Raw genomic sequence first — 126,035 nt, 5'->3', positions numbered from 1 at the left:
ATCTACCATAAATTATAGAGTGTGTATAAAATAAAAAGTTAGTTCTTGTCTGTGACTCAAGCGTTTCATTTAACAATACTTACTCCACATATTTTAAATTTTCAGTCCCTTTTTAGTTTGTTTTTCGAAGCACAACTTAAGTTTTTCTTAACGCTATCGAATTATAATTGATGAACTTATTTAAAAGTTCATGACTTCTTATTTCTGGTTATTATTATTTTAACGACGGTATCTAAATGAGCACGGCAGATAGATATGAAAATTACGTTTGACAATTACTAGACTTACTTAGATTATCAGGAGTTCTGCTGAATCAAGATCTGCCCACAATTAATGTAGAACCTTGAAAGAATGGAGCATGCGCGTAACGACGTAAAACTTTCAAGAAAATGTTGTGTATATTCGGTAGTCTGTGTGAGATTATTTTGAAACTTGTTATCTACTTAGTTTCACTTAGGATTAGGGTGAGGGTTTTGACAAAACAACGTGTGCCCATCCAATTTGTTTTAAAGAAAAGCAAGCAAATATTACTTTTATTGTATTATTTATTCGGAGTCAACTATTAGCTATCGACTTACTTCAAGTTCTTTGATATGGTTACTTGAATTGAAATATCATCATAACACCAATCTCAATATAATTAATATATATTTTTTCATAATGAAATAGAGACTAAGCTCACATGATGGGAAAATTGTTATAATAGAAAAGTTATATAACTTTTACAACTATAGAAATATTACGATATGAAAGTACTAGACCTGCATAAATGACAAGAGTTCATACATATATTAAGCTCATACGTACAACAAACAGTACGTGACAATAATTGGAACTAACATGGTACCTGTTTCATAATTACCCTATCAAGAACGTAAAGGTTCCAGGCTTTACTACTAGTTGGCGCTTAGAATAATTTCAAAAGATTGCATATTAATAATAACATAGATGTTAGAAGAAAGTCTGGTCACTCAGCCGAAGTTTATAGCACCACCGCCGCAAGGCGAGGTGCTACACTATAAAATAATAAACCCAGAGAGCACCTTATGGTGAGGTAACGGGGAGCAGAGCCTCCGCAGTTCTTAGTTCTCCCGGGCGAGATCCCTATTCTCATCTCCGGACTGTCTCGGTGGCAGTTCGGAGTGAACAATGACGAGTTTCCTCTACCGCTGGCTGGACTTAATTGGCTGTCCAGAGTGGATATGCTAGACTATACGCTCGAGGGTTGAAATGTGTAATGGATTAATAACGGGGAAAGATAATCCGGTCCTACTGGCCTGCGATGGGGAAACCAGTGCCGCATTTCTCTACACCACTCGCCGTTCAGCTGGTGTTGGTCCCTTGTTGTATTTCTGGCAACTTATTTTTGAGTCCATAGACAGAAATGGCAAGTCACCGTCTACCACTAATATAATTGGTGGGAAACTTTGGGAACTGGGACAACCTATAGCCCTCGACTTTTTGTTAAATAACAGTTGGTGAATTATATGGAAGGGTGTTGTTTAGTATATCAGAATGAATAAATTTACATTTTAATTAAACTAAATAAAATGACGTTATCGATTTCGTTAAAAAGCACAATTTCCGAACGATGCTGTATGCATCATCCCCACTCCATGTTCCTATGTATTGATTTTATTGGCTATAGACGATGCACCGTCACCAGGTCTTCATAAATCCAAGGAGGTCTACATTCATTCTGTAATTATTGAATTTTCATCTAAGTACGGAGCATGCGTTGTTCATCTACAATGTTGGAAGGGTTGCTCCTACAGTAATAATAGTAATTCAAATATTGTATTGTACATACAAAGTATTATTTATCTTATAATTAAAACACTTTTTAATAAACAAACATTACTCATTTAATGATGAAATGAAAAACGCAATTGATTTTCATCTTGTTTAACAGTTTTTCCTTTAGGTCCATATATGATGTGTTGCAACCCTCAAGTGGACGAAATTACAAATGTGTGAAAAGTTTACTACTGCACATTGAAACTTTTTATAATTGATATCTCCTTTTGGAATGGAACTAATTTTTTTTAATTCTAAAAATGTTGTGTTTTGGTTCTATAATAAATATGTATTTGAAGTAAAACTTAATTAAGTATTTTAGATAATAATCTACGACACATAAATAAATTCAAACCGTCTTATTCATAAACAGTTATAACACAATACGTAAAGGCTCACTAAAGTACGATTTACAAAAAACGTTATTCATCAATGCATTTTAGAACAAAACTGTTCAATACACCTATGATAAAGTTATGGAGTCGAGAACCGACCGAATGGCCGACATGTTTCTAGCTGATTATGTAGATACATATTTTGATATTGTCATTTTTCAGGATCTTTTGATACCCGCGCCCTCCCTTGTGAGATTCCGTGATATTTTCCTTAACCCTCTCCTTATTTTCGCGGTTTTCTGTTAAAAAAAAATTACGTAATATCTATAGAAATTACCCCAAGTAGATTTGGAAATATTTTATTTGACCCCCTCCCCGCCTTAAACACCTCGCGTAATTTATGGACGCCCCCTTATTATCATTATAATGTCGTTATCTAATAGGGCACGGCAAATAGATATTAAAATTACGATCCACAATTACTAGACTTACATAAGTTATCAGGAGTTCTACTAAAGTAAGCTCCGCCTACAATTATAGTAGAACCTTGAAGGACTGGAGCATGCGGATAACTACGTAAAACTTTCAAGAAACTTTTCAATAGAGTTTTTTGTTCTCGTCAAGAGTGCGAATATACCCGCGCTGTTAGATAATAAGAAACGTGTATATTCGGTAGGTGAGAGATTGTGTTGAGAAGTTGTTGTAAAACGTAATTTCTGTATTTCAAGTTCTTTGATATGATTACTTGAATTGAAATATCATCATAACATCAATCTACACATATATTTGATCTCAATAAAATTGAGACAATACTAACGAATGTGCTGAAAAAAATGCTAAATAAACATCGTGTTAAATATATATATATATATATATATATATATATATATATATAACTTCTACAACTATAGAAATATTACGACACGCAAGTACTAGATTTGCATAAATAAGAAGAGCTCATTCAAAGATATATATTGATCGAAAATTTAGGTCATGCGTACAACTGTACGTAATGTGACAATAATCGGAACTAACATAACTGATTTCTATCTCCCCATCAAGAGACAACTAAACTTCCGGGCTTTTCTAAGAGTTGGCGCCACGTGTATTTATTAGAAATGAGTATTTATTTGGTATGTGCCATTCGAATGTTATATATACTTTGAACGGAAAATTACAGGCTTGCAGGCACATCTCTTCCGAAACGGCTAATATATTCAGTAGAAGTCAGAATGGGTCATATACTCATCGTGTTATGTTATTTCTTTACCGGTTCAACTTGTAGAAGTTAGAAAACAGAGCAATATTTTCATTCAAAATATTATTTTTGTTAATTTCTTATTGTCCTAAACACTTTTATATATTAAGTCCTTTGACATGGTTACGGCATGTGGATAGCTGTAAATTTTGTTAGAATGACATACTTTGTATGTGAAATTGCACGGATTAAAACTTGAATACTTTCATTTCAAGAAATTTCTCCTAATAAGTTTAGATAAGTGAACAATATTATTTTGTTGCTTCTAGGAGGTATGCCTCTGTACTAAGAAGATTGGTAGTTATATGAGAGGATGTCATTTAATTTATCAAGAATATTTAATCATTTTAAAGTAAACAAAGTTAGAATATATAATTGATTTCATTACAAATCACAATTTCCGAACGATGATGTAGGGAAGGAGTGCATCATCCCCACTCCATGTTCCTATGAATTGATTCTATTGGCTATAGAAGACGCACCGTCACCAGGTCTTCATAAATGTAAGGAATTGAATTTTCACCGAAGTACGGAGCATGCGTTGTCCATCTACAAGGTCATATAAGGAAGGGTTGCTCCTACAGAAACAATAGTAATTAAATATTGAATTGTAAAAAGCAAAGGAATATTTGTTATATTGCTAAAACACAGTTTTTGTAATTATATATGGTTTATTTAATTTTACGTACAGTTTCGCCAAAAACGAAATTGCTTTTCGTATAGCATAGTAGCTTTTCTTTTAGGTCCATATGTGGTGTGTTGCAACCCTCAAGAGGACGAAATTACGCATGCGTGAAAAGTTTACTACTGCCTACTAACTTTTTAAAATTGATATCTCCTTTTGGTTATGCAGATCTAGTAGCAACGTATCGTAATTTTTGCTCTCAGGAGTTAATCAAATGGTCGGACCGGTAATTAAATATCCTATTTGAATTTTATTGGCTACATTTAGTGACAAAGACAATTTAATTCGGTAATGATGTAACCAAACCCTTCACATATATTAAATTGTTAAAGTTATTTAATTACAGGATTGCTATGTTATATGGATATTTTATAAACACCAAAACAATGGTTATAAATATATATCAAAAAGTGACAGCTAACTAACTCTTCAGCAGAACTATTTAAGCTTTGATCTAGGTGTTTTCGACAAACTTCGAATCATTTAAGTTTTCCATAGTATTGGCAACACAAATTGTTGCAATACATAAACAAATTATAGCGACATTAATTAACGTTTATAAATCAATTTATTATTAAGACGGCAAGCGTCTCATTTCAAAATACTATTTTCATGTGATATATCCTAAGACAAAATGCAAACATTTTTTTTTTATAATGTCTATCTTTCTACTTCTTTGCGCACATTTTTGGAATAGTATCTAATTCCGAGTTAAGTTTTCCAGTCTCCTTTAGTTTGCTATTCGATTAAGAATTTCATAATATGTGATAAGGTGCTAGTTATTTGCCTTTTTAATCCATGTTTAGTTTTTTTAACGTTGTCCATTTATAATGAACCGATTTAAAAAATTAAGATTTCTTTTTTATGGTTATCAATTATCATTTTAATGACGGTATCTAACAGGGCACGGCAAATAGATATGAAAATTACGATTCACAATTACTAGACTTACATAGATTATCAGGAGGTTTGCTGAATAAAGATCCACCCATAATTGTAGTTGAACCTTGAAGGAATGGAGATCTTTCAAGAAACTTTTTGGTGAATATATGCGGTAGGTGTGTGAATATGCTGGAAACTTGTTTTATTACGTAATTTCACTTATGATTAGAGTGTTCTGACAAAACAACGTAGGCCGGTTAAATTTTTTACAAGTTTAAAGTAAACAAACATTACTTTTATTGTATTGCTCAATCATAATCTACTATTGACTACTATTTTAAAATATTTTTGACGTGACAACGTCTTAAATTAGGTTGCGGCTCGGAGGCACTTATGAAAAAGTGTAACGCCCGGTAACGTTACGATGAGTTACCGAACTATGATCGGTCCGCCGCGCGCGCAGCACTAGAGAATTAGGCGCATTGAATCGGCGCGTGCTTGTGTCTCTGTCTCTGTCTTTTTAGTAAACAAATAATATTTTCTATAGTTAAAATTTGTGCAATTCTTATTTTCCTTCAATTCCTTGTTCCTATTGTGCAATTTAATAATATTCATATCAATAAATATTCTACCGAGAAAAAGACGTTGTCACGTAAAATCTTCGCCCGTAAAACCGACTTTACAGGCAACCATTTTTTTTCAATATCTGCTAGTGACCAGTATTTCAAGTTCTTTGATAATATGGTTATTTGAATTAAAATATCATTATAACATCAATCTCAATATATATATTTGTTCATAATAAAATAGAGACAATACTAACGTGCTGGGAAAATTGTAAAAAAAAAATAAGAACATACATTTTCATCATAATATTATACATAAAGTTTTCAGCTATAGCAATATGACGATACGCAAGTACTAGATCTGCATAAATGACAAGAGTTCATTCATCGAGATATATTCATTGAAAATTTAGTTAATGCGTACAACAGTACGTAACGTGACAATAATCGGAACTAACATAACTGATTTCTATCTTTCTATCACGAGAGAACCAAACTACCGAGCTATTCTAACAGTTGGCGCCACGTGTACTTATTAGAAATAAATATTTATTTGGTTTGCTTATCATATGCCAATATTCGAATGTTATACTTTGAACGGAAAATTACAGGCTTGCAGGCTCAACTTTTCCGAAACGGCTAAGTCAGTTTTTATTGTGATTCTTTCTCTTTACATTCAGCACAAGTGAGAATAAATAGGTAATATACTCATCGCGATTATTTTTCTCAACCGGTTCAACTTGTATAAGTCAAAAAACAGAGCAATATTATTATATTGTGAATTCAAAATATTCTCCTAAATATTATTATATATCTTCCTTTGACATGGTTACGGTATGTGGATAGCTGTAAATTTTTGTTCGAATGACATTCTTTGTATGTAAAATGCACGGATTGAAAACTTGAATACTTACAAAAATAAAAAGCGAATAATTTGACATGAATGTGTAGACTTATTGTACTATTTATTACGCCACCTCTTTTGGAGTTTTGCGTTGTCTTTTCATTGTATTGTATTGTATTCCTTTAAATTAATAATAAAAAAAGCATTTACTTTCATGTCAAGAAATTTCTCCTAATAACTTTAAACAAGTGAATAATATTATTTTGTTGCACGTAGTAGGTATGCCTCTGTACTAAGAAGAATTGGTAACTTGTGGGAAACTTTGAAAACCGGGTGAATATGCAGCCCTTTTGTTATATAGCAGTTAGTGAATTATATTTTATTATATGAGAGGTTGTTATTTAATATATTAAGAATAAATAAATAATTTTTTTTTTAAGTTAACAAAGTTAGGAGATATAATTGATTTCATTACAAATCACAATTTCCGACCGACGCTGTATGCAAGGAGTGCATCATCCCCACTCCATGTATTGATTTGATTGGCTATAGACGATGCACCGTCACCAGGTCTTCATAAATGCAAGGAGTTCTAAATTATGTATTTATAGAATTTTCATCGAAGTACGGAGCATGCGTTTTCCATCTACAAGGTCATATAAGCAAGGGTTGCTCCTACAGTAACAATAGTAGGTAATTAAATATTGCATTGCAAAAACATTCTTTTAACTGTATTATTAAAACACATGTTGATAAATTTAATTTTTTTATTTAATTTTGTGTGCAGTTTCGTTAAAAAACGAAATGGATTTTCATCTTGTTTAATAGCTTTTCCTTTAGCTCCATAAGTGATGTGATACAACCCTCAAATGTACAAAATTACGCATGCGTGAAATTTTTGCTACTGCCCATTGAAACTTTTTCTATTTGATCTCCTTTTGGTTATGCAGATCTAGTGACAATGTATCGTAATTTTCGCCTCCTAGTTGGCAATTTAATATATTTGGACCGGTAATTTATCCTTTTAGTAGATATAGAATTGTCTGAAAATTCAATGATTATGTAGACCCTTTATGTACGTCAAATTGTTATAATATATTAATTAAAAACAGCAATTAACACTAAACAACGGTTATTATTAATATATTCTGCAAAAAGCGACGGCTAACTCTACAGCAGAACTATTTAAACTTTGATGTTAGTGTTTTCGACAAACTTCGAATCATTTCAGAAGACTCCAAGTAGCTATAAAATTATTGACAAATATTATGTTACCAAATATTAACATCTTAAATAAATCATAGTAATTGTTACTATCAGAATATAACACACTCATTTTATTGTTTTTTGGTTTATATGTATCTAAATTTATGAGGCATGTTCTTTTATTTATATGCATGTAATAAATAATTTTGAAGTGTGAATAAATCAATAAGAAGACTTTGAAAATATTTAAAAAGATAATAATTAGCAAGGAAATACATTGATACCGAGCAAAATTTAGTGTTAAATATAAATATAAAAAAATGTCTGTCTGCCTGCATGTCAATCTGTTTATTGTAAAACCTGGTCCAGTTATTATGAAACTTGATACATTGATAACCTGGGCATTGCATGGTAGGTACTGTGAACCGATTAAAATACCATTACTAATATATAAAGTCTTTCTGGCTATTATTATATTATGATGGTTATTAACAAGGCACGGCATATAGATATATTTATAAGTGAAAATTACGATTCACAATTACTAGACTTGCATAAGTTATCAGGAGTTCTACTGAAATAAGCTCCGCTCCAATTTATAATAGAATCTTGAAGGCCTGGAGTATGCGCAGAACTACGTAAAACTTTCAAGAAACTTTTCGATAGAGTTTTGTCGTTCGTATTCTTTGTGTCTATATTCAGTAGGTGTCAGAATAAGTTGAAACTTTGTCGTACACTTAATTTCACTTAGGATTATGATGTTCTGGCAAAACAACGACCGACACACGTCGTTCAATTTGTACAAGTTTAAAATCAAACAAATATTTATTTTATTGTACTGTTCATTAAAAATCTACTACAAACTACTTACTGTATTTCAAGTTCCTTGATATTGTCACTAGAATTGAAATATTATCGTAACACAAATATAAATAAATACTATATTTGTCCACAATAAAATTGACACAACACTAACGTGTTGGGAAAATTCTATACGCTTTCACGCCAAAACCACTGAACCATTTTAATGAAATTTGGCACAAACATGAAATAAATTAAGAAAGTATTTAGGGTAATTTTTACAGCGGGAAAACTTCTTATTCCCAAGGGAAACAAAGTAAACCAAAAGTAAAGCACTGCTGCGCCGCTTTCTGCGTCTGCGCTACCATGAATAGGCATACGAGATATTAATATACTATCTTATGAAAAATTGTTCAGCGTTATAAGTATGTAGGTACTAAGTATTTCGAGATTGCTAAAATATAGGATCTAGAATCCCTGATGTGGAAACCTAACTGCCCAGCTGAACCTGAAGTGATATAAATATACTATCTTAAGAAAAGTTTTTCAGCGTGATGAGCACTTTTTGGCGAGAGGTTACAATGTACAATGTGCTAGTTTGGTGAGATGAAAACTATTCTCTTATCCACTCACTTTTACTATAAGTACCTAATAGGTACTTGTCGTAAAAAATAAAACTTCCGTACAAAAACCTGTCAAACAGCTAGCATTATATAAATTTTTCAACTTGAGAAATATTACGATACGCAAGTACTAGATCTGCATAAATGACGAGAGTTCATTCATAGAGATATATTGATTAAAAATTAAGTTCATGCATACAACGATACGCGACAATAATCGGAACTAACATATCTGTTGTGTATTTATCCTATCAAGAGGGTATCAAACTTCCAGGCGTTGCTACTAGTTGGCGCTGCGAATAATTTCATTGGATAGTATATTAATTATAATAATAATAAACCCACAGAGCATTTGTGGCGTGGAGGTGGTAGTCTCCAGGGCGAGGGTCCTGTCCTCTCCTCCAGACTGTCTCGGTGCATGAATGAGGTGCTAGACTTTGCTCGGGGGTAGAGGTGTGTAATCTTATACCTTTAAACGAGCAATTCTTGTATATATATATATATATATATATATATATATATATATATAATTGGGATCTCGGAATCGGCTCCAACGATTTTCATGAAATTTAGTATATAGGGGTTTTCGAGGGCGATAAATCGATCTAGCTAGGAATTTTTTTTAGAAAATGTCATATTCGTGTTTTATTCGTGTTTTTTTTTCCCTGACATCTATTGGTGAATAGTAATACTATTTTGCTTCGTAGACAGCTGGACAACTGAAATAATGTCATATTCGTGTTTTATTCGTGTTTTTTTTTCCTGACATCTATTGGTGAATAATAATACTATTTTGCTGAACACATAGGCACTTTTTATACCGATATTCCTACGGGATACGGACTTACGCGGTTTCAACCGCGGGTCACAGCTAGTGGCTTATTAACGGGGAAAGACTATCAGGTCCTACTGGCCTGCGATAGGAAAACCAGTGCCGCACTAACTCTACACCACTCGCCGTTCAGCTGGTGCTGGTCCCTTGTTGTATTTCTGGCAACTTATTTTTGAGCCCATGGACAGAAATGGCAAGTCACCGTCTACCACTATAATGGGTGGGAAACTTTGGAAACTGGGTCAATCTATAGCCCTCGCTCGACTTTTTGTTAAATAACAGTTAGTTAAATATAGGGAAGGGTGTTGTTTATACATCAAAAATAAATAGACTTTTTTTTAAATAAACAAAGTAAAGAGACTTAATTGATTTCATTCCAAAGCACAATTTCCGAACGACGCTGTATGCAAAGAGTGCATCATCCCCTCTCCATGTCTCTGTATTGATTTTATTGGCTATAGACGATGCACTGTCACCAGGTCTTCATGAATACAAGGAGATCTACATTAGTTCTGTAATTATTGAATTTTCACCGAAGTACGGAGCATGCGTTGTCGATCTACAAGGTCATATAAGGAAGGGTTGCTAATACACAAACAATAGTAATTAAAATATTGTATTGTAAAAAGTAAAATATTATTTATAATATTACTATAACAAGGTTTTTGTAAATTTGGGTTTTTATCTAATTGTGTGTGCAGTTTCGTCAAAAAGGAAAGTGCTTTTCATTTTGTTTATTAACCTTTCTTTTAGGTCCATATGTGATGTGATGCAACCCTAAAATGTACAAAATTACGCATGCGTGAAAAGTTTACTTTTGCATCCTGAAACTTATTAAATTGATATCTCCTTTTGATTATGCAGATCTAGTCACAAGGTTTCGTAGTTTTGCCCCCCCACTGGCCAATCGAATGGACGGACCGGTAATTGAATATCCGCTAACGGTTATAAATTTAAGTTTTCTAGGAGACGCCTAACTCTATAGCAGAACTATTAAAATTTTTGTCTTAGTGTTCACGACAAAATTTCGAATCACTTCAGAAGACTTGAAGCAGCAATAAAAATAATAATAAATATTATGTATCCAAATATTAACATCTTACTTAGATTTAGGTAGTCATAGGTGTCATAGGGGTTATTTAAAATGTTTGATCGTACTTGTTACTATCAGAAAACAACACACTTATTTTATTATTTTTGATTTATACGCATCTTAATTTATGTGATACATATTATTTTCATAATGTAATAAATATTTAGCAGGCCTACCTCTCAATGCCTGCATAACATGATACTTTGGTAACCTGGGAATTACATGTTAGGTACTTTACTTTTACTGTACGTAAAATTAAGTTACTAAGGTACCTCTTTCGGGGTATTATTATTTTCGGCCGGTTTCTAAGTTGGCATGGCATAAAGGATTATTTATATGTGAAAATTACGATTCACAATTACTAGACTAACATAAGTTATCAGGAGTTCTACTGAAACAAGCTCCGCCCTATTCATAGTAGAACCTTGAAGTGTTGGAGCATGCGCACAACTTTGTAAAACTTTCAAGGAACTTTTCTATAAAGTTTTTTTGTTCTTGACATAAGGGTAAGTATAACTGTGCGAGTTTAAATAAAATTATAATAAAAAAATCCATTTGCACAATCTGTTCGAAACGTGCTGGTAACCAAACTCTCTCTAAATTATTAGTCGTTGCTGTTAGCAAAAGCTGCAAAAACAATAATGCAAACATTACTTAAAATATAAGAAATAACATCGCTACGAGAACGATAGCGAAGCCAAAACAGATCTTTTCTATCTCTTGTCTAAGCATTACGCAAAAACTACAGGTCCAATAATGATAAAATTTACTTGCGCGCTGGATGGGGTTACAGTTATCATTTTTTTATCTATCTCTTTGTCTAAGTTCAATCTTGTGGGCATTTTTTTTAAGTTCACAATTTTTTAAGACCTCAATGCAATTGTTGCTTAGTGCTATGATAAATATGTATTTGAACTTAAACTTCTATATTTAACTATCTTAGATAGTAATCTATTATTGTTAAAACAAAAAACTCAGTGTCTTATTACTAAATACTATTTTCTCAATTATTTTTATGTGAACTAAAACAAAACACAAAAAAAAATTCTACTTCTCTATTTATGATTTTGAGCTTTGAAAATGTTATAAATTCCGAGGCATTTCACAACTTTACCTATTTAACTGTAAAAATAATCTACGGATTTAATGCATATTTTAAGTTTTCAGTGTTTTTTAGTTTACTTTTCAATTAAGATTACCCTTAGTTTTTTTAACGCTATCCATTTATAATAAATTTAAAAATTTCTTGTTTCTGGTTGTTATCACTTTAACGACGGTATCTAAATGAGCACGGCAAATAGAGATGAAAATTACGATTCACAATTACTAGACTTACATAAGTTATCAGGAGTTCTGCTGAATCAAGCTCCACCCACAATTGTAGTAGAACCTTGAAGGAATGGAGCATGCGCATAACTACCTAAAACTTCCATGAAACTTTTGTGTGAACGTATACGGTAGGTGTGAGAACATGTTGAAAATTAGTCGTATTGCGTAATTTCACTTAGGGTTAGGATGTCCTGGCTAAACAACGTGTGCCGGTTCAATTCGTATTAGTTTTTTAAGCAAACAAACATTACTTTTCATTCAAAATCTACTATTAACTATTATTTTAAAAACCATTCTTCAAAATCTACAATTAACTAGTATATAAAATTCTTTGATATGGTTACTTTAATTCAAATATCATCATAACGTCACTTTAAATAAATATATTTGTTCTTAATAAAATTGAGACAATACTAATAGTATCCCCAACTATATATAGCCCAGGACGGGATTTCGGGATTTACTCGGGCCCGTCAGATTATTGTAAGAGAAGGTACCTCACCGCAATAGGTACTTGGATAGTTCCCTAAGGTAAAATCGATTTCTTAAGTTGTAATTAACCCCTTGTATCTTTATCTGACGCGCTCGAATATTTTTACCCTTTCTTAATAGCCACAAAATCACAAATGTAATTCTCTACATAATCTAATGTATAATACATTCCAATGACATGCTAGAGCATTCAAAGTAACAAAATCTAACATGCTTGAGTATTTCCATATCTCCATTTTTTTACAACAACAAAAAAAAAAAACCTTTCACCACCGCTAAAACACAATAAAGCATCTTGGCCTCCTCTACTATTACGTGTTAGGAAAATTGTAAAATAAACATAAATTGGCTAGGTCATGTTATATATATAAATAACTTTTACAACTATAGGAATATTACGATACGCAAGTACTAGATCTGCATAAATGAGAAGAGTTCATTCATAGAGATATATTGATTGAAAATTGAGCTCATGCGCACAACGGAACGTCACGTGACAATAGTCGGAACTAACATACCAGTTTAATGTTTATCGTATCAAGAAGGTATAAAAGTTTTAGGTTTTTCTACTAGTTGGCGCTAGTTAGTTCGAATATTATACTTTCTACGTAAATTTTTACGAATTCCAAACTTGAATACTTACCGAAATATAAAGCGAATAATTTAATATGAAAGTGTGTACTATTTATTTCGCCACCTTTTTGGAATTTTGCTTTATTTTTCATGATTCTGACTGAATACAGAAGCACAATAGTGCTTCTTTGTATGAAAAAAAAACATTATTTTTTTTATCAAGAAACTTCACCTAACTTATTTAGTCGAGTAAATAATATTGTATATTGCACGTAGTAATTTTGCCCCTGTACTCAGAAGAATTGGTAATTGGTGGGCAAACTTTGGAAACTTCGTGAATCAGCCGGCCTTGACGTTTTGTTAAATAGCAGATGTTTAAATTGACTTTTATTAAAGTTAACAAAGTAAGGAGTACTTTCATGTCAAGGAATTTCTCCTAATTAATTACTTTAGACAAGCGAATAATATCATTTTGCGAATAATTAAGCGAATAAATATTAGCTGTACTAAGAAGAATTGGTAACTGGTGGGAAACTTTCAAAACCGGGTGAATATGCAGCCCTTTTGTTATATAGCAGTTAGTGAATTATATGAGAGATTGTTAGTATTATATGTGATTATATAAGACTTAATTAATACTTTGAGTTTTTTTAAAGTTAACAAAGTAAGGATATATAATGGATTTCATCTCAAATCACAATTTCCGAACGATGGTGTAGGCAAGGAGTGCATCATCCCCACTCCATGTTCCTCTGTATTGATTTTATTAGCTATAGACGATGCACCGTCACCAGGTCTTCATAAATGCAAGGAGTTCTACGTTCAATCTGCAATTATTGTATTTTCATTGAAGTAAGGAGCATGCGTTGTCGATCTACAAGGTCATATAAAGAAGGGTTGCTCCTACACAAACAATAGTAATTAAAAAATTGTATTGTAATAAGCAAAATACTATCTATTTTGTTACTAAAACGCACTTTTTGTTAATTTTCATTCTTTAATTTTTTTTTTGTGCACTTACGACAAAAAAAATGCTTTTCATTTTGCTTAATAACTTTTTCTATATGTCTATTTGTAAAGTGATGCAACCCTCAAATGTACATAATTACGCATGAGTGAAATAGTAAACTACTATAGGATATTAACTTTTTACAATTAATATCTCCTAGTCACTAGATCGTGGGCGGGGCACATAGCCAGTAGACCCGATGGCCGTTGGGGCAAAAAGGTTCTGGAATGGAGACCACGTACGGGCCGACGAAGCGTGGGACGACCTCCCACGAGATGGACAGACGACCTGGTCCGAGTGGCGGGGAGCCGCTGGATGCAGGCCGCCAGTGACCGGTCGTGGTGGAAATCTTTGAGGGAGGCCTTTGTCCAGCAGTGGACGTCCCACGGCTGAAACGACGACGACGACTACGACGACTAGATCGTAATTTTTGCCCCACAGGAGTCAAATGAATTCACGGACCGGTAATTAAATATTCTATTTGCAATTTCTATGTTACATTAAGCAATAAAGAAAATTTCAATTCGAAAATTCGAGACTGATGTAACCAGACCAATCTTGTACAATAAATTGTTATAATTAAACTTCACATGTAACAGTAATTGCTATAATTGCTACAATGGCTATAAATTCTTTTTTCAAAAGCGACGGCTAACTAAACAGGAGAACTATTTAAACTTTGATCTTAGTGTTTTCGACAAACTTCGAATCACTTCAGAAGACTTCGAGTATAAAATAATTATAAATATGATGTACCCAATTTTGATGTAAAATATTATAAGGGTTATTAAAAATGTTTGATAACATATCGTAATTGTTACTATCAGAAAACAACACATGTTATTTTAATTATATTGTATACATCTAACCAATATTAAGAGCTATGTATGAGTAAATCACTGAGAAGATTTGTAAAATATTTAAAAAGATAATAATTAGCACGGAAACTACATCAATACCGATAAGGTGAATAAAAATATTCTATATATCTGCATGTCAATCTGTTTGTTATAAAAACTTGGTCAAATAATGATGTAACTTGATACTTCGATAACCTGGGCATTGCATGGTAGGTACTGTGAACCGATTAAAATCCCATTCCGAGATATAACCTCTTTCTGGCTATTTTTATATAAGGGCGGTTTTTAAATAGGAATGGCACATAGATTATATTTATAAATGAAAATTACGATTCACAATGACTAGACTTACATGAGTAATCAGGAGTTCTACTGTAATAAGCTCCGCCCCCAATTATAGTAGAACCTTGAAGGGTTGGAGCATGCGCACAACTACGTAAAACTTTCAAGTAACTTTTCGATAGAGCTTTTTTGTTCTTGTTGTTGTTACATATTTGCTGTGAATTATTGTATTATACTTAAAAATTCTGGCCTCCTGTTATATTTCTTTTCACTTAAAATTTTTCATAATATTTCATTAGTTGCTAGTTACTTGCCACCCTTAGTTTATTTAAGATGTCGTAGAAAATCATGACTTCTTGTTTCTGGTTATTATCATTTTAACGACGGCATCTAACAGGGCACGGCCAATATATATTAAAATTACGATTCACAATTACTAGACTTACATAAATAATCAGGAGTTCTGCTGAATCAAGATCCGCCTCAAATTATAGGAGAACCTGGCTTTCAAGGTTTTCACGCTTCTTTACTAGAGCATGCGCATAGCTACGTAAAATTTTCAAGAAACTTTGGTATGAATTGATCCGGAAGGCATAAGAATATATTAATACTTTTCCATACGTTATTTTTATTATTGATTTCATATGGAAGCGTTCTATGTAACCTGAAACTGACACCATTGGAATCTTTTTGGTATATACGATAATATCGTGGGTTATGCATTTGTAATTTTTTATTGTTTATGTCCGTTATTTATTTAAATGTGTAACTGTTTTTTTATGTCCAAATTAAGGAAAATAAATTAAGTTAGTCGCATTACGTAATTTTACTCAGGATTAGGGTGTCCTGGCAAAACAACGTATGCGGGTTCAATTTCTACAAGTTTAAAAGCCAACAAATATTACTTTTATTGTATTGTTCACCCAAAATCAACTATTAACTATCAAGTTAATGTATATCAAGGTCTTTAATAATAATAATAATAATTCTTTATTTGCATAAGTTTACATTGATATGGTTACTTGAATTGAAATATCATCATAACATAAATCTCAATATATATCCATATATATTTTGTTCACAATGAAATGAAGATCTGCTAACGTGCTGGGAAAATTGTAAAATCGTGGAAAATAAACTTCTACAACTATAGAAATATTACGATACGCAATTACTAGATCTGCATAAATAACAAGAGTTCATTCATAGAGATATATTGATTGAAATTTTAGTTTACGTCAACGTTATTTAAGTGACAATAGTTGGAACTAACATACATCTTCAATCTTTATCATATGAAGAGGGTATGGAACTTTTAGGCTTTGCTGCTAGTTGGCGCTACGAGTAATTTCATTGAATTGCTTATTATGTGACAATAATCGGAACTAACATACCTGATTTCTATATATCAAGAGAGAACCAAACTTCCGGGCTTTGCTAACAGTTGGCGCCACGTGTATTTATTAGCAATAAGTGTTTATTTGGTTTGGTTTGGTTTTGCTTATCATTTGCCAGTATCTGAATGTTAAATATTGAACGGAAAATTACAGGCTCCCAGGCTCAACGCTTCCGAAACGGCTAGGTCGATTTTTATTGTGATTTTTTCTCTTTGAATATTCAGTAGAAGTGAGAATAGGTTATATACTTATCGCGTTTTGTAATTTCTCTTCATCTTGTACAAGTTAAAAAGCAAACCAATATTATTGTATGTTCGACCTATGTCCCTACGTAAGCCTTCCAAAAGACCGGGTGCTTTCCTTCTAGAGGTACCCGAGTATTATGGAGATCTACACTTGACTTACTGACTTGACTTAGATTGGACAGAGGGCATCCACAGTGCTCCGCCATTTACATTTATCGTGAGCTTCCCTTTTTATTTCGCTCCATGTTTTCCCGATTGCCTTGGACTCCGCTATATACCCGAGTTTTATGGAGATATACACTTACTAATAATAATTAGTTATTATAAAAAACTAGCTGTGACCCGCGGTTGAAACCGCGTAAGCGTGCTGCGTAACCGTATCCCGTAGAAATATCGGTATAAAAAGTGCCTATGTTTTATTTCAGTTGTCCAGCTATCTACGAAGCAAAATAGTATTATTATTCACCAATAGATGTCAGGAAAAAAAAACACGAATAAAACACGAATATGACATTTTCTAAAAAAAATTCCTAGCTAGATCGATTTATCGCCCCCGAAAACCCCTATATACTAAATTTCATGAAAATCGTTGGAGCCGATTCCGAGATTCCAATTATATATATATATATATATATATATATACACAAGAATTGCTCGTTTAAAGGTATAAGATAAAATATAGCTTTATTTGTCTCTGCAAAACAATACATTTCATTTAGTAGTCATATACTACTAATTATTACCATTTAGTAGTATATGGATAGCTTAATATCAAGTTATTTCAGGCCACTAGACACTATAGCGTTATAAAAATCTTATTTTATGTTCGTACCTACTACATTATATACATTTAAAAAATACACTTTAATTTTATGATACATTTTATTAAATACATTATCAAAACTATTTAATACATTTAAAATAACATTTAAGCTTTTATGAATGCGGTATATAATAGAAAAAACATTATATCTTAATATTGCGTAAAAGTCACATTATGTGGGTAGCTGTAAATATTTGTTCGAATGTTATACTTTGTATATGACATTGTACGAATTTGATACTTGTATACTTTCAAAAATATAAACCAAATAATATAATAGCAGTGGTGGCTCAGTGGTGAGAACCTCGGACTTCAAAATCGATAAGTCCGGGTTCGAAACCGGGCGAGCGTGCAGGAAATAAATTGATTTTTCAATTTATCTGCGCATGTGGATAACATCACCACTGCTTAAACGGTGAAGGAAAACATCGTGAGGAAACCGGCATGTCCAAGAATTAAAAAGTTCGACGACATGTGACATCTGCCAACCCGCACTTGGCCAGCGTGGTGGATTATGGCCTGAACCCTCATAGGAGGCCTGTGTCCCAGCAGTGGGAACATATATGGGCTGATGATGATGATGATGATGAATATAATATGAAAATGTATTTATTGGGCCAACTTTTTTGATACGTTTTGCGTTGACTTTTAATTTTATTGTACTACTTTTCTTTTAATGAATAATAAAAAAAAAATTTTCTTTCCTGTGAAGCTACTTCACCCATAACTTAGTTACTAACTTAAACAAATAAATAACATTATTATGTTGCACGTAGTAGGTATGCCTCAATAATCAGAAGAATTGGTGATTGGTGTTAAATAGTAGTTGGTAAATAATATGGTTGGAATTTGTTGAATATAATAAGAATACATAAATTGACTTTGAAAGTGAGCAAAATGAGAAGATATAATTGATTTTATTATAAATAATAATTTATGTACTGTATGCAAGGAGTGCATCATCCCCACTCCATATTCCTCTGTATTGATTTTATTACCTATGGACGATGTACCATTACCAGATTTTCATAAATGCAAGGAGTTCTACATTCGTTTATATTGTAGTACGGAGCATGCGTTGCCCATCTACAAGGCCATATAAGGAAGGGTTGGTGCTACAGAAAAAATAGTAAAATTAACATACTGTTTCGTAAAGGCAAAATACTATTTATGATATTTTTAAAATACAGTCTTTGTAAGTATGTATTTTTTTTATTAAATTTTGTATGCAGATTCGTTAAAAAAGAAATTGATTTTCATATTTCTTAATAGCTTTTCCTTTAGCTCCGTATGTGATGTGATCCAACCCTCAAATGGAACAAATTACGCATGCGTGAAAAGTTTGCCACTGCACATTGAAACTTATTAAACTGATATCCCATTTTAGTTATGCAGATCTAGTAACAATGTATCGTAATTTTTGCTCCCAGTAGGCTATCGATTGTTCGGACCGGTAATTAAATAAAATATTTGAATTTTCTTCGCTACATTAAGGTAACAAAGACTATGCAAGTCGAAAATTCGATAATGATGTAACCAGACCATTCCTCTATATTAAATTATTATAGTTAATTAATTAATCACAGTAATTGCTATGTAATATGAATATTTTACAATAATTAAACAAGTGGTTATTAATGTTTTGTTTTAAAAGCGTAGCAAACCTATTTAAACTTTGATCTATGTGTTTTCGATAAACTTCGACTCACTTTAGAAGACTTCAAGTAGCCATTTAAATAGTAATATATATATATATATATATATATATATATATATATATATATATATATATATATATATATATATATATATATATATATATATATATATATATATATATATATATATATATATATATATATATATATATATATATATATCGAAATAAAAGTATCTGAAGTTACACCATAGTCATTGTTATATCTACTATCTGAAAACAACACAGTTATTTTGTTATTTTGTGTTTCATACGCATTTATGAGATAAATATTTTTTCAATTACATACGTGTAATTAATATTTAGAATTGTGTAAAATCAATAAGAAGGTTGGAAAATATTTTAAAAGATAATTATTGACATGGAAACTACATCGATACCGAACCTAATAATGTGATTCTTTACTTTTTATTAATTAAAAGTTATCTATCTGTCTACACGTCAATCCGTTTAGTCAAATCTAGAAACCATCATGAAACTTGATACCTTCATAATAAGGGCATTGCATGGTAGGTACTGTGAACTGATTAATAAACCATTACAAAAGTCTCTTTCTAGCAGCTATTATTTATTATGTATGTTATGACGGTTTCGATGTAAGCACGGGATATATATAGATATATAAGTGAAAATTACGATTCACAACGACTAGACTTACAGAAGTTATCAGGAGTTCTGCTAAAGCAAGCTCCGCCCACAATTATAGTAGAACCTTGAAGGGTTGGAGCATGCGCTTAACTACGGAAAAGTTTCAAGAAAGTTTTTGTTCACGTCAAAAATGTGAATATACCCGGTGGGTGTGATAATATGCTGAAAACTTGAAATATTACGTAATTTTTTTAGGATTACGGCCTGTCCTGGCAGAACACGTGTGCTGGTTCAAACTGTAGAAGTTTAAAAGCAAACAAATATGTATTTTATTGTATTGTTCATTCAAAATCTTCTATTAACTATCGACTTTCTTTATATCAAATTCTTTGATATAAATAAATAAATATGTTCATTTTTTCCATCTGGAGGTACCCGAGTATTAAGGAGATATATATATTAAAATTTTTACTAAATACGTTATGAAAATTATGTGGATAGCTGTAAATAATTTACTGTTATACTTTCCTCATAAAATTGTTTGAAGTTGAAAAATTTATTTTTTTACAAAAATATAAAGCGAATAATTTGACATGAAAATGTCGACTTCTTGTACTATTTATTTTTACACCACCTTTTTAGAGTTTTGTGTTGTCTCTACGTTATATAATGCCGTATTGCGTTCCAATCAATGAATACATTTCATAATATGGTTATTTAAATTGAAATATCATCATAACATCAATCTAAATATATATGTTTGTTCATAATAAATAAAATTGAGTCACTACAAACGTGTTGGGAAAATTGTAAAATTAACACAAAATGCCTTCGTCATGTCTATTTATTGTTATATAACTTCTACATTTATAGAAATCTTACGACACGCAAATACTAGATCTGCATAAACGAGAAGAGTTCATTTATCGAGACATATTGATTGAAAATTAGTTCATGCGTACAACAGTACGTAACGTGACAATAATCGGAACTAACATAACTGATTTCTATCTCCCTATCAAGAGAGAACCAAACTTCCAGGCTTTTCTAACAGTTGGCGCCACGTGTATTTATTAGAAATAAGTATTTATTTGGTTTGCTTATCATGTGCTAATATTCCAATGTTATACTTTGAACGGAAAATTAGAGGCTTGCAGGCTCATCTCTTCCGAAACGGCTAGGTCGATTTGTATTGTGATTCTTTCTCTTCATATATTCAGTAGAAGTCAGAATAAATAGGTAATATACTCATCGCGCTATGTTAATTCTCAACCGGATCAACTTTGATAAAACAAAGCAATATTATTATATTGTTAATTCAAAATATTCTCCTAAATATTATTACATATTAAGTTTGACATGGTTACGTTAGCACGTGGATAGCTGTAAATTTTTGTTCGAATGAGATACTTTGTATGTGAAATTGCACGGATTGAAAACTTGAATACTTACAAAAATAAAAAGCGAATAATTTGATATGAAAGTGTAGACTTATTGTACTATTTATTACGCCACCTCTTTTGGAGTTTTGCACCGGGTGAATATGCAGCCCTTTTGTTATATTTATATATTGTTTATATTTTATTAGCAGTTAGTGAATTATATGAGAGATTGTTATTTAATATGTCAAGACTAAATAAATATTTTGAGTTTTTTTTTTGAGTTAACAAAGTTAGGATATCACAATTTCCGAACGATGGTGTTAACAAGAAGTGCATCATCCCCACTCCATGTTCCTCTGTATTGATTTTATTGGATATAGACGATGCACCGTCACCAGATCTTCATAAATGCAAGGAGTTCTACATTAATTCTGTAATTATTGAATTTTCATCAGGTACGGAGCATGCGTTGTACATCTACAAGGCCATATAAGGAAGGGTTGCTCCTACAGAAACAATAGCAATTAAATATTGAATTGTAAAAAGGAAAAGAAGTTTAATTAAATTACTGAAAACATTTTGTATAAATATGCATGGTATATTTAATTTTGTGTGCAGTTTCACCAAAGACTTTATGTGTGTGACTTTATGTGATGTGTATTTTGTAATTACTTTTCATCTTGTTTAACAGCTTTTCCTTTAGGTCCATATGTGACTTGTTGCAACCCTCAAGTGGACGAAATTACGCATGCGTGAAAAGTTTACTGCTTACTAACTTTTTATGATTGATATCTACTTTTGGTTATGCAGATCTAGTAACAATGTATCGTAATTTTTGCTCCCAGGAGTCAATCAAATGGTCGGACCGGTAATTAAATATCCTATCCTATTTTCTTTTCTACATAAAGTGACAAAGACAATTTAATTCGATAATGATTCTACATCTATAGAAATACATATTACGATACGCAAGTACTAGAGTTAGGTTCAACTTTATATATGCTTTATATATATAAGTATATGCTTTTTGTTCATTCAAAATATTCTCCTTAATTCTTTTATATATTAAGTCCTTTGACATGGTTACGTTAGCACGTGGATTTGTATGTGAAATTGCACGGATTGAAAACTTGTAATACTTTCATGTCAAGGAATTTCTCCTAATAACTTTAGACAAGCGAATAACATTATTTTGCGAATAATATTAGCTTTACTAAGAAGAATTGGTAACTGGTGGGAAACTTTGAAAACCGGGTGAATATGCAGCCCTTTTGTTATATAGCAGTTAGTGAATTGTATGAGAGGTTGTAATTTAATATATTAAGAATAAATAATTTGAGTTTTTTTAAAGTTAGGAGATATAATTGATTTCATTACAAATCACAATTTCCGAACGATGCTGTATGCAAGGAGTGCATCATCCCCACTCCATGTTCCTCTGTATTGATTTTATTGGCTACAGACGATGCACCGTCACCAGGTCTTCATAAATGCAAGGAGGTCTACATTAATTCTGCAATTTTTCAATTTTCATCGAAGTACGGAGCATGCGTTGTCCATCTACAAGGTCATATAAGGAAGGGTTGCTCCTACAGAAACAATAGTAATTAAATATTGAATTGTAAAAAGCAAAAGAATATTTATTATATTACTGAAACACAGTTTTTATAAAAATGCATGGTATATTTAATTTTTTATGCAGTTTCGTCACAAACTAAATTGCTTTTCATATAGCTTAATAGCTTTTCCTTTAGGTCCATATGTGATGGGTAGCAACCCTCAAGAAGACGACTTTACGCATTCGGGAAAAGTTTACTACTACAAATTGAAACTTATTAAACTGATATCTCCTTTTGGTTATGCAGATCTAGTAACAATGTATCGTAATTTTTGCCCCCAGTAGGCAATCGAATGGTCGGACCGGTAATTAAATATCCTATTTGAATTTTATTGGCTACATTAAGTGATAAAGACAATTTAATTCGATAATGATGTAACGGACTCTTTCTGTGTATTAAATTCTTATAGTTATTTAAAAACAGGAATCGCTATATAACCCTTTGAATATATTAAATTCTTATACTTATTTAATAACAGGATTACTATGTAATATGGATATTTTATAAACACTATATTTTCACATACATTTTTCAAAAAACGACAGCTAACTCTTCAGCAGAACTATTAAATCTAGGTGTTTTCGACAAACTTCGAATAATTTAAAAAGACTTCGACTTCAAGTAGCTATAAAAATAATAATAATGTGATGTATGCAGATATCAACACCTTAAATAATATCATAAAAATCTTTAACAATACAATAAAATGTTTGATATCATATCGCAATTGCTTCTATCAGAAAACAACACACTTATTTTATTTATACGCCTTTAAATTTATGGGACACATGTTCTTTTAATTATTACCTCGGGGCAAAGAATTTTCGTATTGTTCAGAAAAAGAAAGTTATTTCTTTAACTTTAATTTTTATTCTTTTATAACATGTATGTGCCGTTTTGATCGATGACTTTGCCATCTTGTGGGTAGTTTTATGATCCCATCCCTGTAGACATTTTGGGATTTTTTATATAAAAAATCAGACAGGAAGTATTCACAGTGTTCTTTTGCGGTTAGCTTTATGCTTCCTAAAAAATTCAGCAATGACCGAAACAGGTGGAAAAGTCGAACCTCATTTTTCACATTAAAATTTCCACTCGACACGCTTGAACCACATTTGTAGTACTCTTATTGATATCGCATCAGGTCCGTAAATCGCAAAAAATTTATCCGCGGCATAAGTCGCATTTTTTCCTATTTTGTTATAAAACTTTGAATTGCGGAATTTCTTCGTTCTTTACGTTAATTTTGCTAGCTTGAAAAACAATTGAAAAATGACGAAAACCGGTTTTTTTATATTTATTGCATTTTCAAAATGTCACATTTAATGGTATTAAACCAGCCATTACATTCAGTGTAGTCAAAGAGATTTGTTTACAATAAACACATTCATTCGAAAATCGAAATTTAATGACGGTTTCTAAATAGGGACGGCATATATATTAAAAATTACGATTCACAATTACTAGACTTACATAAGTTATCAGGAGATCTACAAAAACAAGCTCCGCCCATATTTGTAGTAGAACCTTGAAGGGCTGGAGCATGCGCACAACTATGTAAAACTTTCAAGAAACTTTTCGATAGAACTTTTTTGTTCTTGTTGTTGTTGCATATTTGTTGTGAATTATTTATTGTATTATATTTAAAAATTATAGCCTGTTAGATTTATTTTCATTTAAAATTTTCGTAATATTTCATTACTTGCTAGTTATTTGTCACCATTGATGACATGAGACATTAGACATTTTTCACATATGACATGAGACATTTTTCAGGATCTTTTGAACCCCCAGCCTTCCCTAGTGAGATTTCGTGAGATTTTTCTTAACCCTCTCCCCCCCCCCTCCCCAAATCTCACGTGAGATTTTTTGAAATGTATTTTGACTATGAACCCATTGGATTTAAGAAAGAAAAAATAATAAAAAATATGCGTCCGCGGGATTTAAAAGGATAGATGACGAATACTAATATTTCAAGTTTTGCCATATGTTTATTTTAACTTTAACTAAACTTTATTTTCATGGTTTTCTGTTAAAAAAAATTACGTAATATCTATTGAAATCACCCCGCTCACCCAAGTGAGATTTGGAAAGACTTTACTTGACCCCGCCTTAAACACCTCGCGTAATTTATGGACGCCCCCCTATTATCATTTTATCGACGATATCTAACAGGGCACGGCCAACAGATATTAAAATTACGATTCACAATTACAAGACTTACATAAGTTATCAGGAGTTCTGCCAAAGCAAGCTCCGCCCCCAATTATAGTAGAACCTTGAAGGGTTGGAGCATGCGCACAACTACGTAAAACTTTCAAGAAACTTTCAATAGAGTTTTTTGTTCTCGTCAAGAGTGCGAATATACCCGCGCTGTTAGATAATAAGAAACGTGTACATTCGGTAGGTGAGAGATTATGTTGAGGAGTTGTTGTAAAACGTAATTTCACTTAGGATTAGAGTGTCCTGGCAAAACAACGTATGCCAGTTTTATGTCAAATTGTACAAGATTAAAAGCAAACAAATATATCTGTATTGTATTGTTCATTTAAATTTAATATATATATATATATATATATATATATATATCACAATAAAATTGAGACAATACTAACGAACGTGCTGAAAAAATTGTTAAATAGAACATCATGTTAAATATATATATAACTTCTACAACTATAGAAATATTACGATTCGCAAGTACTAGACCTGCATAAATAACAAGAGTTCATTCATCGAGACATATTGATTGAAAATTTAGGTCATGCGTACAACTGTACGTAACGTGACAATAATCGGAACTAACATACCTGACTTTTATGTATCCTATCTAGAGAGAACCAAACTTCCGGGCTTTGCTAACAGTTGGCGCCACGTGTATTTATTAGTAATGACTATTAATTTGGATTGCTTATCGTATGTTAGTATTCGAATTATACTTTGAACGAAAAATTATAGCCACTCGTGCTCAACGTTTCCGAAACTGCTGGGCCGATTTTAATAGTGAGTTCGTCTCTTTGTATATTCAGTAGAAGTGAGAAAATATCGTGTTATCTGATTTCTCTATGAAGATTAGGATGTCCTGGCAGAACAACGTTTACCGGTTCAACTTGTGTATAAGTTTAATAGAAAAATACTAATAACAACAAATTATATATTAAGTCCTTTGACATACCCATTAATGGGTATGGTAAGCCACATTATTTTGACATATTGCTGTGGGGATCCTGGTACGTACAATTGGAAATCCCGGGATCTCTGCTGCTACTGCGCTGTGTGTTTGGCCACCGACGAGGTTTCAGTGGGAAGAAATCCCACATGCTCTACTTTTCCCCCAAAACTAGAGTATCTTTTGAAGATTTCCTCGTCGTTAAAAAAAATGGTCTTTTGACATGATTACGGCATGTGGTAAAATGCATGCTGTAAATTCGTTTGAATAATATACTTTGTACGTGAAATTGAACGAATTGAAAATTTTTATATTGATAAAAATATAAAGCGAACAATTTCACATGAAACCTTTTGTACTTGATTACACCAATTTTTTGGTTATTGGCGTTGTCTTTTCATCGGATTCTATTGTGTTTTTAAATAATATATAAATTTCAAAAAATATTTACTTTCATATCAGGAAATGTTTCCTAATAACTTTAGACGGTCAAATAAAATTATTATCCAGAGTACTCAAAAGAATTTTGGAAATTGGTCGAAAACTTTTGAAAGAGGTTGAATCTGTTGCAGCCCTCGACTTTGTGTTAATAATATGAATGGAATTTGTTTAATGTAAGAAGAATAAATAAATTAACTTTTTAAGTTTAAAAAAAGAGAAGACGTAATTGATTTCGTTAAAAAGGTCAATTTCCGAACGATGGTGTATGCAAGGAGTGCATCATCCCCACTCCATGTTCCTTTGTATTGATTTTATTACCTATAGACGATGCACCGTCACCAGGTCTTCATAAATGCAAGGAGATCACATTAATGCTGCAATTATTGAATTTTCGTTGAAGTACGGAGCATGCGTTGTCCATCTACAAGGTCGTGTAAGTAGGGTAGCGTCGACAGTAGCAATAGTAATTAAAATATTGTATTGTAAGCACAAAATATTATTTATCTTACTATTTAAACACCATTCTAATAAAAAAAATATTGCTCATTTAATTTTGTGTACAATTTCCTGCAAAAAGAATTTGTTTTTATCTTGTTTAACAGCTTTTCCTTTACGTCCATATGTGACTTGTTGCAACCCTCAAGTGGACGAAATTACGCATGCGTGAAAAGTTTACCACTGCCTACTAACTTTTTATGATTGATATCTCCTTTTGGTTATGCAGATCTAGTAACAATGTATCGTAATTTTTGCTCCCAGGAGTCAATCAAATGGTCGGACCGGTAATTAAATATCCTATTTGAATAACATAAAAGAATGATTTACTGATGTACGCTAAAAAATCTATACATATAATAAATCTGTAGAAAAGTCATCTTTGTACATTGAAAAATTGAAAAAAAATAGCCAGTGTGTGAAAAGATAACTAAGAGAACCCATTTCCATCATTTTTGAAATTTTTGTCTGTTTGTCTGTTTGTTTGTGCGCACATCACTTAAAATCTTCAAATTAAATGCAGACAATGTTTATATACAAAAATTATACGTAACTTGAGGTATAACTTAGTTTTTGTTTCATCGAAATCGGTTTACTCTATCACAAGATATGATTAATTTGATATTCCTACGTGATACGGACTTACGCGGGTGAAACCGCGGGGCGCAGCTAGTAATTAACAAAATTAGGCGATCGCCTCCCTCCGCTCGAGAGGACCCAGGATAAAAGTAAAATAAAATATAGCCACTTGTAACACTTATAGTTACAAATATATGTTTAAATATATTTATTAAATAAATTTTAAAATGGATTCAGTACATCGTAACCTACCATAGAACGTTACAAACTCATAATATCAGATAAATATATCTGGTAAGAAAAATGTCGTTTCTTTTATTTATATTGCAAAGATATACTCACGTTTATTCATTAATATTTATAATAATAATATTATACCAAAGTATTATGGTCATTGTTTCGTGCCTTTTTTCTTTAAATTTGATATTATCCCTTATCTTTCAACTTGATTAATATCGTTTTGGGATACTTAATATTTTTATTATTTATAAAACTTCTAATGTAACTTTAGAAAACTTCTGATGTAATATTACCAGATACACATGACCGCTAAGAGGTGTTTGTATGAAGTTTTGTTACGTTTATTATGGGCATGCGTGAACACTCGACCTTGATGTTTAGGGATGTAACTGGCCTGCTAAAGGTTGCGAACATCGCACATGTAATGTCTGTTAGGTAAGAAAGAATAATATTTAAATGAATTAATAACTTCGTAATTTTTGTTTTTTATTTTAAATAAAAAATTTACAGACATTGCGATTGAAGCATAGAATATCATAAACACTGATTTTACATCCCTTGGAACCTCCACTACGCATGCTCAATAGGTTTAGCGCCTTGTCTTGGCGCTTAACCTATTCGTAGCAGAGAAAATTTTATTAAATAATCTACTCGTAATTTCGATGAGCATTTATTTATCTTGTGAATAATCGCACAATTTAAAAAAAAATGTAATTTGAGAATAAATTTATAAACAAACGTTTTTAATTATTTCATTAGTTGCTAGTTACTTGCCACCTTTCGTTTTTAAAGATGTTCTAGAGAATCATGACTTCTTGTTTCTGGTTATTATCATTTTAACGACGGCATCTAAGAGGGCACGGCAAAAAGATATTAAAATTACGATCCACAATTACTAGACTTACATAAGTTATCAGGAGTTCTGCTAAAGCAAGCTCCGCCCCCAATTATAGTAGAACCTTGTAGGGTTTGAGCATGCGCATAACTACGTAAAACTTTTAAGAAACTTTTCAATAGAGTTTTTTGTTCTCGTCAAGAGTGCGAATATACCCGCGCTGTTAGATAATAAGAAACGTGTATATTCGGTAGGTGAGAGATTATGTTGAGAAGTTGTTGTAAAACGTAATTAAATTTGTTCACAATAAAATTGAGACAATACTAGCGAACGTGCTGAAAAAATTGTTAAATAGAACATCATGTTAAATATATACATAACTTCTACAACTATAGAAATATTACGATTCGCACGTACTAGACCTGCATAAATAACAAGAGTTCATTCATCGAGATATATTGATTGAAAATTAAGGTCATGCGTACAACTGTACGTAACGTGACGATAATCGGAACTAACATAACTGATTTCTATCTCCCTATCACGAGAGAACCAAACTTCCGAGCTTTTCTAACAGTTGGCGCCACGTGTATTTATTAGAAATAAGTATTTATTTGGTTTGCTTATCATGTCTAAAGGTTGTGGCGATTAAATAATGAAATAGTCAACAAAAATGACGCTATTGACATATTTTCCAACAGTCTTGACAGTTTTCGTCGTCTAATCCTTGCTGCTCTGCGTAGCACCTAAGCCGGACTATTCTCTGATAATTTAGTTTCTGTATGTTTATGTTGTAATCTTTTTTTTCTGTTTAGATAAAAAAATTTCGTTTAGTTAATCTTGCGCACTAGATAGTAATTTGTGTATCCATAGAATAGATTAATACATAGAATAATATTTGATGTACATAATTACTGCTGCTCTTATATTAGTGTATAAGTTGTTTGGAAACCGATATAAAATAAAATTAAAATAAAAATGTGCCAATATTCGAATGTTATACTTTGAACGGAAAATTACAGGCTTGCAGGCTCAACTTTTCCGAAACGGCTAAGTCAGTTTTTATTGTGATTCTTTCTCTTTACATTCAGCACAAGTGAGAATAAATAGGTAATATACTCATCGCGTTATGTTTTTTCTCAACCGGTTCAACTTGTATAAGTCAAAAAACAAAGCAATATTATTATATTGTGAATTCAAAATATTCTCCTAAACATTATTATATACTAGCTGTGACCCGCGGTTGAAACCGCGTAAGTCCGTATCCCGTAGCAATATCGGTATAAAAAGTGCTTATGTGTTGTTTCAGTTGTCCAGCTATCTACGAAGCAAATTTCATTGCAATCGGTTCAGTAGTTTTTGCGTGAAAGAGTAACAGACGCACACATACATATGCATCCATCCTCACAAACTTTCGCATTTATAGTATTATTATTCGCCAATAGATGTAAGGAAGAGTCATAATAAATTGAGACTACTCAAACGCCTCCTATTTGTTAAAAAAGTAAGTTTAAGTCGATAAAACACGAATAAAAAACGAATATGACATTTTCTAAAAAAGATTCTTAGCTAGATCGATTTATCGCCCCCGAAACAAAATCGTTGGAGCCGATTCCGAGATTCCAATTATATATGTTCGAATGACATACTTTGTATATGAAATTGCACGGATTAAAAAACTTGAATACTTACAAAAATAAAAAGCGAAGATTTTGACATGAAAGTGTAGACTTATTGTACTATTTATTACGCCACCTCTTTTGGCGTTTTGCGTTGTCTTTTCATTATATTGTATTGAATATATGAGAGGTTGTTGTTAAATATATCAAGAATAAATAATTTTAGATTTTTTAAAGTTATATTTCAAAAATGTAATTGATTTGATTACAAATCACAATTTCCGAACGATGGTGTAGGCAAGGAGTGCATTATCCCCACTCCATGTTCCTCTGTATTGATTTGATTGGCTATAGACGATGCACCGTCACCAGGTCTTCATAAATGCAAGGAGTTCTAATTAAATATTGAATTGTAAACACAAAATGTTATTTCTCTTGTTAAGTACATATAACATGCATTAATTATAAGAAGATGCATAAGGCCACCCAGTAAGGACTTGTACCCAGTTACGATCGCAACATCGCGCACACCTGCGGTTCCAGAAAGTATGACGGCAATCACCACGACCGCGACGCCGCCCCGCCGAAGACGATGAACACTCTTGGTTTCAACAAGGAATCGGAGGGACGTAGTTATTTAAGTTAGATATCATTTATAATGTAATTTTTCTATAACAATAAATTATTATTAAGTTTTTTTTTTTGCGCCTTCGCGGGTCGGTCAATTTAATAATCTTACTATTAAAACACCGTTCTAATAAAAAAAAATATTGCTCAATTAATTTTGTGTGCAATTTCCTGAAAAACGAATTTGTTTTTCATCTTGTTTAACAGCTTTTCCTTTAGGTCCATATGTGACTTGTTGCAACCCTCAAGTGGACGAAATTACGCATGCGTGAAAAGTTTACTACTGCTTACTAACTTTTTAAGATTGATATCTCCTTTTTGTTATGCAGATCTAGTAACAATGTATCGTTATTTTTGCCCCCAGTAGGTAATCGAATTGGTCGGACCGGTAATTAAATATCCTATTTGAATAATTGTAAAAGAATGATTTACTGATGTACTCTAAACATTATTAACTGAATTAGGCGATCGCCTCCCTCTGCTCGAGAGGACCCAGGATAAAAGTAAAATAAAATATAGCCACTTGTAACGCTCACAGTTACGAATATATTTTTTTTAATTAAATTTTAAAATCGATTCAGTACATCGTAACCTACCCTAGAACGTTACAAACTCATAATATCAGATAAATATATCTGGTAAGGGAAATGTTGTTTCTGATATTGCAAATATATACTCACGTTTATTCCTTAATATTTATAATAATAATATTATACAAAAATATTATTGTTATTTTTTATGCCTTTTTTCTTTAAATTTGACACTATCCTTTATCTTTCAACTTTATTAATATCGTTTTGGTATATTTCAAATCCTTTATTCCTTAAAAAACTTCTAACGTAACTTTAGAAAACTTCTGATGTAATGTTACCAGATACACATGACCGCTAAGAGGTGTTTGTATGAGTTTTTGTTACGTTTATTATGGGCATGCGTGAACACTCGACCTTGATGTTTAGGGATGTAACTGGCCTGCTAAAGGTAGTGAAATCGCACATGTAATGTCTGTTAGATAATAAAGAATAATATTTAAATGACTTAAATACTTCTAAATTTTTGTTTTTTATTAAAAAAAAAAAAAAATTACAGACATGCGATTGAAGCATAGAATATCATAAACACTGATTTTACATCCCTTGGAACCTCCACTACGCATGCTCAATAGGTTTAGCGCCTTTTCTTGGCGCTTAACCTATTCGTAGCAGAGAAAATTTTATTAAATAATCTACTCGTAATTTCGATGAGCATTCATTTATCTTGTGAATAATCGCACAATTTTTTTCAAATAGATAATAATTTGAGAATAAACTTATAAACAAACGTTTTTAAATATTTCATTAGTTGCTAGTTACTTATCACCTTTCGTTTTTTAAAATGTTGTAGGGGATCATGACTTCTTGTGTCTGGTTATCTTATACGAGCAATTCTTGTATATATATATATAATTGGAATCTCGGAATCGGCTCCAACGATTTTCATGAAATTTAGTATATAGGGGGTTTCGGGGGCGATAAATCGATCTAGCTAGGAATATTTTTTAGAAAATGTCGTATTCGTGTTTTACTCGTGTTTTATCGACTTAAACTTACTTTTTTAACAAATAGGAGGCGTTTAAGTAGTCCCATTTATTATGACTCTTCCTGACATCTATTGGCGAATAATAATACTATAAATGCGAAAGTTTGTGAGGATGGATGCATATGTATGTATGCGTCTGTTACTCTTTCACGCAAAAACTACTGAACTGATTGCAATGAAATTTGCTTCGTAGATAGCTGGACAACTGAAATAACACATAGGCACTTTTTATACCGATATTCCTACGGGATACGGACTTACGCGGTTTCAACCGCGGGTCACACTAGTTATCATTTTAACGACGGTATCTAACAGGGCCCGGCCAATATATATTAAAATTACGATTCACAATTACTAGACTTACATAAGTTATCAGGAGTTCTACTAAAGTATGCTCCGCCTACAATTATAGTAGAACCTTGAAGGGTTGGAGCATGCGCATAACTACGTAAAACTTTTAAGAAACTTTTCAATAGAGTTTTTTGTTCTCGTCAAGAGTGCGAATATACCCGCGCTGTTAGATAATAAGAAACGTGTATATTCGGTAGGTGAGAGATTATGTTGAGAAGTTGTTGTAAAACGTAATTTCACTTAGGATTAGAGTGTCCTGGCAAAACAACGTACGCCAGTTCTATGTCAAATTGTACAAGATTAAATGCAAACAAATATAACTTTATTGTATTGGTCATTTAAAAATACAATTTTCACTACATACTGTATTTCAAGTTCATTGATATGACTCCTTGAATTGAATGTCATCAAAACATCATATATATATATATATAGAGAGAGAGAGAATACTAACTAACGAACGTGCTGAAAAAATTGTTAAATAGAACATCATGTTAAATATATATATAACTTCTACAACTATAGAAATATTACGATTCGCAAGTACTAGATCTACATAAATGAGAAGAGCTCATTCATAGAGACATATTGATTGAAAATTTAGGTCATGCGTACAACTGTACGTAACGTGACAATAATCGGAACTAACATAACTGATTTCTATGTATCCTATCAAGAGAGAACCAAACTTCCGGGCTTTGCGAACAGTTGGCGCCACGTGTATTTATTAGAAAAAAGTATTTATTTGGTTTGCTTATCATGTGCTTATATTCGAATGTTATACTTTGAACGGAATATTACAGGCTTGCAGGCTCATCTCTTCCGAAACGGCTAAGTCAGTTTTTATTGTGATTCTTTCTCTTTATATATTCAGCACAAGTGAGAATAAATAGATAATATACTCATCGCGTTATGTTTTTTCCCAACCGGTTCAACTTCCATAAGTCAAAAAACAAAACAATATTATTATATTGTGAATTCAAAATATTCTCCTAAACATTATTATATATTAAGTCCTTTGACATGGTTACGGCACCTGGATAGTGTTAGTTTTTGTTCGAATGACATACTTTGTATATGAAATTGCACGGATTGAAAACTTGAATACTTACAAAAATAAAAAGCGAATTATTTGGCATGAAAGTGTAGACTTATTGTACTATTTATTACGCCACCTCTATTGGCGTTTTGTGTTGTCTTTTCATTGCATTGTATTGTATTTCTTTAAATTAATAATAAAAAAAGCATTTACTTTCATGTCAAGAAATTTCTCCTAATAACTTTAGACAAGCGAATAATATTATTTTGTTGCACGTAGTAGGTATGCCTCTGTACTAAGAAGAATTGGTAACTGGTGGGAAACTTTGAAAACCGGGTGAATATGCAGCCCTTTTTTTATATAGCAGTTAGTGAATTATTGAGAGGTTGTTAGTTAACATATTAAGAATAAATAAATTAAGTTTTTATTAAAGTTAACAAAGTTAGGAGATATAATTGATTTCATTACAAATCACAATTTCCGAACGATGGTGTATGCAAGGAGTGCATCATCCCCTCTCCATGTTCCTATGTATTGATTCTATTGGCTATAGACGATGCACCGTCACCAGGTCTTCATAAATGCAAGGAGATCTACTTTAATTCTGTAATTATTGAATTTTCACCGAAGTACGGAGCACGCGTTGTCCATCTACAAGGCCATATAAGGAAGGGTTGCTCCTATAGAAACAATAGTAATTAAATATTGAATTGTAAAAAGCAAAGGAATATTTGTTATATTGCTAAAACACAGTTTTTGTAATTATATGGTTTATTTAATTTTAAGTACAGTTTCGCCAATAACGAAATTGCTTTTCATATAGCTTAATAGTCTTTCTTTTAAGTCCATATGTGATGTGTTGCAACCCTCAAGTGGACGAAAGTACGCATGCGTGAAAAGTTTACTACTGCCTACTAACTTTTTATGATTGATATCTCCTTTTCGCTATGCAGATCTAGTAACAATGTATCGTAATTTTTGCCCCCAGTAGGCAATCGAGTAATCGGACCGGTAATTAAATATCCTATATGAATTTTCTTGGCTACATTAAGTGACAAAGAAAATTTAATTCGAAATTGATGTAACCAGACTCTTCCTTTATACTCCATAAATTGTTATGGTTCTTACAAACAGGAATTGCTATTATATACAGATATTTTATAAACACCCAAACGATGGTCATAAACATATTTTTCAAAAAGTCATAGCTAACTCTTCAGCAGAACTATTTAAGCTTTGATCTAGGTGTTTTCGACAAACTTCGAATGATTTAAGAAGACTTCGACTTCAAGTAGCTATAAAAATAATTATAATAAGATTATGAATTTAAATAATATCATAACGTATAAAATATTTAACAATACAATAAAATTTAATTTTTAGTTTTATAGCATTGAAATGCCTTATAAATGAGAAATTTTGAAGGAATAGAAAATATTTGAACACGAGGCGGGATTCGTAACCGCGTTTTTTGCCAAGCTGTAGCAACACCTAGCCTCTCGGCCACCCGTGATCCCGCCGCAGTAATCGAATTTCTTCTACTCTTTCGGTTTTATGAGCCTAAGGTGAATCCCCCAGGCCATCTATTGGGATGATAAAGAACCATCACAAGCAATACAAAACATTATTTCAATGATTACAACATTGTATCGATGGAACGCGGCCTTCGTTAAATTTAATTTATAGTTTTATAGCATTGAAATTTTTTATAAATGAGAAATTTTGATAGAATATTATATTATATTGGATTCGAAACCGCGGTTTTTGCCAAACCGTAGCAATTAAATGTTTGATATTATATCCTAATTGTTTCTATCGGAAAACAACACAGTTATTTCATTTATACGCATCTAAATTAATCAGACAGAAGAAAGATATTTCGTAACTTCGATTTTTTATTTTTTTATAACATGTATGTGCCGTTTTGATCGATAACTTTTTGCCATCTTGTGGTTAGTGCTATGATCCCATCCCTGTAGACATTTTGGGATTTTTTAGCTTTATGCTCCCTAAAAATCCTCAGCAATGACCAAAACAGGTGGAAAGATCGAACCTCATTTTTCACATTAAAATTTCCACTCGACACGCTTGAACCACATTTGTACTTTTTTTAATTTCTAAATGTATAATACTCGCGTAAAACCAAACACAAGAAAACACATTTGTACTACTTTTATTGATATCGCATCAGGTCCGTAAATCGCAAAAATTTTATCCGCGACGTAAGTCTCATTTTTACCTATTTTGTTATAAAGCTTTAAAATTCGCGGGATTTCTTCGTTACTTACGTTGATTTTGCTAGCTTGAAAAACAATTGAAAAATGGTGAATGGTGGTTTTTATTTATTTATTTATTGCATCTTAAAAATGTCACATGTAATGTTATAAAACCAGCCATTTACATTCAGTATAGTCAAAGAGATTTGTTTACTAAAATAACACATTCATTCGAAATTCGAAATATAATTACGGTTTCTAAATAGGAACGGCATAATATTGAAAATTACGTTTCACAATTACTAGACTTACATAAGTTATCAGGAGTTCTACTGAAACAAGCTCCGCCCCTAATTATAGTAGAACCTTGAAGGGTTGGAGCATGCGCATAACTACGTAAAACTTTCAAGAAACTTTCAATAGAGTTTTTTGTTCTCGTCAAGAGTGCGAATATACCCGCGCTGTTAGATAATAAGAAACGTGTATATTCGGTAGGTGAGAGATTGTGTTGAGAAGTTGTTGTAAAACGTAATTTCACTTAGCAATAGTGTGTCCTGACAAAACAACGTATGCCAGTTTTATGTCAAATTGCACAAGTTTAAATGCAAACAAATATCACTTTATTGTATTGTTCATTTAAAAATACACTTTTCACTACAAACTGTATTTCAAGTTCATTGATATGATTACTTGAATTGAATATCATCATAACATCAATCTACATATATATATGTATATGTATATTTGTTCACAATAAAATTGAGACAATACTAACGAACGTGCTGAAAAAATTGTTAAATAGAGAACATCATGTTAAATATATATATAACTTCTACAACTATAGAAATATTACGATTCGCAAGTACTAGACCTACATAAATAACAAGAGCTCATTCATCGAGACATATTGATTGAAAATTTAGGTCATGCGTACAACTACGTACGTAACGTGACAATAATCGGAACTAACATACCTGATTACTATGTAGCCTATCTAGAGAGAACCAAACTTCCGGGCTTTGCTAACAGTTGGCGCCACGAGCATTTATTAGTAATAAGTATTTTTTGGGATTGCTTATCATATGCTAGTATTCGAATTATCCTTTGAACGAAAAATTATAGCCACTCGTGCTCAACTTTTCCGAAACTGGGGCTCTTTGTATATTCAGTAGAAGTGAGAATATTTCGGTATTATCTGATTTCTCTATGAAGATTAGGATGTCCTGGCAGAACAATGTTTACCGGTTCAACTTTTGTATCAGTTTAAAAGCACTCCAATATTATTTATATCATAGCGGGCAATTGAGCTGGTGGTTCGCCTGATGGTAAACGATTACCACCGCCCATTGCATTCGCAGAGGCTCAGACCTCTGAGAATGCGCTGCCCGCTTTAAAGGGATAAGGGATAAAAGATAAAGAAAGGATTGACGACTGGTAAGAAGGAATGGACTGGGAAGGGCTAGGAGAAGGAAATAGGCCTCCGGATCCCCCACTCACCGTACGAAACACAATAGCGACCTGTTATTTCACGCCGGTTTCCCCGGTGCGAGCTGACCCAATTCGTGCCGAATCTTGCTCGACTCCCACAATTACTTTGTACGTGAATTTGCCCGAATATAAAATTTAAATGCTTATAAAAATATAAAGCGAATAGTTTGACATGAAACCTTCTGTACTATTGATTACGCCATTTTTATGATAATGGCGTTGTCTTTTCATTGGATTGTATTGTGTTTCTTTATAATATATAAATAACTAAAAATATTTACTTTCATACCATCAAATGTCTCCTAATAACTTTACACGGTCAAATAATATTATTATGTATGGCTTAGTACTCAGAAGTATTTTGGAAATTGGTCGAAAACTTTTGAAAGTGGGTGAATCTGTTAAAGCCCTCGGACTTTGTGTTTTGTGTTCCTAACGATGCTGTAAGCAAGGAGTGCATCATCCCCACTCCATATTCCTCTGTATTGATTTTATTACCTATAGACGATGCACTATTACCAGATCTTCATAATTGCAAGGAGTTCTACATTAATTCTGTAATTATTGAATTTTCATTGAAGTACGGAGCATGCGCTGACCATCTATAGGGACGTGTAAGAAGGGTTGCATAGACAGTAACAATAGTAATGAAAATATTGTATTATAAATACAAGATATTATTTATCTTATTATTTAAACACCGTTCTAATAAATACATATATTATATATTTAATTTTGTGTGCAATTTTCTGAAAAACGAATATGCTTTTCATCTTGTTTTAAAATTTTTCCTTTAGGTCCATATGTGATGTGTTGCAACCCTCAAATGTACAAAATTACGCATGCGTCAAAAGTTTACTACTGCCTACTAACTTTTCATAATTGATATCTCCTTTTTGTTATGGAGATCTAGTAACAATGTATCGTAATTTTTGCCCCCCGTAGGCTGACGAATGGACGGATTGGAAATTAAACATCCTATTTGCATAATTAATCAATTGCCTTTATTATAATTAAGTAACGAGAATTTAATTTGAAAATTAGATGATTACCTAACCAGACAGTTTCTTTATATTAAGCAGTTATAGTTAATTAATAACAATTTATAGTTATTTAATACACCCCAAATAATGCTTATAAATATATTTCAAATAGCGACGGCTAGGCTCTTCATCAAAACTGTTTAAATTTTGATCCAGATGTTTCAATATACTTAAAATCACTTCAGTAGACTTCAGTAGCTATAAAAGAATGATGTATCCAAATACTAACATCTTAATTAATATCGTAGGTGTTATTGAAAACTTTTGATACCTGCGAAAACTTCTAACGTACTTTAGAAAACTCCTGATGCACTATTACAAGTTGCACATGCTCACATACCTGCTGAATAGATCAACAAACTTTTTGTCATTTTGTCTAAAAGTTAAAGAATGATTTACTGATGTACGCTAAAACATTATTAACTAAACTAGGCGATCGCCTCCCTCTGCTCGAGCAGACCCGGGATGAAAGTAAAATAAAATATAGCCGCTAAAAAGTTCCCATTTGTCGTAGAACGTCGTTTTAAGAGTACTCTCCTTAGTATATCGCCGAAAAATCGGAATCCTCGGAGTTGAAATCTCGAGTGACGTTCAGTTTCGCGGTCATTTGGAAGCGAAGGCTAAACTAGCCTCCAAAAAACTTGGTGTGCTCAGTAGATCGAGACAGTACTTCATGCCGGCCCACCGAGCTTCAGCTGTATAAGGCTCAGGTGTGACCGCATATGGAGTACTGTTCTGATCTCTGGGCTGGAGCCCCACAGTACCAACTCCTTCCTCTTGACCGTATCCAACGTCGAGCAACTCGAATTGTCAATGACCGTAGGCTTTCCGATAGGCTTGATTCTCTATCTTTACGAGACGTTGCGTCCCTTTGTATTTTATATAGAGTGTACTATGGGGAGAGCTCTGAGGAATTGTTCAACCTTTTACCAGCCGCACAGTTCCAACATCGGACCACCCGCCGTAAAAACCAATTCCATCCGCACCATCTGGATGGTTGGCGGTCCACCACCGTACGCTTCACCCGCAACTTTTTTCCGCGTACGGTGAAGCTTTGTAACGATTTACCAGCTACGGTGTTCCCGAACAATTACGACATTGGGGCCTTCAAGAAAAGAGCGTATATGTCCCTGACAGGCCGGCAAAGCACTTGTAACACCTCTAGTGTTGCAAGTGTTTATGGGCGGTGGTGACCACTTAACATCACCTGCTCCTTTGCTTGCCCTGCCATAAAAAAATAGAAAAAAATAGCCACTTGTGAAACTTACAGTTGCTAATATTTGTATATACATATTTTTTAAATAAATTTTCAAATTGATTCAGTAGATCCAAACCTACCATAGAACGTCACAAACTCTTAATATCAGATAAATATATCTGGTAAGGGAAAAGTTGTTTCTGATATTGCAAAGATATACTCACGTTTATTCATTAATATTTATAATAATAATATTATACAAAAACATTATTGTTATTTTTTATGCCTTTTTTCTTTAAATTTGACACTATCCTTTATCTTTCAACTTGATTAATATCGTTTTGGGATATTTAATATTTTTAATTCCTTATAAAACTTTTAACGTAACTTTAGAAAACTTCTGATGTAATGTTACTAGATACACATGACCGCTAAGAGGTGTTTGTATGAAGTTTTGTTACGTTTATTATGGGCATGCGTGAACACTCGACCTTGACGTTTAGGGCTGTAACTGGCCTGCTAAAGGTTGCGAACATCGCACATGTAATGTCTGTTAGGTAATAAAGAATAATATTGAAATGACTAAAATACTTCGCAATTTTTGTTTTTTATTTAAAATAAAAAATTTGCAGATATTGCGATTGAAGTATAGAATATCATAAACACTGATTTTACAACCCTTGGAACCTCCACTACGCATGCTCAATAGGTTTAGCGCCTTTTCTTGGCGCTAAACCTCTTTGTAGCATAGCAAATTTTTTTAAATAATCTACTCCTTATTTCTACGAGTATATCTATCAAGTGAATAAGCGCAGAAGGTTTTTTCAAAAAAATAATAATTTGAGAATAAACTTATAGACTAACGTTTTATTTGTATTGAAGTGAGTGTTGGCGCTCTTATATCAAGTCTTATATCAGTTTCGTGACACATGGGTTAATTGTACTGAAGAAATACAAAGATGATTTTTATTTTGTCCCCGTCCATCTAGTTTTGTTCAAATAACGATGTCGTAAGGTAATATTTTGGCAACTTTACGAATACGACCTACTACAATTTACAACTATTGAAATTACAATATGCCTCTCTTGTACGACTAATAAATTAGAAGACCATGTCATGTTTATTAGGCAATTCTCGCGTGAATTTAAGAAAGCTAACTATATAAGTCTGTCAGTGAACCGCCCCTAAATGGGTTTACTGATTTTTATGAACATTTTTGATACGATATGAGGGAGATGTAAGGGTCATATTGATGTATATTAAATGTTCCAAGTATTTAAAGTAAATTATTAAGGATTAATGCTGTTGTTTGAAACCGCATTTCAAATCTTATACCTTTAAACGAGCAATTCTTGTATATATATATATATATATATAATTGGAATCTCGGAATCGGCTCCAACGATTTTCATGAAATTTAGTATATAGGGGGTTTCGAGGGCGATAAATCGATCTAGCTAGGAATCTTTTTTTAAAAAATGTCATATTCGTGTTTTATCGACTTAAACTTAGCGACTCTCCCTGACATCTATTGGCGAATAATAATACTAATACTATTTTTTGGTGAACAATTAAAGTTAACTTCACGAAGTTAAACCGAGCAAAGCTCGGTCATCCAGGTACTAAGCTATTACATCGCATAAATAAAATAGATAAAACAAATTGGTTATTGTGGGTCCTTTAAGATATATTACACCACGGCTTTTTATCGGCATTGCTACAGTAATAATAAAACATTTTTGTAATATCCAAGACGCCAAAAATTGATAACTTTATCATTATCATACATTTATCTCGTAGTATAAAAATTAAAACTAACAAGCAAAAGCCAAAGAGTTCACAATTAGATTTTAATTACACAGGCAAAAAAAACATATATACCAACCTTCGAGCTTTAACGATTTTATACCATAAAATTCGTAATATCGCACACTTTTCGGCACCTTTTGTAGAAGCTACACAAAGTTGAGGTGTTCGTAGCAGATGCGTAGAGTGCTACGCGTTGTATGATATGTATCCAACGTAATATCTGTGTATATTTAATATTCAATATTTGCACCCAAAAAAGCGCCATTTTCGTAATTTACGTAAGTGTCTTCTCTTAATTTACTTTTCCTAATAATAAATAAACAAAAAAAATCATCGAAATTGACGCAGTGGGTTTACACGCGACCAATGATCAACTTTATACCTATAGATAGAAATGATAGCCTAAATCCGATGTATATATACCAGGCTAGCATAAACGCAAAGAGGTATATATCAATAAGTGCAATGAACTTGAACAGGACTCTCGCGCATGCGCACTGTATTTGTTGGTTTACCTTTTTTGCAATGATTGCCGATGAACACCGCATTAATGTTAAGTACACGTACGTACGTCTGATGCGGCCTTTTGTATTAGGATTAAAACTTCAAAAAAAAGTTGAAACACTCACAAAAAGCGGAATAACTTGTACACCCGAACAGCGCCGGTGCTAGTAACTAGTATTTAGTTGTACAAATGTTCTTGACACTTAATTTTTGTTGTTATTTCCATTTATATGTAACAACACTTGTTAAATGTTTTATCACTGCGTTGTGGAATATCCGAAAGAGCACAAATATAAGAGTATAAAAGAATACACAATAGATACGCAAATAGTCCAACAGATAACTAAAATATATTATCTTGATATTGACTTACTAAAACTTTATGAATTGTCGAAAATGACATATGTAATGACTATATTTAAGTGTCGTAAACCGGACAGTATTTATTATACCTGGGGTAAGGTTTAAATAAAATTGTAGCAAAACAGAAATGAATTGTTATAAATTAATGGATAAATAATGTAATTGTGTGGGGATTTTCACGCTAGTACTTTAAAAGATGGTAGCGGCTATCTTGGAAGTCATGTTACGTGTTTTACCTTTTATATATAGTAGTTGTCTAAGGTAATCAACAATCCGTCGTTTAATAAATAAATTTGAGATAACTAGGCCCCTTAAATACACACATTTTTATGATTTTGTGTCTGGCGATGTCATATCATCCTTATTTCTCGCCTGATGCTCAAGAAAGTTTGTATATAAAATGTAAAATGATATTACCACAAAGTACGAATAACTCTAGAAATGAAAACATTACGTCAGTTTTATTATGTCAATCGCATAAAATTGATACCTATTAAATATTTCTGAAGCAGTAACTTAATTCGTAATTGTAACATTCTAGAACTTATTTTATAAGTTATGTTATATGTAGTGTTTAATTAATTACTATTTTTAATTGTGTGCTGAGCAAATATTTGTAGGAGATATTTTTAATAGTGTTAAATTAAGTACCTACACCAATTATACTGATGAGTTCAAGAGTGAGTTCATATTATTTACTAAATTCTTCTTTATAATAATCCAGTTATTTTTATAATATTGTATAATATAAACTTTTTATTACTTTTGATACTCTTGATTATGATGGATTAGACTTTGTGATCGGAATGGAATGTACATATCGAGTATACTATGTTAAGCGAACTTTACTTACTAGTAGCAAAACTTTTGAAAAGTTATATACGATAACTAGAAATTCATAAATGCAAAGAGTTACGTTTCCATCCGACTAATATTGATTATATAGTTAGGAACATGCGTACTAAGAACCTGTTTAAGATGTCCCTTTCACTCATCAAACTTTAAACTTATTTTAAATCAGACTGCAAAAGATCATTGTTTATTCTCTATTTATGCAAAATGGTAAAAACAAATTGAAGTTATTTTTTGTTTTCACATACACAAGTAATAAATGAAAAAAAGCATCACGTCGTCACGGACGTCAGTTACAAAAACATTGCGACTTATATATAACCCAATAAAAGATTATATGCATTATAAATTTATTTAAAATTACACAATATATTCCTACATTCATAATTGTATAGAATACAAATGTGGAAATAGGAAGTGATTTGATTACATTTTTTTACGGTTTTATTCTATCCCTGCAACGTCTGTCCACTGGTTATCAAAATAGTCTATGAAAATTACGATTCCGTAGCACTAGGTCTGCATAAATACCTAGAGCGGCGCAAACTTATTGTGTCGTCATAATGGAAAGCGAAAGTATTATTGATTGAAAAGTTTTGGCGCATGCGTACTAGGACAATTTCGAAGCCAAAGCCGTTAATTGCATCCAGTGCATTCTACGTGCAGTTTGCACCGGGAACACATAAGCTAAAAGAAGTTCTTTCGCAACTACAGTACTTGAACTTAAATAGCCTTTATATGCATGACCTATCTGTCGGTGCATTCTACGTGCATTTCATACTAGGAGTACATAAACACAGCAGGACTTCATCGAATGCAAATAATACTACAGCTATCCGCGACATGGGCTCCTTGAAACGTATATATCTTTCCGAATAAGAATTTACACTATTTAATTAAAGTCTTCATTACTACGAGATGTAAGATAATAAGTTACACGTTTCGTATGAAAGCATATTATAAAAAAAAGGAAATTTTAATTTATTGCTCCAATCAAATGTATAAGTTGCACATAAGAGAAAACTTTTAATTGCCGTTATTCACACTGGCTTTAGTAGCAGTTTATTACTGCAATGTTTTATTGTTTCCTTGCTATATATATAGATTGTGTTGATACCAAATGTCTTATATTAACCATTTTTATGGTCCAATGTTGATCATATATATTTTGATTGAATTATTGTTATATGCAATTTCCTTTTGACACCAGCCACCGTTGGCACGTTATACATCGGAACATTCTCATTCGCATTGCAGTTATATTCACATACATACCATGCGACTGTTTAGCAATTAATATTCGTTCTGATCCGCAGCAGCTTACTGGCACACTCATCTCGGCTATGAGCATCGACTGCCGCATTGCGGCTCGTAATACCGAAGTGATACGCTTTGTTGAGTTCAATTCTCGGCGAAAATGTACTCCATTACGTGTTTACGCATACTTTTTTTCTTATTTTTTTTTAAGGCTTCCAACAATTCACTGAATATAACATATAAGCGAGACATTAGAATGTCTTGACTTAGCTTCTTAGCAAAATGAAAGGCACAACTAAAAGCAACGCGTCGAGGGTAGCGACTGAGGAGGGGTTGTTATTACGCACCCTTACTACGCATTGCACGCATATTGGATCAAAGAAGTACGCAGTTTTAGTATATACGGTGTAGCTGTCTATCGTCTGTCGTTTTTAGGTCACTGGTAAGTGATATAAGTAATAAGTATATTCATACAATTTAAGTGCCAGAGTGTACAATTCTGCATGGAAATGCTTATAACTTTTACTGTATTTAAGAAAGTATGTTATCATTTCGATATACATAAGTATTAATAAAGTAATAAAAAAGACGCATTATATATAACCAGTTCAAATGTTACCAGTAAAATGTTTTGTGACATACTGACGTACACGTAACTCGAGGTGTATTTGTAGTTTCTGTAGTATGCGATTCGCGGATTGACGCCGAGCGTAGTATTGATTTTTAGTTGCTACAAGCCATGCGCTAACTTTCCCTTTCGAAATGCAATCTCCAGCCTTGAAAGTTTGTAACTTCAATTACTATCTGCTGTGTGTTATGCATCCCTGGTAAACGCTGATGAACTTTTTGTATAGGCCTACTATGTTCCATGTCCTAGGGGTGTATTTATTTTATAATATATTCTGGCGTTTTTTAATTTCATAGAAAAAATAATTGTGTGATTATATTAAAAGTTGTTCTGGAAGACAGTAATAATTAGTTAAAGGACTAAACTTTATTTATGCTACAAACTTGAAATTTGGTATAGGGGTGGGTACCTACCTAGTAGACGCTCGCTAAGAATACTGTCATACATTTGTATAAAGGCCTGTATTTTTAGTGCTACAAAGAAATTTAATGTTTAGTAAATATCCGTAAAAATTCTAAACAAAAAGTTTTACAAGTATCTGATTAACATAAATTTTCTTTTGCATTAACGACTTGAAATTAACAATAATTTATTTTATTCGAGAGAATTCCGTATCTGCTGCTTGTTTTTTTGTGTCCATAAATTGGTAGGGGGATACAGTTAAGACGGATGGGAACGGTTTAAGAGACAGGGGCGCTTTAGACACGTAAAATTTTTCTTTATTACAATATTTACGTAGCATTTAATTATGTAATATTTGAAACATTATTGCCATCAAAGGTCACTTACATCGACAGTTATTGCTGTTATATTTTTTTTATGTTTCATTTGTTATCATCATATCCCGATATAAAAAACCAAATGCCTGCCAATATTTGGACACATTTAATTATCTCATATTTGGTATCGCATTCTCCTTACAAAACTTGTAGAAGATTCTTATGAAAAACTTCGACTCCGTGCAAGTGATCAAAGTGGTATTTATTTAACATACATTTATACTAATAGATTTAATACGTGAAGCAATGACTAACATTGCGCCGTCGGAGGAGTTTGAAATTTGACACACTTATATTCAAACTTATAAATAAGGTTAATTAATTATGGACGCATTTTGCGACTGGGCCACAACAAGTTATGTTAAATAAACTAAGTACAGATGTTTGTATGTGGGTACCTACCTACGTAAATGACGTAAGCTACATGAACTACATCGAATTTATGATATCCTAGTACCAGCCGTGTGATTTCAGACTTCAGCTCAATATCTGCACTGGACCTGCGCATAAAGTGCAACGAACAGGACTAGCTAGAGAAGTGCAAATAAATAGTTTACAAAGTTTTAGTCCTACTTTTATAAGTTGAGTTTGTTTTTTATTTATTTAACTATTTTCATTGGACGAAGAGGGTAAAAAGACAACAATCACAATAAAAACGGGTGGGATGTGAAAAGATTAAAATTAAAATACATTTATTGTATTATTCAAATATCACTACATATTTATGTTTTTTGGTGGCAAAACTTCTGGGGAAATACGCCAAAGTTGGGGGGTTTTGGCCAAAACAATTTAGGGGTATTATATATATAAATAAATTTTAATACTATCCTACATGTTTGTTATTACTGCTGATGTATATTAAGGGTTAAAGACTTTTGTGTTGGAGAAGACGCCTGTACTAGAAATTAAATGGATAGTTTTAACGGTGTGGACCTGCCACTGAGTTTTGAGTTCAATTGATAAGTATATATATGTTTGTTGGAGCTAAGATTATGTGTGTTCGGGGTTGTTATGTCTATTAAATATATAATTTTGTTTTTCTTATCCTGGTATGTCTGGTTGGTTATGGTGCACTGTTTCATTATGATTATAAAAAACGTCATATTCGTAATAGTGAATGAATTAATGTGCAATTTCCTTCATAATATTTATTTAAATATACCTGCTAGTAAATGGTTTCACTAACTCCTGCCTCTAAAGCACATAATCTATATTGGTTGGATACCTCTCTGAGGTAGCATTTGAGTACCTCTCTGAGGTGTGTATTTGAAATATAATGGCCTGACTCAGATTACTCTTTAAATAAATTTTATCTTTCTTGGTGCATTTTATTGTTTAAAGTTCTATTATAAATTAAAAGGCATATGTAAACAAAAAATTGAAAAGCTTTATTGAGGTTTTAACAACTTCTGGATATGTTCTGTTTGGCTTATCTGTCAATTAGAATTACCAATAGGAGGTGTGAAAAATATACGTGCAGCATTATCAGCAATTGAAACCGGAACTAATCAAATTTAATTAAAAATCTAATTCTATTACTTAGGTAAAAAAACAGCCGAAAAAAAGAAATGTATTTTATAGCTACGAAATGAACTCTCTCATTATTCACACACAATTTTAATCAAGATGTTCATATAAATAAATAACAAATGTATTTGATGTATTTGGCAAAGAGTTTTCAAGCATCATGTTGCATGTTCTGCGTTCGCAATATTCTATGATGAAAATTTTATAGTACCAAGGAATCATAAACGCTAGGGACTTCTCCTAGCTAGGTTCAATGCTCTTAGGCTCTATAGATAGACTGCGTTATCTTTGGTATTTAATTAATCTTTATAAATAAAATCGAAAAGTTTCGAGATTTGACTATTTTTTTTTAAGTTTTGTAAAGGCACAAGAAGATTCTTGTGGAAAGAAAAATACGTTCCAGAGATGAAGCCGGGACCGGTAAATAATAAAAAAAAATTGAGGCTGAAGGTGTCGATTAAATACAAACATACGAATCCTAAAAAATAGATGAAGCTACTAAAAGCGCGCTGAAATAGAAAATCCCCAACTTATTTAATCTATGTTATATAGATCAACTATTTCAAAATATACGTACCCACACTCTACTAGAATAGCGTACAGTGTACTTAAATTTTTAATTATTAAAAAAAGGCTGCTTATTGCAAAGTGAGTGTTATGGGGATGGTCGTTAAAAATGCATACGCGGTAAAGAAGGTCAGGCGAATTATGTTGCCCGCATTAACAATTAAAATAACTTTAAATTAAAAATTATTTTGAGTGCTAATGTAACCCTAGACACATAAGGTACATACATGTAGTGCTATCTACAATATACGCTTATTGTCTCTCTCTCGCAAGAGAGTGCATGTCAAATCGATTTATACTCATCCCACTATTTCTAGGTCTCCAAGGGGGGCGGGTGTTTGTTGCACTTCCAAGCCGAGCTCTTATGTGACGCTATGTTCCTAGTACCAAGCTTGCACGAGAATGCATTTTCATGTCTTGTCAAAGATTTCGTATGTCAAAATGAAGGTAATCCACAAAATCATAAAATTTTGTACTTTTCCAGTACTAGATTCTTACCCTTCAACTGGCTACTCGTTCCGGCTCCAATCAGAAAAAAAAAAATAAGATAAATATATACGTTACCATCTATGTCATAGGCTAACTTTTTCTATTCTTTTTCTAAGTGAAAGAATTTTTGAAATCGGCACGAGTAGAGTTTTTACAAAGTTGATACAATCGTTAAAAAATTCTGAAGGTCTTTCTCATGTCATTCCTTTTTATGTAGATAACATAAGTATAAAATGAAATGGTATTTGATAATTATTAGAACAGTATGAAATTTATAGAAGTAAAAATGCGCAACCTAATAAATAATATTCTACTATATTTTCCAGATCAGCTATGCACTCTTGATAAGTGTACAAACCAGAAAGTTATTGCAAAATGTCTAAGTTTCCTAGTTCGAGTAAGTATATAATGAGTATAATTATAGTTCACCTGATCAAATAATATCCAATTAACTCATAAATAAATAAATAAATAAAAATATTAAATAAAATAAGAATAAAATTATACAATACAAACTGACTGCACGTTACGTTACAAATGCATTCATTCAGTATCTAGGCACACTACGTATAGTGTTGTATAGTATTATTATGAAGCAGGAATCAATATAATTGGAGTCGTGATAAAATGATCCTAACGTTTTATGCTATCCTCATAAATCTTAGTGAAAAACGGTTCAATAAAATTGCAATTGCGCAGAACCTAGGTTTTGATGTCCCTGTCTGTTTGTTATCCATCATCTGTTTTACCTCATCATATATATATATATATATATATATATATATATATATATATATATATATATATATATATATATATATATATATATATATATATATATATATATATATATATATATATATATATATGATAAAAGATATTTGTACATGAAATCAATTGAATAGAAAGGTGCCACTAAAAAGTAAATATTAATTAACTTTTTTTAACTTTTCTGAAATTTACAATCCTATTCCTATCTTAATTCAAAAAGTATTTATATCTCAAACTCTATCGCCATAATAATTTATTTATACACAGTTTCCTGTACTTAAACAAATATTTAGCTAAAATAAAGAAAGCTTGAAGAATTTTCGAAAGTTCTCTCTCTATATTAAACCCTGCTGAGTAAAAATTACGATGCAAAATTACTAGACCCCCAGAAGCATATAAGAGTTGTGTGCATTGTGAGTTGACCGAGCTGAACTCCTCCCACATAACCATCTAACCTTGTATGTTGAACATGCACATAACAATTTCAAAACTTTCAGCATCTTTCTTCAATGTCACTAACTTAACTATTTAGTCATGACATTGCACTTCTTTGAACTTTTTTAAACAAAAATACTTTTTATGTTAAGGGGCAGCATTATAAGGAATACAAACTTTGCATTCACCCTACAGCATAAAATGTTATAGCGTTCACTTGCAAGCATGAGATAAATTTCAAACGTTTAAAAAAAAGTATTAAAAAATAAATAAATATCGAAAGAATAAAAGAAGCATTTGCCTCTCTAATGTTTATGGGCCGCGCTTGACGCTTTCCATCTGGTGACCCCCCTAGGGGCTAATACATTATTTAAAAAATGCTTTAAAATAATTACATAAATTCGCCTTAGCCTCACAGAGGCTGCGAGGCAACTTCTATATTTTACAATTCTAACAGGAGCAAATTTTACTATACAGAATTACTAGACTCGCAGAAGCATACAGGAGCTAGTTAACATAACTCCTCCCATATCTATAAAATAAAATATTTCTTATCGAGCATGCGCACAACTATTATATTTTAGAAAACTTTTCAATGGAGTAAAAGTACTTTGTTTTTTTGTACTAAAAACTTGACTTTGTCAAGTAGTCAGTCAATGTACATCCATCCACTAAGAATTTCGTTGAGTTTATTTTTATAAAAATTGAGTTGAATATATTGGATACTCCAAATATTTCAAATAATTGGAATCAAACTGAAAAAATATACTTGTACTATATATTATATACTTAACTACTACTTAAATTTTTTATTAAAAATTCTAACTATAGTAAAAGTATGGTTCAAAACTTATTGACTAGGTAAACAATTTTTATATGTTATAGACTAAGAAACACTAAGTCAGAGACGCAATAACAATATATGCATCAGGTCGTTTCAGGTATCTTAATTTTATTATTATGGCAAAAATTTAATTTGATCGTAGCGGTACTCAAATGGAATCCAATTACGTTTCAACCATAAATATGGATTTTATGTTTTTTTTAGTATTTGTAGAAGACGATCATCAAAAAACTATTATATCACCTATTTACAAATTACAATGAAATATGAAGTAAATGCAATAAGCTAGGTAGGGGACAAATAATTTTCGGAAGCCTCACAGAGGACACGGTGCAACTACTATAAAGTCCAGTGCGAACTAAAATTACGACAACTATTTACTAGACCCGCATAAGGTAATAGGAGTTCAACTGAACTTAGCTCCTCCTACATCAAATGTACAGTACTGAGCATGCGTACAAACATCCTTTCACTTTCGAAAATATACTACACCATGATAGAAATTTATATACATAGCTATACTATATAGCTATGAAAATTACCAATATCACCTCGAAGCCATCTTTAAATGAGACAGGGGGTACAACGAAGCTGATAGCGCTTATTGTTTATTGTATTCTTAAATATCTCAATCAAAACCTTTAACACTTTCAAATTCACGTTCCTCGGAAAAGAGACCAACCAGTTCAAAGGATCTGTCCGTGATGTGCATTTCTTTCATAATGTGCATTTCATATTCAATAAACATAAAAATACACGGAACCCTTGTGAAGTTAAGTGAAATCGGATCCGTATAAAATTATAGCCGTGTAAACACGAAACTGATCTGAAACTTTCAGTACAGTTATGTTGAAAATCTATCAAACATTTGTCATTTTACCAGGTGATAAAATTGGGGCCATTATAGCAATTAGTTAATGACTATAACTAAAATGCGTAAATTCACTCGTTTTATTCATTTCGCAACAAAATTTCAATCAGCTTTGTCTCTGAGGTAATTTAGTTTTACAGAGTTAACGCATGCAACGCAATAATATTGCGAAAATTAAAAATAAATATGGTGCATATTGTTAATTACTTCTTACACTTAACAATACACTCGATAATAATTTCTGAAATTTATGAATTCCTGGTGTATCCTGTTGGTAAATGGTTCAATAGATTCGCAATTGCGCAGAACCTAGAAAGATTTATGAGGCCCTATCGGTGACGTAATAAGTACCTAATAGTAGTTAGTTTAAGATAACTTTTTTGTTAATTTGTGTGAAAAAAAAACACTGCGTATTTAAAGTTCATATATTATGTATAGGTATTTTATTTAATGTGGCTTTTAAACTATTAGTACAAAAGTAAAAGTTTATATTAATTTTATTACAGAGTCATCGTAACAGAATTACCGATTTAGTAGAAACGTGTGCCTTCAAGGGCCCACAGAGTTCTACGATTTCTTGATAGATGGCGTGGAATGTCGTGACCAATGTGTGAACACTTAATTTTATGCAAGTAGGAATTGCATTTGGTCAATTTCCTATTTCCTAGTAAGTATATGTTGTCCCATATAATATAGGCTTGTATATGTGTATATCATCATCTCTAGAGGCCTAAAATTTACGATACAAATAACTAGAACATCAGAAGTAGATAGGAGTTTGTTTACCAGTACTTAGCTCCACCCATATAACCTTGTAATCTGAGCATGCGCTTAACTATTCTAAAACTTTCAGTAATATTTCAAATAAGTGGCACGACGTTTAGATTGTAACTGCAACAAACAAATAAATGGTTCAAAGAAAACTTACATATTATATAGTCAACCGTAACCGAGCCGTACATTTATTAAGCTGTTTATTAACTGTCTGTCTGGTCGTACCGAAAAACAGGTATTCACATTTTATTAAGTCGGTATATAAGTACAGCTTAAAGGTTTGAATGTTAATTAATTTTGCATAATATTTTGTTCCTCAGGGTGCATTCTTATTGAATTACATAGATTAAATTAATTATTCTCACCATATCTACATTAACATCATATACACTATTTGTTTAGTCTTATAAAACAAAAATGATAGAAAAATATTAACGTAGTTAACTCTGAAAAAGTATAAATAAAGCATGAAAAATAATTAATTATAAAGCATTAAAATGCTATAAGACTAAAAGTTAAATTGAAGTTAGCTCAATTAACACAGACGCTGAACCTCTATTTTAAAAACTTTTGAAACAGTCATAGTAAAATAACAAATACCATGCAGCATCCTCACAGAGGAACGAGGGCAACTACTTTATTATTATTCAAATTTTAACAGGAGCAAAACTTTCAACACTAAGTTACTAGGCTCACATAATTTAATAATAGTTCTACTGAAAGTCAACTCCTCTTACAATGCGCGCGCACTATAGCTTTCGTAGAACTTTCAGAAAACTTACTGAAATTGTGTAGGTGAATAAATGTTTTTAAAATTAGGAGTATTTATAGTCCCATTCCATTAGGTAGCTATAAACTTACTTAAGAAATTAACTGTAGTTTTCTCAGTCTATAAGCAAGGTTATTTTTATTTTTATATAACTATTAATTGATATATAATGTAAATAAATATAGCAATTATTTATTGTCACTTCACAGACGATATCGTTTTCAGCTCTTTAATATTTTGCATTGAATTAGTAGTTACATGTCTGTTCGTCGTATGATACGAGGAAATATGAATTTCCTTTAATGTATGCAATCCTAGTGTATCCTGATGATAAAGGGTTCAATAAATTTGCAATTGCGCAGTAGTTGCTTGTTGACGTATGCCTCTAGAACCATAAAAGTAAAAGTTTTCAAGTCTGTGAAGTAAGTAACGCATAATTTACGTGCAAACTTACTCGAAGTACAATAATAACATTGTAAAAAACAAAGTACACCAATAAAAACATTGCGAGACTTTGCATAAGAGAACTACTTAAATCTATTTAATAACAGCTACTGGCTACTATTTTTGTTCATTAAGTTTTTGTTAAAAAAGTATTATATTTAATTCATATGCAACAATACTATGACATCGCATGAAGATCTTTTAAAGACACCAAAGAAAAATTTATTGTTTTTTCTTTTGTCTGTGCGTTTATCACGTAAAAATATTTTTAGAAAATGAAATTGTGAATATGTTATTAACTAAGATGTCATTGAATAAATTAAAAAAGGGGTTTCTAAATAATTTTTGTGCTAAAATAAACTGTTGACGAATTATACGCATTCTATGTCGTGAAAAATTTTATACTGGCTCTCCTTCCAATAAATACTTAATTTGTAGTCCATGCGTGTGTATTTAAAGTGGGTAAATTCGAATAAACGGGATTTACGTACATAAATCGGGTACTTTCTACACGTATAACTCATTAAATGTTTAATTTTTAGCTCTTGAGTGGTTTTGAAGTCCGTGAAATGTTTGTAAAAAATATTTTATTATATGTAAAGATTGTTCCTATGATTGTTGAAATATTAATTGAACTTTTTATTACATTTCATACATAAATAGATGCCTGCAATATACCAGTGCGAAAGTATCTAACTCTCAATTAAAATCAAAATTTAATCAATCTTATATCATTATTGTATAATATTGAAAAATTTCACATTGCAAATACCTAGTATATGCTTTTCTGTTATTCTATGGTTGTTGGAAATGAAATAAGATAAAATTGACTAAAATGATCATCTACCATATGCTTAATATCATTTGATCATTAAAATGTAACATTTATTAAATGTACTTCATATTGCCTCTCAGAGGACAGGGTACAACTTACTATATTCTAAAATCTAACAGGAGTTATATTAACGATACAGACTTACTAGACTCACAGAAGCGCCTAAGAGCTTTTCATAACTAGACTCCACCCCCGTCAGTTGCAAAATCGTGTAGTAGCTGAGCATGCGTACAAACTACTTCTGTCTTTTGAACAACTAAATTTTAAAAGTTCCTAAAAAGTTAATAAAATATGTTATATCGCATTTTATATTTTCACATTTCAGAGTTTAAGTGGTGATTCAATCACGTCTCTGTATTCAAGTATATGTATATTTAATTTCTATCAATACGAAAGTTTAAAAAGTTAAGTTATGCCTTTGGAAAAATTAATTAAATCTAATATATAAAATTCTCGTGTCACAGTTTTCGTTGCCAAACTCCTCCGAAACGGCTTGACCGATTCCTCTGAAATTTGGTAAGCATATTGGGTAGGTCTGAGAATCGGCCAACATCTATTTTTCATACCTCTAAATGATCAGAGTAAGGCAGAACAGCGTTTGCCGGGTGCAGCTAGTTTATTATAAAAAAAACATTTGCTACGTATTTTTGTTAAATATAGATATTAAAATATTGCAATTTCCATAAAAAAGAGGTAAAATAGTTCAGCGAATTTTTACACTGTTATTGTCATATAATTTAGCCCGTGCCTCTCAGAGGCCGAGCTTGGAGTGCTTAAATTGAGATCTATTCGACAGAAGCGAAATTTACGAAACCGTATTACTAGAACCGCATAATCGAATAGGAGTTCGTCCGAAAAGATTCAGAGAACAGACAGAGCATGCGCAAAACTATTTTTAACTTGAGGGAAAGTTTTAAAGTAAGTTCCATTGTGTGATGAAGATTAATCATCGTCTGTATTTAAAAATAGCCCCCGACGTAAAAAGCGATCTGATGCAAGTTTGACATCGATGTCTAGTACACAACTTGTATGTGTGTGTGGGTGTGTGGGTGTGTGTGTGTGTGTCAGTTTGTGGCTTCGTAGCTTTTATAGGGATGTGTCAGTTACGATGCGGTATTTATTTGAAATCCTTTCTCTTGCGGTTTCAAACGTTGTAGCTTCTTAGCCGTGCTTGATAAAATTGGATCAAAAATGGCGGTTGCCCCAGAATGATAGACTAAGGGGTTGTCCTGTAACGCTGGTAGGCACCTAGCGCCGGACACACAATTCTCTATGGAACTCGGTCGAATTAGAAATCGAAAGTGTTAGGGTTCGAAGCTAGTCCGTCCTGTACTAGGTGTTTATAAATATGTATATAAATTTGTTGATTTATTTCGATTTCCTTATTTTTTGACTTTAATAATTTACAATATAAAGTAGATTCAGTTTTATTTTCTGAAAACCTTAGGTGTCCGCCACCGGAGCACTATCCCTAAATCATTTTTCACAACTCCCTCAATATGAGTTTCAAATGAAAGACTTGACTACTTAAATTCAAATTCAAAATGTCTTATAACACAAAATGTGGTCGAGGTATTTTTTTACTGTTAGGTTTAAATTTGCCGGTTGAAAAGTAAATATGTTCGCCTTGTTTAAAGTGATTTCTTTAAGTGTAGTTAATAAAATCTGATCTGTCTTTTAAAAAATATGTTTGACACAAATTTTTTGTCGTCTATTGCTGTCTAATTCAAAGCATAAAGTAGAACGCAAATAACTTTGAAGAATGCAGCTCAAAATGTCGTCTACATTTTTGTTGTTCCGATATTGTACACTTAAATATTCGTTTAAGTTATATAAATTATAATTTAAATATTCTTTGATTTTTTGTTGAAAAATGACATGATATGAAATGAAAAGTTATAATTGTGAGCAGGTACCTGAAGATTATTGTGATTTTAAATTAAGCAAATGTAAGAATGTATCTGTACAAACTATATAAACCGTGTAAATATATAAACTTTTATATTAATTTCTGTCATATATCCAGAGGTTTATGCAATCCTAGTGCATCCTTTTCGTAAAACGTTCAATAAATTCGCAATTGCGCAGAACATCCTATTTCAAAATAAGTGAAACTGTTATCGATTTATTTACATTATGACGCATGTACATGGAATAGCATTCGCTTTCATTATATCGTAGGAGTAGAAACTACAACGAGTCGGTTCTTTGCCTACTGTAACACCAGATGAGACGACACTTTATGAACTTCACGATGCGCTGATAAGAAGTATGAAGTATAAGAAGTATACGTGCGAAGGCATAAGAAATTATCCTAGATGACTTAGCTAAATGTGTTTTTTCTTTCATCCAGATGTAGCATTAACAAAAGTCTCCAAATCATTCTTAACTTCCTGAAAGAGTTCCCATGCTTTCATAACGTCAAGCGACGATTCGTTCTTATATGTTATGAATTTTACATGTACATGCTAATTCATTTCCTTCCTTGTAATTTCCTGAAAACCCCAAATTAATAACCAAATAAGCGGAAAAAAGTAAAATTATCGAACTCGGTTATGTTTAAAAATTCATATGTCTCAATAATTGTTTAAAGTTTACCTATACGTATGTCCTGCCTCAGAGAGGATATTGATGATTGTTCCAGACTAGTATGTCTAGAGTTATGAGATATATCTATCATATAGAAGCTAAATTTACGATACAGAATTACTAGCATCGCATAACCCAACAAGAGATCTCAAAAAGTTAGCTCCATCTAGATTACAACCAAAATATCATGATGTGCCCCAACTGTCCGTAAACCTTAGTTATTATAAGAGATGACGCTAATCCAAATAATCTAGTTTATGTAAAGTTTCATTAACAATAATAAAAAAATAATAATAATACACCTGAAACTATACCAAATGAACTATATGACTGCTTGCTTTATAATAAGAAACCAGTGCGTAGAATCAGGCCTTTCGAGGTTAATAAGAAATGAATACACTTAGTGTACACTCTTCATAATCAGCTAAGCATCGTAAATGAACGGTAATTTGTTACTTAAAGGTAACAAACAATACAAAACTAAGGTAGAAATAATCGGCTTTTGAAGGAAAAACTAAAGAAACGTAGCAAGCAAAAAATACCAATTAGAAACAATATATAATAATCAAATATAAATCAATACAACAAAGCACCAACTATCAACAATTACGTACAAATTTAGTCAAATGTTTATAATGGAAACTTGATATTATGTAAACTGACAATATATACCTGTGAAGTTGATATCGACTTTTTCATTTATAACAATTCAATTTAAAAGAATGGTTTCCATTTTACTCTTTTTTATATGTTTTTAATACACATACGCATAATAACAAATATTGTCCATTATTTAAATGTCCACAATTGGAATTTTGGTATTTAAAATGTAAATATGATAAAGATTCATTTGCCTCACAGAGGAATAGGCGTCAGAGGTATAAAGTTACTGCGAACATCTACATATCTAACGCGAGCAAAATTTACGATACGCAAGTACTAGACTCGCATAGCTGAACAGGAGTTCTCCGATAAGTAGCTCCACCTATATTACAAACAGATTAATCAGGGTGTACTTATGTACTCAAGCTGTCTGTTAGTTTCAGTTAAATTATGTGAAGAATGAGAGATGACGCCTATACAAAAAGAGTACACCAATATGTAAATCAACATTTAATTAAAAATATAAGTAGAAACATAAATTTATATTACAACGTTGAAAGGCCATCCTCATTATCATTGAAAGAGTATTTATCAAACTCATTTGGAATTTAATAAATAAATATGCGAATTACTAGAATCTTATAACCGGAAAGGAGTTTCCCAAGAGACAGGATATTTACCAAAGACATATGCAACTATGTGTCGGTCGATTGTGAATTACAATTAAGGTATGAAAGGAGTAATGTTAGGAGAAATCTTGATGTTGTTTTTATTTATTTATTTATAAAAAAAATGTGTAAGTAGTCTCTTACTAACTAATAGTACACTAGATCTACCTACAAATTTATAGATATCTTCCCCTTGAACGGATTGCAACCTTAAGATTTAATAAGAATCATTCACTCATTAATTTTTTTTATCCCACCATTTAATAATTTTCCTATCTTATTACATACACAAAATGGGTTATACTGTGTTATTACTTATAACAACATAAGTAAAACTAATGAGTAACTTTGCCTCGCAGAGGCAAAGTTCTCTGGTGTTGATAATAAAATTAGTTTGATACCAGATAGATTATAGCTGAACAAAATTTACGACACGGAATTACTAGAACCGCATAACCCATCAAGAGTACATCAATAAAAAGCTCTAAAAAGCTCCACCTAGATCACAAATGAAATATTATTACATACTAGGTATTTGCGGGCTATCTGTAAGGTAAATTTCGACAATAATTAAAAGATGACGCTTTAAAACATCTAAAAATGAAATAATCGACATATATTAATAACTAAGTGTCCTCCCGCATGGCTTTGCGTAGTTGGGGGAAAGATAGACCTGAGGTTTTTTTCTCGTGTTCCCGTTCCTGTGGGATTTACGGGATAAAAACTTTCCTATGTCCCTATCCTGGTTCTAAGTTACCTCTGCACAAATTTTCAGCCAAATTGTATTAATCATTCTTGTAACTAACACCACTTACTTTGATATATATAGATAAATACTTATTATTACACTATTAACTACAAGAAAACTTAGTGGAAGACTGAAAAAGACAAATTGTAGGTGAAAATTTATCATTATAGGTTCAAATAAAAACCTTCATATTATGCGTAAGCTTAGGCTCGTTAAATTGTACAGATGTTTTATAAGCCAATGCCTGTGTGGAAGCATTTTCTGCTAAGAGTATTAATTTGAAGATTCAGATCTTCAAATTAATACTCTTGATATGGAACTCCAATGTTCAGGTTCAAGTTCACGCGAACAAAGTCACGAGTACCAGGTAGTTGGAAATAGAGTATCAAAATACCCCATCAATCCCACGTCAATTTGTGAACTTTAAGGTAATTTTTCGAAAACGGTAAATTATGTGAAAAAACTTACCTCAAATAAAAATTTCTCTATTCTGAATTTTCTACAAAATTGGTATTTCTACATATTTGTGAAGAATTACTTTACTTTATATCGCAATTCAAAAAAAAATCAATTTTAATGGGATATTAAAATAAAAATAATGACTGCTACGTGTGTGTATTATCCAATCTTGATGTCTGAGTCTGTTATTTAGAACATGGAGTTTAAAGAATAAATATGCGCTATAGCTTAATTTGCCTCACAGAGGAATAGATGTGAGAGGTATAAAATCACTGCGAACATCTACATATATCACGCGAGAAAAAATTACGATACAGAATTACTAGACTCGCATAATCGAACAAGAGTTCTCTTATACATACACATACATAAAGCTCCACCTACATTATAAACAAAATATTAAGATTGTACTGTGTATATCTGGGTGTATGTTACAGTTAAGTTATGAGAATAATTAGAGATGACGCTTATACAAAAACAGTACATCAATATGTAAACTAACATTTTATTCATGACTATCTGGTGCCCGCCACAACAACTGGGGGATTTGAATTAAATTATGTTAAGCTTAGATCTAATATATAAAATTCTCGTGTCACAGTTTTCGTTGGCATACTCCTCCGAAACGGCTTGACCGATTTTGATGAAATTTTTTGTTCTTATCCGGTATCTATGAGAATCGGCCAACATCTATTTTTCATACCCCTAAATGATAAGAGTAAGGCAGAACAGCGTTTGCCGGGTGCAGCTAGTATAAGCATAATACAGTTCTACGCAAAATTACGTAACAGAGCCCAAAAGTACACTGACTGACGGACTGACTGACTGAGATAGTGACTTTATAAACGCACAGCCCAAACCACTTGACGGATCGGGCTGAAGTTTCACATGCAGGTTGATGTTATGACGTAGGCATCCACTTAGAAGGGATTTTGATAAATTCTACCCCCAAAAGGATAAAGAGAATGAAAGTTTGTACCATGAACGGAACGAAGCTGCGGGCAACAACTAGTTGCAAATAAATTATAAAAAACACTTTATTAACTATATTAACGACGTTTTAAAACCACCTTTAATCCAGTTGTAGCCAGAAGAATAAGCTCTTACTCTATCAAAAATAATTTGGAATTTAAAAGATACGCTATACAGTGATTTGCCTCACAGAGTAAAGGAGTGGAAGGTATTAACTATTGCGAACATGCAAGTATCCAACAGAAGCAAAATTTACGATACTGAAGTACTAGACTCGCATAACACAACAAGAGTTCGATAATACATACTTGTAGATAGCTCCACCTATATTACAAACAGAATATTCAGTATGTGCTGATGTACTCAAACTGTCTGCTAGTTTCAGACTTCAGTTCAATTATGGGAATAAAGGACAGGTGACGCTTATACAAAAACAATAAGTACATTAATAAGTAAAATTAATGTAGTATTAAAAAAATATAAGTAGAAATCTAAATACAAAAGAGCATAATAATTCAACTTGGAGCCGGAAAATGAAGTCTTCACCAAAACTTATCTCGTATTATAGTATTCTCTTGTGTTTGATTTTACGCAAGTATGATTGATACATTTAGAAATTAAAGACTTTTTAACGACGACGGGGAGACTGACTGTCTCCCCGTGACCACGCTCGCTGTAAAGTGTTCGAAACGTTGGGTTTTTTTTAATGTCATAGTCAGCAATGGAGCTAGTGGGTCGCCTGATGGTAAGCGTTACCATCGCCCATGAACGTTTGGAGAGGGATAGAGGACAAATGGATTGCTGACTTGAATTTGGGAAGGGAAGAAAAGATTGTCGAGAGAAATAAAGGAAAGGACTTGGGAAGGGTAAGGAATAGGATATAGGCCTCCGGCTCCCCCACTCCCCATACGAAGCTATTAATTATTTCACGCCGGTTTTCTGTGGGGGTATTTCCCCGGTGCGAGCTGACCCAATTCGTGCCGAAGCGTGCTCGACTACCACATACAAATAATTTTAATTAATAATACAATCAATAAATCGCATTTAAAATCCGATAAAAAGTCTTTAATTTCTAAATGATCTGGTATTATAAAGATAAATATACGCTGTACTAACTTGCCTCACAGAGGAAAAGGCGTGAGAGGCATAAAATTACTGCGAACATAATATACATAAATTTACGATAAAGAATTACCAGAATCGCATAACCGAACAAGAGCTTTACAATAGATAGCTCCACCTAGACTCTGAAGAGGACATTTACCAAGGATGTGTCCAACTATGCTTCGATTGACTGTATGTTACAAATAAGTTATGATAGGAATAGAAGATGACGCTTTTGTAAAACATCGCCTATACACTATATCTAACCTATATACACTATATCTATACGTATAAATAATAACACTATTTCAAATGAATATAATAAAAGGCACTTATAACCTGGCCAAATATACAGGTCACCATTAGAAATAAAGTGGCATCATCAATCAATATTACATGTTTGCTTTTAAAAGTTGTTCGTGTACAACATTTGAAAACTTACACCGCATAAAATACTTACATCTTTAATTTTCTACATAATCGTTCTCTTTCTCTCGGTTATTTATTTTCTAATAATAACCATTCCTGAGATATCACAATCGCGAAATTTCAATTAAGGGAGCTTCGATCTGCATAGATCATACAAAGAGATATATATACACAACGTTTGTTGCGCGTGTATTATAAAATCTTATGTCTATTATTAACTAATAGTACAATTTATCTACTTTCAAATTCAAAATGTCTACCCCTTGAATGGATTGCATTCTTTAAACTTTATAGGAATCATTCACGAATTTAAAATTAATTTTACCCGCTATTAATAACTTACTTGCCTATACCCGTAACATAATATAGGTTATACTTATTAGTTAGAACTTTGCCTCACATAGGCAAAGTTCTCTGTTGCGGATAATAAAAATAGTTTGAAACCAGATAGATATTATAGCTGAAGCAAAATTTACGACACGCAATTACTAGAATCGCATAACCTATTAAGAGTACTTCAATAAAAAGCTGTAAAAAGCTCCACCTAGATCACAAATGGAATATTATTGAGGACTAAGTATTTCCCGTCTGCCCGTAAATTAGTTATACTTCGAAAATAATAAAAAGATGACGTTTTTAATTATATAAAGTAAAAGGAATAAAATACCGAATGAAAATCAATACAAATTAGTGCATTATTTATTGCAAGAAAACTAAATACTAGATCTATAAGCTTAGTTGCAGACTGAAAAAGAAAAGTTAAATAAAACGTTCATATTATGCGTAAGCTCGGGCTCGTACGTACGTACTCGTACTATATATAGTATAGATGTTATATAAGGCTATGCCTGTGAGGTGAGCATTTTTGCTGAGAGTATAAATTTGAAGATCTGGAACAACTGATAACTCCAACTTTGAAATCAAATGTCAAAATCTCCCATTAATCCCATGTGAATTTGACAACTTTATCGGAATTTTTTATAAAACGGTAAATTATAGTATTTTCTTGTGTTTGATTTTACGCGAGTATCATACATTTAGAAATTAGACTTTGTAACGGATTTTAAACGCGATTTATCCATTATATTATTATTAACCCGACGTTTCGAACACTTTAGCGTGGTCACGGGGAGACTGACTCAGTCAATATCTTAATCTCGAAATCCGTTAAAAAGTCTTTTTTTCTAACGGTAAATTATGTGACAAAATTTACCCCAAATAAGAATTCTTGTGAATTTGATTTGAAGAATTTAAATTTTCTTATAAAATTTGTATTTCTACATATTTGTTGAAGAATCGCCTTTCCTGAGATATCAAAATTCTAAATAAAAATTTACTCGATCTGCATACGAGAGACCAAAGATTCATGGTAATTCTTAGGAAAAAAAAAATCTATTTGGGATGGGATATAAGTTCTATATCATAATAACAATTATTGTTACGTGGGTATTATCCAATCTTGATGTCTAAGTCTGTTATTTCTTTATATTATTATTCGTGTATTAAAAACATGGAATTGAAAAAATAAATATACGCTATAGATTCATTTGCCTCACAGAGGAGTAGATGTGAGAGGCATAAAATCACTACGAACATCTACAGATTTAACGCGAGCAAAATTTACGATACAGAATTACTAGACTCGCATAGCCGAACAAGAGTTCTCTTATATATATTTACATACAGCTCCACCTATATTGTAAACAAAATATTCAGGTAGTACTGATGTACTCCAACTGTGTGTTAGTTACAGTTAAATCATGAGAATAATGAGAGATGACGCTTTTACAAAAACAATACCTACATCAATATGTAAATTATTCATTAAAATAATTCATAAAAAGTTATAACAGATGTGAAAGCTCGCTATGGTACGATTAAGAAAAAACGTTATTCATAAATACATTTCAGAACAAAACTGTTCTATAAAACTATGATAAAGTTATGGAGTCGAGAACTCTATACTATAACGGTGCTTTAAAGTATAAGATCCCTAGTGTCACGAGTCCGACTCGCACTTGACCAATTTGCTTTAAAGTACACCTTTCTTGACTATGGCAAAAGTCATTACTCATTGCCATACTCATCGCCACTTTTGAAAAAAAAAAACTTGAGGGGTGTCAAGGGACACCCGGATGGAACGAAGTTCTTTTCGATTAATTAGTGAAGGAATTGTAATAAAACATTATTATTTTTTAAGTTACAATAATATTTTTTTAATTAATAACAAATATAATATTATATAAACTTAATCAGTAGGCTCTGTTCGATGCGAAATAGAAATGAAAATATCTGGCTTGCTTTCTATAAGAGAGAGAGAGACAGACAGAGAAACATGCGACGCCGCACAGCTTACAATAGCTTACTGTAGCAAAAAGTGTCGTGACAACTTTCCGTAAGAATTTTTTCCGTCTAGCCCCCTTTCACAACGCGCCATAAGGAACTTCGTTCCAAAAATCGTGTTTGAGTTTTCTTTCAAAAGCATTTCAATGCTTTAAATGCAATAATTATGTTTGTTAGGTCCAGAGATTTTCAATTTATTTCATAATTTAATTTTTTTTTTATTAATAATAATGATGAATACACTTTAACTTATGTATAGACCGAAAGCCTTTAAAAACTCATTGTGGAATTTATAAGATAAATATACGCTAAAGAGTCATTTGCCTCTCAGAGGAATAAGCGTGAGAGGTATTAAACTACTGCAAACATATACATATCTCACAGGAGCAAAATTTACGATACAGAGTTACTAGACTCGCATAAATAATAAGAGTTCTATAATACATACTTGTAGATAGCTCCACCTATATTACAAACAGAATATTCAGGATGTGCGGATGTCCTCTCAACTGTCTGGTAGTTACAGTTAAATTTAAGAATAATAAAGATGACGCTTATGCAAAAATAGTACATCAATATATACGTTATAAGATTATATAGTTTATAACGTTTTTTTACCTTAGTGGCGGACTAAACAAAAAAAATTCATTGAGGCCTAATCTTTCTTGTATATTATATTCACAGTTAATTAATATACAAATGGTTGAGCGTTCGTTAATACTTCTCGCAAGTGTTTAGTCTACCTAGCAATTATTTATTCAGAACAAAAAGTATAAATTTCTAAAGCAATTTTCTAAACACTTAATATACATACACGGTTTATGATCAGATTAGCATCTTCACGAAAAAGCTTATGTGGTTATAAAAGAAGGACAATCTAGGCTGTTGGTTAATACTTTACTTAATATTTTACTTATCAAGGTAATGGGACCAAAGGAGGACACTGACTTGTACCTAAAGTATAAAATCGCGTAATGCCTTGGACCTATATTTCTAACGGAAACGAAATTTACGATACTGAATTACTAGAATCGCATAACCCAACAAGAGTTCATCAATAGATAACTCCACCTAGGCTCTGAGCAGGATAACTACCAAGGACGTGTGTACCAACTATGCCTTTATTTACTGTGAGTTACAATTAAGTTATGAAAGGAATAGAAGATGACGCTTTTGTAAAATATCTACACATTATATAAAATAATTAGACTATTTCAAATAAATATAATTAAAGGCAGTTATAGCCTAGCCAAATAAACAGCTAAGGTCTTCATTAGAGTCCTCAAAGTTAAAGCATCCCAATCGACCTTATTTGTTTGCTTAAAATTTATTTGTGGTCAACGTTTGAACAAAATTATGCAAAAAAAGATTGTCCTATATAAAAGTTTAAGATTTTGAATTTCCTTTAAAATCGATTTTTCTGCTTATTTTCTAAGAATCATTGTTCCTGAGATATCGCGATCGCAAAATGTTAATTAAAAGAGCTTCTATTTGCATACAAAAATCATGTATATTCGTAGACAAAAACGTTTTTAGTGTATTGTAAGTATCATCTCATAAACACAGAATTTACGTTTAATAGTACGTTATCTCCCCACTAGGTAAAAATAAACGAATTTATAAATATTAACCCCTCAATCAAAATAAAAGATAAAATAAACCAATAAATAAATACCTTTAAATTTAATAACAATCATTCACGTATTTAAAATTAATTTTAGTTTAGTTTAGTGTGTCACTTAGGATAAAAAACGTTATTAACTTATATATTGATGAACTGTTTTTACATAAGCGTCATCTCTTACTATTCTTAAATTTATCTGTAACTACCAAACATTTGAGAGTACATCCGCACATCCTGAATATTTTTAATATAGGTGGAGCTATCTACAAGTATGTATTACAGAGCTCTTATTGTTTTATGCTAGTCTAGTAACTCTGTATCGTAAACTTTGTTCCTGTTAGATATGTATATGTTGGCAGTACTTTTATACCTCTCACGCCTATTCCTCTGAGAGGCAAATAATTTAATATATTATATATCTCATAAATTCGGTCTTATAAAAAGCCTTTAAGTTTTAAAGATACGTAAGCTAAAGTGTATTCATTATTATTATTAATAAAAAAATAATCAAATAAATTGAAAAACTCTGGATCTGACAAACATAATTATTGAATTTTTAGTTTTACAAGCCATCAAGAGACATCGAATTACAACATTTATGTCCAGAGTCGACAAATATAGAAATAAAATTTTCCGTAGTCTAGCTGATAAAATTATGACGAGTAGCTCATTTAAACAATGGATATCAATTGTGGCTTGAATAATGTAATTTGGTTGTAGTTATATTATTATATTTTTTTATGGTTATAAATATAATACCTACACTTGTAAAATATGGGACGCACGTTCTGAAATAATATATTTATTTCTATTACTAATTATTATTTTTAAATATCTTGTGTAATAAATAATATTAATTCATTAATTTTACCCGTCATTTACTAACTTTCCTATACCCTTATTTTTTTAACGCAACATGGGTTATTTTGTGTTTTATCATTTATTAGTTAGAACTTTACCTCACAGAGGCAAAGCTCTCTGTTGCTGATAATAAAAATAGTTTGAAACCAGATAGATATTATAGCTGAAGCAAAATTTACGACACGCAATTACTAGAATCGCAAAACCTATTAAGAGTACTTCAATAAAAAGCTGTAAAAAGCTCCACCTAGATCACAAATCGAATATTATTGAGGACTACGTAGTTCCCGACTGTCTGTTAGTTAGTTATATTTCGAAAATAATAAAAAGATGACGTTTTAAATTATATAAAGTAAAAGAAATTAAATACCATTTTATGAATAATCAATACAAATTAGTGCATTATTTATTGCAAGAAAACTTAATACAAGGTCTATAAGCTTAGCTGCAGAGTGAAAAAGAAAAGTTATAGGTACATTTACAAATAAAACGTCCATATTATGCGTAAGCTCGGGCTCGTACGTACGTACGTACTATATATAGTATAGATGTTATATAAGGCTATGCCTGTGAGGTGAGCATTTTTGCTGAGGGTATAAATTTGAAGATCTGGAACAACTGATATGGAACATATCAGTTGTATCGGGTAAATTATGTGACAAAATTTACCCCAAATAAGAATTCTTGTGAATTTGATTTGAAGAATTTGAATTTTCTACAAAATTTGTATTTCTACATATTTGTTAAAGAATCGCCTTTCCTGAGATATCAAAATTCTAAATAAAAATTTATTCGATCTGCATACGAGAGAGCAAAGATTCATTGTTATTTTTAGAAAAAAAATGTCTATTTTAATGGGATATACGCACTATACCATAAAAACAATTATTGTTACGTGATTATTATCCAATCTTGATGTCTAAGTCTGTTATTAAAAACATGGAATTGAAAAAATAAATATACGCTATAGATTCATTTGCCTCACAGAGGAGTAGATGTGAGAGGCATAAAATCACTACGAACATCTACAGATCTAACGCGAGCAAAATTTACGATACAGAATTACTAGACTCGCATAACCGAACAAGAGTTCTCTTATATATATTTACATACAGCTCCACCTATATTGTAAACAAAATATTCAGGTTGTACTGATGTACTCCAACTGTGTGTTAGTTACAGTTAAATCATGAGAATAATGAGAGATGACGCTTTTACAAAAACAATACCTACATCAATATGTAAATAATTCATAAAAAGTTATAACAGATGTGAAGGCTCGCTATAGTACGATTAAGAAAAAACGTTATTCATAAATACATTTTAGAACAAAACTGTTCCATAAAACTATGATAAAGTTATGGAGTCGAGAACTCTATACTATAACGGTGCTTTAAAGTATAAGATCCCTAGTGTCACGAGTCCGACTCGCACTTGACCAATTTGCTTTAAAGTACACCTTTCTTGACTATGGCAAAAGTCATTACTCATTGCCATACTCATCGCCACATTTGAAAAAAAAATAACTTGAGGGGTGTCAAGGGACACCCGGATGGAACGAAGTTCTTTTCGATTAATTAGTGAAGGAATTGTAATAAAACATTATTATTTTTTAAGTTACAATAATATTTTTTTAATTAATAACAAATTTAATATTATATAAACTTAATCAGTAGGCTCTGTTCGATGCGAAATAGAAATGAAAATATCTGGCTTGCTTTCTATAAGAGAGAGATAGACAGACAGAGAAACATGTGACGCCGCACAGCTTACAATAGCTTACTATAGCAAAAATTGTCGTGACAACTTTTCGTAAGAATTTTTTCCGTCTAGCCCCCTTTGAACGCGCGATAAGGAACTTCGTTCCAAAAATCGTGTTTGAGATTTCTTTCAAAAGCATTTCAATGCTTTAAATGCAATAATTATGTTTGTTAGGTCCAGAGATTTTCAATTTATTTCATAATTTAATTTTTTTTTTATTAATAATAATGATGAATACACTTTAACTTATGTATAGACCGAAAGCCTTTAAAAACTCATTGTGGAATTTATAAGATATAAATATACGCTATAGAGTCATTTGCCTCTCAGAGGAATAAGCGTGAGAGGTATTAAACTACTGCAAACATATACATATCTCACAGGAGCAAAATTTACGATACAGAGTTACTAGACTCGCATAAATAATAAGAGTTCTATAATACATACTTGTAGATAGCACCACCTATATTACAAACAGAATATTCAGCATGTGCGGATGTCCTCTCAACTGTCTGGTAGTTACAGTTAAATTTAAGAATAATAAAGATGACGCTTATGCAAAAATAGTACATCAATATATAAGTTTATAACGTTTTTTTAATCTTAGTAGCGGACTAAATAAATAAAAATTCATTAAAGCCTAATCTTCTTTGTATATTATATTCACAGTTTATATAAATGGTTGAGCGTTCGTTAATACTTCTCACAAGTGTTAAGTCTACCACAGTTATATATTCAGAACAAAATATATAAATTTCTAAAGCAATTTTCTATGCACTTAATATACACTAGCTGTGACCCGCGGTTGAAACCGCGTAAGTCCGTATCCCGTAGGAATATCGGTATAAAAAGTGCCTGTGTTATTTCAGTTGTCCAGCTATCTACGAAGCGAATAGTATTATTATTCACCAATAGATGTCAGGAAAAAAAACACGAATAAAACACGAATATGACATTATTTCAGTTGTCCAGCTGTCTACGAAGCAAAATAGTATTACTATTCACCAATAGATGTCAGGGAAAAAAAAACACGAATAAAACACGAATATGACATTTTCTAAAAAAAATTCCTAGCTAGATCGATTTATCGCCCTCGAAAACCCCTATATACTAAATTTCATGAAAATCGTTGGAGCCGATTCCGAGATCCCAATTATATATATATATATATATATATATATATACAAGAATTGCTCGTTTAAAGGTATAAGATACACGGTTTATGATCAGATTATCATCTTCAAAAACTTATGTGGTTATAAAAGAAGGACAATCTAGGCTGGGCGGCGTGGGGTGCCCCTTAGGCACATGAAACCGAAAGAGTAGAAGAAATTCGATTACTGTGGCAGGATCACGGGTGGCCGAGAGGCTAGGCGTTGCTACGGTTAGGCAAGATACGCAGGTTCGAATCCTGCCTCGTGATCAAATTTTTTCTATTCTTTCAAAATTTCTCATTTATAAAGCATTTCAATGCTATAAAACTAAAAATTAAATCTAGGCTGTTGGTTAATACTTTACTTTTAATCAGTAGTAAAAGAGGTGACCTTTTTTGAGAGAATATGTTAATCGTGTGCAACCAACAATAAAAATAACATAACACACAAATTCAAGAGCGAATAATTGCAAATCAAAAATAATGTAAAAAGCACCTGGGTTAATGCAAAGATCGCCACAAGGTAATTTGACTAAAAAAAGGACACGGAGTGTTCCTAAACTTTAAAATCGCGTGTGACCTGGACCTATAATTCTAACGGAAATGAAATTTACGATACTGATTTACTAGAATCGCATAACCCAACAAGAGTTCTTTAATAGATAACTCCACCTAGGCTCTGAACAGGATAACTACGTGTGTACCAACTATGCCTTTATTTACTGTGAGTTACAATTAAGTTATGAAAGGAATAGAAGATGACGCTTTTGTAAAATATCTACACATCCTACTTATATCATAAATGCGAAAGTTTGTAAGGATGTGTGTGTGTTTGGGACTCTTTCACGCAAAAACTACTGAACCGATTGCAATGAAATTTGGTACGTAGACAGCTGGACAACTGGAATAACATATAGGCTTTTTATCCCGACATTCCTACGTAATACGGACTTACGTAGGTGAAACCGCGGGGCGTAGCTAGATATAATGTAAAATAATTAGACTATTTCAAATTAATATAATTAAATTCAGTTATAGCCAGGCCAAATAAACAAGTAAGTTCTTCATTAGAGTCGTCAAAGTTAAAACATCCCCATCGATCCTATGTGTTTGCTTAAAAGTTTTTTGTGGTCAACGTTTGAACAAATTTATATTAAAAAAATTGTCTCATATAAAAGTTTAAGATTTTGAATTATTTTAAAAATCGGTTTTTCTACTTATTTTCTAAGAATCATTGGTCCTGAGATATCGCGATCGCAAAATGTTAATTAAAATAGCTTCGACCTGCATACAAGAATCATGTATACTCGTAGACAAAAAGTCTTCTTTTAGTGTATTGTAAGTATTATCTCATAAACACAATATTTGTTGCGCGGGTATTATGAAATCTTGTAGTGTCTTTATTAACTAATAGTACATTATCTCCCTGCTAGATAAAAATAAACGAATTTATAAATATCATCCCCTCAATGGATTGCAAAATAAAAGATAAAATAAACCAATAAATAAATAATTTAAATTTAATAACAATCGTTCACACATTTAAAATTAATTTTAGTTTAGTTTAGTCCGCCACTAAGGTTAAAAAACGTTATATAAACTTATATATTTATGTACTATTTTTGCGTAAGCGTCATCTTTTATTATTCTTAATATTAACTGTAACTACCAGACAGTTGAGAGGACATCCGCATATCCTGAAAATTCTGTTTGTAATATAGGTGGAGCTATAATACAAGTATGTATTATAGAACTCTTATTATTTATGCGAGTCTAGTAACTCTGTATCGTAAATTTTGCTCCTGTGAGATATGTTGAAGTAGTTTTATACCTCTCACGCCTATTCCTCTGAGAGGCAAAATGACTGCATATATTTATCTCATAAATTCCAAATGAGTTTTTTAAGACTTTCGGTCTTATAAAAATAGCCTTTAGGTTTTAAACATACATAAGTTAAAGTGTATTCATTATTATTATTATTATTAATAAAAAAAAATTAAATCATGAAATGAATTGAACATCTCTGGACCTGACAAGCATAGTTATTCCATTTACGGCATTGAAATACTTTTAAAAAAAATCTCGAAACTTTTTTTTTCAAATGTGGCGATGAGTATGGCAATGAACCATATAATGTAATGACTTTTGCCAATATCAAAAAGGTGTATTTAAAAGCAACTTGGTCAAGTGCGAGTCGGTCTCCCGACACTATCCTTGCAAATACCTAAGCTTAAGGGCATCTGCAAAAAAAAAATGGTTGCCTGTAAAGTACGGGCGAAGATTTTACGTGACAACGTCATTTTCTTGGTAGAATATTTATTAATATGAAAATTATTAAATTGCACAATAGGAACAAGGAATTGAATGAAAATAAGAATTGCACAAATTTTAACTATAGAAAATATATTTTGTTTACTAAAAAGACAGAGACAGAGACACAAACACGCAAGACAAAATGCGCCTAATTCTCTAGTGCTGCGCGCGCGGCGGACCGATCATAGTTCGGTGACTCATCGTAACGTTACCGGGCGTTACACTTTTTCATGAGTGCCTCCGAGCCGCAACCTAATTTAAGACGTTGTCACGTCAAAAATTGACAATCATCTACTTTATTAGCGTGCCAACGGTTACTTAAGCTTATATTTTATATTATTTGTTGATATAGCCGGAATAAAAATACATAATCTATAAATATACTGTCAATCTGACATAGTTCATGGGATACAGGCTGGTAATAGACAAATGGACAGACAGACAGACAGGCAAATAGACGGAAAGCGAGGTCTTAGTAATAGGGTTTAACCTTTTGGTACGGACCCTAAAAAATTACTTCAATAAACGTATTATGACAACATCAAAATATATATCTATGTAATCAGCTGTAGACATGTCGGCCATCTTATACTTTAAAGCACCGTTATAGTATAGGGTTCTCGGCTCCATAACTTAATCATAGGTTTATGGAACAGTTTTGTTCTGAAATGCATTTATGAATAACGTTTATTGTAAATCGTACTGTAGCGAGCCTTCACATCTGTTGTAACTTTTTATGAATACGACCATTTATTTTTCCGGCTACTAGTTGAATAAGAATAATCTTTTAACGTTATTTGTATTTTGGTTTCTACTTATATTTTTAATAATTCGTTAATTTACATATTGATGTAGGTATTGTTTTTGTATAAGCGTCATCTCTCATTATTCTCATGATTTAACTGTAACTAACACACAGTTGGAGTACATCAGTACTACCTGAATATTTTGTTTACAATATAGGTGGAGCTGTATGTATATATATATAAGAGAACTCTTGTTCGGTCATGCGAGTCTAGTAATTCTGTATCGTAAATTTTTAGATATGCAGGTCTTCGCAGTAATTTTATACCTCTCACAGCCATTCCTCTGTGAGGCAAATAAATCTATAGCGTACATATATTTTTTCAATTCCATGTTCATAATAACAGACTTAGACATCAAGATTGAATAATACACACACGTAACAGTCATTATTTTATTATTTTATTACTAGATATATACGCTTGTATGTGTATTTATTTTTGTTCTCTTTTTTCTCTATTTAAAATTATTATGTGTAAGATATGTTCTTGCATATTGGTTACAGCATAACGTTAAGAAGACCAAAATGTTAAGATTCAGATCGGGAAAGGGACCTTAAAACATTCCACCTGTCTATATTGTTAGCCAGCCCATAAAAATAATAGAAGCTTCAAGTATCTTGGTCACATTGTCACATCTAAAAGAAAGGACGATGCCGATTTAGAGCAACAACGACGTGCACTCTGTGTCGTCGGCAATATGATAGTGAGAAAATTTCGTAGGGCATCCAACTGCGTCAAAATTCATTTATATAAGACCTTTTGTCAGTCCCTCTATACTTGTCAACTTTGGATAAATTACACCAAGAAAGCATTAGATGGCATTAGAAAAGAACATAATAACATCTTCCGGTATCTGATGGGACTACATAGATACTGTAGCGCTGTAGCGCTTCTGATATGTACATACAATTTAGAGTGAACTCCTTTAATGCCATCAAGAGACATAGAATTACAACATTTATGTCCAGAGTTGTAATGTAGAAATAAAATCATACGTAGTCTAGCTGATAGAATTATGACGTGTAGCTCATTTAAACAATGGATATCAATTGTGGCTTGAATAATGTAATTTGGTTGTAGTTATATCATTATATATTTTTTTATGGTTATAAATATAATACCTACACTTGTAAAATATGGGACGCACGTTCTGAAATAAATATGTATATTTATTACTAATAATTATTTTTAAATATCTTGTGTAATAATATTAATTCATTAATTTTACCCGTCATTTACTAACTTTCCTATACCCTTATTTTTTTAACGCAACATGGGTTATATTGTGTTTTATCATTTATTAGTTAGAACTTTGCCTCACAGAGGCAAAGCTCTCTGTTGCTGATAATAAAAATAGTTTGAAACCAGATAGATATTATAGCTGAAGCAAAATTTACGACACGCAATTACTAGAATCGCTTAACCTATTAAGTGTACTTCAATATAAAGCTCTAAAAAGCTTCACCTCGATTTCAAATGGAATATTATTGAGGACTAAGTTATTTCCCGTCTGCCCGTAAATTAGTTATACTTCAAAAATAATAAAAAGACGACGTTTTAAATTATGTAAAGTAAAAGAAATAAAATACCATTTTATGAAAATCAATACAAATTAGTGCATTATTTATTGCAAGAAAACTAAATACAAGGTCTATAAGCTTAGCTGCAGAGTGAAAAAGAAAAGTTATAGGAACATTTACAAATAAAACGTCCATATTATGCGTAAGCTCGGGCTCGTACGTACGTACGTACTATATATAGTATAGATGTTATATAAGGCTATGCCTGTGAGGTGAGCATTTTTGCTGAGAGTATAAATTTGAAGATCTGGAACAACTGATAAGGAAAATATCAGTTGTATCGGGTAAATTATGTGACGAAATTTACCCCAAATAAGAATTCTTGTGAATTTGATTTGAAGAATTTGAATTTTCTACTAAATTTTTATTTCTACATATTTGTTAAAGAATTGCCTTTCCTGAAATATCAAAATTCTAAATAAAAATTTATTCGATCTGCATACGAGAGAGCAAAGATTCATTGTTATTTTTAGAAAAAAAATGTCTATTTTAATGGGATATACGCACTATACCATAAAAACAATTATTGTTACGTGATTATTATCCAATCTTGATGTCTAAGTCTGTTATTAAAAACATGGAATTGAAAAAATAAATATACGCTATAGATTCATTTGCCTCACAGAGGAGTAGATGTGAGAGGCATAAAATCACTACGAACCTACAGATCTAACGCGAGCAAAATTTACGAAACAGAATTACTAGACTCGCATGACCGAACAAGAGTTCTCTTATATATATATACATACAGCTCCACCTATATTGAAAACAAAATATTCAGGTAGTACTGATGTACTCCAACTGTGTGTTAGTTACAGTTAAATCATGAGAATAATGAGAGATGACGCTTATACAAAAACAATACCTACATCAATATGTAAATTAACGAATTGTTAAAAATATAAGTAGAAACCAAAATACAAATAAAGTTAAAAGATTATTCTTATTCAACTAGTAGCCGGAAAAATAAATGGTCGTATTCATAAAAAGTTACAACAGATGTGAAGGCTCGCTACAGTACGATTTACAATAAACGTTATTCATAAATGCATTTCAGAACAAAACTGTTCCATAAACCTATGATAAAGTTATGGAGCCGAGAACCATACTGTAACGGTGCTTTAAAGTATAAGATGGCCGACATGTCTATAGCTGATTATGTAGATAAATATTTTTTTATTTATACGTTTATTGAAATAACTTTTTAGGGTTCCATACCAAAAGGGAAAACCTAGACCCTATTATCAAGATCTCGCTATCCCTCTATTTGCCTGTCTGTCTGTCCATTTGTCTATTACCAGCCTGTATCTCATGAACTGTGTCAGTTTGACAGTAAAAATATTTATAGATTATGTATTTTTGTTCCTGCTATATCAACAAATAATATAAAATATAAGTATAAGTAACCGTTCGCACGCTCATAAAGTAGATGATTGTCAAATTTTTATGCAGATGCCCTTAAGCTTAGGTATTTGTAAGAATAGTGTCGCGAGTCCGAGTCGCACTTGACCAATTTGCTTTAAAATACACCTTTCTTGACCCTGGCAAAAGTCATTACTCATTGCCTTACTCATTGCCACATTTTAAAAAAAAATCATGTTTGAGATTTTTCTTCAAAAGCATTTCAATGCTGTAAATGCAATGATTATGTATGAGATTTCAATTTATTTCATAATTTAGTTTTTTTATTATTGATGATTATGAATAAATACACTTTAACTTATCTATGCTTAAAACCATCGATAGGCTATTTTTATAAGACCGAAAGTCTTTAAAAACTCATTTGGAATTTATGAGATAACTATACGCTATAGTCATTTGCCTCTCAGAGGAATAAGCGTGAGAGGTATAAAACTACTGCAAACATATACATATCTCACAGGAGCAATATTTACGATACAGAGTTACTAGACTCGCATAAAACAATAAGAGTTCTATAATACATACTTGTAGATAGCACCACCTATATTACAAACAGAATATGCGGATCAGGATGTGCGGATGTCCTCTCAACTGTCTGGCAGTTACAGTTAACTTTAAGAATAATAAGAGATGACGCTTACGCAAAAATGGTACATCAATATATAAGTTTATAACGTTTTTTTGATCTTAGTAGCGGACTAAATAAATAAAAATTCATTAAAGCCTTCTTTGTATATTATATTCACAGTTTATATAAATGGTTGAGCGTTCGTTAATACTTCTCACAAGTGTTAAGTCTACCTCACAGTTATATATTCAGAACAAAATATATAAATTTCTAAAGCAATTTTCTATGCACTTAATATACATACACGGTTTATGATCAGATTAGCATCTTCACGAAAAAGCTTATGTGGTTATAAAAGAAGGACAATCTAGGCTGTTGGTTAATACTTTACTTTTAATCAGTAGTAAAAGAGGTGACCTTTTTTGAGAGAATATGTTATCGTGTGCAACCAACAATAAAAATAACATAACACACAAATTTAAGAGCGAATAATTGCAAATCAAAAATAATGTAAAAAGCACCTGGGTTAATGCAAAGATACTACCACAAGGTAATCTAAAAATAAGTCGGGTTTTCCTTCCTGACGCTATAACTCCAGAACGCACCAACCGATTTCCATGCTTTTGCATTCGTTGGAAAGGTCTCAGGCTCCGTGAGGCTTATAGCAAAGAAAATCAGGAAAAAGGAAAAAAAACAGAAAAGCGGGAAAATCATTTTTCACATAAAGCCATCTGGGGGCGAAACGGAGTTCGCCGGGTTTGCTAGTTTGACTAAAAAAAGGACACGGAGTGTTCCTAAACTATAAAATCGCGTGTGACCTGGACCTATAATTCTAACGGAAATGAAATTTACGATACTGATTTACTAGAATCGCATAACCCAACAAGAGTTCTTTAATAGATAACTCCACCTAGGCTCTGAACAGGATAACTACGTGTGTACCAACTATGCCTTTATTTACTGTGAGTTACAATTAAGTTATGAAAGGAATAGAAGATGACGCTTTTGTAAAATATCTACACATCCTACTTATATCATAAATGCGAAAGTTTGTAAGGATGTGTGTGTGTTTGGGACTCTTTCACGCAAAAACTACTGAACCGATTGCAATGAAATTTGGTACGTAGACAGCTGGACAACTGGAATAACATATAGGCTTTTTATCCCGACATTCCTACGTAATACGGACTTACGTAGGTGAAACCGCGGGGCGTAGCTAGATATAATGTAAAATAATTAGACTATTTCAAATTAATATAATTAATTTCAGTTATAGCCTGGCCAAATAAACAAGTAAGTTCTTCATTAGAGTCGTCAAAGTTAAAACATCCCCATCGATCCTATGTGTTCGCTTAAAAGTTATTTGTGGTCAACGTTTGAACAAATTTATATTAAAAAAAATTGTCTCATATAAAAGTTTAAGATTTTGAATTTTCTTTAAAATCGGTTTTTCTACTTATTTTCTAAGAATCATTGGTCCTGAGATATCGCGATCGCAAAATGTTAATTAAAATAGCTTCGACCTGCATACAAGAATCATGTATACTCGTAGACAAAAAGTCTTCTTTTTGTGTATTGTAAGTATTATCTCATAAACACAATATTTGTTGCGCGGGTATTATGAATCTTGTAGTGTCTTTATTAACTAATAGTACATTATCTCCCTGCTAGATAAAAATAAACGAATTTATGTATATCAACCCCTCAATGGATTGCAAAATAAAAGATAAAATAAACCAATAAATAAATACCTTTAAATTTAATAACAATCGTTCACGTATTTAAAATTAATTTTAGTTTAGTTTAGTCCGCCACTAAGGTTAAAAAACGTTATATAAACTTATATATTGATGTACTATTTTTGCGTAAGCGTCATCTTTTATTATTCTTAATATTAACTGTAACTACCAGACAGTTGAGAGGACATCCGCACATCCTGAATATTCTGTTTGTAATATAGGTGGAGCTATCTACAAGTATGTATTATAGAACTCTTATTGTTTTATGCGAGTCTAGTAACTCTGTATCGTAAATTTTGCTCCTGTGAGATATGTTGAAGTAGTTTTATACCTCTCACGCCTATTCCTCTGAGAGGCAAAATGACTGCATATATTTATCTCATAAATTCCAAATGAGTTTTTTAAGACTTTCGGTCTTATAAAAATAGCCTTTAGGTTTTAAACATACATAAGTTAAAGTGTATTCATTATTATTATTATTATTAATAAAAAAAAATTAAATCATGAAATGAATTCAACATCTCTGGACCTGACAAGCATAGTTATTGCATTTACGGCATTGAAATACTTTTAAAAAAAATCTCGAAACATTTTTTTTTTTCAAATGTGGCGATGAGTATGGCAATGAACCATATAATGTAATGACTTTTGCCAATATCAAAAAGTTGTATTTTAAAGCAACTTGGTCAAGTGCGAGTCCGTCTCCCGACACTATCCTTGCAAATACCTAAGCTTAAGGGCATCTGCAAAAAAAATTGACAATCATCTACTTTATTAGCGTGCCAACGGTTACTTAAGCTTATATTTTATATTATTTGTTGATATAGCCGGAATAAAAATACATAATCTATAAATATACTGTCAAACTGACATAGTTCATGAGATACAGGCTGGTAATAGACAAATGGACAGACAGACAGACAGGCAAATAGACGGAAAGCGAGGTCTTAGTAATAGGGTTTAACCTTTTGGTACGGACCCTAAAAAATTACTTCAATAAACGTATTATGACAACATCAAAATATATATCTATGTAATCAGCTGTAGACATGTCGGCATCTTATACTTTAAAGCACCGTTATAGTATAGGGTTCTCGGCTCCATAACTTAATCATAGGTTTATGGAACAGTTTTGTTCTGAAATGCATTGATGAATAACGTTTATTGTAAATCGTACTGTAGCGAGCCTTCACTCTGTTGTAACTTTTTATGAATACGACCATTTATTTTTCCGGCTACTAGTTGAATAAGAATAATCTTTTAACGTTATTTGTATTTTGGATTCTACTTTTATTTTTAATAATTAGTTAATTTACATATTGATGTAGGTATTGTTTTTGTAAAAGCGTCATCTCTCATTATTCTCATGATTTAACTGTAACTAACACACAGTTGGAGTACATCAGTACAACCTGAATATTTTGTTTACAATATAGGTGGAGCTGTATGTAAATATATATAAGAGAACTCTTGTTCGGTTATGCGAGTCTAGTAATTCTGTATCGTAAATTTTGCTCGCGTTAGATCTGTAGATGTTCGTAGTGATTTTATGCCTCTCACATCTACTCCTCTGTGAGGCAAATGAATCTATAGCGTATACTTATTTTTTCAATTCCATGTTCATAATAACAGACTTAGACATCAAGATTGAATAATACACACACGTAACAGTCATTATTTTATTATTTTATTACTAGACTAGCTGTTCGCCCCGGCTTCGCCCGTGGTACATATATAGTCTATGTTACTCGTGGATAATGTAGCTTTCGAATGGTGAAAGAATTTTTAAAATCGGTCCAGTAGTTTTTGAGCCTATTCATTACAACCAAACAAAGTTTTCCTCTTTATAATATTAGTGTAGATATATACGCTTGTAATATAACCTTGTAACAAACATTGTTTTTATGATACAGTACTTATATCCCATTAAAGTAATTTTAACCCAATTGGGAAATTTAAATAGACGCTGAATATGATCAACCTTGTCAGTGCTTAATTATGTCTCAACTTATTTTAGTTCTCTTTTTTCTCTATTTAAAATTATTATGTGAAAGATATGCTCTTGCATATTGGTTACAGCATAACGTTAAGAAGACCAAAATGTTAAGATTCAGATCGGGAAAGGGACCTGAAAACATTCCACCTGTCTATATTGTTAGCCAGCCCATAAAAATAATAGAAGCTTCAAGTATCTTGGTCACATTGTCACATCTAAAAGAAAGGACGATGCCGATATAGAGCAACAACGACGTGCACTCTGTGTCGTCGGCAATATGATAGTGAGAAAATTTCGTAGGGCATCCAACTGCGTCAAAATTCATTTATATAAGACCTTTTGTCAGTCCCTCTATACTTGTCAACTTTGGATAAATTACACCAAGAAAGCATTGGATGGCATTAGAAAAGAACATAATATCTAACATCTTCCGGTATCTGATGGGACTACATAGATACTGTAGCGCTGTAGCGCTTCTGATATGTACACACAATTTAGAGTGAACTCCTTTAATGCCATCAAGAAACATAGAATTGCAACATTTATGTCCAGAGTTATAATGTAGAAATAAAATTATACGTAGTCTAGCTGATAGAATTATGACGTGTAGCTCATTTAAACAATGGATATCAATTGTGGCTTGTTATATTATTATATTATTTTTATGGTTATAAATATAATACCTACACTTGTAAAATATGGGACGCACGTTCTGAAATAAATATATATATTACCTATTATTATTTTTAAATATCTTGTGTAATAATATTAATTCATTAATTTTACCCGTCATTTAATAACTTTCATATACCCTTATTTTTTTAACGTAATATGGGTTATATTGTGTTTTATCATTTATTAGTTAGATCTTTACCTCACAGAGGCAAAGCTCTCTGTTGCTCATAATAAAAATAGTTTGAAACCAGATAGATATTATAGCTGAAGCAAAATTTACGACACGCAATTACTAGAATCGCATAAAATATTAAGAGTACTTCAATAAAAAGCCGTAAAAAGCTCCACCAAGATCACAAATCGAATATTATTGAGGACTACGGAGTTCCCGACTGTCTGTTAGTTAAACTTTAAAAATATTAAAAAGATGACGCTTTAAAATATCTTAACGAAAGAAATAATTTATTAATAATGAATCAAATTATTACACTATGTATTAATTACAAAAAAAAACTAAATACTAATCCAATAATCTAAGTGGCAGACTGAAAAAGAAAAATTACAAGTAATTTCAAGTAATTTCATTTTCAATTTGTAGATTTGTAACACCTAATATAGAACTACGCTACACTACAACATAAATATATAATAAGTAGTAAGTCTAAGTATAATAAGTAAGTCCATATCCCGTAGGAATATCGGGATAAAAAGTTGCCTATATGTTATTCCAGTTGTCCTACGTACTAAATTTCATTGCAATCGGTTCAGTAGTTTTTACGTGAAAGAGTAACAAACATACACACATCCTTACAAACTTTCGAATGTATAATATTAGTAGGATGTCCAAGGAAAAGTTGTTCAGTCTTATGGGCGTTTTCAGTCGTCTTATAATAATCGAGATCTGGATCATTTGATGTTGAAATTAACGATAACGATACGGAAATTGGGGGAGAAAAGTATTATATCAACAGCGTAAACTTAATTTTATTGAAAGCCTCCAGTTTGTTCACGTTCAAAGTTCACGCGAACAAAGTCGCGGGCAGCAGCTAGTTGAAAATATAGTTTCAAGATGCCCCATCATTCCCATGTCAATTTGTGAACTTTATCGGAGCTTTTCGAAAACGGTAAATGATGTGAAAAACATAAACCAAATAAGTAATTGGTACTTTAATTTTCTACAAAATTATTCTTTCTACATATTTTAAGGGATCACTTTTCATGAGATATAACGATACTAAATGACAAAGAGGGTTTGAACAGCAAACAAAGATTCATGCATATTCTTAGAAAAAATATGTCTACTTCAATGAGATATAAGAAAACAAATGTCCGGTACGTGGCTATTATCCAATCTTGATTGTCTGTATCTGTTATTAAAAATATTTAATTTGCCTCACAGAGGAAAAGACGTGAGAGGTATAAAAATATATCTAACGGGAGCTAAATTTACGATACGGAATTACCAGACTCGCATAACCGAACAAGAGTTGTCCGATACATAGCTCCACCTATATTGAAAACAAGGTGTACTGATGTACTAAAACAGTGCGTTAGTTACAGTTAAATTATATGAATAGTAAGAGATGACGCTTATTTAAAAACATTAAGTATATCAATATGCATACATATATTAACATTTTGTTAATAACTATCTGGTGCCAGCAACTGCATTCGCGTTAACATTGAACGTGAATAACAGGAAGATTTCAATAAAATGTTGGATATAACCGAGATTTAGAGCTTTAATTAGATTCACAATTGAAAATAAATGGTAATCCAGAACTGTTGGGCTAAAAGTGGTATGCGCGTTATGAACACAGTCTCACCGGTACCACAACCAGTGGGGATTACAGAGGTTTAAGCAAAATATTTGGGAGTATTGGCCATTGTGGTCAAAATTTCAAAGATATGACAAGAAAAACGTTTTTTTTACCGTTTTATTACATGTCCGGATATAAATAGAAACCTAAATGCATATTATGACGTTAAAAGACCATCCTTAATCCAATTCCTACTCTTCAAAACTCATTTCAAACTTAAAAGATAAGCTATATTATACGAATAGATAAGTAAAGGAGTAGAAGGTATAAAAAGTTCATTGAACTTTGTACGTATCCAACAGGAGCAAAACTTACTATACAGAAATACTAGAATCGCATAACACAACAAGAGCTCTATAATACAAATAGCTCCACCTATATATTACAAACAAAATATTCAGGATGTCCTGATGTACTCCGTTTGGTAGTTACAGTTAAATTATGAAAATAATAAAAGATGACGCTTATGCAAAAACAGTAAGTCAATAAAGTTAACGTTTTTTACACTCAAATTTGTATAAATTGTTGAGCTTTCGTTAATACTTATTATAGGTGTCGAGTGTACCTCACAGTTATTTATATTTTACAATTTTTTCTGCATTTAATATACATGCACTGCTTATGATGCGATTAGAATGTTCACGAAAAAAAACTTGTCGTAAAAAAGTTGGACGACGATAGATAGTTTGTTAATTTTATTTAGAAGTAACAGAGTTACCTCTCTTACAGAGTTACCCGGTTTAAGTGATAGTGTAATCGTGTGCAACCAACTGTAAACATGCAAATAACATAACACACAAATTTAAGAGCGAATAAATGCAAACCAATAATAATGTAAAAAGCACCCTTAAATGCAATGATCGCCAACAGAAAATGTAATTGGACTAAAAGAGGACACGGGATAGAAACTATAAAATCGCGCAATGCTTGGCCTTTGAGGCAAACAATATTTACGATACCAAAGTACTAGAATCTCATAACAGAACAAGAGTTTTTCAATTCAAGCGCTTCGCTATCACACATAAAAAAAAATCTGCACATTATAATATAAAATAATTAAACTATTTTGAACTAAATAAAATAAAAGGCAGTGATAGCCCGGCCAAATAAACAAATCAGGACTTCATTAGAAATAAAGTTAAAGCATCCCCATCGATCCTATGTGTTTGCATTTTCCGAACATGGTTAATTATATGAGAAATTTTGAAAGAATAGAAAAAATTTGTGATCAAATTTCAAAAAGCATTTCAGTGCTATAAAACTAAAAATTAAATGGTTAATTATATAAAAAAATACCCCAGATAAAAGTTTAAGATTTTGAAGTTCCTTTAAAATCGATTTTTCTACTTATTTTCTAAGTGTCACCATCAGTGAGATATCGCGATCGCAAAATGTTAATTAAAAGAGCTTCGATCTGCATACGAGAATCGTGTATATTCGTAGACAAAAAAGTCTTCTTTTAGTGAATTGTAAGTATTATTTTATAAACACAATATTTGTTATGCGGGTATTATGAAATCTTCATGTGTAAATCTTGTTTAACTAATTGTACATAATATCTACCTGATAGATAAAACAAAACGAATTTATAAATATCTGCCCCTTTTAACTGATTGCAAACAAAACTTAAAATAACAATAATTCATGTTTTTAAAATAAATTGTAACAAATATTTTTTAACAATTATTCATTTATACAAATTCAATTTTTAACAACTTGCCTCACAGAGGCAAAGCTCTCTGTTGCTAAATAGTTTGAAACGAATAGATATTACAGCTGAAGCAAAATTTACGACACGGAATTACTAGAACCGCATAACCTATCAAGAGTACTTCAATAGAAAGCTCTAAAAAGCTCCACCTAGATCACAAATGGGATATTATTGAAGACTAGGTATTTCCCGACTGTCCGTATCCTTCGAAAATATTAAATAGATGACGCTTTTAAATAATAACACCATAAGAAATTAACAACACTTTGATAATGATAAAAACTAATTATTACATTACTAACTACAGGAAAACTAACTACAAGTGGCAGACTGAAAAAAATATTATATATTAACGGCCTTACAAATATAACGTTCATTCTATACACAAGCTTGGGCTCGTAATGTTGTACAGATTTGATACAAGTCAATGCCATGATACATAAATACCTTCAAATAAACAATTTTTTGTAAATTTTTTTATTTAATATTTTGATGCAAAAATAATTTAAATGTTGCCAATTTGGGGCCTTAAATTACGAGACAAAAATAGTACACAAAGTTTTTAGTTATTCTAAAGATACGTCTTTAAGATACATCAATATTAGTAAAGTATACATCAATCCACCATTATTTTTATCCGACTGCGTCAGAGAAGAATGAGGTTCTTCGAGTGTAGCCCAAATGGAGGGCGGATCTTGACATAGTCATTGAGAATGCTACACAATGGCGCCCGCAAATATAAAAAGAAGGGGAGAAGATTTGCTTTATTTTCCTTACTCTAGCAATATGGAGAATTAATAATATAATGTCAAAATATTATAACAATAATTTATCTAATGAGACTGAAATAATAATTTCGGTCTTTTTCTGTTTTTTTACACAAAAATTTTGTAAACTGATAAGGGAAAATAAGTTTTTGTATAAAATTCGAAATGCATTCTTGTAAGTTTATTTTAACTTAAATATAAAGCTATTTTTTTAAACTTTCTCTGGCGTTCCAGCCACCTAAAAGTTTGAATGTGTTTGTTCTCTTCTTTCTATTACATTTTCTTTATAATGTGATGTGAAGAAGTCCACATTGATGGGGAAAATACGAAAAACGTTCCTAAATGTTCTTCTATTCTTTATTTCAGAATTTAATCAATATTCAAATATGGAGGGAAACGTAACTCATGTAGCTTGCTACTACTAATAGAACTAAGTATAAAAAGACAGATGAAAAAAATAATATCATATTTAAAAACAACCAAATGCAAATTAAATTAAAAACACCTAGTAAGTACTACCATTAAAAACATTGTTCGCAAGGAACGAATTTGCCTCACGGAGGAAACGGGCCATAAAACCATTGAATAATTCCAGACCAGACGTATCTACGTATCGGAAGCCAAATTTACGATATGGATTTACTAGAATCGCATAACTTAACAAGAGTTCTTTAGTATATAGCACCATCTAGATAAAATGTAAAATATTACTTTGAATCTGCTCATTTACCTCTCGGCTGTCTATGCGTTACAATTAAATTATCAACTTGTGAAATTTAAATCAAAGATGGCCCTAAACTAAAACATGCATGCAGATAAAATTTATGTTACGGAATTATAAGAATCGCTTAACCGAACAAGAGTTCGATAGATTACTCCACCTATATTATTAAATATATAACTATTAAAGCGTTAAAGTTATATTATGAGAATAATTATGTTATTAGCTGGTATCTCATTTTCTTTATAAATAAAAAAAAAATACTATTAACAAATACTGTTTGTATAAAATAAGTTACTTCGATTACGATAGAGTATAAACCTTCATTTATAATAATTTATGATTTTTTAAATGATAATCAAATACGGAAAATAATACACAGGTTCAAATCGCATGCGTCTATGTTTGATTATATCACATTAAATAAGATAAAAATAAAGTTAATATCGTTTCAATATATTAATACTTGTATAAAAACCTCTCTAAGTAGAAAAGCTTGGGTTTTACGAATTAAGCCTGTTAATAATAATTAACTAATATTTTATGTGTAAACCTCACAGAGGACACGAGCTGTCTAGTTTCAATTCATATTCTAGCCGAGTCTAAAATTACGAAACTGGATTACTAGATTTACATAAGTTAACAGGAGTTCTATTGAACGAAGCTCCTCCCACCGAGAATAGTACAGGATACAGAGCATGCGTATATTAATATCTGTAAGTTTCATACAAGTTATTTTTAGCAACTTTAAAAATGCAGTTTTATCAACTAAATAAAGGTTATTAAGGAGGTTATTTCCAAAAACACAGTGGCGTTTAGTTGGTAGTTCACTGTTTATAGCTGTTTGAGTCCGACATAACCCAGGGCTAGTTCCCCGAGAGCTGAGGTTATGCATCAATGCACAATCCACTATAAAAAAAGGATAAACTAGCAAATAAGCAGCAATCGAGTTTTTTTATACATGTATTTATCTTTTTTCATAATGTACCTGTTAAATAGTATATAATATTTCATAACATAAAATGAAACTTTTGTAACGAGATAGATCCAAATATTAAAAAATGCTGATGTGTTTTCTAATTTATTCAAGAATACTAGAAGACATTTGCGTAGCATATTATAAATATAGAGTGGATTTCTCTTTTTTACATCAATTTACTCTTTAAAAAAAAAACTTATCACTTGCCTAATTTTGGAAAAGAGAAAAAATTTAATCTTTGCATTGCCTCACAGAGCACACAGTTACGGTAGTAAAATGAATTTATTCCAAATAGGCGCAATATTTACGAAACAGAATTACTAGATTCACATGAATAAATAGGAGTTCTATTGAACTAAGCTCCACCTCTATCAATACTGCTACCTTGTTGTAACTGAGCATGCGTAAAGATGTCGAAGTTTCAACTAACTTTCAATTAAAAAAACCCCTAATTTATAGCGGACGACATTTCACCTGCCATAAATGTATGGAAATGTTGTTTCAAGATACATCACCTAAAAACTTATATTACATTATATGTCATATAAGCTTTTAGTATTATCGTTTATTTAAAATAAATTTGTGTAAGTTAAAGTTGGTGTTTATGTTCGTTGGATTTGTCAGCATTTGGAATATCACACTCATATTATAAATGTGCATAACATATTTGGACTACAGCAGGGTTACCGGATAGCAATTAGCATAATAATCAATTTATAATAATGGAAGCTAGGGCCATAAGTATATTCCATTTCAACCATTAAGTTCGAATGTAAAATTATACTCAGTAATAGTTATAATCCATTATTTATATTTGAATATAATTATAACAAAACTTTTATCTTTAAATTATTGAGGATGAACGAATACAAATTTTTAAACAAACGAAACGAAGTATCTTTCTATACGTCATTTAAGATTAATTTGTGATTTTTGACAGATAACACTTAAATAAACTAAGATATCAAACATATTGAGCACATATATATACATTTTAAAATATAAAAAAGGTCGGTGTGGGAATTATGAATAACATAAATGATGAGAAATTTTGAAAGAATAGAAATATAAATATATTCTATTTATAGTAGGATATGAAAGGAAAACGTTGCTCATGTAGCAAGCAATAAAATAAAATGCTTAAAAAGACGAATGTTTGAAACAGTTATTTAAAGCAACAAGTGAAAAATAATATTAAAAAGGACCCCTTAAAAGCAATGCTCGATACAGCAAAAATTATTATGCCTCACAGAGGAAACGGGTCATGAACTATTGAATAATGCCAGACCAGACATATCTATATTAAATATATAAAATTTACGATACGGAGTTACTAGAATCGCATAACCTAACAAGAGTTCTTCCGTAAATAGCTCCTGATAGCTCCCTCTAGATTTAAAGTAAAATATTACATTGGACGTGCTCATTTACCCCTCGACTGTATGTGAGTAGCAATTCAATCAAATCATAAAAGATGTCCCTTTTCCAAAACATCTATTTACTTACATCTATTTACTTATATCTTACATCTATTTACATTTAAAATATGACTACAATAATTAATCGAATTATTTTTAAGTTGGTCCTTTAGCGACAGATTGAATTGGTAAAAATAATTAATACACTTAACCCTTTATTTTTTTTCAAACAAAATATGTAATGTATATAATGTATTTATAATGAATGGTCTCTACTTGCATTACTACATCTAAAGCATAAGAAACTATCAAATACTTGAAGGACTTATTTTGATTACATAAGGGTTATTTTAAAGTGTATATATGTATATAATAAGCAATAAATAAAAATTAAAGTTAGTCTGGTGTGGTGTCACGCTGACCGTATACTGACTGTGAGTATTGACAGCCGAAACGTATGGAATTCTATCTTTCGTCTAATTCAAAAACGCTTCATAGAGGTTCATACATTTCAGCTGTCAGCACCAGTCAGCGTGTCAGTCAGCGTGACTCTAAAAGTAGTCCGAGGGTTATAAATTCTACCGCCAACTACTTGCCTTATTAAGTTCAATTGCATGATCATGTGAATTATAAGTGGATTATTTATATTGGATTTATCTGCTGACAGAAATTGGAACTGACTCTTCTATTATAAGAATTATTATAGTTCAGATTGGTTATTGACAAGGTTTTGTCAGAAAATGGATTGATTATTATTATTAACATCGGGCGTAAGACGAGACAACGTCTGTCGGCACGACTAAACAAATCATATCGTTTATTGAACATAATCAAAATAACCAAATTTATGAGACCACCGTCCTGTTGGATACATACAGATACATGTTTTTTACATTTTTTGCATAATTTTTCCTCATTTTCTTGATAATCTGTCATAGCTTTAAGATAATACAACTGTAAAGTATGTTGTATGTTCAGGTAGTTATATATGTAAGCAATATATGTAATAGCCTTTATTTAACATACATTAGGAAATAGGATAATTGATTGTACTTTAACTCTATAAAGTTCAATTTTAACTGAATAAAGTTCAAAAAAAAATTAAAAGCATTCATTATTTGCCTACATGTTGACCAGACTACCTGTTATTTTTTATACAAGGCTTTAAAATAACTTTAACTTTACACATACAACAGAGTAAAACTTACGAAACGCAATGACTAGGTTCGCATAAGTTAAAAGTGGTTGTTTCGAACTAACAGAGCTCCACCCACTTCTTTACTACAACCTTGAAGTAACTGAGCATGCGTACAACTATATCAAAACTACAAAAATATTTTATTGCCATCTTTAATAATAATATCCTAAAGCTTAAAAGTTGTTTTGAACGCGCAAATCTCAGGAATAATTTGATAATCAGTGTAATATTACATGATTATTACTTATTTTAACATATTACATAAAAAAGTATAATTGTAACTACTTATTGCATTGAGCGAGAGTATGATAACAATAAATAGGAAACCTCCAAGTTCTTCTGAATATCTGGTTATTGTCACGGAAAGTGACGTCCATTAGCCATAAAGTTTTGCAAAGTTTGCATTAATTAATTATACTCAGTTAAGATAATAAGCTTTTTAGTAAAGTTTCAACCAAAGAAATTTGAGGGAAGAAAGGATTTGACATAAATTAAATTATTACTGAATTTTCATAAAAAGAAGTTATTCTAGACGAATGAAAGGGTTAAGTTTTATTTAATTTTATAATTATGTTATAATATAAGTTTATAAAATATAAATTTTATTTAATATATATTATGCGTACAAGTATAACGTTTTAAACATTCAAGTGCCGATTATACTTTTATCAAATAACAATATGTCGCAGTATTACGCTACATAAACATATTTTAAGAAATGCATAAGAATTTCGAACTACTCAATAAATCTCTTAATTCCGTCAATTGGAAAAGAATAAGATATAAGGATTAAAAATACATAATATTAAAAATTGGAAAATGTCAACTGTAACCAGATATGCAACGAGTATTTTTCTATAATAGTATTTTAATAAAATCAAAGTGTTTTCTTAAAAAAACCGTTCTGACATTAATCATAACAGAGGAGAGGCCAAGCCTTTAGTGTGTAGGCGTTACATTAACTGCATTCAACTAGATTTTCATGAAGATCAGGAGCTTATCTCTTAAATATTAAGATTTTGTTGTATCTATAAAAGGAACCTAATGAAGTAAATTGCCATTTTATGAAACAAATTAAATCTTGGTGAATTTTTAGAAAAATACTGAAGTTAAGAACATACTAAGCTTTGCAATTTTCGATCCGTTTCATCAAATGCAAAATCTAAATAACGAATTTAATTTAACCATAACCATTCGATATGTAAAACACTAACAAACTCAAAACACATCTAGCGACAAAAACACTAGATTCGTATAAAACAATAATTTAAAGCAAAGTTTTAAAATATTTATGTGATTACAGTGATGGAGTTTTTTTTATAAATTACGATCTATTTAGAAGAATGACTAATTATTTTTCCTTTAGGTAAGGACCTGCTACAGTGAGTTTACAGATAAGTACTTAGTAAAATTACGATACAGAATAACTTGAAGTTCATGATCATGAAGGAGTTGTACAGGACCCCCTTAAGAAGAATTGGAGCATGCGTACAATTAGGTAACATTTTAAACAAAGCTTTGAAAAACTTTACAACTTCGTATTAATTTTCAACGAAATACGATGGTCGTTCTTAGACTGAGAATGTGAACACAAAATCTAATCTAAATCTAACTCTTACGCGTGGAAGAGTTAGATTTTACATGTTTATATCGAAATGTAGAATTGTTGTAGAAAAAACAAAATCCTACCTGACCACCAATTTGGACTTAGACAAAAACATGGTAAAGCAAAACAAGTCCATAGACTGATAGAAAAAACGCCATAAAGACTATAAGAACATAAAACACTGCATTGCGACATTTCAATATCTAATATGTAAAATAATTCTCATGTGCGGACAAATAACTTCATATTTCTCAAGTCATATCAAGAGAATTTTTCAAAGAAGACAAGGAGGATACATAATGATCTTCCTCTCAAGGAAGTGTAATCGGTAAATCTCTTGGCATTTCACTAAAAGTGTACTGGCTTTTCAACAAAAAAATTAACTGTTTTTAAAAAATTAATTGCTTTGCAAGGGTTTCAATCTATAATGCTTAGGATGATCACAAATGCTCATTGGTGTGTTACAAACCAACACGTATAGCACGATCTCAAAATCCGAACTGTTAATGACGAAATGAAGCGCTCAATGAGTTCGGAAATAGACTTGATAAACATCCGAACATTTGGGCTATAGAAATATGATTCCAAATTCCTGAGCCTGAAAGGAAAAACTGCTATATATCTACGATTTGAGAAGGAAAAGAAGGGCACGCATCACGGAATTGCCGACCTAAAAGACACTGACACTAATCCATAACAGTTTGCTGAATAATAGATTGCAATGATAATACTCATAAAATGAGTTTATTTCTGTAAAGTATAGCAATATACGATGAATAACGCCTTATAACTACTAAATAAAAACAATATATCAAGTTATATGGAGTTCTTAGTTCTTACTTGTTTTCCCAAAAAACCGCGTTCACTCCGACTTATATATTTTATAATTATGAATAAAATTGTTCTTTACACTTAACGATAGCGACAGCGTCCTTTTTTTTTTTTTGAAGCAACCTATCTAAGAAGAGAAAGAATCTAAAAACCCCAATTGAAGCTTACTTACTAGTAGTAAGTAGATATAAAGTTACAAAATTTGCGATATACAGTTACTAGAGACCCATAAACAAGAGATATGTTTCATAAACTCCACCCCTTTCAATAGTTTGATCTTGCAGTATCTGAGTATGTGCACAACTAACTTTAACCCAAAAGTTTTAAATAAGTTTCTCATATCATTCAGCGACGGAAATCTATGATCTGCATAAGGCCTATACGTTAATGTAAAACAATTTAGATATAGATGCGTAGCTAATGTCTTTATATTTTCGGTAAGCAGTCAACTATTCAAAATATGTAGAGGTGGAACGATGACTTTATTCCAAATTCATAAATTAAATAATATTATAATTTAAATAAATATGTGCCCTGACCAATAAGTAATCTGTGCCTTTGCCCGTTATTCTCCTATAACATATATATGTGACAAAAACTTACGATACGCAATTACTAGAGGTTCATAAAACATAGGGGTTTTATAAAATAGCACCACCCCCCTTCAGTTGTTTAACCTTGTTTTCCTGAGCATGCGTACGCCGTACTAACTAACTATGCAAGTTTCAGTAAAAGTTGCAAATACTTTTTTAGAACACAGACAAAATAATAACAGAAAGAATTATATGTTTTCCAATTTTCGATTAGAACAAGATCATCAAGCGAAAAGCTTTTAATAATTTCTACGTTTAATTGTAAAGAGGCTCGCCTTTATTTAAAAATAAAGTTTTGTTTTGGTGTATTAAGTTGTTGTTAAATTATTAACTGATTTAATAAGCAAAGAAAACTTTAAACTTTAAATCAAAAAAGTTTTTTAGTCCATTTAAAAGTTACGCTAAAAGGGATAATGGAGGAACAGTTTAATAATATCATGTGGCAAAGAATGTCTGTGTTCTTAAAACATATTTAAAACTAAAATAGAATCTTATATAGTTGTACGCATGCTCGGTCACTACAAGGTTAAACAATTGAAAGGGGTGGAGCTAGTTTATAAAAACTCTTTTGATTTATGAGCCTCTAGTATTTGTATATCGTAAATTTTTGTCATTTATAGATGTATAGAATACAAACATTAAAGGCTCATAATATATATTTTCTCAACACCACTCCGCCGGCTTGTGTAAGTATATTTATTTACCTGGGCACCTTAAAAACTTCAAAGCGTAATAACTGTTCCAACTTTTAAAACTACAGGAATGATTAGTTCAAACCATTATTAGTTAATTAATGTTCCCAGGCTTAATGGGATTTTACTACCAGATAATCCTTAGTTATATTCTAAATACGAAAGTAACTAAATATTATGTTACCTACATAATATAACAAGCTCCATAAAAAGGTACAAATAAAAATAACACATCAAAGAGTTACTAGTTCTAATTTAATAATTATAATAGTTATTTATTAAAACGTAACTAATTGATACGACATTTCAATTATAGGTTTTATAAAGAAATTGAAATAAGGAAGATAGATGCTGGAATCAATTCAAAATTTTCGATAACAATTATTAACTTTCAAAACTTGAACACATATTTCTGCTAAAAATAAAGGGGAGGCATAGATACTATTGTTGTCCATTGAATTTATAAGACTGTTTTATAAGACTGTCTTGAATTTACTTAGTTATGTCTCTTCTATTTTTATATTCTAACAAAAAGGCAAAACAAAAAGTTATTGAAGTTCAAATATAAAACTATGTAAAATACAGTATTAATTAGGTTCATATTTTAAAAGCAATAACCCAAAAAAATAAAGCAATTAACATAATAAATAATATTAACCCAATACATTTATTTGAATGGACAAATAATTCAATTTTAAGGGAAGGTTTTATTTCCTAATCTTTATCATTTGTTTCAATGAAAACTTTCCACCAATATACACAGGAAAATAAGCACTTTATTTTTATACTTTTGTGAAGGGTGTATTAGGAATAGAACATTAATTGTCTCCTCCTCTTTAATTATCATCTCCCAACACGGGAGCAATCTTTAAATTAAGATTCGAATGTAAAAAAATTACATTATTATTAAGTTTAACAATTTTCACAATAAAGTTTTGTTTGATAAGTACACAAGCAGTTATTATTAAGTCAATTGTTGATTTTTGCGATTTTGTTTTACGAGTTATACATAACTCATTGTTGAAGTCCTTTTCAAATTCCCCCCAAGAATCAAATATCAAAATAAAATCGTTGGTTGCCGTCTCGTCTCCTCATTTTATTTATTCGTACTTTTGTGTAAGATATTGTCCAATTTATGAATAATGTAAAAAATAAAATTACAGGGTACTAATTATATAACAATTATTTTTTTCTTCTCTTAATATAAGAACCAAAACGAAAATAAGTACATTTGGAAAGTTATACCTGCAGTGTTAACTTGCAATGCTGCATTCCCAAATTATTAATAAATATAGTAAATTATAAATATAATTGATTTTGTAAATTTGATTGATTAAATAAGTCTGGAATATTCTTCGAATAAGAAAGCGTTTATAACTCAACCACCAAACTATGAAGTTTAATCAACTGTAGTTGCAACTTGCAAAACTTACGATAACCTATAACCAGAGTATCATGATGAAATAGAAGTTCTTTTGAACTAGGCTCCGCCTACATCAATACTTGAACGTTGAAATTATTGGTTAGGTTATTGTAATTGCTGAGCATGCGTAGCATGGGTACAAACTTGTAAAGTTTGTTAAACAAACAGTTGTAGTTATACTTAAACATTTAACTTTATTTAAGTATAATAAATTGAGAACTGATATCAGATCTGACATTGTAATTTTACCGTTTTTACGAATTCTACAATCTCCTAATTCAATCAATCTGTTCAGCTCCTAATCTATAATACACCAAATAATATGAAACAATATAAATTGAAAGGAAGTCATGTTAATTACACCACTCATAACTTAAGAGTGGCTCATGAGATGTTTATGATTTTTGGTTCGATAGATTTGTTTTAGCTTGCATTAGGACAGTAATTGTTAAAATTTACAGAAAATCAGACTTCCCGGGTGAGTCGGGGCGGACAGCTAGTCTCTAATAAACTATATTATTACATTAATATCGTTTGAAATATGTTTCCATTAAATATTATTTCATTTCATCTTCATTAAAATCAAATAAATTGGTACGACGATTTTAATATTAGACAAGTATGAAGCCCGGTCGCCATGTTTTAATTATTTCACACACTGCTTAATTACAAATTGCAATCTTATTGCCAGTAAAGTCAATAAATAAACAATATACATTTTCTTTTAACCAGATTTCGTCATCTTAACTATTTGCTACTTGTTTTGGGGAACATTGTAATGCGATAAATTAGTTCTTATAATACATCAATTTCTAAAGAGTAAAACTTCTATCTATCAGCTGCAGAAGTTAGAATGCATTCACTAGTATCTCATGATATAGAGGAGTTCAATGCGAACAAAGCTCCACCCACTGTAATGCAACCTTGAAAGCATAGAGCATGCGTACAACTAACATTTTGAAAAGTTTTACTTGGTCTTACCTTATCTAAACATTAAATTTATTTGTTAGGTACTATTAAACATTAAACATTAAACTTAACTCAAAAATTGCATAAGCAGATTTATTATCCAGATAAAATTAAGTATAAGACTCATTACTATGGTCCGGAGCGCCAATTCATTATCCTTATACTTAGTCGAGCTTATGCAACCCTACAAAGTTTTTAGCTAGATAATGTATAAAAGCAAATGTGGAAGTTACGATTCACATTTACTAGATCTTCATAAGAAAGCAGGAGGGCTACTTATTGTCCACCCCATACATTTTATTAACGTCCTTGAAGTTGCTGAGCATGCGTTAACACGCACATCAATGTTTTTCGCCATTTAATAAAACTAACTTTACAATATCTATTATTCTATCAATTGTAATAAGTGAATTCTGCCCTAACAAGACACTTAAATATACTCGCATCAAACCACTATTTGAGATCTTCTGAAATTAAAATTAAAACAACATTTTTCTTTTTCAGGGAAGCCTGCTTGTTCTTTCTACTTTCTAAGCCCATTCTCTTAAAGTGTGAAGATGACTCGTACCGGATGAGAAAGGAATTGGCAATTGAAAGAACAGATTTTTTTCTCAATTATTCTGGACTGCAATCCATCGAACGTAGGTATACTCTCCGATTTTATATATACACTAAAAAAGACATACATAACTGCGTTTACTATGCAGCAGTTATATTGCACTTACTAGACCCCCATAGGAAATTATTTACCGAACATAGCTGCACCCATATATATATATAACTTTATGCACTTGGGTATGTATAACTAACTAGTTAGTTAGTAGTTATGATTAGTTAATCATAACTAGAAATAGACTTATAAAACTGTATGTACTCTGGAGAAGTTACGATGCACTTACTAGGCCCTCATAACAAATAGGAGTTCAACTAAACTAAATTTCACATATACATAAATTCATTCGCGTGTGTAATATACGTTATTCATATCAATTCCTACCAGAAGTTATATGTCTACAAATAGATATACAAAACTACTTGCATGTACCATGCAGAAGTTAGGATGCACTTACTAGTCCTCCATAAAGAATAGGAGTTCAACCGAATAAAGCTCCACCCATTTAAATTCATCCTTGAAATTGCTGAGCATGCGTACAACTACCGTTTTGAACATAAGTTTTGAACAACTTATGGTCGATGTCTTTGCAATTGAAATTAAAAAGCATGAACCATCTTATACTAATATTGTAAAAGCGAAAGTAAATACCTGTTACATTTTCACGTCTATACGACTCGCATAAAATTTCATGGCGGACATTTTTAAAAATGATTTTAAAGATTTATTTTAATCACGCGAGTCGCGCTCGGTTTTAATCTAAACTTTAAATTAAACTTTTAACTCCACCGAAGTGATTTAGTCTTTTTCTTAAAAATGGTAATTTTAGTGTTAAACAAACATACATTAATTAGGTTATTTCACACCACGTTTGAATTTTAATATAGTTGTTCATCAGGCTGCAGGACATTTTAGGTTAGAATTTACTGCTATTTTACTAGGCTTCCAAATGCTCCGCCTACATAAAAGTCCTGTTGTAGCATGCGTATAAAATATGAAAGTTACCAGGAAAAATGTATATATTTTCTTGCAGACTTGAATTAGATTCGAAATACGTTGGCATTACTAAAACTTATTTATACGTGACCATGATGTGACCATATTGAATGATATTTTACTACAGGTCTACGAAAAACGAAAATCTCTTGCGCCTATATGCATAACAAAAAAGTACGAAAAACCGAACAAATCTTATTAATTAAGGTTAGATAAATCCAGTAGATAATGATTTTATTAAAATGTATGCAAGAAGTACTTTTTTCCTTCTTAGTACATGTCTTGTTCGCTATAGGGAATTAAATTTTAACTACAGAGTAAAGATTGTAAGCATCTGTGGTACCTATGTAACTTAAAAAGGGCATAACGCCATTTGGTGCGGCTTGATGAAAGGCGGCAAAAGTAAGATTACGATCCACAATAACTAGACCTACATGAACATACAGGAGTTCTTCAGAACGAAGCTCCGCCCATAACAATTGTACAACCTTGGTAAAGGAGCATGCGTAGAACTACAGCTTTAAATAAGTAGCTTTTAAAGTTTGAAAATAATGTTTCATTCTTTGAATTACATTTTCGAATATTTATGTGCAATTCATTGTTTAAAGTAAACCTTAATAAATATAAATATTTTTAACAGAAAACAAAAGCACCCTCAAATGTTCTACATGGGAGGCACCAGTTTTAAAATAAAAAAACAATAAAAGTCGGTCAGTAAAAATTCATCTGGTAAAAAAACACAAGTAAACAGTCCCCTCAACAAATTGACAACACCCTCTTTATTTTGAAATCGGTTGAAAATAAATAATACAAACAGTGAAGTAATTGAACGAATTGCAGAAAATATAATGACAGAAAAAAAATGTTACCAAAACTGATTCGTCTCTGCTTTGTTAATAATTCCATGCACTGTAATAAAAACGACTGCCTACTCGGCCGGAGCCGGGGTGATCAGCTTGTAATAAATGAAATAATTTTTCAATTACAAGTGTTATAAGTAGTTAATAGGATCGCTTTTAAAAGCGAATATTATAAATTCAACAGCGATTCTAACAATGGCTGAAATATGTTTTAAAATTAAATAACTGACAAGCGTTTTGTTACTATTTATGACATGTTCGCATAAAAAGCGAAGAGTGTATTTTATCTCAACAATCTGTGGGTAGTTGCTACTGTTAATCATCGAGTAATAAGTCATTTTCTGGGCAAACCACTTGAAAGGTGACGTGAGCCAGGAACGCAGCCGATACGGTATTCTCAAGAGCTTATTGAAAGATTTACTAGCTTAAAATTTACGCGTTAAATGCTGTTCGAGTTTTTGCGCATACAGGTGAATTGCCGGTATATGTTATTTGTATAATACATTTTGAATAACCGTAATGCACCAGTAAATATTTAAATTTAATTTAATCGAATATTTCTGATAAGAATTTTAAAATTTTTTCGATTGTGGTAGGTGTATTGTTTATTTATAACATAACAATAAAAAATATATTATAATTCTACTCTAGTGTCTTATAAGTTCGCACGTATTAAGTAATATATATTATCCAAAAAAAAATTATTATTAACGATGTACTATATACCTACTTATTAGTAGTTATTTGTATAATTATCTATCTAATCTATCTAATGTTGCAAATAAAGAAAAAACTGTTTGCATACCAGCTATACAACGTAAACGTTTAAAAAGTTAATTAATGCAAATAATGAAAAAAACAAAAAAAAAACTTACCATGTTCATTGGTGACGTACTGGTAGTTGGGTATCAGGTCGGTGAGGTCATGTCGAGATGGCGGCGACGACGCCGGCGGTCTGTAGCCTGGATCCACGGCGCTGTATGCGAGCGGCCACTCCCGCTCTCCCATGCCGCCGTACGTGCAGTACTCTCCACCGTAAGAAAGCTGCTGGCTCGTCCCCGCATGAGAATATGCACACGCTCCGTAGTCTATGGCTGAAGTCCCACTCGCACTAGAGCTACTTCCGCCGCCAAGATCATACCCAGACGGTTGCGACGGAGGCAACGCGGCCACTCCACCCCCACACAAATATCCACCACCACCAAACTGTGGCTTCAACGCTTGACATTTACGGCGGAAGCCTCTCGGCCGGCGCCTGAACGAGCCCTCTTCGAACATAAACTCTGATGACGGATCGATCGTCCAATAATGACCCTTGCCGGGTCTTCCCAATCCCTTGGGCAACTTAACGAAGCACTCATTCAAGCTCAGGTTGTGCCGTACAGAATTCTTCCAACCTTGATAAGAGCTTCGGAAAAACGGGAACTGTTGTTGGAGAAATGCGTATATTTCGCTAAGAGTGAGTTTTTTATTGGGAGAGTGTCGGATAGCCATGACGATGAGGGCAATGTAGGAAAAAGGTGGTTTTTCCTGTCGTCGCGTGGCAGGCGCCCGGCGCGCCGCCTCTTCGGTGGTTTGCTCCTCGGTCTTCATACGTGCGCGTCGGACCGCGATCAAGGGAACAGTGCGCCGCCCACCATGTGCGCTGCGCCCGCGCCTCCTTAGGCCGCGCCCCGAACGCCCCGCGCGCACTCCCACGCAATTTCATTACGGCTACGTTTCCAGAATACTATTGAAATAGATAAAACAGCTTTGAGGGCCCACTTACGCTACACTTTGAAGTAATTGATTATTTGATAATGCACTATAGAATGATTTTTGCTTAAAGCATCGTAAAAAATAGTTATACCTATAAGAATTAATGGCAATAGTTACAACTATGTGAATGATCGTAAATTGATTTAATAATATTACTTATAAATTAAGAACATAACAAGTGGATGTTTGCTAACCTATGAAGATGGTAGATCAGATGTGGCCAAGAGGTCGTTGCACCGTTTTCCCGCAGCCTGTATCATCCACAAACGCGTACAAACACCAAACAGCGGAAAACCCGCTTAGACAATAATATTTATCCGTTGAGCCGTCGCAAGGACGCCTGTCGAACGCCCGCTCTTGACCTAGCACAATTAAACCAAACATTTTACTAGATCTATAAAACAGTTATACGACGTACACCAAATATTTACCATAAAGCGTAAACCAAAAGTTTTGCATTAAACTAGCCCGATTTATTTACTCGATATTCTAAACTGTATTTGTCGAGCTAATCTAGACTTTAACAGAAGACGGTAGGGTATACATTCGTGTGGCACGTCAGGGGCATTCACAACTACTAAAGCGAACTCATAAAGGAAGTCATTGTAAACGAACAAGGATTTTTAGAACGAGTGATGTAATTTTTTTTTAATATTGTCTTCTACTGATAATGTATTATTTTATATAATAACACTTCATAGCTACTAAACATAGAACGAAACCTGAATGTTTTAATTTTTCTCATTGATTCTATAAACTTAATGCAAATTTTACTTATTAATGTATCTACCTACATAAATACCTACCTACGCATTATAATGAAAAGGCATTTGCCAAATATTTTTAAATACCTACTTAAAAATAAAAATAAAAAATTAAGACATTTAAAAATTAAATACCTACTGTTATTATTTGCTAATAAAAGTTATGTAGTAAGTACCTTTGAAAAATAAATTGGTAACGACCTTTTTTTATTTGATGTAAGTTTTATGCAACCTATTAGAATTAGGTATTATTTCGCTAAAGGTGAGTTTTTTATTGGAAGAGTGCCGGATCGTTCTATTATTATTATTATTCATAATAATAAAACCAGTATCTATATATATTTTGGTTAATTGTTCTTAGATAGGTTATATTAATTAACATGAACAAAGTTTTTGTCAGTGTTGTTAGTATCATGAAAGAAATGACAAACATAATACCAGTAGGCTCATGAAGGGATTCGTAAACACTGCACATTTTTTGTAAATAATCAAAAGTTACTTGCAAAAGTGTAAGTGTTAGAAACTCTTCGCGCGTAAAAGCACAAATTTCGAAATAGTTACTACTTTCAAATTCTAATCGTAACTATGTATTCTCTTTTTAGCACACCGCTCCTGCATTAGTGTGACTGAGAAGAAAAATGCCTGTGACGTCACGCAGCGGGAATTAAAGCTCCGCCTACAAGATGGCGCAGTACCACTACGATTACGTGCAGTCATTGCCTGATCTTGAACCCTCCATTCATCACCGTTTACGACCAAACGATGTTAGCTTTGAGGTTTTACGGTTTCGCCTTAATTTTTCGTATGCAATTAGACATTTATGGTTTCTCATGAATTGATCGCCGGTAGGTAATCTGGTTTAACTTTTTTTTATCATTGAACAGATACCTAATCGATACCTTTATTTCATTAGCACGTATTAAAGTGGCTAGCTTCACCAAAACATAATCTTTTCCAAATGGGTTACGTCTTCAACAAACGTGCATTTTACACATTTATACGTGTGCAATAGAATTGTATCAATTGGAGATAAGAAAAACTTGATGTAAATACTTATCGCAGGTAATTTTAATGTTGTATCTCTGTGTCTGGTAAAAAATATAGTTATTTCTTGTCAAGTCATCAATTGCAATAAACATTTTTTTGCATTATTTTGCGCTTTTTATACCATTTTGACAATCCAGCCATAATGACAATATTGTTTATACAATGATCACACTAGATACTTAAATTATCAGGAATAACAAGTAGATAGGTATATATAAATCAGGCAATTTAAAAATGAACAATAAGATATAATATCTTATATAAATTTGGATATTAAGGACATAATATGAGACATAATTTGTCAGCGTTTATCAATCTCTAATTCTCTATCTTTCGATAAGCGACGCTGACTTTGCATAGAGTACTCATTTCAACAAGTCTCAGTGTCAACAAGGTATCAGGTGTAACAAAGCACATACGCACTCGTTAAGACACCTGAGTCGGTCTTCCTGTACCTATTATGCTACAATGTCGTTGATATCAAAACACAAGAGAAATAATATTCATTTACAAAGTGTCCGCCGCTCCTTATGCGACGCGAGGTTCGTATAGAAAACTAAAATATGGAACACATTACAAGTATACATATTAAGTATAAACGTTAAAAACTTATAATTGACGGGTGAGATTTGGAAGACTCGCAGAGTATATTTAACCATTATCATCAGCCCATATATGTTCCACAGCTGGGACACAGGCCTCCTATGAGGGTTGAAATATTGCGAGAGGATAAATATAAAAATCTCCTTTGGATACAGGCTTTTTGTGCTCCAAATTATAGAAACTGAATCATAAACATAATTGGTATTTAGCATTAATATCATCATAATTACAGCTCTATGGTTTTTTTATGTAGTAGCGGGGTACTGGGCTGGTACTTCGTCTAATGGTAAGTAATCACCACCGCCCATGAATGTGAATGAATTAACAGTAGCACCACTGCAATTGCGTTGCCAACTTTTAAGGAGTATAATTTAGGGAATGAATTAATAACGGGAATGAAGGAATGGACTGGGAAAGGTCTTCAAAAGAATACGGAGCGTGCGAGCGGGCCCAATTCGTGCCGAATGGTGCCCGACTCCTACATTCGCTGCATTAGTTTGTTAATAAAATTCCTGCATATAATAAGGTAAATTCAAATTTAGCTCAAATGTAAAAATCGGGTTTTTATATTATTTTGACCCTGCATCAACGAATTATAAAAATATTATTCTTATGATTCCATCAACAAGATTTTAATTGTTAAAATGTGTGTAGGTGTTTAAATTAGGCATTCATTCGCTTGGTACATTCGTATCTAATTGTATATTCAAACAATCATAATGTCGACGCAACCATGATGCAGTATCGACTGAAATCTATCCATTTCAGAACTTCTGTGGACTGGACTGCATAGGATATAAACATCCTTGTCTAACTTTAATGTTCAATTTGATTTGCGCATGCGTAAAACTTGGTCTAGGCTTTACACGTTTCTGTTTTCCTAGTATCTAGATTTCAACTTCGGCAGAAAGTTTCTATAGTTGTAGATTTTACCCAGGTTGGTATTATAAAAAAGTTAATATGAAAAGAAAAAATAATCTTTGGGCAATATAAATCTTACACAAACCGTGTGAATTTTTAAGCAATGTTTAAGTACATAATAATAATCAGACCTAAAAAAGATGTTCAGTAGCATTCCAATCACACCTGTTAAGAACATTTTCCCTGCTATGTAAAAGCCATCAACTTGAACATTATCAGGTGTTGAAAGCGAGTCGTGTTTGATCCGAAACTAAGGCATACAAAACGCGTTCGCTTGCAGACGAGTAGACCGTAAATTACATTTTATGACGAGGCAGCCATGTGTGTTGCGTCCGTCGTCGAACTCAACGCAGCAAGGCATTCGCGACGCAGCTTCACACGAACATTGCTTTGTGAGCAAATGTTTTAATAAGAAACAGACTTCAGGAAGCGAATAGATTTATTCCAACGATTTCATCTGCATGGCTATTTTTGACTATAAATGTTTCGCAGAATTTTAACAGCCTAGTAAATACGCAATATCATATCAAATGAATAGTAGATAAATAGTTACATTGATTGTTAGAGATACGCACACGCAAAATTTGGCAAAAAATAAATTAAATTGCGGCATGTCTATAACTACCGACAATATTTTGTCAATTTGCTTTAAAAATTAACGAAATTATAGTACAAATATATTAGATATAAAAAATGTGAGCCGTCACGAGACGCCTGGCAGATGTGAAACACCGACATTATTTTGTAAAAGTAATACCAATAGATTGTGATAGGAACTAAATATGTCATAATGATAAAATAAAATATTACACCGTGCACACTACTGCATATAGGCTGTATATATATATACCATCATATAGCGTGGTGACGCGTCGCCACGCCATGCGTCGCCACGCCAGAAATCTGTTTTACGTGTGGCTATAGATGTTTCACATCAATAATTCGATCCCTCTGGCACACAACTAAGTACAAAAAATGTGTAAATTACCACCCACGAGGCCGCAGCCAGAGTAAAATTCGAATTTTTCGCCGCTGACTCATTACAACTGTATATGAGTTACTATAAACCACATTACTCTCATTAATTCTTGTAAAATCGCGTTCAATTTCAGGTGAAGTGATCAGTTAGAAACATGTGCCAGTCCCTCTCGGCATTTTTCCAACCAAAACACTATCTGGCATTGTATCGGACGTTAAAATAATATAAAAACGCAAACGTGTATCTATATGTAATTTGCGTGTATAGTATTTATAATGTACATAAGGGGTAAAAATGTAATTAACACAACACAAAATCCTTATTACCTAAATATCTATTGATATATCTAACCAATCCTTCATCATATTTACTAACATAATAAACTTATTTATTTTGTTATAACAAAATGCATAGGTTTAGTTTAGTTAAAATAGGCACAGATAATATTATAGATAATAATAATATTTAGGTTGTTAGCGTATTTTAGGAACACGGTGCAATCTACGTTTTAGCCTATTACATTAACCTTCAGTTCCGAAAATATTGAAGTTCAAACCGTCTTTATTTACGAATAAACATTCACGGTTCATGTGTGTGTGACATCTTCCTGTTCACACCTACAATCATGAGCATCCATTACTAGAGGGCCGAATGTAAACAATACCGTCTGACGGCGACTTGAAAAAGCCGTCTTTTGTACTTACCGCACAAGTAGAGAATAGTTTATTAGTTTGATATTTAAAACCATTGAGCGATATTCATAAAATTTATTTATCGAACGTTGATATATGTTTAATAATAGTCTGTAGAAATTTCAGGCCTCATATACCTAGATATACTGTGCTTACACGTAGTACCTATCAAATATATTTTCTGTGCCTATAGGTGCATATTATTGTCATGAAAATGATATTTTTTTCTGTCGGTAGAATTTGTAGAAGCGCTGTCGGTAGAATCGGTAGAATTGATTGTTCTATAATACTTTGTCTTATTGTTGAATTGGTAACATCTTAGTGTTGATATTTAGGTATAAATGGTTTTTCAATCAATCAACACGGCGTTTAATTTGTACTATGTATTACGTATTCATTTAAAAAATTATGTACCTATTCTTTAATAATCAGCTAGCAATAAAATCAACTTTATTTGCTCTAAACATTATCTGCCTTTCAATTCGAAAGTATACAATCGACTTAGAACATTATGCAAATGGATTGTGTAGTTTGATAACATATAATGCAAGAAAACTTAATCACACATTATATTTATGGATATATTTGACTATGCATTTAATTGCAGTACTACTATTTCACTTCACTGCCTTTTGTTTCTAACATCATCAACCTTAGCATCAAAAGCTGCACTGAAACACTAGGCCTATTCATATAGGTCACAAAGTCATCTTTGTGAAAGTATTGATTAAATACCCAATTACTAGCCAAGTAAGATTAATTATTCCGACACACATTGCATGATTGTTTCTTTGATATAGAATGTTAAATTGGAGTAATTTTTAAAGCTTAATCAAAGGGTAAAACGGAACCTCTTACTACATTATGAAGACACAGCATACATTAGTATAACGTCTTTAATCTCGTAGTAAAAGCCGAAAAATGTCGCAACTCGATAATAGTAAATAAAATTAAAGTTATGATGAAAATAACATTAAAAAATGCGCGCGGCAACCCCTACGTAGATGTATTTCAGTTGCCGCTATAACAACAAATAATAAAAATCGAGGATCAGTAACGGTTGGCACGGTTATAAGCTGAATCGTATCGCGAGTATAATTTTTTAATAATTTCCAAAACAACAACATTAAATCTAAGAGATTTCGTTTATATGTTCAAGACAAGTAGGATGTGCAATGAAAAATCATTATAATGTTCACACATTTATTAAGAGGGAATATATGACTAGGTTGACATCAACGAGAGAGACTATACTTGGACAATTGAGCCGTAATCATGAGGATAATTTCCCAGCGAAAGATCATGCGATCGGACATGCCTCTGCGCAGACTTTCGACATTTCAAATCTAAACTTACATGCTAAAACTTATAATGATACAAATAAATTCAAAATCGAAAAAGACCTATCCAAATTTATGAACGACTTAAACCTCTTTTTTTGTAATTGTGCAATATCCAAACTTATTCTTTTATATTTTTTGTTAATAAATATAAAATAATAATCTAAAAATTAAATCCTTTTTGTTATTTGAATACGAAATTATATTAACGTTGATAATTTTCCATGATTTTCATAAGAAAAAAAGTAAATTGAATAAGGAAAAATAGAAATAATTCTAAAAATAATAGTTTCTATGAACCCAAAATAATAAAAAAATTTTAATTGTTAAAGAATGTAACAAAGCATTGATAAAAATATCCAATTAACCATTAACCGATTACGAATAAATTAAATAAACAATAATTTATAAATACGCTTATTACTACGATTATAATTAGGTTATACATTATAGATATTTTATAGGGAGCTTAGACCTGGATTATTTGCAAGCAAAAAATAACAATTGCAATTAATTTCGCAAGCAATATAGTACAGAATACAATAAAGGACAGAAAAATTTTGATAAATATCGACCTAATTTCAAGATATAATTTATAATAATTCGCAAATATAATTTGGCTCACAATTTTTCTCACTGTATTAGGCGGAAGGGATAAAATAGATATTCATATTTTATAGATAGTAGATAATATAGAGAAGTAGGTACAATACTAATTATCGAAATATCTTAATACTAGTCCTGTAGATCAACAATGTAGTCTCTTTTCCAAAATGATATCGGCTTAATTTCTCCGTACTCTGTAAAAGAAAAATATTATGCCATTTGCCATAATGTAAACAAAACTGTAGCTACAACATTATATTCGCTTGGATGCATATAATGATAAGAAACTGTTTAGTTACCTGTATGTCTTCTCTCATTTTCTCTGTCAATCTACTTGCTTCCGCAGGACCTCTTAACACGGCGGTAAGTGTTATACTCTTGGTAGTCCTCCCTGGGTTGATAAATTGGCACAAGAAAGTTGTGTCGTCCACGACGCGGAATGTCTTGCTCGTTATAGATTCTGTTGGTGGACAAGTAGGACCACTCATAAGCAGCTTCACGAACAAATTTACGGAGCTCCATCGGAATGTTATTGAGGCTTGCCAGCCCAATTTTGCACATAGCGCATTCAACTTCATTGTTTGCATCCGCCATATTACCGCGGTCTTCAGAATAGGTATCTTCTGATTGATGAAAGTATCTGGCTACTCTGAAAATCATACAAATTTCATTTTTTAAATAATAAGAAACAAACGTTGAACAATATTGTCGTATAAAAACTTAAAATTGTTTTGACTTTGATTTGGGCATGTTATTTTTTATGGACTTAAAACATAACGCGCGGCATTTTTTTGCTTTATTTTAAAGCTGTTTTTGGATTCAACCCTTGCATAGGTAGGTTACCCTTGGTCGGCGGATGTAAACAAATGTAAATCACGGCCAGATCGGCCACATGTGTTCTGGTCGAGGTTAAAAGTTTTAGTGGGCACGGCGTTAAGAAAAAATGCTAATGTTTTACAACACACCCGTCCGCATCGGTCGATAACTGGGGTATCGGGTGTAAACTGCGCAGAAACGGAACGCAAAATTTATGAACAAATTTTATATAAACACATGTAATTTCCAAATTGCCGTTGGTTTTTGATACCGGTATTGATTTTAAGAGCCTTGAGAGGATATGTATAACTTTTTCCTTTATTTTAAAATTACCATTTCATTTTTACAATCACGAAAAGTTACTCACATAGTTTTAATAATTTAATGAGATTAATGAACAACCTCGTTATATTTTTTAGACTGAATGAAGGATGTCTGTTCAGGATACAGCCATCAGCGCGTTCCCTTTGTTTTCACTGCATCATCGTACTCGGTTCTAAGAAAATATACAGAAGACTAAAATGTAACCGCGTCTCGGCCACACGCTCCGTTGTTTTGACTACTCGTCATTACATTACTAAAATATCCCGGAATAAACTACGCCTAGTCTATTGTCGCGGTTATTGATCGCGTGCCCTACGACGCATGTCCTCTAAAGGATCCCTTTGTTGTATGTAACATAGATATACTTAAGCTCAAAATTATGTGTAAATGAATACAATTTACAATATACTTTACATTAATTGAAATATTGAATTGAAATCTAAATAAAATAAACAAAATCAAAGATAAATTTATACAATTCATGGCTGTATGAATAACTTACCTCACAGCAAACACCGGCAGGTTCAAGTGCTTTCAGCAGACTGGAATGGGATGACAAAAACGCATTGATTGCATCTACTGCGCCATCGCAGTGGCTATGCAAGCATTGGTTGCAAGTTTATTAGAGCTCTTCGATATTTCGGATATCCTAGTAATTATAAAATTGAACCGGCCACACCTTGCATCCAACATATTTGGTATAAAACATCTACTATTTTGTCCTACTCTAGCAAGAACTACGAATGATTTTCTCTTTCCAACAAAGCGCGTTATTATAATGTATTTTAAGAGGAATACAATTCTCAATTGTATCGTCATTGCCCACTTAAACGAAATGTAATAAAATCGCGGTATATGAACTTGTACAGATAATTACTTACGACTTTCTTTAATTTACCTTCTTCTATATAATTCAAATTTTTCTTAGTTTGATAAGCTGTAAATCAATCTAAATATTATAAAATAATGTATTGTCTACAATCCAAAAACTGAATCTATAGCCCAATCTTAAAAAACAAACAGAAAAAAAAACTAACCATTGCTTACAAGAATTATTTAACTAAAAGATCCCTATTGCTTAGCAAGTGCCTACTCATTTTAAATAATATTTAATGTATAGAAATCGCTCTGGTTACTGTTTTATTATATGTAAAACAAGCTGCGCCCCGCGGTTTCACCCGCGTAAGTCCGTATCCCGTAGGAATATCGGGATAAAAAGTTGCCTATATGTTATTCCAGTTGTCCAGCTATCTACGTACCAAATTTCATTGCAATCGGTTCATTAGTTTTTGCGTGAAAGAGTAACAAACATCCAAACATCCATACAAACTTTCACGTTTATAATATTAGTAGGACTAGCTGTTCGCCCCGGTCTCACCCGTGGCACATATATAGCCTATTTCACTCAGTGTAATTACAGCTTTCTAATGGTGAAAGAATTTTCAAAATCGGTCCTGCCGCTCATGAGTTCCAACGTGACCAAGGGAAATAGGGATTCATTTTTATGTATATAGATGTTCATGTTAAGTTATAACAATGTATCTTGTTAGTATTTATTTAATGCAACTTAAGGCGTGCAAATGTATGACTATCGCAAATAACTCTCTATGTGTATTTTTGTGTTTTATTAGTAGCTGCGTCCTGCAGTTTCACACACGTAGATAAGGTTTCCTTTAAATCCCAATCTTCTTATCGGAGGACATGTTACAAAAGAGTAGCCTCAGTTATTATTACTCTTTACCAGTGAGTCCCTTGAAAATCAGTCCAGCCGTTTCAGAGATTAACCGGAACAAACAGGCAAAGAGACATACAAAAATTGTTAAGATTACAATTTGTGCAAAAAATTGCAAAAATTACAAATTGTGCACAAAAACCAAGAAAAGAAAATTTGCTTTTCTTGGTTTTGGGTTACAATCAGCGACGCGGTAACCAGATATTTATGCTGAGCTGGAAACCTTCAGAGACCTCAGGGAAATCATCTTTTCAGTGGACAGAACACTATATATCTCAGTGAATCTTTTCATGTGATACTGTTTATGTACTACCATTTGTACATTTGTGGTTTGTGTTGAGTATTGTACCTACTAGGATAAATGTTGTAGCTATACGTCTACGTCACTGGTTTCCGTGGGTACTTAAAGCAAAAATCAGTTGAAATCAATATTTATTTTAGAAAATTGTTAACAAAGAACTTAAGCTAAATAATCTTTTACAACTTAAAAACTAGGTAATGATTATATTTTCAACTAATATACATCAACTACTACTTATTGATATGATCATCAAAAAACATCACTTGTGGATCTAAAGCCATAGGATTCTGATATGAAGACGGTAAGGACTCTAAATCTGCTGCGTAATAGATCGTTTCGCCATCTTGTACAGGCTCAACATTAGAAAAATTAAGAAAATCAATAGGATCCTGCTGCTCTCCAGCTCGGGTAAATTGTTCAACTATCAAGTCATTTGTCTCGCCAACATGCGAGTGCATTTGGTAAATAGTGTCGCCATCTTGTGCCCGCTGAACATTCGACAAATTCAGAAATTCGATGGGATCCTGCTGCTCTACACCTTGCGTGAATTGTTCAGCTGCCGATCCGTTTGTCTCACCGACATGTGAACGCGTGTGAAAAATGGTTTCAACACCTTGCGAAGGCTGAGTATTCGTTAAATTTAGAAAATCAATCGGATCGTGCTGCTGTATTGTTTGATTGTATTGATCAACTATCAAGCCATTTGTCTCGCCGACATGTGAACGCATGTGAAAGTTTAAGTGGCTGCTTTGTTTAAATCTCCTCCCACAAACTGGACACTCAAACGGCTGAATATTTGTATGTGTACGCATATGTTGACGTAAGTGCACTGACTGTGAGAAACACTTACTGCATATGACACATTTAAAAGGCTTTACTTTAGTATGTGTACGCAAATGTTGATCCAAGCCTGCCTTTTGGGTAAATGCTTTGGTGCAAAATGAACATACAAATGGACGTATGCCGGTGTGCATTCGCATGTGCTGCTGTAACCCCCCTTGCTGCGTAAATCGTTTTGCACAAATAGAACACTGGTGTGGTTTCATTTTGGCATGTATTAAGCGATTGTGCTCCTCGTATCTAGTTCTTTCTAAAAAAACTTGTCCACATAAGCGACATGGAAAAGTTATGTTGTTTGTTATATTTAATTGTGTTGGCAATGTGGTGGCGGAAAAATCTCTATCTAGCCGTTTCTCACACACTTGACAACGTAACGCAGCTTTGCGTCGCTTCGTATGTTTTTCACGATAATGCAAGGAATATTCACAACAGTTAAAGAAAATTTGATGACATTGTAAATCTGGACGATACGATGAAGGTAGAGTACAAGTGAATGGGCCCCTGGATAAAAAAAAATAATTAATCAAAATGTCAAACAAAAATTTTATATATTTAAAATGGATTTTCTCAACCTCAAATCGACTGGTGGTTTGGGAGTCCTAATTTGAGTTCTTCGAAGAACGCCATCTAGTCTAGATCGCTTTGCAGAAATAGTAACGTCATCACCTTCTATCTTCACTAAGATATAGCTCATGTCTTCACTAAAAGTACGTTTGGATAAGCCGTTTTCCACGACAATTTCATCCTCTATTAATTTATTTAAGGGTATAAATTTGAAATCTCGGTATGTCTCTAAAATCTAATAAGAAACAAATTTCGTTTTAACATCAAACAAATAAATTAGCGTATTGTTATTCGATTATCGACATTCAACTAACACAATAAATAAAAGCCTTACATCGCCGTTTCTGGAATCGTTAATTTTTTGTTCTGTTTCACTGTTTGAGACATCAGCATCATCATGCTGTAACCTCGTATGATTGTGTAAGGCCAAGGTATTGTAAAATGTTTTTTTGCATATACGACACTCGTATAAAGCCGTAACTTCCTCTTCTCCAGAGGGTTGTTTCTACAAAATCATGATATAGATCACAAACCATTGCATGTAAATAAGTCAATTTTCATTACAATATTCAGAATTTATGATTTTGAATAAAATAATGCACTTATAAATTAACGTCTAAATATTTTTTTGTTATTTACACATAGCTACTAGCTAAAAGTTTCCTGTAATCTAAAAACAATTTTAAGTAAAAAAAAAATAATGTAGGGTACATTTATTACAAAACTAAATCATACATTATCGTTTTTTGTAATTGATTATCGATTTTCTAATAGGCATATCAGGACAATCTAGTCTAGCAAATTATATTCATTCATAAATTATGTATTCAGTATGTCTAATATGTTATGGGTACCCACAGTCGGAAATTTGGAAAAAGAAAAATATCAACGACCCGGTCTAGAAATAAATTGAATGAATTAAACTTAATAAAACATTTTTGAAACGCGATTACCTGGATACTAATAAGATCCGTGCCGTAGTCTCTTATAGAATGGTTATACTGTTCCATAGCCATGTTACAAACCGCGCCGTCTTTTAGTAATAGTTTATCCGTTATAAAGTAAATCAAGTATAGATTAAATCTATTATCATATAGGGTCTTGTAATTTTGGTATTCGAAGGTGTCTTTTGTAAAATTTATTATCAGTTACGTATGAAGTTAAATCGATGTAATTATTTTTATTAAGTAATAACTACTATCATAATAAGTAAAATTAGATTTCAAAAAACAATAGTGATATTTCTATAACAGATAAAAAATGGTTCTTTAGAATAGAGATAAAATATGTCTATATAATAGTCTATGACGTTTTTGCTTAGTTTAAAAATTAATTTTTATTAAATTTTTTTTTCCTTAAAATGGTTAGGCTTTACAATGTTGTTTAATATTTTTTATTGATAGGGTTATGTTTACGATTAATTATGATACGATTACAAAGATTGTGATTTTGTGAACTACTCACTTTAAAATTATCAGAACACAACCAAATTTAAATGGAACTACTCGGAAGGCACCAGCTTGCAAATAACGAAAAAATCATAAAAATTGGTTTATCCACTAAAATTTCTCAGGCAACAAACTTAAAAAAAGGAATTGGTAAGAAAATCTCCGCCTTTGTAGTCCATTAATAAAAAATAAAATAAATATTTTTTTAGATTCAAATATTATAATGATAATCTCAAAGTCCCTTTTTAAACGACACGAAATTTATTCATGAAAATAAAAACATTAGAATATTCTTAAAATAGCCTATTACCTATTTTGAATAAATTTTTTATCTTTTAGTTTCATAGACATAGAGTGTCAAGTGTCATTTCAACATCAAATCTGACGTAGGTCTATTTTCAATTTCATTCGTTGTTTGTGGTCTGTACTTCGCTACTTTCTCGCCAATCAGGAATTATTGTCAAGCAAATTTACTACAATCTATACGATAAAGATAATAAATTAAAATTTTATATTACCTATCATCGAGTTTATGGGATCGTCGGGAAGACACAACACTGAAAATATGATGGCTGGTTCAGCGTTGAGACGGCTTATGGCCGAATATAAACGTAAGCATTTCAGTGACCCGTTATATTTCAATAATTTACTATTTCATAAGAAATAAAATACCTTTTAAATTTTATTTTAAATAATTGGTTTTCCATTTGGTCTTAACCAATAAATTAAAAATATGTTTTATTGGTAGTACAACATTTGGCTAAACTCTAAACCAATAAACTGTTGGTTTAAACTAATGAAATGTTTAAGTAGGTAATTAATAAAATAACAATTTAACTTGCAAATTAGTCATTACAATCCATTGTTACTACATAAACATTACCATTCGATATAATATTGTTAAAAACAATTCTGTAGATTCAAAAATCTTTTATTCTGGATTATTCTATGTACCTATAGATAAAAATTTATTTGTCAGTGTCATTAAATGGATCGAAAAATTTTATCGACAGAGCTAACATTAAATCCACCTGAAGGTATAATAGCAGGACCTGTCAATGAAGAAAACTTTTTTGAATGGGAAGCATTAATAACGTATGTTAAAAATCATATATTTTATCTTGCCTTAATGAAATAATATTTAAGTATTTAGAATTATTAAGTGAACTTAAAATAATTTCAGGGGTCCAGAAGGAACATGTTTTGAAGGAGGAATCTTTCCAGCCAAGCTACAGTTTCCCCCTGATTATCCATTAAGTCCACCAAAAATGCAATTCATTTGTGAAATGTTTCATCCAAATAGTAAGTTACTTAAACTTTTACTCTACAGCTAGCTATCTCCACATTTATTTAAAAAAGTGACCTTGTGGAGTGTTCTTGTATTGGAAGTCTAAAACATATCATTTTTATTTGTTCACCAATGTAGAGTAGGATCCTTATTATGTATCTATTCATAAAAGTCTTCTATACACATACACATACATTAAACAATTACATTTGAACCAAACTATGACTTTCTGGCCGCTACTAGAATAAAATGAAAATACTTATATTTATTGGGTAAGAGTGAGGACATGTGTACTTAGACAAGTAGTTGAGCTTTCTAAAGCATAGTTGCATTGATTTTCCAGTTCCTTTTATGAATCTTAAAACAACTAAATACACAGTCCCATACAAAAATTAACTTATAACTGCCTTAAAATGTATTTGTCATATTCTAGTGGAAAGAAAAATGTTGAGGCAAAAGACACATTTAAATATGCAAAAGCACCTTAAGGCAGAAAGCAATATAAATTTTGATTTCTAAGCTAGCTGGTCAATAAACGCCAAAATTAATTCAGCCTTATTCAGATGTGTATAAGTCGGATTTATAACCTCAAACTCAACTATGGGTGGACTTTTGATGAAGACAGAGCTTGTTCTAGATAGTGTTACAAACACAGGTTATTTACAAAAGCAAAAAACTAAACTAAATTATAGTAAACTTTAACTAAATTATAGTTAAATATAAGAAATACAATTAAACATTACATCAACTAATTTATATGTCATTCCATGTTGTTGTTGTAATTTACATGAGATGTATAGAAAATGAATATAAATAATTCAACATTATTTTCCATAATTCACATTTAACACTGTCACTTATATCATAAAATATTATTCCAGTTTATGCAGATGGTCGAGTCTGTATTTCCATTCTACATGCACCAGGTGATGATCCCATGGGTTATGAGACAAGTGCAGAGAGGTGGTCTCCAGTTCAAAGTGTTGAAAAGATATTGCTATCCGTAGTCAGTATGTTGGCTGGTAAGTAAACAAAGTAATGGTATGCAATTTTTTGTAGTTATATATATATATATATACTAGCTGTGACCCGCGGTTGAAACCGCGTAAGTCCGTATCCCGTAGGAATAGATATATCGGTATAAAAAGTGCCTATGTGTTATTTCAGTTGTCCAGCTATCTACGAAGCAAAATAGTATTATTATTCACCAATAGATGTCAGGAAAAAAAACACGAATAAAACACGAATATGACATTTTCTAAAAAAAATTCCTAGCTAGATCGATTTATCGCCCCCGAAACCCCCTATATACCAAATTTCATGAAAATCGTTGGAGCCGATTCCGAGATTCCAATTATATATATATATATATATATATATACAAGAATTGCTCGTTTAAAGGTATAAGATATATATATATATATATATATATATATATATATATATATATATATATATATATATATATATATATATATATATATATATATATATATATATATATATATCTTTAAGAAATTATATTAACTTGAATTTCGAAAATTAAACCACACTAATATTTAAATTTAGCTTAGTTTAGCATCAAAATATTCATTTATTTGATAAAAGCATTTTTGAGTTAAAAGTAATTTTCAGTGTTTATTAAATGAATAAATAAATGGTTTTTTGTGTATAATTTGCTCCAGAAGCTTATTACTTATACATTTTTAAAATATGTATAAAATAATAATAAAATAACAGGAGTGGAGGAATCATGTAATCTTTGTGCAATTGAAAAAGGTATGATATATGATCCAGGTCATCTTCATCATTAATAAAAATAATTGAATGTGTCATTCAAATCACTGACGTAACATATTTAGTGATGGTCTCATTTTTTTAAATCATGATTTTCGGAGAGATCTCATTTTGTATAGAGCTGTAAAATTTTCTTTTTAGTTATAATTGTTAACACTGTCTAATGTTCAAGAATCTTTCCACACTAACTTGTCTACTTCATGCAACATGTACGTAAGGAGTCTCAGATGATACATGAATGACTGCCTTAGCATACTAGTCACCATACTCATTACCTGTGATACCACTATGTCCAGGCATCCAAGCCAAAACAGCATTAAAATCCTTCAATTTACACTGTAACAAAACTTTCTTTAAATGAATGATGATGGGATATTTAACCTTTCACTAATATTGATTTCAAATGAGCACCTGTAAACTGTCATACTCAGCAATAATCCTTAGAATAGGTACTATTGCAACTGCCTCTCTCTCTCTCTATTTAAAAGCAACACTAAGGCTGATGATTGGTATAAATGTGATGATGTGATATTGTTGTGTGAAGAAAACAGGAACATATGCGTGGCATATGTTGCACATAAAATGTTAATAACTTAAATTCAAATTAAAAAAAACCCTGACCTCATTTTTTATATACGGCCATCGTCAATTTTACGTGGTGTATTTTTCTGGTCTGGCTATCAATGAAAAAAAACTCCATGAATTTTGGTCCTTCCGTTTGACAGCTGCGATGCCACAGAGAGACACAGACAGATATCCATTGACATCAAATTTATAGCACCACTCTTTTTGCGTCGAGGGTTTAAAAGGTACAGGATTATCAATTGTATTTGAGTCAGAACTTTATAATTTATGATGTCAAGTTAAAGTTAAGTGAATAGGTGGTCAATAAATTCTTAATATTATTATTTTCAGAGCCAAATGATGAGAGCGGGGCCAATGTCGATGCAGCTAAAATGTGGAGAGAAGATCGGAATCAATTTAATAAAATAGCTGAGAGATTAGTCAGGAAAACTTTAGACCTACCGCCGCCATAACACCTAGAAATGAGACACCATAAGTCTAGAAGAGGCACTGTCATTAGTTGTTATTATAATTCTAAGACATACATGATAAAACTGAGTACTTGATATTAATACTGTTAATTGTGTGTTTTATATGCCACCACAATAATGTTATATGTTAAATATATTCTCCTCATATTTGGGTTGTATAGTCAATTTAGTAATAATGGATTATAACTAATAATATTGTAAACAGTGTCTTAATGCAATAATCTATGTAATATCGCCCAAATTGAAAAAGTTTATAGAACAGGCAGACTTTTTTAAACAGTTTATAGATATTCATTTGTTAGGTACATAAGGTTGTAAAATAAATTTGATAAAATGATTTATTGAAATGTGTATATTTTTTTAATAAAGTACTAGATTTCAAGTTTGGCTGTTGGTCTTAAATAATGGTAATAAATGATTGAGCATTATAATTCCTTTGTTTTATTTCTTTGTGTTATTCATTATAAATATGAATCCATGATCCAAGATAAAACATGTTTAACAGCTTTCAAAATCTTAATGATGCACTAATCTTATAACAAAATAAACTTATAAATATAACTGGATTGCTATTATTTTCTCTTGCAAGGATCATAGTGATCAGGACGGTACTGCTCTGCAGGGTATTTTAACCGACTTTCAAAAAAGAAGGAGGTTCTCAGTTTGACTGTTTTTATGTGTTTGTTACCTCATAACTTTTTACTGCTTGAACCGATTTTGATGTTTCTTTTTTATTCAAAAAGCTTTGATGTCCGTTCGTTTGACTGTCCGTCAAGACCCTTTTTCTCAGGAGCGCGCGTATGCATCAAACTAAGATATAGTATACAAATCTCAATAAGTCCTTGAAGTTGTGAGAAAATCTAACTTATAGGCTAATTTAATCAAAAGATTTATGCGGTAAATTTATGACAATCACAAGGGAATCAAAGCATAAATTCAGAACAAATTTTGTACAAAGCAACGCCAACACAAATATATAAAAAATTGCAAAAAAAAGCATAACTTTTTGTTACATCATTAAACAGATTTATAAAGAAAATCAATAAAGTAAGCAACACTAAAGGGAATTGTAAAACTCACCATAACTAGCGTCAAATTTGTTTAGCACTTTCCGATCCGAAGCAAAATAAAAAAAAGACCCATTGGTTTATGTTATGGATTATGTTTATTAGCATCTTATAGATTATATTTTTTTCTTATCTATAAGACGTGTTATATGCATATTAAAATTCTAAGTACTCTGTATTTCCATAAATAATGAAATGGAACCATAGACGAAAATTGATTATGGTGATCGTGTCGTGATTTTGCCCCTGGGCTTACTATATTATTTGTATGTACCAATTTACTACGATTTTATCAAGAAACAATAATTAAGAATTTTTTTGATTTTAAATAATTTTAAATTGAATGTATTTGGTATTATGGGTTAACGACATGTGTCACATTAATTCTTAGATATTGTGACCAACAACAATATGTATTCGATGCGCAGAAAGTGGATTTTTGAAGGATAATTATTTTCTGATTTAGTTATAGCAATGTCTAGTTCAGAAGCTCAAGATAGATTAAAGTTATATAAGTTTACAAAGATATTGACTTTGAAAGTTGCTCAAATAGTCGTGCAAAGTCGGCAAGGTAAAAAAATTAGCCATGTTTACAATACGTCTAAATTATCAGACGATATAACTGATGCGGCAGCTTCACCAAACAACTTACAATGGGTAATCTATTTTTATGTTTTGAAGTATTTATGTTTTTATTAAAATTTACAATTCATTAGTGAACATCACTGCGATTCCTAGTGTCATTAAGTTGTTTATGTTATGAAGTAGCATGTTAGTCACATCAAAATGCATAATTTTAACAATGTTAATAATATAGATAACAGATATTATCAAAAACAATACATTTACAAATTTTGCTTCCAGTTTAATCTATCCATACCGGATGTTCCTGAAGTGAACAATGACACTAAGCGAGTTTTAAATGGCGAAGTAGTTGAAGCTTTATCAAATGTATTATGTATAGAAATTTCTTTGAGAACAAATGATGGAGATGAGATGGTATTGGAGCTGTGGACCATCAAGATGGTTCCTGGCTGTGATGCAACTATTTCATCAATATCCACCATATACTATCGCATGAGCATAATGCTGAAATCAACTCTCAGTATATCAAGGATAACACCGGCTTATAAGATGTCACGGCTACAAAATAAGGACAGTTATAAAATCTCACACAAAATATATGGTGGCAAGCCAAATTTTGACTTGCTAGGTAAGATATCCCATTTGAATATTCATGTCATTTAATGTTATAGTCACTCCTTATGCATTATAAGGGTTTTTAAAAGAAAATCTTTTGATAATATTGAATTTGTATGCAAATATTCACTTAAATTTATATTCAATTTTTATATTGCAAATATTTTTCAGGTGAAAAATATAAAAACATCAAAGTGAGTGAATTACGCATGCCTATCGGTATGATACAAATTGAAGTAGTTTATAGGACTGAAATGGCAATATTGCCTGAGCCCCGAGGAAGAGCACCTAGTTATGGAGAAGTTCAAAATATATCTAACAGTGATATTATGGTTAAAAGTGATCATTTCCCTAGAGAAAGTCCTAGGTATGTCTAAAAACAATACAACCTTAGCCTATTTATTATCAATTAGCTATGTTAATCTATACTAATATTATATGGCTGAAAATATTTTTTGTTTGAATGCATTTATCTCAGCCACTTTAAATACAATTGAAAAATTCTCAGTATAGATAGTCCATTTATAGAGAAAGGCTATATTATAACATCATATACAATATGGATAAAAGCAGGGGGCACAGATTACTAAACAGAAGAATATAAAACTTGCTAGAAAATTACTTTAATTTTTTTTTGTACACCAGAATTATTCAAATTTACTTTTATCTCATGTTCACAATATAATCTTATTTAATAATAATTCAACTATTTTTCTAAGAAAAGTGTTTTGGAATTTATATGTTAAGAGTCAATTTTCATTTCAGGAAAAACCACAATGAAAAGAAGAAGGTAGATCTTTCTAAACCATTGACAGCTGGTGCATTTGTAGACACAGTAAAAATTAAAGAATTGCATGATGCTTTGAGTCAGCAATTACCTCCTGAACCTCCAATGGCATGGCTTCTTGCAGAAAAAGACAAAATGGAGAAAGTAAGATTACATTACATAATAATCATGTATCATCATAGGATAGTTTATATTATTTCAATTACGATAAATGACTACCCGGGCGGAGCCGGGGCGTGCAGCTAGTAGAGATATAAATAAATAAATAAACATATAAATGAGAAATTTTGAAAGAATAGAAAAAAATTGATCACGAGGCAGGATTCGTGGGGTGCCCCTTAGGCACATGAAACCGAAAGGGTAGAAGAAATTCGATTACTGTGGCAGGATCACGGGTGGCCGAGAGGCTAGGCGTTGCTACGGTTAGGCAAGAAACGCAGGTTCGAATCCTGCCTCGTGATCAAATTTTTTCTATTCTTTCAAAATTTCTCATTTATATGTTTATTTATTTATTTATATCTCTACTAGCTGCACGCCCCGGCTCCGCCCGGGTAGTCATTTATCGTAATTGAAATAATATAAACTATCCTATAAAACTAAAAATTAAACATATAAATGATATAGAAAATAGAATATGTATTTCATAATTTATATTTTAATTGTAATTTCATTTAATTGAATTTTTAGTAACATGTAGTATTGTAAATTTCAGAAAATGAAGCTCTTGTCAATGGCTGAGGTGCTCGCAAAACCTGGGCCAAGTACGGAGACATCAAACGCTCTAGCACAATATGCTAGCAAAGCGGTTGAGATGCCAAAGCCTAAAGACAAATATGCAAGCTTAATGGTAATATTTTCAATACTCAGTAGATATAATAACATCTGTATTTTTATGCTTTCCACAATTGGTGTTATGTTATATCCTTAAACTTTGCACAGCAATTGCAATATAGTAAAATGTGTCTTTGGTTTGCTTTCATACATTTAGTGTAATAGATAATAAAGAATATTGCTTGTCCAATGTTCAGTTATATGGTCAGTTATATGGTTAGCTGGTCTTAGTAAGACATTATTCCATGGCATTTAAAGAGAAGTAGAGATTGATCAGTTTACATTTCATCATAGTGCAAAAAAGTTTTATTTGATACAAGACATTATATTAATTTTTATTCATATTTTAATAAATTTTCCTAAGTTTATATTTTAATAAGTTTCCACACATGTCCTATGTTATCGGCACAATGTTTAAATAGAATGATATTGATTGGATATTGCAATGCGAAATTTGTCGAACAGAGTCTATTTGTAAAGGCTATTTGTTTTGTTTTAAAGTAAATGCTTTAGCGAATTGTGTCTGCTTCTTTGTCTATCGTATAAGTAGCTATAACCCTTGTTTACATTTGCTGATGCAAAGTAATTCAATCCAATATTCACACTTAAATTTTAAGTAAAGCCAAGATGATACGATTATCCCTTATACTCAACACATGATATTTGTTTTCTTATGATGTTTATTTATAATAGTTTTAAAACATTCATTACCAATTGTTGACACGAAGGTGTCCATGAGCTGACCATGCTAATGCTTCATTATTTTTTATTTAGACGATTGCAATTTGATATCTAATGTATGTGTGTTAGAATTAATAAGAAATTAAAAAATATATAATAGGTATTTCCATCTTCATACATTATGATATCTTGTTCTGGGGTTGATTGCCCAAAAAGTTTATCTTTGGGGACACGAGAAGATAAGAGAAGAATATATATCTAATGTGAGTTTATCACTCACATCCATACAAAATTGTGGTTGTGCCACAACCTTCCATGGATTAACGTGTTTTGGGTTAGCATTGGTTGTGCTATGTTTTGCAGAAAATTGTAAAGCAACATATATTAAATACCCATATACAATATAACAAGGAAAAACTACCGAATTGATTATGTTAAAAAAGGCAAGAACTCTATTAGAAAATTTTCTATTAGCAAATAAATAGTAGTAGTAGGCAATTCTGTTTATTCCTCTACCTGGGTTCAACTGTTAAAGTTTGCTATATTAAAGTAATTTAAAGTATATATATTATTTTAAAAATAAACACTACTTAATATATTAAAACCTCATGCGAAAGTTTTCTTAATATGCCCTGCCGTGCAATTTTTTTTCTCAAAACACTATGACTATGATGAACCTGTGTATTTGCAAACTGCAGTTGACAATAATTTATTTATTTGTTCCTTAATAGCATTCCATTACGGAGTTAGTCAAACAGCCAGTAATATAATTGATCAAAGACATACATCATCCTACTAATATTGTAAATGCGAAAGTTTGTAAAGATATGTGTGGGTTTGTTGCTCTTCACGCAAAAACTGCTGAACCGATTGCAATGAAATTTGGTATGTAGACAGCTGGACATTGGTAATAACATATAGGCAACTTTTATCCCGATAACCCTACGGGATACGAACTTACGCGGGTGAAACCGCGGGGCGCAGCTAGTACTTAATATTGCAAATGCGAAAGTAACTGTTATAACATCTAAAATTCTGAATGGATTTGGATACATAGGACGCTTGCGCAAATACTGTTTTTTTGTACTAAACAGTAAGGCAAGAGAGGATCGAACTACAATGACAAAACGAGAAACCCACGCAAATGGATCGGTGGGCGGAAACATATATATAATTATATATATTCTACTATTTAAGGTTATATATATTGGCTTAGTTCGCGCATTTTGCTATTTGTAAATATGTATGGGCTACACAATAATAAGGAAAGAGAGACGAAAACTTTTATTGTTTGTTTGTTTGTTAGTACTGAACGAATTTAAAAAATTCTTATACATTCAAAACTGATATTATCCCTGATGAACATAGGCTACTTTTTACCGACGGAAAATGCATCATTTCTATGTGATAACGCCTAGTGAGAATAAAGCTTCCACAAGATTATTTTAACTCATAACTTCTAAACGGCTGAACTGATTGGATTGAAATTATAAATGTGTATTTCCATGGTGCCATAAACATGAATGTATTATGTCCACCTAATCTATCTTTATAGACATATGAATGACACTAAATAATATTGTACAAATCTGGATCTTCTGAACTGATTTGAATTACTTGCTAATAAGTGAATAAAGAGATGCTTTACTCTTATTGAGTTTTCGATCAATGCGAGGGAGGACGCATGCGAATAACTCATGCAAAGAACTATGAATATGGGCTATAATTGTATATTAATCGTATACCTGCGAATATGGCCTCTGCGAATTAATTATATATTTTTTTAATCTTCCAATTATGAAAATCATTAATTGTTACTTATAAAATTAATATGATACATTCATATGATATAGATAAATGCCGTGCTGATAATAAATATGTACCTAAACAAATTTTGTGATTATAAATACTAAATACTATACTGTTTTAAGAAAAACGTATAACGAAGTACACGCGAAACTAACTGTTTGTCTCTTCCTCACGCCTAAACCACTGGACTGATTTGGATATTGTTTCATACAAAGTTTTTCACCCGACGTAGGATATTTCGTATCCCGGAAACCCTTAGAAAATGGAAACTGAGCGGGGAAAACCTGGGGGTATCTTTTTCTTTGACTGCGCGAGCAAATTTCAAAAAGCTACGATTGCGTTATGGCTGCCACACAAAATACAAAAGCTAATAAAACACGTTTTAAATTAACCATTGTTACAATTTGGAAGGCCTTATATTATCTTAAATAATATTATATTTTGTTTTCCATATTTCCTGAAAACAACCTCACTTATTTTGTTTATTATTCATTTCTGTTATTGTTCTGCGTCTATATTTACACATTATATCTAATTTCAGGAGTTCCCATTCGCGGACGGCAGCCCCATAACAGAGCTGGCTAACTTCTACCAGGAGTGCTTGCAAGCGCGGTCAGCGAGCGACGCATGGACGGACGTTGAGTCAGTTTCCACTGACTCGGAGACGCTCAGCCAGCAACTCAAGATGTATGAAGACGCGGTACCGGAGTTCGATAGTATGGTCGAGTCTATGTTCAGTAACCCGGAGTATAGCTCGGATCACTCCTAAAGCATATTGGAACGGACAAACAGACATACGCACCTGGGTCACATTTCGGAGTCGTGACATAATCTGTGTAATGTCATGTCATCTTTCCACGTCGCGTTCTCTCCTTTCAGGGAGAGGTGCGGAGTGTCCATACTTTACGCTTGTAGCGATAGAACTCATTATTATGCTAAGCCTGGGTATAGAAATTTGATTCAACAGTGATATATAATATTTATTACAAAAACGTATCATGAAATAGGGAAATCTTGTGGGGTTCGTTTATCCTCTGAAATGTGGCATATAATAGTTCTTTTTTTTGGAATTGTTGACATATATTTGTCCAAACGGACAAATTTGTAGACACAAATTATACCGTTGAATGAAAGTATCAAAAGCATCTTTATTCATACAAAAGGAAGGTAGAAAGAAATTATTTAGTATAGTAGACATTGATTTATATTTAAAAAGGCTCTCTTATCATTACTACTATTTGTTTGTATGTGTAACTCTGTAGTCTCGAGTATTATTTTTTTTTACGAGAGGTACAGAATATAAAAATCAACAACATTACCAAAATAAATAGTTTTGAACATTGAGATATCTTTCGACATTTCTCGAAACAATCGTGTTAAATTCATCATTTAGACCGTTTTATGATCTACACAAGTAATGTGTATTTTATAAAAAATTATTAGAAAATAATTGATCCTTATTTCTATCACTACATTAACAAGATTCTGTTGACAAAACAGAGTTTGCTTTTATAAAGCTCACAACTGATTCAATATTTTTATGGATTTCCTTTAACAAAGCAATAGTTTTATTAATATACAATGCTTGTGACTTTTATTACAAATCAAACATCATAAAATCATAAGCTAGGTCGGAGTTACACATTAATTATGTTTGAAAATTGTGACTTGTGAAGCATTTAGATTCGACTTCCATGTGTGATAACTATTTAATTTAAATACGAACGAATATAAAACAAAGGTATCGAAATAGAAATAGAAACAGAGGCTCAAAACTCTTTATCTTAACTTCCCTTAACTCAAATTCTTTCTAATAATCTCAGTGCTTCGGGAATGAATCAAAATAGAGGCGTGACATGTGAAGTGTGAATTCTCGTCTAAGTTTAATTACCCGTGTTTGTACAATAGATGAATAAATATCATGTTTGTTGTAGAAAATATTTTAATAAACATAGAAAAAATGTAATCAAATTAAAATATATTTTAGTCTAATGTGATCAACGTCGATCACATATTACAATGTTGATGTTGAAATTTGATATACAATGTTGTTGCATTCCAATATTAGATGATTATTATGATCGATCTTTAGCTGACTTTGCATAAAGTTTATTATAAACGTTTGAACAAAATGCTATGAATTATGATTATATGAACTTAACAAAATGTGTAACTGTACAAGTTATGAAATTATTATTGTAGTCATACTTTAGATTTTCGACTCATACGAAATCTCTGCCTTATTCCTTGATTCATTTTATATAGAAATATTAATATTACACTGGTTGTTAAGTAAGTTCTATGAAGGAAATGAACTAGATTTTGTAGCACCTGGGACCAGGGTATTACAGTCGAATATGACACACATACGGACATGAAAATACATAACCATACATGTCATATAACTTTTACAGCATAATGAACCTATATACCTAGTCTTGCCATAAATATTGTAATAAAGAAAAAAGAAAATTGTTAACTGCAAATAACATTTATTACT

At 31.7% G+C, this 126,035-nt stretch overlaps 5 protein-coding genes across 9 annotated transcripts; 2 read left to right on the top strand and 3 right to left on the bottom strand.

Annotated features, from left to right (window-relative positions):
- Positions 1 to 14,481: 14,481 nt before the first annotated feature.
- LOC119835692 (forkhead box protein F1-like) lies at positions 14,482 to 99,878 on the bottom strand. Its single transcript, XM_038360667.1, has 2 exons — positions 99,161 to 99,878; positions 14,482 to 14,741 (listed from the first exon to the last, which is right to left on the bottom strand). The coding sequence occupies exons 1-2, from the start codon at positions 99,876 to 99,878 to the stop codon at positions 14,482 to 14,484; spliced, it is 978 nt and encodes a 325-aa protein (XP_038216595.1).
- Positions 99,879 to 106,238: 6,360 nt separating this feature from the next.
- On the bottom strand, positions 106,239 to 108,762 carry LOC119835398. Of its 3 annotated transcripts, none has more exons than XR_005288042.1 (3): positions 108,638 to 108,762; positions 107,295 to 107,644; positions 106,239 to 107,189 (listed from the first exon to the last, which is right to left on the bottom strand). XR_005288042.1 is itself a non-coding variant. In XM_038360158.1 (3 exons), the coding sequence occupies exons 2-3, from the start codon at positions 107,580 to 107,582 to the stop codon at positions 107,106 to 107,108; spliced, it is 372 nt and encodes a 123-aa protein (XP_038216086.1). In that variant the 5' UTR covers positions 107,583 to 107,644; positions 108,214 to 108,236; the 3' UTR covers positions 106,239 to 107,105. The 3 variants fall into 3 exon arrangements, 1 of the variants encoding a protein (XP_038216086.1); XR_005288043.1 differs by lacking the exon at positions 108,638 to 108,762 and adding an exon at positions 108,179 to 108,313; XM_038360158.1 differs by lacking the exon at positions 108,638 to 108,762 and adding an exon at positions 108,214 to 108,236.
- A 1,636-nt stretch (positions 108,763 to 110,398) lies between these two features.
- LOC119835689 (oocyte zinc finger protein XlCOF28-like) lies at positions 110,399 to 112,588 on the bottom strand. The gene is made up of 4 exons (XM_038360663.1): positions 112,526 to 112,588; positions 111,907 to 112,077; positions 111,581 to 111,807; positions 110,399 to 111,509 (listed from the first exon to the last, which is right to left on the bottom strand). The coding sequence occupies exons 1-4, from the start codon at positions 112,586 to 112,588 to the stop codon at positions 110,399 to 110,401; spliced, it is 1,572 nt and encodes a 523-aa protein (XP_038216591.1).
- Positions 112,589 to 113,412: 824 nt separating this feature from the next.
- LOC119835397 (ubiquitin-conjugating enzyme E2 G2) lies at positions 113,413 to 117,591 on the top strand. 2 transcript variants are annotated; one of them, XM_038360156.1, is made up of 5 exons: positions 113,413 to 113,631; positions 114,034 to 114,115; positions 114,204 to 114,322; positions 115,190 to 115,330; positions 117,021 to 117,591. In XM_038360156.1, exons 1-5 carry the CDS (start codon positions 113,553 to 113,555, stop codon positions 117,140 to 117,142), a joined length of 543 nt encoding a protein of 180 aa, XP_038216084.1. In that variant the 5' UTR covers positions 113,413 to 113,552; the 3' UTR covers positions 117,143 to 117,591. The 2 variants fall into 2 exon arrangements, with proteins under 2 accessions (XP_038216084.1, XP_038216085.1); XM_038360157.1 differs by having other exon boundaries at positions 113,489 to 113,631; positions 114,000 to 114,115.
- An 845-nt stretch (positions 117,592 to 118,436) lies between these two features.
- Positions 118,437 to 125,913, top strand: LOC119835396 (autophagy-related protein 13 homolog). Of its 2 annotated transcripts, XM_038360155.1 has the most exons (7): positions 118,441 to 118,493; positions 118,694 to 118,884; positions 119,092 to 119,440; positions 119,599 to 119,794; positions 120,193 to 120,358; positions 120,927 to 121,061; positions 124,077 to 125,913. In XM_038360155.1, exons 2-7 carry the CDS (start codon positions 118,702 to 118,704, stop codon positions 124,302 to 124,304), a joined length of 1,257 nt encoding a protein of 418 aa, XP_038216083.1. In that variant the 5' UTR covers positions 118,441 to 118,493; positions 118,694 to 118,701; the 3' UTR covers positions 124,305 to 125,913. The 2 variants fall into 2 exon arrangements, with proteins under 2 accessions (XP_038216081.1, XP_038216083.1); XM_038360153.1 differs by having other exon boundaries at positions 118,437 to 118,884.
- The last annotated feature ends 122 nt before the right edge of the window (positions 125,914 to 126,035 follow it).

Source organism: Zerene cesonia, chromosome Z (genome assembly GCF_012273895.1).
Source record: "Zerene cesonia ecotype Mississippi chromosome Z, Zerene_cesonia_1.1, whole genome shotgun sequence".
NCBI classification, from domain to species: domain Eukaryota; kingdom Metazoa; phylum Arthropoda; class Insecta; order Lepidoptera; family Pieridae; genus Zerene; species Zerene cesonia.
Note: the sequence above shows the minus strand (reverse complement) of the source record. Positions and strands in the feature narration are given on the sequence as shown.

Bases quoted from the DNA above. Each gene is read 5' to 3' on its own strand.
- LOC119835692 (XM_038360667.1), bottom strand. From the start codon at position 99,878: ATGAAGACCGAGGAGCAAACCACCGAAGAGGCGGCGCGCCGGGCGCCT. The intron at 14,742-99,160 runs GTAAGTTTTTTT...ATTACGATCTAG, and splicing joins GTACGTCACCAATGAACATG to TCGTCGTAGTCGTCGTCGTC.
- LOC119835398 (XM_038360158.1), bottom strand. From the start codon at position 107,582: ATGCAAACAATGAAGTTGAATGCGCTATGTGCAAAATTGGGCTGGCAA. The intron at 107,190-107,294 runs GTAACTAAACAG...TTTCTTTTACAG, and splicing joins AAATGAGAGAAGACATACAG to AGTACGGAGAAATTAAGCCG.
- LOC119835689 (XM_038360663.1), bottom strand. From the start codon at position 112,588: ATGGCTATGGAACAGTATAACCATTCTATAAGAGACTACGGCACGGAT. The intron at 112,078-112,525 runs GTAATCGCGTTT...ATGATTTTGTAG, and splicing joins CGGATCTTATTAGTATCCAG to AAACAACCCTCTGGAGAAGA. The intron at 111,510-111,580 runs GTTGAGAAAATC...TTTTTTATCCAG, and splicing joins AAACCACCAGTCGATTTGAG to GGGCCCATTCACTTGTACTC.
- LOC119835397 (XM_038360156.1), top strand. From the start codon at position 113,553: ATGGGATCGTCGGGAAGACACAACACTGAAAATATGATGGCTGGTTCA. The intron at 113,632-114,033 runs GTAAGCATTTCA...TTTTATCGACAG, and splicing joins GCTTATGGCCGAATATAAAC to AGCTAACATTAAATCCACCT. The intron at 115,331-117,020 runs GTAAGTAAACAA...TATTATTTTCAG, and splicing joins CGTAGTCAGTATGTTGGCTG to AGCCAAATGATGAGAGCGGG.
- LOC119835396 (XM_038360153.1), top strand. From the start codon at position 118,702: ATGTCTAGTTCAGAAGCTCAAGATAGATTAAAGTTATATAAGTTTACA. The intron at 119,441-119,598 runs GTAAGATATCCC...AATATTTTTCAG, and splicing joins GCCAAATTTTGACTTGCTAG to GTGAAAAATATAAAAACATC. The intron at 120,359-120,926 runs GTAAGATTACAT...TGTAAATTTCAG, and splicing joins AAAAAGACAAAATGGAGAAA to AAAATGAAGCTCTTGTCAAT.